The sequence below is a fragment of the Rousettus aegyptiacus genome, unplaced genomic scaffold, assembly GCF_014176215.1.
Source record: "Rousettus aegyptiacus isolate mRouAeg1 unplaced genomic scaffold, mRouAeg1.p scaffold_m13_p_6, whole genome shotgun sequence".
Taxonomy (NCBI): Eukaryota; Metazoa; Chordata; class Mammalia; order Chiroptera; family Pteropodidae; genus Rousettus; species Rousettus aegyptiacus.
This window is the reverse complement of record NW_023416309.1, coordinates 10,017,124-10,161,302: the sequence shown is the minus strand read 5'-3', so window position 1 is coordinate 10,161,302 and position 144,179 is coordinate 10,017,124. Positions and strand designations below refer to the sequence as shown.

Sequence of the window (144,179 nt, the reverse complement as noted above, 5' to 3'; positions counted from 1 at the left end):
CACTGGGGACAGTGACCTAGCACTGTTATTTTTCTCATAACCCTCACAGCATGGCCTAAGATAGTGAATATATGGAGTAGATGCTTCCAAAAAAACTTGAAAATTGAAAGAACCAAAGCAAGGAAAAGTGGGGACAAAGCAGAGCTAGCCTCCTTTAGGTCTCAGTTTAAAGGTCTCTTCTTCAAAAGCCCACCTAGATCTGGCATCTCCTCCAAATTATCAAAATTGGGTTCTATTCCTTTTGAGTAGTAATTTTCTTTGCTGGCACTAACAAACAAACAAACAAACAAAATCACGTTTTGCATTATTTTTTATGTGGCTCTGTGTTTAGTGACTGCTCCCACTGGATTATAAGCTCCACTGAGCACTTGTCTGGTTCACCCCATTCCTACCCCTTCCAACCCTACTAGCTAATGTATCTCCCTTCTTGCAGGGGAGAGCATCTCTCTAGCACAGAGACTAGCTGATAAACCTCAGAAATGTTTCTGAAAATGCATCAAAACTTTTCCTGTCTTCAAAGGAACAAAATTCATCTGCTGAACAATCTAGAAATCAACAGCTGTCCTGTCCCTACCGACATATGTTAAGCAGATGCAAATAGACCCTTGGGCCTGGTCAGAATCTAGGAGGTAGTGAGAATGTCCCAAAGCCAGAAACAGCCTATTAGAAGGGACAGTGGCAATACTGGTTTGTGTAAGTCGGAAATCCACTTGGGCCTCAACCCTTCCAGGGCACCCAAAGTTCTTTAACACATTCTCTTAATTGTCTCTTCCCTTCACCTTGTGGTGATAACAGTGTGTCCAGTCCACATGAGGCTCAGAGAAGCAGTCAGCCTGCTCAGGCCTCGAAGATGGGAAGTGATGGAACCAAAGTTAGTATCAACAGCCTTAGGAACAACTCCCCACAGGTGTGGGTAAGGCCGCTTCCTCTAACCAAACCTCTGTGCAGAAGCCGCAGCTGGAAAAACAGTTGCCAATAGAACGCTGGCCTCAGTTTTCCAGCTGGGAACCATCAGATTTACTGGGTTGTTCCTTGGCGGGGAAAGCCCCACCTTGGGAGGTCTCAATTAGGTATGCATAACCCCATAAGAAATTCCTGCATCAGGCCACAGCAGCAGGTCACAGCAGAGGTAGCTGTTTGAGTGCAAGGCCACGAAAGCCTCAGAGAGACTGAATATACCAATGGACAATGGCTACACCATATATAAAAATAGAACTCTGACCCACAATCAGAAGCAACCAGTTTGGAGAGCCAACCCACTGTCTGCAGCAACCAATCCAGGAAGCCAAACAATAACCCCGGTAGCAACTGGCCCCAAACAGCCGGGACTTCATAATTGACAGCTTCTCTAATTTCTATATCCACTTGCAACTTAGGACCAACTGGAGAAGGTCAAATATGCTGCCCTAATCAATCACATAGGATGTCCACTAGTTAATCCACCTTTAGCTTCCCCCTTGCCAACAGCTTCCCATCAGAGAACATCTAAAATCTTCCTCTTTGCATCATAAAATTGTACCACTCCTCTACACACCAAAACCAAGGGATGGTGGCCAATTCTCTTACTACAGCAAACTTTAAATAGAGCTCCTTTACTCTCATTTGGGTGGTCTTTATTTCCACACCTCCTAATTGTCTAATTCCTCTGTGGCTCAGTTTTCTTACCTATAAAATGGGATAATGATTTTGGGCATTAATCTTTGGAGAGGAAACTGCCTTGAATTGTGGGGGAGCCTCTTCTTACTCCTCTACTCCATGGATCACGTCTCACCTCAATTCAGCTGTTCACAAAACCCTCTTCCCTTTTGTTCTGAGCACACCTGGGTATATCCACCTGTCAAGTTCCTTCATCATTCTCAAGGGAGGAACATGAAGCCCAGGTAGGAAAAGTGCCTACTTTCAAGGTCCTCACTTCTGGAGGCCTCTGAGAAACCTCTCAGAGTCTCCAGTTTCTCCCCACTGACTCCCAGACTCCAAAAGCAAGCAAGTGAGCCTTTTCGGGAATTCCACAGGTGTTGGCATATACCTACGATGAAACTGAAGCAGGCTAAAGAGCAAAAACGCACCCAGGAGTGAGTTACCAGGAGCCAAAGAAGCATCCCAACCGGGAAGGCCAGGTGTGGCCTGTGTGCAGAGGCTTATCCTCTTCAGGGACTTATCCTCCTTGGTTTTAGGGGGCCCCACCAAGCCTCCCTGAGCCTCTTTTATTTTGGGAGGCTGACTGGCTCCAGAGGAGACTCTTCTCCTTCCCTGAGGTCGGCTGCACCCAAGGCTGGCCCCACCTCTCACTGCAGGACAAAAGCAACAAGGAATACAATAGTAATAATTACTGCTCTTTTTAGCACTATGCCATGTATTATTTTAACAGCTTCACTGTATCAACTCTTTAAATCCTCAGAAAAACCCTCTGAAGTATGTACCATTGTTAGCACAACCACTTTATAAATGGAGAAACTGAATCAGAGACGTCAAATGGCATGCCCAAAGCCCCACAACTAGCAAGAACAGTGATGAAATCCCAGGTCCAGAGATGAACTCTTCACCTCCTCGCTGTACCGTCTCAGAACGTTTTCGAATGAACACAAATACTAACAGAAGAATCTTTGGGTGTTCTAAAGTTGGGAGCAAGATTCATTGACATTTCAGGGGAATGCTGAATTCTCTTTCATTTATTCTTAGTTTATTTTGGCTCCACAAACATTCATAAACCCCCAAGAGAAGTCCAAGGGGACAGAAATGAATAAGGCCTTCTCTACTTCAAGTCACTTTTCTGGGAATGAGTCCACCCTGCTAATCCCATTACCAATCACTTCAGGGCCTACCAAATGTTGAAATGTGTCTTACATTCACAAGACAGCAGACTGTCACTAGACAATAAGGGTGACACCAGAGGGGGCAGTTTGACATCCAGATTCCTGGTCCCCAGCCCAGACCTGTGAGGCCAGGCCCTCCAGGGCAAAGGCCTGAGAACCTAAATTTTTAACCTGCACCCCAGGTGAAGCTTATCCATAGTCTGGAAAACAGTGAACCCAGAACTGGGACTCTCTGAAGTCCCTTCCTAGAGACAGTTGATGCAGCCTCCATTTTAAGCTTCTAGAACTTTACACTTACTGCATACCAGCCCTAACCAACATTTCCCGAATGCCTTACCTGCTATGCCAGGTGGAGAGGGACAGAGCTGTAGGAAGGCCCCCTACCCCTCAGGTAGCTCACTTCCTTAAGTTCCGGAGCTCTATTAGAATCAAGGCCCTTAAGGCGCAGGGCCAAGTGAGGCCCAGCAGACTGAGCTGCAGGAGGAAAGAGGCCAGGTTTGCTTGTTTTCATCGGTTAACTCCCTCCTGTTGCCCCCTCCCTTCTTCTGACACTTTGGGGACTTTCAGTAATTGTCAGCTGAACGAATAAATTAATGACAGAGGGAGACAGACGTGTTAACAGCTAACAGTAATTCAAGCAGAATGGAGTAAGTGCTAAATGGTGGTGGAATGAGTCATTATTGCTGACAGGAAAGGAAAGAGGGAAAAGGCATTCATCGTCTCTCCCCTGCACTGTCAAAACAGTCTTCACTCTTTTTCCCTTCCCATCTCCCTCACATTCAGAAGACACCAGAACACGTGTGTGGAGAGTTTACAAAATAATTCCAAAACAAACACCCATACAGACACTCCTCTCCTGCCTCTCCCGCAACCAGGGTAAGAAATAGAACCTTGCCAGAACCCCAGAAGCCTCCTGTGTCTCCCTCCTCTCCCTCATCCAATCTCTGTCCTAAATCTGGTGGGAACTATTCTCTTGCTTTTCTTTATAGTTTGGCTGTGAATGTTTATGTTACTAGACAACACATTGTCTAAAGTTGCCTGGTTTTGAATTTTCTATGACTGCACATTTTCTTCTGTGGCTTTTCTTTTGTGTGACGTGTGTTTCTGGAGTTTTACCCATGTCAGGGCTTGTGGTGGTAGCTCATTCCTTGTCGCTGCTGCATGGTTGATTCTATCATGTAAATATCCTCCATTTATTCTGCCATTCTGTTGATAGTCATTAGAACTGTGTCCAGTCTTTGGTGATCGCTAACGATGCTGCTATATGTGACTCCTAATATACAGGTGCATAAATCTCTCAAATATATTTAAGAGAAATTGCTGGGTCATGGAGTATAAGATTTTTAACTTTACCAGGCAATACCTAATTGTTTTCTGAAGTGGTTGCTCCTGCTTTTAGGCATTCTCATCTGGAATTCATCTTACTCAGTAGACCAGGGTGATCTCTCCAAAATAGGTCTGTAATATCAACTGAACTTCCTTGGTTTCATTAGACTGAAACTTTGAGGAAAGCTGAAGACAAAAATGGTTCAGAGAGGCCACCAAGGGGAATAAGCCCAAGACTTATTGGCTACTGCGACAGTTAAGATTATGTTTTGCTGTGAGTGACAGAAACCCCCAAATAATAGCAGATTAAACATGATAGAAGTACATTCCTCTCCCACATAAATGAACACCATGAGTCAGCTACCCCAGTTGGTATAGGGGCTGCATGGTATAGGTTCCTTCCATCTTGTTCCACTCTCCTTTGCACATGGCTTGAGCTGCTTAAACTCCCATAAGGCTGCTTGAGCTCCAGCCATCACATCCATACTTCAGCCAACAAGAAGGAAAAAAGAAAAAGTAAGTTTCAACACTTTTTAAAAATACACTTTCAGGAAAATCACACAAGACATTTTCTCATATATCCCAGTGGCCAGGCTGAATCTCATGGATACAACTAACTTCAAGTGATTCTAGGAAATGTAGTCTTTATTCTTGGTGCCTTTAGGCCCAGCTAAAAGCTGGGAGTTCTTTCATTTAAAGAAGAGAGAGTGGATTTGTAGGACAATGAACACACTGCCATAAATGTCCTTAGAAGAGAATTTCCAAGCAGTTCTGCCTAATACCTTCGCCCACAAACGTACACGCATTTACATATCCCACAACACAAGATGTGAGTAAAATACATATTTAACAAGGCCACATTCTTAAGCATTGCAAGCTATACTATCTGTTCACCTATGAAACTGTGGTGCCCACGTGGCCAGTGTTAAAGTCAGTTTTTTACCCAGTTGTAGTTTTGGCATCTTCTTCTTTGAGTCTTCTACTCCTGACTTTTTAAGTCTGGGGCTTTTCTCCTGGGCCTCTCCTAAGGAATTGGTAATTAATGTCCCTTTGGTATATAAACACAGCACTGAAACCCACATGCAATGGCCTAGAGGCCCACTAATCCAGCCCAGGTAAACATACTGTAAATACATAAGCCTAACTGCAAGCAACTTCATTTCTAACACCCCAGTAATTCACAGTCTCGAAAGCCCCTTATAGCTAGAAAAATATGACCAAACCCTTGGCTGTTTCAAGGCCCTTTGTAATCTGACCCAACTCACCTTTTTAGTTATAACTTGGACCAAAATAAAATAGTAACAATAATGACGATGGTGTTAATAATAACGATACTGGAAGTTACCATTAAATGAGTGTGTTTATGTGCCAGTTCCTGTGTCAGGCTAGGCTATTAATACATATTCTCTTATCTAATCCTCACTGGACCCTTACAATATTGGCGTTTTTGCCATTCTACAGATGATGAAACTGAGAGGCTCAAAGAAATCAGGGAATTTTCCCAAGTCCAAAAACTGGCATGATACCAGAATTCTCTGGTCTGGCGAAACCCTGCTCATCTTAAAGAGTACAGTTCAAATGTTTTATCCTCCATAATGCAACCCTAACCCCCAAGCAAAATGAAATGCTTCCTCCTCTGTACTTCCTTGTACCATGTTCATTCTTATTTATAGTGCTTTCTAACAAGTATTCAACAATTTGGCACTGGGCACCTATTCTGTTCCAGGCATTATGTTGTATGGCTGTTTTCGTTTCTTCCCAGCTATATGTGGGTATGTTGGTGGAAGAGTTAGTACCTCGTTAAAAAAAAAAAAATTGAAAATTATTTTAAAATTAAAAATTGTTCTAAAATATTTATAACATAAAATTTACCATCTTAATTACTTTTAAATATACAGTTCAATAGTGATAACTATATTTACATTGTTGTGCAACCAAACTCCAGAATCTTTTCATCTTGCAAAACTAACACTCTATGTCCTTTAAAGAACAACTCCTCCTTCCTCCCTTCCCCCAAACCTTGGCAACCACTCTCCTTTCTGTCTCTATAAATTTGACTACTCTAGGCATCTCATGTGACTGGAATCATAAAGTATGTGTCTTTTTTGTGACTGGTTTATTTTACTTAGCATAATGTCCTGAAGTTCCATCCATGTTGCAGCATGTGTCAGAATTTCCTTCCTTTTATTCCATTGGGTGTATATACCACATTTTGTTTATTCATTCATCCATCAATGGACCCAGGGTTGCTTCTACCTTTTAGCTGCTGTCAATAATGCTGCTATGAACATGGGTGTACAAATTTCTCTTTGAGACCCTTCTTTCAGTTCTTTCAGATATGTGCCAGAAATGGAATTGCTGGATTATATGGCAATTCTATGTGTAATATTTTGAAGACTCACATATCATTTTCCACAGTGGCTATACCATTTTACATTCCCACTAACAGTGCACAAGTCTTCCCATGCCTCCACATGTTCATCAGTATTTGTTATTTTCGTTTTTTGTTTTCAAATTTAACTCTTTTTTAATAACCATCCTAATGGGTGTGAGAGTTTACTTTTTAAAAAATCTTGCTAAATGAGCCCACACCCTGGAAAATCGAAATGTTTATGGAACGAATGAATGAATGAATGAATAGCCACAAATAGATAAAGTAGTTTTGGTTTCCAGGATTTGTTCTATGAATAGTCTCCAATAGATTGGTGTCTTTCCAAGGTCAAGAGCCTGAATTTGGACTGTTTGACTGTAAGACCACACACTACTCACAAAACAGTAGCTTTCCTCTGAGCCCCAAGGGGTTTGTTCCTGCCTGCCAGGCCCCAAAGGCCCATCCTTTGTCCTCTTAATGAGCAGCTCCTGGGGGTGAAGAAGAAGCAGTCCTTCTTTAGAGTCACCTATTCAACCTGGTTCCACCCTGCCTCAGGCAAACAAATCTAGGAGAAAGAAAACTGCTAGCATGTCCAAGGACTCCCCCAACACCAGCCCCCAGCCCCCAGACAACCAGGGATGCTCTGGGGGCTGAGGAGGAGGCAGGAGGCCAACCATCTCTCCCCTCCCATCCCCAGTGCTCAGTGGGGCATAGTCACATTTCAGCAACACTCCCAGGCAGGCTTGAAAGCTAAAACGAGCAGCCGACACTGCCTCCTGAGAACTCCTCCGGATGCCTGCAGGCTTATGCTGGGCTGACTCACTTCCTCACCTTAATTCTCCCCTAATACTTTGCTTTCTCCGCAGCTTTATTCTGGCACCACTGTCTGGGTGTGGAATGTCTGGTGAAGCTGCGCAGGTGGGTCGGCAAAGATCTCTGCCCAGATACTACCAACCTAACCATGACTGGGGATAGAGGATATGGAAGGTGGTAGTCAGGGGCAAAAGTAAAGCCAGGTTTGTCTGCTGCATCCTAATCCCCTCAGCCAGTTTGATCTCTGCAAGCCTGAGCAGAAGCCGTCACCTCTAGGCAGGAGTCCTGAAGGCTGGAAGCAGGCACTGATGGAGGATGGTGCAGAGGATGGAAAAGAGCAGAGAAAAGGGTGGGGAGCCATGGTTGCTTTAGGTTCCAGAGACTTCCATCCCATGCTACCTTCCCTGAAGAAGTTCCCACCTGCCAGTCCCAGAAGAATAGGGCTACGTCGTGAAGGTCAAGTTCAAAGGTTATGTTATGTGTGCCTATTTCTTAGACAAGTCTAAGGAAGTCTGGCTATCAGTCTGGGCCTGCCTATTCGTGGAAGTACTACAGTTTCTCTCACTTGTATGCATGTTTCCTTCCCTGTCTACAAATAAATTTTTCTTTTAGAATCCTGAATTCTTTGTCTGCCTGTGTCTGCCTGCCTCAGCTTGTATGTTCTAAGATAGAAATCAAGGCAAAGCTTTAATTTCTATAAAAGTTATTTATTCATATGGCTCAGAGTCAAATAGTGGTACAGGACTTAAGAGTCCTCTCCCTCATCAGAGATACCTCCTTTCGATTTTTATGGCTTATTCTTTTGGCATCCATCGCAATTTTCTAAATAATGTAGTTTTATTATTACATCATGATTTTTTACTTTTAGGCACTATTTATTGTCTTCTGCACTCCAGCAACCCACTCGCCCTTCCTGGCCCCCATTCTCCCAATATAGCCATATAATAATTTGGTTGGAGCAATAGTCAGTGTTTACATTATTACCCCTAGGTAAATACTGTTCCCACGTCTTTACACAATAGGCAAGGGAATGGACTACGACTACTTCTCTTTTCATGTACAAGTTTTTATTTTCCCTGGAGTTAATAATTGCTCCCAACTTTTCACTTAGTTTTGGTAATCAATGCTAAACTCTTTTGGTTTTTGAAATCTCCCCTCAATATGTTCAGACAATATTCTACTGATCTTATTTTCTTGAAGGAACCTCTAATGGAACTTTCAGACCTAATTTGATTTAGGCCGGTTGCCCTCTATGCCTGTTGCAGTGTGTTTATCCTGCAATATCTCTTCACTAACATCCTGGGGGATCCTTTATACCTTTCTCTTGTGTCAGATTCCTCTTTCCTGTTGTCTGTCGTTTTCCTGGTTTGCTACCTTATTTTGGTGAAACACATCCTCCAGAAGCCATGAAACACATCCTCCAGAGTACATGAAAACATTTTTTTTTTTATCTTAAATGACTGAAAATATCTTTTCTACTTGCAAACTAGATTGATAGTTTGGTTGGGTATGAAATTTGAAGTTGGGGATCATTTTTCTTCAGAATTTTGGAAGGATTGCTTACGTGTCTTCTAGCTTTCAGTGTTTCTATTGAGACATTCAAGCCATTCTAGTTCCTGATCTGTTCTTTCATCCCTTTGGAAGCTTGTAGAACTTTTTCTCTGTTTTCAGTGTTCTGAATTATCATGATTTGTCTTGCTGTAGGGTTATTTTCATCCATTCTATCAGGCCCTCAATAGGCCCTTTTAATCTGTCCTTTAGTTTTAGAAATTTTTTTTTTCAATTGATCATTCCCTTCACTCCATTATCTGTTTTTTTGAATTCTTATTATTCAGAAGTTAGGCCTCCTGAATTAATCCTTCAATTTTCTTATCTATTCTTTCCAATTTTCTACATCTGTATTTTTGCACTAGTTTCGGGGAGGTTTTCTCAATTTTCTCTTCTAATGCTTTTATTGTTTTTTTTTTTATTTCTGATGTTTTTAATTTTAAAGAGCTCCTTTTGCCTTTTGAATGTTCCATTTTTAAAAAACAATAATATTGTATTCTTGTTTCAGGTCTGTATGTACATATATGTAATGTCTATATAGAATATGTCCATATATAATAGTCTTATGCTCTTATTTTAGCAATGCAATTTATTTTTAAAATCTCTCTAAGGATGTTAATAATAAATTCTTGTTTTACATTTTTTCTCCTTGCTTAAACAATTTCCTCTTTTTTTGTCTCTGTCTTTCATGTTAGAGGCTTTTGTCAGATGTCTGATGATGTTGGTTTTCTAAATGAGGGCACAAAATGCTGATTTCCTGAGCACATAGCTAGTGCTTTCTGACTATGAGCTTCATTGCATGGTGACCTGGCTGAGCCATTTCATTGGTGAACCCCTGCTACCAGCATCATTAGGTCTTTTGAGGGTGGGGAGCGAGTCAGATTTCACAAAGTAGACTTCCATTGATCTCCTGGAGTTACAATGTCCTGGGTGCCGAATGAATGAAGTAGGCTGGGCCTCCACACTACATCTGTAAATGTTTGCTTAATCCCATGCTCTAAGTACAGAGCCCCATTTCTTAGCCTAATCTAGAGGCCTTCTGGTTTACTATCACCTAAAATAAACTTTTCATCTCCCACTACTTATTTAAATGGTAGAATAGGAGAGGGCATTTGGGGTGTCTAATTTCTTCTTAAATTTTCCAACAATTCTCTTGTTCTTCTCCCAACCTTCAGCTCTAATTCTAGTGCCACCAATCCCTGAGCTTTTGGGAGATTCCAAGTAGTAAACCTACTTGCTTTTAGATTCTTCCCCACGCACTTAGGATTCAGCTGCCTTGGATCTGCTAAGTCAGTTGCCACTCACTAACTTTTCAGCTTCCAAAATTGTAGTTATTGTTGTGTTGTTGTCTCCGTTTTTATTCCTAAGGCATGGTCCTTTTGTTTGTGTATAGCCTTTCTGAGGCCTCACCTGAAAGCCTCAGGTCTTCACCTGAGTCTGTCTTCTCTGGCTGGGACCAAACTCAAACTCTCCCAGCAGTGAACAACCTCGGAAACCTGGACTCAGCTGTGCAACTGCAGAGACTGTTTTCTGTTCTGTTCCTGAAGCCCTGTTTAGGAGTCTGCTAAGCCTCAAAGGGAATTTTAAAGTAATCTATTTTATCGATTTTAAAAATAACCTTCATTTTAAGAGTACAACTTGATGACTTTTGACAACAGGTATGTAGTCATCACCACAACCAACTATAGAACATTTCCATCACCTCAGAAAGCTTCCCTGTGCCCTCAAGGGAGATTTTTATGTAGATATTTTTGGTTCCTCTGTGTCTCCTTCCATCCACTCCTCATTCACAGCTGCCTTAGACACTGTTTTCCATAGTTTAGAAAACAACATCGTCAGGGTGAACAGTGAGGTAAACTTTCTCTTAATAATCATAGCCCACACTAGCTAACGTCCCATGTATGTGAAGCATTGTTTAATATGTTTTGTCTAACCTTTATAGTTGCTTACACATGGCTCAGGAAAGGATACCAGCTACTCCATGATCTCTAGAACAAAGCAAACAAACAAACAGAACAAACACAGACTCATAGAAACAGAAGCAAAATGGGTGGTTACCAGAGAGAAGTGGGTATGAGAATGAGTAAAAAAAGGTGAAGGAGGTATAGTCAATAATATTGTGATAAATTTTCATAGTGACAAATGATTACTAGAATTAGTGAAGTGGTTACATCGTAAGGTATAAAAATGTCGAATCACTATATTATACACCTGAAACTGATGTAACTAACATAATATTCTATATCAACTATATTTAAATTTTAATAAAAGCTTTTTAAATACGCATTTTATAGATTTTTCTCTATAAGCTGCCTAAAATAGAGAATATGCAGAAAACACCCACCCAGGGCTTCCCTACAGCAGTTCCTCGTGTTTGGAACCACCCTCGGACTTGAAGAGCACTCAAAGATCTGGATAGAATGGATGTACAGTTGGAAGATGGGGGTTCTGTGCTACCACTTACTCACTGGGTGGCCTCTGGCCACTTCTAGGGAAAGAGGTGTTGCGATTGTCAACTCAACCACTTGAGAAGCCTGATGGCTTTCGTGTCAGGTGCAGCTGAGTTTGCATTTTTGTTCTCACATTTACTGTGTGCCTGGTGGAAGTGACGGAGCCACTCTGGTGCTTGGTTTTTTCATTTACGAAACAGGGGGAGTAATGCTAACCTCAGAGGATCATATTTAAGAGTTAATGACATAGCACTTAACAGGTTCAGCAGGTTAACTGAAGATGCTTTGTACCCTGTTAAGCAATTCAGAAACTTGCTGGACATTATCTTCTGCACAGCCCAGCATCTAAATTGCCCCTGCCTCCATTTCATGAAGACCTTCCCTTGCCTTCCATTCCCCAGGATGGATCCCCACTATCCCTGTCCTCTGGTCCCCCGTGGCCAACATGGTTATCTGCAAAGGGAGAATGGAGGGTCTTATTTTGGCAATGGGACTAAGGCAGCACCAGGCCTGCTGGCACAGTGCCCTGGGTCCTAAACAGGGCACAGCTAGGGGGCAACCCACTGGTTGTCTGCTGCCATTTGCCCATTTTCTCACTGTGGGTTTCCAGCTTTTACGATGATTCTGTGAGCTGCCTGTTTCCAAAAACAAAACAAAACACAAAACAAAACTTTTCCACATCATTAGCCAGATTTGGTTTCTATTTCTTGTTACCAGGAACTCTGATGAATACACCTGATGCCAAAGGAAGCAAGTTATCAAAACAAGGCGATGACGTTTGAAATGGCAGTGGGAATAGAAAACAGGGAGAACACTTGCTCTCCTAGCATTAAGAACAGGCTACTCATGAAAAAGTAAAACAAATAGTCAACAAAAAGTTGAACCTCTGGAGAAAACAAAGAAGTACAATTTAAAATAAAAAAATAGCATTTTCTCCTGTCACATTAACAAATATACATACATACTTAATGTGTGTATGTGTATAAACTATATCGGCTAGTGTGGGCAGGGGAGCCAAGCATCCTACCCATGTTGCAGATGGAGTGCTCAGCCTTGACCATTCTCAAGGGAGTCCAAACAAGTGCCTCGACCTCACCAGTGGAGAAACACTTTGAGGTGGCTTCCCCACTGCCTTGAGCAATTTTTCTACAGGCCAGGAGGGGCAACAGTAATCATGCCTGTGTGCATGCATTTGTTGAGAAGTGCCTTTTCCCCTCCTTTAAGTCTGTCCCTCTTTGGTCATTGAAGCATTACTAATAATAGCCAAGATACAGAATCAACCTAGATGTCCATTAATAGATGAATGGATAAAGAAGTGGTACATATATACAATGGAATATTACTTAGCCATAAAAAAGGAATGAAATCTTGTCAGTGTGACAACATGGATGGACCTAGAAGACATTATGCTAAGTGAAATAAGTCAGAAAAAGGAAGATAAATACCATATGATCTCACTTATATGTGGAATCTAAAAAAACAAGACAAATGAATAAACAAAACAAAACAGAAACAGACCCATTGATATAGAGAACAAGCTGATGTATGTCAAAAGAGAGGAGATGGGAGCATGGGAATAAAAACAAAGACAAACAAACAAACTGGCTATGCCTTTTTAAAAATTTGTGGTAAAATATATATAACATAAAATTTATCATGTTAACTATTTTTAAGTGTACAAGTCAGCGGCATTCAGTACACTCACATTGTTGTTGTACAATTAATCTCTAGAATTTTTTTATCTTGCAAAACTGAAACTGTCCATTAAACAATAACTCCCCATTCCCCCTCCTCTCACCCTTGGCAACCACTCTTTTATTTTCTGTCTCTGTGAATTTGACTATCCTAGGTAATTCATATACATGGGAATCATACAGTATTTGGCTCATTGTGACTGGCTTATTTCACTTGACATAATGTCTTCAAGATTCATCTATGTTGTAGCATGTGTCAGAATTTCTTTCCTTTTTTTAGGCTGAATAATATTGCAGCATATCTATATACCAGATTTTGTTTATTCATCCATCAGCGAACACTTGGGTTACTTCTACCTCTTGGCTATTGTGAATAATGCTGCTATGAACCTGGGTGTGTAAAATATCTGTTCATTTGAGACTTAAATAAAATAAACTTGAAGCACACCTCCCTAAATGAAAAACAATGGAAGCTTTCTTGACCTTGTTACAGTTTCTAGGAGCCCCCTTCTGCCTTCTGGAAACCACATGACACTATTTCTGAGTACTACGTAATATACTAGATACTCTACAAATCTTACCTCTTTTAGTCCTGATGACAGCCCCAGGAAGTGGGTGAGGGCCATTCCTGTCCCATTTTGGACTTTTTATAAGTTAGGAAAAAATATTTGTCCTTCCGAACAGATTCACAGCTTGGAAAGCACAGTGGGGGCTTTCCCAGCTCGAGCCCTTGGCATGTCCCCCTTGTACAAGCTACAACTAAATATATATATATATATATATATATATATATATATATATATATATATATATATATATAACACAATCTTATTTGAGGGTCCTGAGGCAGGTACAATGATAAACCAGGTTTATGGATGAGGAAAGTGAGGCGATTGATGAAGGAGTTTGCCTGAGCTCGTAGAGGACCAAGGCAAGCTTAGAGTCCAGGTAGAATGAGGCTTACTTTAAAACGTAGACCTGATTTTTACTTAGGTATAGTGAGATAGTATGTCATTCACAATGCAGAGCCACACTGGGAAGCACCAGGGCCAGTCAGGAAGCAGAAGAAGGGAGGGGAAAGAAAACATGGGCAAGGGCCTTTACTTTGATTTTAGCAAAAATGATGGGCAAAGCAGGGTAAGCAGGTATAGAATTGGTTGATTTGAATAACTTCATTGGGTTCTGGGGTGCAGGGGCTGTCCCTAGTTGTCTGTTACCTGGTCCTGGGGTGACAAAGGCAGGAAAATAGTGGTCCAGAGTGTAAGAGTTTAAGTGGTTGGGGATATGGGCTCTGAATCAGTTCATTTGCATGTGAAATATGTGTTCACAGGAGAGTCCTTCACTATCTTTAGGAACTGGGCTAGTCCTGGGAGGGGCAGTCTCCTCAGAGTCAGCCAGGTTCCAAGATGTCAAAGCATCAGAATAAAACAACATGCTTTCTACAAGGCCAATGCCCAGGTTCTTAATCTCTTTGCTATCCCTCCTTTATACTTTCTCTGGTCATTGGCTTTCAAACGTGTACTTTTCTTTTCTTTTGGCAGTGGACCCCTTTCTCCAAATGAGATCTTGAGGTAGCACAGTTTGTTAAAGAATGCTGCTCTGGCTGAGGAGTGTGGGGAGGAGAGCGTGATATGAATCCCTGCCACTTGACACCCACTCATTTCAGAAGCAGCCTCAGGGTCCCTGCTTGCCCCGCTTGAAGAGAACATAAGATTGGCAGGCAGGACCCTAAGTGGTAGCATGACCTTGGGTTAGTATTTTCACTCTCCGTCCTTTTTAAAACAGCTTTATTGAGATATCGTTCACATACCATGTGGTTCTCCTATTTAAAGTATGCAATCCAGTGGCTTTTAGAATATTCAGAGTTGTGCATCTATCACCACAATCAATTTAAGAGCATTTTCTTCACCCCAAAATAGAACCCTCATACTCAATCTTCCCATCCCCCTAGCCCTAGGCAACCACTAATCTACTTTCTCTCTCTACAGATTTCCCTATTCTGTACTTTCATATAAATGGAATCATTTAACATGTGGTCCTTTGTAACCACATTTTGTTTATTCATTCATCCGTTGATGCGCATTTTGGTTGTTATGACTATTATGGATAATGCTGTTATGAACATTCATTTACAAATTTTTGTGTTAACTAATGTTTTGAATTCTCTTGGAGATATACCTAGGAGTGTAATTGTAAGGTCATGTGGTAAATCTATGTTTAACCTTTTAAGTAACTGCCAGACTTTTCCAAAGTGGCTTGTTATGGATTGAGTGTTTCTGTCTCCTCTCACCCCTCTAACCATCCCCACCTGCAAAGCCCAATTCCTATGTTGAAGTCCTACTCTGCAGTGTGATGGCATTAGGAGCTGGCACCTTTGAGAAGTAATTAGGTTTAGATGTGGTCAAGAGGGTGGAGCCCCCATGATGGGATTGATGCCCTTTTAAGAAGAGGAAGAGAGACTAGAGCTTGTTCTCTCTACCATGTGAAGATACAGCAAGAAGACAGCGTTTGCAAGCCAGAAAGAGGGCCCTCACATAATTGAATCTACCAGCACCTTGACTGGGACTTCCCAGTGGCCAGAACTGTGAGAAATAAATGTCTATTGTTTAAGCCACCCAGCCTATGGGATTTTATTATAGTGGCTGGAGCTATGATACGGCTCCACCATTTTACATCCCTATCAGTAGTGTATGACAGTTCAAATTTCTCAACATCGTCTCAAACAGCTGTTATTGTTCTCCTTTTTGTTGATAGCCTTCTAATGGGCTTGTGAAGGCACCTTGTAGGTTTGATCCCCCTTTTGCTTGTGGCCCACATTTCCTCTCTTGGGCCACACCCTCCTCCTAAGATAGAATCCAGGGGATCTTCAAGGGTGCCTCTAGCTTGACATTTGGGTTCTGTGTTTCTTTTAGAACCCCGAAGGCCCATTGCTGTAGATGGGAGCTAAGGAATGGGTGAGGGGGAGGAAAAGGAAGAGAAGGGTTATGATACCAGCCCTCCAAAATCCCTCTCAAGAGCCATAGTCACAGACCGTCAGAGGTAGTGGGACTTTTGCCCAAACTGAGGAAATTGAGGTCAAGAGGGGAGAAAGTTACCTAAAGGTGCTCAGCCTATGACTGTGGGCCACTTTCTGAATCACAATTTCCCCATCTGATATGGGGATAATATCTACCTTTAGGGTTGTTGCAAGGATGTAAATAAATGACATAGCAAATACTCTGAAAATCATGCATTTATTTTGGAATTTTTAATATTTACATAGTGATGATAAAAGAAACTCAAGCAGTATACAAAGATCATACAGTGAAAAATAAGTTTCTCTCTTTCTCCTTCCTGAGGGCCACCACTATTACTAGTTTCCTGTCTTTCCCTTCAGATATATTATGTGCATATAATAGAAGTTATTTATCACACAGAACCCAAGTTGGTGGAGATAATTAACTTGCCAGCCTTTCTAAGCTGATCTTTCCCACTCTGCCCCTTCACCCCCCCTTCTCCTGCCGGGACACAGAACCATGGGGCTCCCATATTTGTCCAGCTCCCCCTTCCCAAGCCCCCTCCACCTGGTAATGATTTCCTAGAGTCTCCCAGGGGTCTCCATGGGGACGTTTCCTGCTCCTATCTCCATGGCAACTCTTCAGGTTGCCATGGTGACATGTAAGTGATTATTTGGAGACCCTTAAATAAATCACCCATGGTGGTATATGCTAGAAGCATTTGGCTCTGGCTCTTATGTTTGGGGCCAGGGTTGGGGCCCAGGCGCGCAGGCAGAAATGGGAGGAGGTGGGAGGCTGTGGTCTGGGCCTGTTACCCTTGATTCTAACACTAACAGGGGCCCTCTCTGGGCAAAGGTGGAATTGAGCCTTTTGGGAAGTGGTGCCAGGACAAGCAGCAGCCAGGCTTGTGCATGCAGCCCTTGAATAGAGAGATCCCACAGCAAGGAGGACTGTGGGGTCAGCATGAGGGGCAGCTGCGAGGAAACTGGAACATGACTGAGCAGGGATTTAAACTCAGGATTGCTGGGCTGGAAGGCCCTCAATCCCTGATGCTAACTGCTAAGAGGGAATTTGAAATTTAATCCACTTCACTTATTGGGCTAACATTTTTAAAGCTCTTACCATATGCCAAGCACAGTGCTAAGCACTGAGGATACAGTGGTGAATAATACAAACAAAAATACCTGTTCCCATGGAACTTACATTCTACTGGGAAGATGCAGTTAGCACAATAAATAATAAATTATACAGGTCAGATGGTAATTTAAGTGTTAGGGAAGGGCCTTGGGACTACTGGGATAAGCTGTAGCACACACTGCCACAGGGGCTCGGATCCCTAGGCAGTCATGGGACTCAGCCTTTGTGACAATTTCTAAAAAGGAGGAAGGTGAGGTGTGAGAGGATCTGGTGAAGATTGGAATCTCTTCAGCAATATCTGGTTCTTTCACAAGTTCTGGCAACATGGCTAAGCAATTTACAGTTTTCTAGCTTCCTTGATGCTTTACAGGACATTGAAGTAGACAGACATGGCTCAGTTTACCCTTCATTGTATAGACTGGGAAACTGACAGCTGAGGAAGGGAGGCAGCACACCTAAGGCAATGCTGCTAGTGGTAGTCAGGGTGGCAACTAGAACTTGAGTCTTGAATATCTTAGTCCAGGACCATGTCCGCTGGACCAATGAACTTATTCCCAAGTCTGAAAATTCATAGTTAACCCGAACACTATATTACAAAAGGCTGAATAAATTGCTTGTCTTGTTCAACTGGGAGACTGGTGTAGTGTATCTGGGGGGTCTGGTTTATTTCTAAGGTCAACATCAGGTGTTATGACATGCTCTCCGACTCGTATATGATAAATTGGTCACACCCATTCTTTTGTGGTGGAACAGACTGAAGGGCATGATTCTAACCCCTGGCTTCCCCTGGAGACAATATACCTCCTCCAGGAAACGGAGAAGTTTGGAAGCAAAGACCCAAAGCATACAATGTACACAGAGTGTGGACTCTGTGCCAAAAAGTTTCCCAAGAAGGCAGTGAGGCTCAAGTCTTTCCACACCAGGCTCTCTCTTCCTTTCATGAGTGCATATTATTCACCTTCGAATAGTCCTTGCTCGAGTTTTTAGTCAGGTTAATAGGCAACAGAAAATGATTTCCGAGGGGTTTAAGGCCCAAGAGGTATTCACTGGAAAGTTCCTTGTACAGTGGGTGGGGAAGCTGAGTGGCCAGCTTCAGAAGGTGCACAAAGCCATGGACATTCTCTGAGGCCCGGGCTCAGCTCAGACACCAATTCAGAGTTTCTGGAGAGGATGTGATCGGGCTCCTACTGGAAGCCCTTGGCCCTTGGAGGGACCAGCCTCTCCACAAGGACTTCCTGCACATTTGTAATTTTATATTGCTTACATATTGAAATATTTTGGATACTTTGAGTTACCGTATGTTGCTACTATTAAGTTCAACAGTTCTTTTTAAAATGTGGGTACTAGAAACATTTTAATCACATGTGGCTTGTGCTATATTTCTGTTGGACAGTGCTGTTACTAGATTAATTCTACAAGGAAAGGGACCATTAAAATTTTGTTCACCATTCTATACCCAACACCTGGTATTGGGGCCAGGACATAGCAGGTGAGCAATAAACAGTGTTATTTATTAAATAAGTTTGACAGTTATATTTTCTGTCAGCCCAGATATATTTTGAACAGCCTGCTATGGGAATATGATCTAATTTAAAGATCATTTTATTTAAAAAACAAACAAAAAACCTCAAGGCATAAAATGTGCAAGAAAGGGGAAAAAAGAGAGAGTGAAGGGGTCAGTGTCTTAGTCTTTTTCTTCTGAAGAGAAAGCTGTGTACAACATTCTAGTTCTGAGGAGTTTAGAATATTCTGACCTTATCAAAAAAAAAAAAAAAATCCCGATACACCAGAAGCTGTCATGCAATTGTTCCCTACTTCCTGTTCCTTTTTCTGTGCTAAAAGAAGCCCCTGCTTTTAGTTTAGGCACATAGCCACTCAGAACCCAAATATTTTCATCCTCCCTTGGAGCTGGGTTTGGTTAGTTCTGGCTAAGGGGATGTAAACAGAAATGTCAAGTAACTTTCGGGAACTTTCCTTAGAGGGAAATGTTATGGTTTTCTTTCCCTACTTCTTCTGGCTAGAATGCCTGAGGCTCCATCAGCCACCTTGGACCATGAGGAATGAGGACTGGGCCATCCCCTAGGGATGGTGAAAGGTGAGGCTGAGGAGGACCCAGGTCCCGGACAGCTTTGTAAAACTGCCATACCGACCCTGGAATGCCTCCACTGGATTATGTCTGAAAAGAAAACTTTAGTATTTAAAGCCGTTAACTTAGATTTTTTGTCACCTTATCCTGATAACACCGTCTTTTCCCCTGAATATCTGGTACCTGCTTGTTTTATGTGAATATAACTGGAAGGGACCACTCAGCTACTTTCAGAGCAGAGCGCTCAAGTACATTTGAGAACAAAGTCAGCTCCAAGATGACTTGATTCTTTATCATCAGATATTGATTTAAAAAACAAAACAAAACTGGCAATACTTTCAGAAGGTAATAAAATTAGAAAGGCACAATGGAGCAGAGTGAAAAATAAATCACCTCCACCTGTATCCTTCAGTCTTCTAGTTTCTATCCCCAGAGGCAACCATTATTACTAGTTTCTTAATATATTCTTTACCAATGACTTGAATGGCAACCTCTTTGAAAGAAAAATGTTCTACCTCATGAGACAGAGTTACACAATAAACCTATATATCAATATCTATCTCTCCCCATAAAAAAACCTGAGTTATTTTGGTCTTACTATCCACGACTCTTAAACTGAGATCACGTTTACTTTATGGCCCAAATTAAAATGTTGAAGCCCTCAGCTACACGACTGCCAAAGGTTGGTCCCCTCCCCGAGCCTTCTTCCTCTGTGGTGTGAAACACAGAGATCTACTGACTGAGCAGACAGTGGGGCAGGAGTTATGTCTAGGGAGGCCTGATCCCCAAGGCCACAAAGAAAAACTCCATCTGGGTGAATTAGAGAGGGTTAGAGGATTGGGTTTTAGGTGAGAATCCAGACCATGTTTCTCAGTAAAATAGGGATAGTCACCATAAATGCAAACACAATTAGTGTGTACTCTGTTCCAGGCACTGAACTAAGACCTTATATGCATTATCACATTGAAACCTCACAATGACCCTTATGAGTTAGGTACCACTAAATTTCATTCCTATCTTATGAGTAAGGCAGAGAGGTTAAGTCATGAATTCAAGTCACCAGATAGAAAGGGTAAGTTGGGTTGAATTCCCATCGCCTGAAAGTTGGGTTGAATTCCCATCGTCTGATCATAGAACCCAGGCTTTTAACCACAAGATGACCCCAACCAGAAGGTAAGTCCCATGCAAGCAGGGACCTTCCCCAAGGGCCTGGCACATTGCCTGGCACAGAGCAGAAGCTTAACAAATATTCATGGACTTAAATGTCCACTCGTTAACACTGCAAGTTATGTTTGGGTTGGGGAGAGGATTGTATCATCCTTTTTCAGTGACTGCAGGCTAATGTCCTCTGATCAGGGCACTGCCTCTAGAATCCAAGCCCAAGGAAAAAAGGCCAAACAGGGGGCTTATAGAGCACTCTAGGGAGGAGTTGGAAGCAGGGGGGCAGCTCTGGCTTAGAGGGACCTCTCTCTTTGCCCTGCAGAGGGCTGATGCTCTGGCTCTAGACTGTGTTGGACATAGTGCTTTGGACATAGCAGGCCCTCATTTGCTGAATGAATTAAAGAACAAAGAAGCTTGGCATCTGATCTTGGCCAGGTGGCAGGCACTTCCAGTACACAGTTCAGGAAACACTGCATTGCCTCCTACTGGATTTGAATTAGTTACAATCCAGGGGTGGGGCTGGACACTCACTGCTGAACTCTAACACCTGGAGAGGTGGGCCTGCTACAGAGGACATTCATTATTTTAGGAGTTAGAGCCCACATGTATCTCAATGACCCTGTTTCACAATCCACAGGGATGAACTGCTACAACTTTATGGATAGCAATTTTTTTTCTCTTTTGAGTTTTGGTAGAAAAATAGAAAGTTCTGCCAAGAGACAGAAAACATTTAAGAAAAATAATCATTATACAGTGTCAGGTTCAATCAGACATGAATCAGTGTGAATACACATGGATAAACCCTGAAATAGAAACACACCATAATTTACCTCTGACGCAGGCACTTGAAGACTCCAGAATGTCTCTCCTACTCAAAGTGCTGAGCAAAGCAGAGGGCTATAAACTGAGTCGAGGTATTTTAATCCCCTTGTACAAAAGATATAAAAAGGGCAAAGGACTAGACAGATTCTACTAGTCAGAAATATGTATCTGTTCATGGATGAGATAGAATTAAAATGTTTTTATTTCTTCCAAACAGGCTCATAGTAAAATCCTAACCTATTGAGCTCACTCTTCAGAATACATTGCTATCTGGTCTTCGAGTTCTGTGCTTGCTATAAAGCCTAATGCCAGGACAGAGCAGGTATCAGATCAGGGAGAGTTTTAACACCCACCCATGAAACACACAGTGGGGCACACAAAATAGGGCTTGTCAGCCATTGCTGCCTATGCCAGTGGTCCCAGCAGGGCTGGCAGTACCTGAGTACCAGTGCCTATAGGACACATTGCTTCTCATTGGGTGGTGTGCTCCCCCATATAACCCTTCTGTTCCCCAAGTACCACATGTTGACCTAAAGCCAAACCCTTGCCTGCACCCATCATAATCACACGTATTTCACATGGACTCTAGCTCCTAGCGAGTACTCCCTCAGGTAGGATGGGGCTCCCAGCAATGTCTTTATTACTCATGGCAGCACTACCACACTCTCTCCCCCTTATTTCAAGTATGTGTCACACAGAGGATTGTGGGTGCTGGTGTTCCCTCCTGCTATCCAAGTCCACCCTCCTTGGCTCCCCATGTATCCCAGTAGTCCTGGTACCAATCCGGGGCCTGAGGCGTACTTCCCAGGCAAGTGTTCAGGAAGGCGGCTTTGCTACTGTGGCTCTTTGCAGGTTGAGAGCAGCAGTTCCTGTGGTGAGGTCTCAATTGGCAACCCTGCATAAGTGTGTTAATAGACTTACTCCTTAGTCCCAACCAGGCTAGCTCATTTTAAAAGATACGGGGCTGGACACAATGAAAAATGGCATCTCTTTCACAGAAGTTCATAGGCCAACCTCCTGCGTGCCAGGGGACCATTGGGCCAAACTACAAATTTCCCTAGTATTTTAAATCTCAGTCGTGGCCTAAAATAACTCAGGTCAAGAATTCCTAATTCAGAATCACATCAGTAAGGGAAAAGGAAGGGAAAGCACTCATTTTAACACAGACCCAAGGACCAATGGTTATACTAGTACCTTTGCAGGATTGACTCAGAATGGAGGAAATCAACTATGGCAGTGGTCCCCAATTTTGGCACCAAAGCTCCTATGAGAATCTAATGCCTAATGACCTGAAGTGGAACCATACGTGGTAATGCTAGTGCTGGGGAGCAGCTGCAAATACAGGTGAAACCTTACTTGCTTGCCCACCACTCACTTCCTACTGGGCAGCTTGGGTTCCTAATAGGCCATGGATCGGTATTGGTCTGCGGCCTGGGGGTTGGGGACCGCTGAACTAGGGAACGTCCAAAGAATGTAAGCAAAAGTCCATAAAATACCACTTGAATTCTTTAAGCCTCCCCTTTTTCTCATTACCATATCCACCTCGCTAATCACCCAAACCATCCTCTTGCTCGACAATAAACTCCCATGTCTTCGGTTTGGGTTTTTAGTTCTTCCAGTGACTTTACACAATGAGATAAATTGGCTGTGCCATTTCAGAAGACTTCAAGTGCAAGAAATCAAAACTTAGGGTGAAAGCCCCACCTTTCACTTTCACCTACTTCCCAAGTATGCAGCCTTGGTTTTCCAAAGCCCCACTGGGGAAGAAGAGTCAACAGTGGAACTCTGTTCTGTGCAGGGAAAGGAAGGACAGATTCCACAGATCTCCAGAGGGAGGGGAGCTGCAGCCATTTTTTCTCATGGTCCTGGGCCAATCCTACGCAGCAAATTCTGTGCAAAGAAAACAGTCTCCAGGAGCAAACTTTTCTCTCCAGAAGACAAGTTATGTGCAGTTCTTTCCTATGTTGTACAAACCCCCCTCAGAAGCCTTGAAAAACTGTTAACAATGATGGTGCAGTCACTGACCTAAGCCTGAGCAGAGGATTAAATCCAGGGCTTTCTGGGATACCCTGCTGGTTGTGTCCCCATAGCCTTACATGTGCTTTCTATTGTCATAGTAGATTTACACTTCAAGGAGCCTGCTGTTGCCAAATGGGGCAGGTCTCCAGCTCCAGCTGACACCCCCCCACACCCCATGTGGGCCTCCTCCCTTCCTGTATGGGTGGCCTTTACCTGCCTGTACCAGGGAGGGCCCTCTTTCACTACTGCCCCTGGGGCACTTTTTAGGCTAACAGTTCCACAACTGCCCTGTGCACAGACAAGCAGATACCTCAGGAGGGATATTGATGTCACCAAGGCAATGCAGGCAGCCTGCACCAGCCTTACTCGTCATCTGTGTACACTGATAGTCCCCACCTTAGCAGGCCACAAATGCCAGCAAGGAAGTCTTCCACAGACCACGAAGAACGGGTTTGACTCTTGTCACAAGAGGGAGTGACAAGGTAGTGTCACTAGTGTGGGGGTTGGAGGTAGATGAAAATAGGGTGATCGTGGAGTCTGTGAAAGGCATTTCAGAGCAGCTTGGGCCTCATAGTCTCAGCTCAATTACAAATCTGAGACAGTCTAATTTGCTTAACCAGTTTTTCCAGTGACATTTAAATGCTGGCTTTCTTGGTTTCCGTAGCTTCTATGTTTCAAAAGTAAAATCCAGTAACAAAAACTCCAAAGTTTTCAAACTGAACAAATAAATAATAGTAACAATATTTACACAAGTATTTTACATTGAGAAATTCTACCATGACTGAGGAATGAAAAAACTGAGACCGTGCCCTGACCCTGGGGCTCAGACCTGGGTCCTGAACAGGTATGAAACCCCTGGGAGCTGATGGGTGGACAGGTGAGGTGGGAATGAGTAAAGATGTCTGGTTGGGGTCTCCTCCTGAGTCCAGGGAGGTGGGCTGGGCAGGAGGTATGGAGCTGTCCATAGATTAGGTTTCGAACAAATGACAAACCATACTTTGTCCTGATCAAGCACTGTGGTATGGTCAGGGTTACCAGGTGAGCTGCTCCTGAAGAATCTAGGGGGTCTTCTCTGACTACTGGCATGGTGGGGCCATCAGGGCACCTGTCCCAGGGAGTACAAAGCCAAGGCAGCTGTTGATCTCGAGCCCCTTTCCAGATAGGACAAGGAGCTGAGGTCAGGAATGATCCCCTTTTCCCTGGCCTATGTGACAAGGGGGATGTGGAATTCATTTGTGTCGAAGATCAGGGGCCTCCTGGGAGGGCTCGGGTCCCTGTCCGCCTTGTGGAGCAGCTTGAAGAGCCCGGTTCCAATGTTCATGGGGATCCCCATGATAATGCATTCAGATACTCCTGAAACCAACCAGAAAAAAGGTTAGAGAGCTTCTCAATACGCAGGTGGGTTGTCGCGAAAGACGACTGACTTAGGAGTAAGAAAGTGATATTTGACTCCCAGCTCCACAACACATCAAATGGTTGAACTTGGGCTCGTTACCCCTACTCCTCATCCATGACTTGGAGAGAGGTGGCAGTGGGCAGGGCCACAGGAGGGCAGCAGGGCCCTACATCCTGGTGGCAAGGTTGGGGTGCTAGGTCTTACTGCAGACTTGCTCTTACTGTTACCTTGGCCCTGGCTTTCTCCTGCCCCAAACTCTGTTCCTTTTATTTCCTTTCGCTCTTTATTATCTTAAAGAATTATGTAATTTCTCTTTCCTTTCATGTACAAGCTGTGCTCTTTTTGAAAGGAGGAGTTAATCTTAGGAGCAAAAAATAAGCCCTGTTTGGCAAACTCACACAAGAGAAAGAAGTGAGACAGGAAATGGCCACTAGGAAGCAGAGCTCTGGCAGTGAGAACGAAGGCCAGGCTTGGAACCCCTGCTTGGGCTGATGAGTGTGCCTTTGGCAGGCTGAGTGTCCTGTGCCCCAACCCCTTTCATGCTATCACCTTGGGCCTGCAGGGTCTTGGCATAAAAAAGGATAGAAGCAGGCTGTCAGTGCAGGACTCAGGGAAGAGCTAGGTGGGCAGCAGGCACTTTTGTGACAGTTCCCGCTCACATTCCCTTTCCCCTAGGCCTGCCAGAGATGTACTGTGAACGGGGTATAAGGGCAAAACTCTGCAGTTGGACTTGATGGCAGCAAAGTCAGTTTCCTTGGTCTTCCCACTTGTGAAAGGGTTTAATAACTACACTTCACAGAGGTGCTGAGATATTGGCATATAAGGTACCCAGCACAGAAGCTCAACAAGCATAAAAGGCATGCTGGCTGCCTTTCCCAGGGAGTCGGGACAGCAGGGATGCCTGGCATTGTTCCTCTGTCAGCCTAAGCACCTGTGCAGCCTAAAGACTGGTATGGCTCACTACAACTCCATGGGCTGGAAAAGTTCCCAGATGCCCAGGGTCAGTCTTTGCTTCTTGGACCAAAAGTTGTCTGTACCGAAAGAGAAGCCTTTGAACAGATGTGGGGGCATGCAGGATGCTCCAGCCAGGCTTTGGAGATAAAAGATTGATTGGCTCCAATTCCATGATCTGTGACTTTATTCTAAAAAAATAAAAGCTCTGCCTACTCAGTTAGCTAACCTCCCAAGAAGCTCTAGCCAGGCTTGAAGCTGCAAACAACCAAGGCCTTTGGTGATGCCCTAGAAACACCAAACCTACCACACACGGAGTCCTTCTGCCCAAAGTAAGCAGCATCAAAGAGGTGGTCAGCCGTCTTCTCAAAGGAGGCCAGCATCAGCACACTTTCCTTCATCTTGGCCAGGCCAAACCTAGTAATGCCCAGGACTTCACCCTGTGTCAAGGGAGACTGTGTCAGAGTGGCACCCATGCCACCTATGAAAGCTCAAAACCAAAATAGCATCCACTCAACAGAATAAGCAAAAATCAGCCACATAGTTGTTTCAACAGGGTCCTAACAGCTATCCGTCCCACCTGTGTCCCACTGAAGCCATTTATTAATCACTGACAACATGGATCCTTACACCCACACCAGGGGCTGTTAGAACAAAGAATTAAGAACTGAGAACTAGAATTAAGAATCTAACTTTTAAAAAAAGAAAGTACTACTTCTGAATATGTTTCTTAAGGCTCAAAGCCCTCACAACTCAAATAATTTAAAAGCCTCAAAGCAGGAATAGGAACATTCTATCATCATAAAAAGTACACTTATAAAAACTATATTACAATGTGGAAAATACATTAAATAAAAAGTTAGGATAAAAACAGTATGCCCACTATTTACTGCAACTACGGTAACAATCTATGCATATAGAGTAAGACTGGAAGGGAAAACTTAAAAATGACAGCTTTTATTGTAGGTGGTAGGAATGGGTCATTTTCCCACCTAGTTTCTGAATGTTCTACAACACAGTACAGGTTTGAGCGAGGTGGGTCAAGAAAACCATTGTCCTATGGTACTGCTAGAGGAAAGGCATTTTTGGGGAAAAGAAAAAATATATAACCAAACGACCAACCCCAGCCCCGCCCCCCAAAAGGTTAACTTATTCTTTACCTGGAACTGGCTACAGAAGTGAGATGAATGGGTTTAACAGCGAATGAACACCTTGATTTGCCAGGAAATCCTGGGCAGTTAGTGTAGGACTCAGGGAAGAGTCCTTTTGGCAATGGCTAGCTTTGCTTTAGGATAAAATTTCTAATAAGGACAAAAATCATGTTCCACCTTATCCCAGGAGGTTGTAATTTTTATACTGGAATTTTAGCAGAACACCTAGGTTAGTCACCATGCTTTGATTTTTGGGTGATGGTGACATTTTATTTTCCCTCACTGATGCTCATCACAGACAGCTGTGTATTCCACAAATTTAGAAGCTTCACAGCTCCATTCTCCTGAGACCGGGTTCCTCCCACGAACCTTGTATGTCATCAAGTCGGAGAGTAGCATCACATGCCTCCTGTCGATGCTCATACCGTGGTTGACCATCGTGTACTGGATTTCATTGATGATAGTCGTCCGGGCAGCTTCGATGCCCAGAGTTTTTTCTACCTACAGAGAGCCAGGATGAGTAGAAGCAGCCACCTTCGGGATGCTACCCTACTTCTCTATGTCCTCCTTTGCCCTACAGGTTCACAGCAAGCCCCACCCCCTTTTCCAAAATTGGATCTTTAGTGTTGGATCCAGAGCAAACAGCAGGGTCTGAGAAGTGCACCAGGAACCAGCCGAGGGTCTGGAGGGGGCACTAAAGGAGAGAGAACAACCGTAACTTGACCCTGGGTATTAGCAGTACCTCATATGTGTTATTGGAGGTGGTTCGGGTGCCCTTCACACCATGGGTGGCCATGACGGCCCTCAGGTTATCACCCTCTACCAGGAGCTTGTATTTCTCCTTTCCACTCTGCTCGTCGATGTGGATGACAGCCCTGGACACCTCTGGGATGCCCTGCACCACCACCTGGACTCAGAGAGACAGAAGGCTTGAGATCCTGCAGTGTCCGCAGCCCCCATCAACCTGGTAGTCTCAGAAACCATAGTGGCTGTGAAACTTGGAATGTCACGCCCTGAGTTTGTTACCTTGATCATCCCTGCTTCTCAGTGGTGATTATCAGTTCCATACCAAACCTAAAAAGTGCCCGTGTCCTGCTTTGGGGATTAGGGAGAAAGCAGAAGTTCAGGGGATTACCTCATTCTGTGATTAGTTTTAGATGAGAGAACAGCGAGGAATCTAACAGGGAGAGCTAACGTGGCAGTGTGAGTGCTGACTGATTCCTTAGGGATGTGGCAAAGAAGAAATAAAGAAATGGGGTGCCAGTCTCAGTAGTGACAGAGTCCTTAGGGTTCTCTGATGCCTGGACATTCACATTAGAGGTAAATGTGGTCTCTTTCTTTACAAATCCCCAGGCATTAGGCTGGGCAGGACTGTGAAGGGGTCACTTTTGTCTCACCTTGGGGAGATCCTCTTTCAGGAACTGCAGCACGTAGTACATGGAGCTCTTGCTGTTCTCTCTGGGGGTGACACATACCACAGCCTCACCATGAACAGCCACATCACCTGGCTTCACACGGAGCTTGGACGTGCAGATGGAATACCGCACCGTTTCGGCATTCACCTGCAAGATGGCCGGGGATTGAGTGGGGGGCGAGGGAGAGGAACATCCAGGATGTTACTGACGGGTACGGAGCCTAAAATTCCAGTGTTTCTCAGACTTTTTTCATCACTGGCCCTCTAAGAAGCCTTTTTAGTCATTTTTTCCCTTAATCTTTCTCTCCACCATGAAATTTTAATACCAGAGATAAGTTTTTGTTTGTGTAACTGTATGTAAATAAAGAGTATAAAAAGCTTTTTTATAACCCCCTATTAAAAATGCATGCTCAATTCATGGCAACAAACACAGACTCCAGGGGAGGTCTAGGAGGTGGGAGGTTCGAGGCCGGGACCATCTAAAAGCATCAGTGGAGCCCACTCTTTATTGACCTCACCATAACTCCTTGTGTGCTACACTCCTCAATGTTACCTGGCTCTTCTGGTAAAAGACCCACAAAGCAGGCCGCCAGAGCCAGGTTAGAGAATTCCCCAACCTGGAGGACTGGCTGCTTAATTTGGGTCATCTGTCATACGGATAACATGTGAACTTGGTACTTGAGAGAAAAGGCTTTACAACTAGTATTGATTTTAAGAACCTGAGAGAAAGAGGAAGGTACCAGTATGTTACTCAGTTTGCATCCCCACCTCTGTCTATCCTTGAGAAATGCTGATAATCTTTAAACTGTTACCTATTATGTAAATGCCAATATAATAAGCCATGTTAACCTACCTATCCAAAAACATTTACTGTGCTAGCCAGGTGCTGTGTTGGTTGCTGCGGGCCACAGATATGTAAGACACAGCCAGCCTGATGGTCCTTCTAGACGCTGGGAAGATGGCAAGGACACCAATTATTGTAACACTTTGTCATAGTGAATGGGTGTTGTGGCCTACACAAAATTTCGCTCAATTTCCTGTGTATGTCTGTGTCAGTCAGGTTTAGTAACAAAGAATGTGAAGGGAGAGCAGACTTACACAGAACGGCAACCAAAAGAAAGCATCTGCAATGCTTCTTGGGTCTTGCTTTGCTCCTGCTCTAGTTTATCAGTGCCTATCTTGGGACTAACAGAGGATGACTTCCTCTACACAATTAATTATGTGACTCACTTCCAGTCTCAGAAGTCTAATCCGTTCCAGGGAGAGCTTCACGAGAATAAAGCAATCATCAGGAAGAAACACTTCTTCAATATACTCTGAAATCTGTAGTGTCAAGAAGGTTAGAATGTTAATCAGTCACCTTCCCCTTTCCTAAGAGCACTGACTGGTTTATCTACTGCTAACTGGTTTTTATACTTGCAATGCTGCTGATGTAGTTTACTTTTTATTAAGAAAGATTTCTCCTTACCTCTCCCAAGAGGGTTTTCTCAATTCTCCCTTTCACGAGACGAGCATAATCTGCATCATCATCCTTGTCTAGCTGTGCCGTGATGATTGGAGTACTATGAGAAGGAAAGGAAAAACAGTTGCAGCAAAGGGTAAGCCTGTTGGAAGACTACTGCTTTGTTAAATCCAAGTACTATTTAGAATTGTGATGTTAAAAGCAACTGCAATTTATTGAGTATTCACTGTGTGTTGAGCATGCCCCTATCAACATTCTCATTCAGATTTACTATTTTTGGAGCTCATGAGATAACCCACTCTACCAGTGAATGAAACGACTTTCAGAAAGTTCTTCCTAACCAAGTGAACCTACATCTTCTTCTTTGGTCCTAATAAGTAGCTATTTTAGTTCTGTTCCCTGAGTAAATTGGCCCTTTGTATGTTACAGCTTGCTCCATCCCTCTCCCTCAGCCTCATTAGCTCCTTTCCAGGATGCCCCTAGCTCCACCAACCACTAGCCATCAGCTTCCATCCTCATTGTCCGGGATGGTGTCCCCAGAACACACATTCCTGGAAGAAATCTGACCAACACAGAGGAGGCAGGCAGAGCTCCTGCCACCCTGACGTCCATAGCTGCTGTCCTAGAATCAACTGCAGTTTTCGCTTTATGCTATTTGTTATTTTGTTAGATTCAGATCATAGGTGAATCCTCATTTTGACATCAAATGCACTGTAATGTATTTTTATCTTTTCTAGTTTCAGATCACCTATAGATCCTATCATGAAATCATGCGGCAATCACAGAATATGGCCACAGTCCAAGTGGTAGACACGTTATTTAGGCCTAGTTAGGCTGGAAATGTGACACCAAAAGTTTGAAATCTTCAGTGACACACTGCTCTAATTTTTCCAGTTGTTTTTTATGTTTCTCTCTTTTATGTGACCTTTGGCCACAAAAAACTACTTTTTCAATTTTGACTGTATCCAGTTTCAACTTATTTTTTCTCAAGTAGAGTTTTTAAAAACTAAAATATGATTAACACAAGCATACCACTAGAGTTTGAGATATTGCCCACTAGAGTATTACATGTGACTAAGAGAATCATTGTTTCTCAAGAAATATGACAGGCAATTTGGAACAGAAGAAAAACAGAAGTAGGGCACCTGATGGCCTTGGAAGCATTGATGATCTCTTTGATCCGGGGCACGCCTAGGGTGATGTTCATGGAGGCTACACCTGCAAAGTGGAATGTCTTCAGGGTCATCTGGGTGCCTGGTTCACCAATGCTCTGAGCACAGAGTGCGCCTACTGCAGAACCTGGCTCCATCTGTGCCCTACAAGAAAAAGATATGGATGAAAGTACAGCAAAACTGCTGGGGAGGGGCTTCTGGTATTTCTTTTTGATAGGAAAAATGCAGATGCCATTGGGTTCAGGAAGGAATTGGCACTGAGCTGGGATGCACTAGTGACAGAGGAAGAACCTGGGACAGATCAGTAATATTTGCAGCCAGGGGCACGTGATGCTCAGAGGGGTAGGGTAATGAAAGTGATACTGTGGCTCCTTGTGGTCAGCGTGCGACGACAGGGCCCAAATGTCTATTGCATGGAGAAGATCCGAGAGCTTTGCTAACGTGGTACTGAAGGCAAACGGAGTAGCTAACACCTTCCAAATATACTGGCAGTTTCTCTGTGAGGAGAGACACTCAGAAATTTCTTTGCAATTATTTCCACATCTTGGGACATCTAGTCAATGTACCCACTGGAATCCCTAGATAAGAGGTGATAGAACCTGTTCAACCACTGGGAGTCAGTAAGTGGTGCTGGTGCAGGATTTTGTTTCCATGGAGAAACAGGAAGGATATGAGAGACCCATGTGACTGCATGACAGTCCAAGATAATTAGCATCCCTACCTCATGTACTTGTCCCTACAGGTTTCCAGAAACTTTTCTATTTGGGTAGGGGTGATCCGGTCCAACTGGTAGAGCACACGGGGCTGGAAGAATAAAACCAAGTACAGGTTAGGGCTGGAAACACCTGAAAATTCCTCAGTATCTTTCCTAACCTGTTGGGAAAGGCCGTTACCTCTGTCGTGCCGTTATCGTTGATACCATATTTATCTCTGGTTTTCTTGATCTTCTCAGAGACCCCCTTGATGAATTTTTTTATTTCCTGTAATATTACACAGTAAATATCATTTGTATATTTCCTAGTAATTCAGATGACACAATGCAATTTATAAACTTTAGTAATAGGAAAACATATTTTAGTGACAGCTGAATATATACTATTAGGGACACAATATGGATATAGGTTCTGAAATGAAATGTTTTTCCAAGGAATACACCATACTGTCCACACCCTGGCCATATAACTTATTGTTTTAGGTATTTCTAAGGCCTTTTTACTCTAGTGATGACTCAGCAATGGCACGTACCAGCCACTTTCCCAGTCCCACTATGCCGCCCATACATGGCACATGAGAGTCACACCAGGGTAAGTCTTTATATCTGCTGCTTTCTCTTCTGCTCTCTATGCTGTCTACATTCACACAGCTCAGAGCAGGTAGGAGTCTGCCATCTATACTTTTAATCTCTAGATTGATCAATTTTTGAGAATTTCTTCTGAAGTTGTTATATCAATTTAAATACAAGCAAAAGCATAACTTCATAGACATATATACATTTTGAACACATGTTCTGAGCTTTCTTTATTTCAAAGGAAATGCTCCTAAACCCAGCTTCTCTTCCTCTGTCTCTCATCTCTGCTTCACTCCCCCAGTCTCACACTCCCTTCCCATACACAATCAGAACTTTGGAAGAATTCCTGGAAACCACTCTCAAAGCTAAAAATGAAACATGAGTATATTTGCTATTCTTGCTGAACTTAAGAACAGTAGTCTAAGACCTGGGACAGCAACAAAATGGAGCAAGGAAAGTGAAAAGTGCATCATGTGGCAGGTCCACAGGGTAGAGCTAGAGGCTACACACCTGACTTGAAGTTTTCTAGCAACCACTCAAAAAGGAAAACCTATCTGTTTTGTAACTGATTGTGTGTCTGTGAAATAAACCAAGCCTTGTGGTCACTCCTAGAACCAGGATTGGCCAGCACCTCCTTTTCGGGGAGTGCTTATAGAGAGGAGATGGTGTGGTGTGCTTTGATGAGCTACATGTACCAAAATCTTCTTCCCATGGGGTCACACATCAGCCCCGTGGGACTGACTCAGAGTACTTCTCAGGTGAGCTGATGGCGCACACCATGTGGTAGCAGCAGTCCTTCAGAGGTCGCAGCAGAGGCAATGCTGGCCCAGCAGCTGGCTGCTGATTTTATCCAGGTGAGAATACGGGGAGAGTGAACAGAGTACACTTTCCCTCAAGCAGCCTTCTGGGAATTATGATTTCCCTCAATGGTTTTAGATAAATCATGGTGACAGTGAGCATGAATGGCACTCTGGCCAACCGTATGCATCTGGCTGCTCTATGTAGCTGGGTGAGGACAGATCCACACACATGGACAGAACAGTGAGCTGGTCGAGTATATGGCCTGAGGGTGGACCATATAGTGCCTCATGAGGTTTTGCTTCTCCATTCTAAGGTTGGCTGAGGGGCTCCCAAGGAGAAGAGCAGCATGTCCTGTCCCACATCTAGGCAGTATCACATAGCTGAAAAAGCCTCAAGTTTTGTTTGAAACCAGTGTTTTAAAAAGCAGACTAGATCAGAAACCCACTTTTGCAAAAACTAAACTCTATAAGGCACCTGTAGAGAGCTTAACACTTACTGACCCAGTTCTTTCCTAACCGTGCAAGAGTAAATTTCTTTAGCCTCCCACAGACTATCTAGCAATTTCTAGTATGACTTTTTTTGAAAGTAAAACAGTCCATGCTCATGGACCTTTCCCAGTCTGCTGCTCCCTGGCTCAGTGAGACCTTCCCATGAGGTGGCATGGCATCGGCCCCATTACTCTAGAGTAGAAGGCACTGAGAGGCTGGAGGAGGTCAGGGGTGTGGCTAAGGTGACAAGCTCTTCACAATATCAGATTATCCTACTCTAGGGTAGAAAGTAGTCTGCTTTGGGAGCAGGGGTTTCTGCAATGTATTCTCTGCCCATTAAGAGTTTCAGTCTGTCTCTTAGGAGTCCAGGTGACCAAGGAGCTACCTGGGGAGGGGCGGGTGTCTATCATACCTTGGCTGTCTCTTGTTCATGAACATAGCTTTCTCGTTACTGCCCTTCTTCTCATTGAAAAAGCGTGGAGATACACACAGGGTTACTGTGCTACTTAGCCATCATTTTATACAGACAGGACTTTTATTAATTTGCAAAAACTTGAAAATTCTTGAGAGGCTTTTTTTAAAGAGAAACTCTCCAGGCTTACTTACTAATTATGAGTTTGAGACTGCATTTTCAGATATAGCCAGTTATTGTGAATCAGAGAAGGAAACTAGAGCTGTAGAGGGCAGTGGAGCGATCTCTCCTGGCACGACTCTGGTTAATAGTAGGAATATGCAGAGGCCTTAATACCTGCTGCTATTTAATTTTTCTCCTGTATCCTTCAGTGTAAAGAGCCTCTTTCACATCAGTAACTTCCTCCCCCAGCCTAGTTGTCTCGCTGTCATTATGTCCTTTATGGCAACCTCCTGAAAGCTCTTTTGGCTCAGACATTGCCATTCGATCACCAGGTGTTAAAGGCTGCCCCACCTGTTGGCGCAGGGAAACCAGAACGAGGCCGAGCAGACCCGGGGGATTTTCATCTGTGAGGAACTTTGCACACATAGGAATAGAGAGGACAAACCTAATACCATCCCCTCTGCCCACCTTAAAAACTGGAAATTCAATCTTTCAGCTGCCACCCACAGGGACCAGCTTCTAGTGGTTTTGCTGAAATGAATGACTTTCTTTACACAAAAGTTAGATATTCTAGAGGTTAAGAAAAAAGCTCATTTTGCAAAAATAAAAACTAAAATAAGCTAGTAAGACTTCAGCTAAATCAAACCATGCATACTATAGGGAACTCACAACATGGCAACTGGCAGGCAATTAGTCACACGATTAACCAGCGAAGTCTCACACTCGTGCTATAGTATGTCTGTGAGCATGGGCACCAGCCTCTGGCAGGGCTAGTGCTCAATGCCACTCAGGAGCTGCCTCTGCTGCCTCAGCTCTGGCACAGGCTAGGGCCAGAGAACATTTCAGCTGCTCAGACAAATCTATCTGGCCAGTGGATTTTGAACCCTCTTAGCAAATCTGAGTTCATCAAATTGTGAGCCACTGAAGGGCAAGGACATATTTGGCCATCTTTGTGTTCCTGGGATCTACATGGCATGTGACATACTGATGGCTGAACAAGTGCTTGCTGAATAAATACTGCTGGTCAGTGGGTCACCCATTAAACCTTGTCAAAGGCGAGAAAGGAACCAATCCAAAATGATGAATAGAGAAGTTGTGTTTGCCAGCACTGGGATGGAAATTTGTTGTCTCTGGTGCTGGCAAACAGCTGGATCGTTGCTAGAATTCACTCTTTTATGCTCAGCAGTCACAGCATGCTAAGTGCATTACCTCATTATATTTCTCATAGCCTGTCTCAGTTAAGGTCTTCAAGGATAAACAGAGAAACAAATAAGTAAATATAATTATGTAGAAAAACCAAATTACAATCCTAATTTGTTAAAAAAAAAAAATCTGTGGAATAAAAACAAAGGCACTCGATCTAGCCACACTCTTGATTTTTACCCATATTAAAACTATTGTTTTAATCTTGACTTTAAACATTAAAGTCTAGAAGAGTCTCTTTTTCACCTTTCATACCTCAATATAAAAAGAAAGGAGGAAAGGGCTTCCTTAATTGTTTTTAAAGTTTCACTTGGTGGTTTTTATTTTTGATATACTGAAAGGGATACATTCCTGCTGATTTTGTGCTGCACCTGAATTACCAATCAGCACATCAAAAAAACCATTTACTGATTTCCGCACCCTTTTGCTTTTGATCACAACCATAATTCTAAATAAGAGCTGCTTGAGCAGGTCAGTGAAATGAGTAAAACAAAAACAAACGAGCTAAAAAACCTTAAGATATCAATGTAACATAACAGCTCCATGGAAAAAAAGGAAGGCTGACTCCATGGATTTTTGATTCATACTATGGTAAGAGAAGGAACAATTTAAAATAAATGGTATTAAAATACCATTACAAATAGAAATTAGTAGGATTCAGAATGACCTGAGGAGAGAGCTACTCCACAGGATAAGAAGGGTTTTCATGTGGATAGGACTTTAAAAAAATCAGTTCTTTAGCTAAAGCATTTTTCTTCTAATAGGGAAACACTTGTGTAAGAGATAATAAACTAAGAAAGACATGAGATAAATTCTTTGTATTGGCTTGTAAGATTTTGCCAAGGCCGTTATTGAATTTCTTAACAAAGAAACACTTACATAAAACCCCTCAGCTTATAAAATTCACCTGCCGGCACTTGGCAAACTATTTTTTTGAGACAGCCAAGCCGGGTAAGACTACCACCCTGGAGCATACCTGCAGAAAGCTGTCCTGGCAGCAAAGGAACTCGTTCTTCTTCATGATCGACTCAGTGGTCAGGATCAATTCGTTTTTACTGAGAGCAGGTTCACTCTGACACGGGAAGACTGCCTCAAGTATTAAAAACAGGGAACAGTGTGATGTGTGGGGGTGATGAAGAAGGAAGCAGTATTAATTGAGAGAATTTATGACACAAACAACCTTACTCAGAGTTAGCTTTAAGCAACCTGTGATGTTTTTTCCCTTCAAAATAAATTTTAGACTTAACCTTTAATGTGGAGGTGAAAACAGGGTAAACTAATACTCCACCTTATTACACCAAGGCTTCTGGGTTATTCAGTGGGTTTTGTTCCATTACTCCCCAACCTTTACCCAACCCCAGATTTGCATTTAAAATACAGATTGTTGTTTTAAAAAACCCTAAACATTACAAGAGTGAAAAAACTTCTCCATTCCCAAGCACATGGAATTTCCCCCAGTTTTAATGGTTGCATGCCATCCTAATGTACAGGCAGACCATTATGTATTTGAGCTATCCACTGTTGATGGCTTGCCTATACTACAAACAATGCTGGAAATACACTCGGCACATTTAGATCTTTTCTGTAGGGCAGATTCCTATACGTAGAACTGCTGGGTCAAAAGGTACCCACAATTTAAATTCAGATCAGTATTGTCAAATTAGCTTCCCAAAATGGTTCTAAATTATACCCCCCAGTTGAAGTATGTGTAATGTGTCTGTTTTTCAATACCCATGACTTATAACACTGGTATCTATTACACTTTACTAGACACAGAGTAACCAAAGCCCTCTTCTCCTGGCATTTGATTACTACCAATAACTAGACTTTGAAATCGAGAAAATATTCTTTCCTTTAGTATTTGGGAAAATTATGCAGAGTAACACAAAAAAGAAAACTATTGACCCAGTAGTTGGGCAGATATGACTGAGCATTAACTGTATGTAATATTCCAAAGGGTATCTCCATTCTAAAGAAATGTCCTCGAAAAACACTTTAACCCCAGATATAATGCTAAGTCTTACTTTGATGTTGTCCAGAACTCTTTTAAACTCCAAGGGTTCATCTTTTCCCTCCATAGCTGCAGGATCTAAGCCATCTCCCCCATAAATGAACTGGATAATATCACCCGTAGAGCTTCGAACTGTTAAATCATACTGTGAGCAAAGATCTTCAAGGGACTTTACAAGCCTTCTCTAGAGGGAAAAAAGAGAAAAAACAAAGCTCAGATGTTTTTGAGGAGACTAGTTACATGTACAGAGGATGAGCTTTGCAACTCTAATTTTCAAGATTACTAGCACTTCAATCACATAAAAACATTAGAAATCCCTTAAAAAGATTCCCCTGACCCCAAGAGCACCTCACTAGCCTGTCTAGGGGGATTTAGAATATGCTCCAACCTTCAGCCCTTAAGTGTATTTTAAAATACATGCAATTTAAACTCCATCACCCTCAAAAGACTATGCAAACACTGTTTTTCTAGTCTGCTTGGCCTTCCCTCTTATTCCCTAAGGTATAAATTAATGCAATAGCTTTGTATTTCTAAACACCACTTAATCTAGGACCCCTGTGGACTTCAAAATGAATTACAGAGGATCAGGTGCAGACCCTCTTTTGGGACACAGGGGAAAGAAGAGAGAACAGGGAGAGCATTGTGTTTGAATCAGCAGGCAGCAGCCATTTCTCAAACCTGTTTAGGGAAAACCTTCCACCAGCAGAACACACTCTAGCCAGCAATGTGATGGTGGCTCAGTGAATTAAAGAGAAAGAAATTTTTCTCCAGGCAACTTCAAAACAAAAATCCCTCACGCCAGAACCAATTTGTTCTAGGGTAACACATTGCTCTGGGAAAGTCATACTCACTACTCCAAAAAGGTAAAGACAAAAAGCAGTCAAAAGACATCCTGGCTAGAGTGGTAAAAGCATTTCAGTCTGTTAGGTTTCTGACAACAGCAGCACACTCCAAAACTGAAGGGCAATTTCCCATCAAAAGATGATTAAAAGGGAAGTATCAGTAATAACATCCGAGGCACAAAAGAGGTTATGAAAATAGGTGTCTACTGACCCAAGTCCATTTTCACCCTCATCGACCTTGTTTATTCTGGCTCACTCATTCATATCTCTGGACTATCAATGCTGGTTTCCCAGAATGCAAAAGACCATGCTGCTCAAACTGGGAACACAGTGGGGAGAAAAGGGACACAAAGCCATGCAAGTTCATGGCCCAGCAACTTGGAGTGTTAACTTTATCTGGTGTTGGAAGTAGAGAAAAACAATGAAATTAAAAAAACAACAACAACATAGATTATAGACCACACAGAGTAGAAGTGAAAATTAGACTGCAGAAAAAATGTCTTATGCAAGAACAAAGTAGGAATGTATTTCTATTCCTCTACCATTAGAGGTACCTTTGACAGGCACAGCAAACCCTCTAGTTTAGCCCTGTCCACTTGAACCTATTACCCTAGAACTGTACACATAGTGGAGAAAGAGTCATCCTTCTGAGTCTTCCTGTGGGCACTGGAATAGGTTCCTAGAGTCAATTGGAATGGCACGAATGAGTTATGTAAATAGTTCAAAGCGAGAAGCAGAGTCCTCTCAATAATCAGGAGGTCCATGTTGTCACTCCCATTTTCATGTACTGGAAACAGAGGGTCAGTGAGGTTCCACAGCAAGTCCCAGGAGGCACCTCTAGTCCATGTTCTCCTCTAGTGGAGCTTCGGTATGTGTGGTTTTGGCCCAGTCTTAAAAACTTTAGGTACATAGCGTGATTTGGAACATTAACATTACCTTTTTTGTTATTTATTTCCAGAGCACCTATGTTCCTTAACTTTTCTATTTAAATACCAAGACCAGATACATGATAGCTCACGTACAAAATGTGTAAACACTCAACAGTCGAAATCCACAGAGCCCTGTCCCACTCTGTTCTAATGACCTGCATTGCTTCAAGTTACCTGCATGTATCCTGTTTCAGCTGTCTTTACAGCTGTGTCGACCAGACCTTCCCGGCCAGCCATTGTGTGAAAGAAAAACTCAGTCGGTGTCAAACCAGAATAAAAGCTATTAGCCACAAAGCCTTTGGCAGCTGGGAGCTGAAGAGGTAGGAAAAAAAAAAAAAAGAGAGAGAGAGAGAAAAATCAAACAAACAAAAAAAAGAGCCAAGGTCCACAATTCCAAAATCCCTTCAAATCAGAAAATGACCCATTTTTAGGCTATAAATACACCTGGCCAATACACTTGCATGAAGTGACAGGCTTTATCACCCTTTCCTAAAGGAGAAACAATCTGGCACAACCCATCCTCACCAAAGTCAAGGAAGGCGAGGTCTCAGCCAGGGGTGGTACTGGTGCCAGTGGCGGGCAAGTAGTTCAGGAGAGGGAAAGCAAAGCCCGGGCTGTTACCCATAGAGCAGACAAGCAATCAAGGACCTCAGAGAGCATCCACTAAGTGCAGTATTGTGCCTGTTCCCTGGGAAATGACTCCCTTAAAGACATTCTTACCATGGGCTGGGCTTGCCCACCTTCAAAACATAACCAGGTGTTGCTAATGTTTACAAGGGCTGATTTTGGGGCACTCAAAATGTTCTACAAGTAGATTATGGCAATGATCACACAACTATGTGACTATACTAGGTCACTGGAACCATACACTTTAAATGGATGATTATGATAAATAAAACGGATTTCAATAACATTGTAAAAAAATACATACACATATAAAACATCATGTGAAATGGCCAAATGGCCTTTGATCTAGATAGGTCTATATTACTTAGAGGACAATCTAGATGCATAGGCCAACCTTCTGCTTCCTCTATTTTGTTTAAGGGGCAGCTGGTTCATAGATTGAGAAATATGGATGCCCCTGGCCTGTCCTCTAAATTGGTCAGGCTGCCTTTGAACTTTGAGCCTGACAAGCTCAGGCAGGTACCATTCCAGTGACCACTTATCTGCCTGCCCTTTAGCAAATTCTGATGTTAGGCAGAGGACCTGAATTATTCCTGGGGCTACCTGATGCAGAGGCTGTCCATATACTACTCTCAGTACAGCAGTCCTACCTCCCCAGGAGGGTCTGGACAAAAATCCTGCAGTTCCATAGGTCAAGAGCAGCTGAGGCTCAGTGCTTTAATGAGAATAACTGCTGACTCTGAACCCAGAATTTACTGAGTGACCAAATCTACTCTGTAAGTTCCTTGACTACAGATTTAATAGTTGCTTGACTCTGAGTCCCAGAATGACCCAAGCACAAGTTTGTCTCCCACCCTCTCTGCTTACACGAGTGCCCAAACCACAAGGACAATGGAACTCAGAAGGCATTTAAAAGTTGAGTGTGAGAATTCTAGAGAGAACCTGAAATTTTCGGGTCATTTCAGTGTGGTTCATACTATCACTTTTTAAAAACCCTTATACTTTTAATGAAGGTGTCCCCCAAACAAGCATACAGATTGAACATATACATAAGGTAACTATAGGTTTTAATTTTTAAAGGTAATTTGGGGGTAACCTGTAATCTTCCTTGGAGAGAAAGTATATAAGAGGGCACCGTTCCAAGTTTTATAGGTCTGAGTTTAATAAGCTTCCTTCTACACGGCTGAGTTTGGGTTGAAAAGAGAATAGTAACTCTGAGCAGCGCTTGCCCTTATAATTTGCCTCCAGAAGACCTGCCACAGACCCTCAGTTACTTTCTTTTGCACTGTTGCTAGACATCCTTCAAAGTTCTGTCTCATCCTCTACTACTTACCTTTGAGTGTTTTTCAAAGTGAGGCAAGGACCTGTTTTCAAAGCCATCTGGCACTCGGGAGCCACTGATGGCTTGCTGTCCCACACAGGCAATCATCTGTGATATGTTAATGAAGGAACCTGGGGAAGCGGGTCAGGAATATTAACAGTCATTTACTGAAATGACATTAGCTAACATGCAAGCAGATCTGCGGGATAAGACAGGAACACAACGTAGCACAGCCCCTTATCCTTAATAAGTTCACGGTATGGGGATAGTAAAAGATGGAACCGGAAAAATACAAGGTAGAGCTGTTGTTGGTAACAGAAAAAAGGTGGAGAGAGGGCTAGAGGTGCCCAGGGGCAAATAAGCTCTTTGGATAGGAGGAAAGACTTCTAGGGGAGTCTTCAAGAGACAGCAGCTACCAGACTGAAATTTTGGAGGACATTATGATTTAGACATAATAAGGGGCAGGGGGAGGAATTCCAAAGTGGGTGGAAAAGTGGTAAGCAAAGCCACAGAAATGGTAATGGTGTGGGGTATACCAGGAGCAGGAAATAGGAGAATACCTGGGGGGTGGGGTGGGTAAGGTGGCAAAGTTAAAGAAATCAGTAAATATATTATTTTAAAGATCCTTAGGGGTTTTTTTTTTGAAGTTGTTTTAAAGCATGAGCTCAAAGTACCCACAAACTCAGAAATCCACACACATTACCCACAAATTTTTCTAGAGTAAAACTTCCCTAAATGCAAATAGTTATCCTTCTATATGCAGCTGACCCTTGAACAATGTGGGGTGGGGGACACCAGCTGCTCACAGATTCGAAAAATCCATGTATAACTTAAGTCAGCCTTCTGTATGTGTGGATTCCCAACCGTGGATCGAAAATATGATTGATTTTTTTTTTCAAATCTGCATTTAAGCGGACCCATGTGATTCAAACCCGTGTTGTTCTAGTGTCTACTTCATATGATTTTAAAAGATATGCCCTTATAAATTAAAGGTCTTCTTGAATTTATGACTCTTACGTTTTCTGGAACAAAACCAGCCAGCCCACACAAAGAATATAATGAGCCAGAGAGGACATACTCACCTTTGGAGCCACACAAAGCCATGGTGAGGGGGCTGTTGCTCTTGTCCAGCTCCCGGAGGCAGGCACTGCCGGCATGATCACGGATCACAGACAGCTCCTTTAGGATCAAAGCCTGGTGGGAGAAAGCAAAGTGTGTGATGGAGTCATCTTCACTGGCTCTGCTGATCACAAATGTCCTATCTGACATTTAAAGAAATTTGAAAAAATTTATGCAAGATGTCAGATTTCCAAAAGAGAGGTTTCTGAGCTTTAGAAAACCAGGATAGGATGACCCATGTATATAGACTGACGTCTTCCACAAGGTTCCAAAGTCAGTGTGTAAGGTAAAAATGATTAGTAAAAAAATACTGAAAAATCCTTTAGATGGCAATGAAGTAGAATGCACATGGCTTTGTGTACAGGAACCTATACAACGATATATCTACATCTATATTACTGTAATATATACACTCACGCCTAAATAAATGTATAAAGTGTAAAATAATCCTTGTACTATTATTAAAAATTTGTGTTTTTTTTTTCTTGCCAAGTGCACATTTGAATTCCCACAAATTAAGCGTATGATGAGGTGACTCTACAGGGATAGTTCAGTCCTTGAGCAACCAGATGTTATTCCTCAACCTACAACTTAGGATGCTGAATCACTTACATGGCATGATTCCATTAAAAATGAGCGCTGCTGAGGTCTCTAGGTCTCTTTCCTCATCTCTCTTTAAGATTTAAGTGAGATTAAGAGTGAGCTAATGGTGAATACCTCACACGAATTTGCTTTAAAAAATTCACTTCATCAAAAAATTTCTTACTGCTTAAAGAGCCTTTCTTCCATACATTGGTAAGTGAAAGCTCTGAGCTACCAAGGAGGCAGAAGAGAGCCAGGCAAAACCCTGGTGCAGTCAGTCTGCAGACCTGGGCTGCTTTAGAGAAAATGTAGGGCTCTCAGAGGCTGATGGTGATTCTAATTCTGACATATGCTGGTCCAGTTCTCAGCTAACCTAGTTTCAGACATGAGGGGGCAGGCTGGTATGTGACTTTCACACATGAATTTTCCCTCTTCTGTATCCAAAAAGCTGTGGTGCCAGTCTCTAGTCAAAAGATGCTGGAAATAGAAAGGGCAGAAGGACTCCAGTACCATTTACAGAAGGGACCCAAGGTGATGTTGGAACAAGAGCAGCCCCATGTGGTCAAATGAACAGACAGGGCTGTTCACATTCACTTAGAATGGGAAAGCTGGAAAAGATATAAAGGACCTGATTGAAGGCCCTCCTCCCCTCATTAAACAAATGAGAACATACACAAGCAGCATAGCGCCAATGAGAGGCTAAAACCACTGCCTTTACTTCCCACGCCCCTCTGTTATTTTCCCTTGATGGTTAACAGAACAACCCTATGAGCACAATGTGGCTGAAATGACCCAAAGAGCCAGACTCACCTCCAGAGTCTCCTCAGCAGTGCAACCAGGCTGCTGCTGTAGTTTGCCTGTGTTTAGGGCTTCAATGTACTCATCACATTTTTTGTAGCCAGCATTCAGCAACTCATACTTGGCCTTTAGCAATCCTTGGCCAGGTGTGACATCACCAATCCCAATTGAGAATCCACGGTTAGCTGTAGAATAGTTTGCAGGCAGAAAAGGAAGACAGCCATGGATGTTAGTCAACCCACTACATGGAAACAAGTTTACACCTTCAGAGAATTTGTTATAATTAAATTAAATAAAAAATTACTATATTAGTCTCCAGGGAGTTATACAAAAATTACTAAGACTCTCTAATTCCTCTCAGATCTTATAATCTAGGGGGGAGCACGATGATATCCCAACCAACAATAATATCAAGCAGACTGTCATTAAACACAAGAGCAGCCTGAGAAAGCCAGCTACAGAAAGGAAGCCATCTGACTTCTGTCTGTTTCTAAAACAGCATCACAGGAACTTTTATGCTCACCTGAAAACCCGTTTTTCTTTTCATAAATCATTCCAAAACACAGAGAATAAGAAAAAACCATAATTCCACCTTGATGGAACTACATGCCATCAATAATCCTAACAGAGGTAGAAAGTGGGCACAAAAGAGGCAAGTGGCTTAGCAGAGTGGGAAAGGAGATGCCCTAAAAGTGGTTATGAGAATGAGGACCGATGAACCTGGAAGGGCTCAGAAACTAGATCACCAAGTTCTGCAGATGCTGGGAATGATGTCTGTGCTGAAAACAGGGAACCACAGTGTAAAGACTATATGAAAAACGCACTGTAGGTGCTTACCTCTGTGGGAGATGAGAGTTTACTAACCAAGAAATAGAAGTAGAGAAGCTCTGGATTGGGGGACACTAGGTGCAGAAAGATGGGGATGACTAAAAATCAGGCACTGAGGGACTCTTCAAATTCTATGTCTAAAATCCCTAAGCTCCCTTCTCTGTCCAGCTCCCAGAATCCTGGCAGCCAGGTTTCTATCCTTGGAAAGGAGAATGAGATTGGAAGATGCCTTTGGAGAAACAAAGCCTCCCTAGAGAAAAATGTTACTGATAATGATATTGGGTATTTACTCAATCAGAAAGCTAGCTTCCAGCTCAATCAAGGAACTGAGATGTCCATGAGCCAATGAGCTCCATTTCTAATCAGTGTTTTAGTGCCTCACTCATAAAATATGAATGATAACCAGTGACGACCAACTATTTAAGGAAAGTCTTTACCATGAAAGATTGAAGCACAGAAAAAAAAACAACTAGAAGGTAAGAAAAAATTCACGGTGCCAAAAACATAAAACTGAGTAATATTCTCTCAGAGTGATAGGGAAGATGTACTGGGATAAAGAACAGGAAGCCTTAAAAAAAAATTACCCAAGAATAGGCATAGTTATTAACTAGAAATTAAATATATGATAGAAGTGTTTAAAGAAATGAATCCAGAAACAAAGCAATGGACAATAGGGACAAGAAGATAAAATCACAGAATCTTAGTAATTAACAGAAATTCTAAAAAGAACAGAAAAAGTAAATTATCAGAAAAAATAATATAAGAAAATTTCTAGAACTTAAGAACACATAGTTGCATATTACAATCGTTTACAGAATGCTTAGCACAATGAATGATAAAAGACCCTTACCAAGGATGTACCATTATGAACTTTCAGAACACCAAAACAAAGAAAGGATTCTCAAAGGCTTCAAAATAAAGATAATTCAATACAAAAACTTGGGAATAAGAACAGAAATACATGTTAAAAAAACCCTGAAAGCTATTATAGAGTAGAGCAATACTTTCAAAATTCTGAGGGAAATGAATTTTCAATCTAGAATTCTACAGCCAGCCAAAGAATCAATCAAGTATAAGAGTAGACTACAGATATTTCCAGGCATGCGAAGAACTCTCCACCCACAGCTTGCTCAAAGTATGAGCAAACAAAGGAAATAGGACAGTTCAAGGAAGGTAGGAAAATATTAAATTAAATAACCTTGTAGGACTGAATCATGGAAGGTCCAGAGGGCCACAGTGAGTACACAGGTACTTTGGAAGCAGCCCACAAAGGGCCCTTTATGTAACACAATTCTGTCTGGCAGACAATAGGGAGCTACTATAAATTTTGAGAAGAGAACTGAAAAGCAAATTCAAACTTTCAGTCAAACTAGTTAGTATTGAATTAATTTCATTAAGAAAAGCATATATGATTTTGCTTGAATAAATAACCTTTTTTCTGTGTAAGTGTTAGGAGGGGATAAAACAATAGTAGAAGAAACAGCAGAAGAAACTCCTTAAATTCCAACAACTACTGCAATAAAATAAAGATGCTGAGATACTCACAGAGATAGACAGGAGCTAGCCTGGCAAGCCGTGACATGGCATCGGCAGCTTCGTTCTGCCCCCAGTCTCGCAGCAAAATGTAAAAAATATTGTTCTTGGATCCTGATCCCAGCGTTCCTTTGTCCATGCTGCCACTCATCAACTCGCTATTCTGGATAGTAACGTCTGGAAGGATAACAATGATTATGCTGCTAAACAAATAATTATTTATTACACTGCTTCATTCCAAAACAAATTTTAGTTGGAAAAAATCTGTTTCCATGTTACAAGTTAAAGCAGGTCAAATAGATATTTTCCTTAAAAAAATTTTTTTTTTTTTTGAGAAATCTAAGGGACTTTAAAAAAGCATGAAAGGCTCAGTTAGCTACCTTTTAGTCCCAACTCTGAAATGTAGTAGTTGGCCCTTATTCTCTTAATCTGTGAACTGTAGATGACAATATCGAGCACCTGTCATCTTGACATAATGGGGACATTTTGGGCATCAACGAAATCATGCACAGCAAAGTGCTTTGTAAACAAAGTGTAGAGCACTCTATTATTCAACTAAGATACTAAAAACTAACAGTGGCACCCCCATGAATAGCCTACACAATAATAAAATGAAATTAAAATCCAGGAAAGAACAAAATACAGTCTAAAATAAGAAGCCAAAACATCTAAAAGAGTGTATGTTTTCAAAGGAATGATCATAAACCTGAGAAAAATCAGTTCTCTTCAAAATATTTACTCTTTATTACAAGAGTGTAGAAACCTTGACCTTCAGAGAGACCCTGCAGTTCAGTTCTTCAGTGTCGAGTCCTGGAGATCCATTTCTTGTGACAAGGCCTTGCTAATGAAGCCCATTCCAAAAGTGCTACTCAAAGAAGCCTCTTGGGGATCTGCTTCTTAGCGGTCTAGGACGAACTAGGAGCTTGTACCAGAAAGTAAATGCAGCCTGAATGCCATATTTTGGGTTGAATTAGTCTAGATGACTCAGATGGGTTGCAAAATACTCTCACTGTTACACTTGACCTTCATGTTATCATAAAATCCAATGACCAGGTGAGGCAGGTGAAAAAAGTTCATCTTTTAAAACCTTTAGCCATACTTTGGGTCAATGAACACATTTTTTGGATACGAAATAATACATTTTAATATACCTTAAATGATACCCTTATCAATGGCAGAATAAAAGAAATCGCATTAAATTACAGAAACCAGCCACTTAAGACAAAACACATTCAGAGAAGAATATTCTAATCACAGTATCACATTTCTACAGGATCTCTACCTTTTAGAGAACTGGAGAATCATATCTGAGAGGAGAGACATTAGCTACATTTCCCTGAAGAACAAACTTACTGCTTTAGGCTAAGGTCTTAGAGAAACATTGAATTTGCTCCTTAGGTGAAGGTAAGTTATTGGTCATTTGTTTTTCTGTCCCCTCTCCCCCATTCCATTGTTTTAACTCACAGGAATCATTGATACAGAGATCTTCTCCTTTGCCACAGTACTGCTTGCCCTTGGTTCGGAGGTTGGCCCTCACTGGATTGTCATCACTAGGTCTGAGGATGACACTGAAGATTTGCTTTCCTGTCCACAGGGTGACAGGCTGAAGGAGGAAAGAAGCCAGAACATCAGCTGGCTGAGCCTGGTCTCAAACACCCATCATGCAAATAAAGCGAGATTGTACAGCAATCACACTTAAAGCCAGTACCAGCAAAGGTACATGCACACAGATGCACACGCACCTCTTGTACAAACCTTTAATATTGTAGGGGGTGGGAGGCGAACTTTAATTTTCTCATCCTTGCCAACCAATATGGAAGCAATGATTTGGCAAGCCTTGGCTCGGTCAAAGAAAGTATCCTTAAGAGTGAGAAGATAGGCACCTAAGAATGTTAAGAAATGACACACACACAAAAGAAATGAAACTGAGGAAATCATGTTTCGATTTTAAAATAAATTTGTACTATTACTAAAAAAGTGATTTAAACAAACAGCTGCTTATTGGCTCTGTCCTCCAAGCTCCACAAGTAAGGGAACTTTTACTCATGGCTGTAGTCCTGGTGATTAGAAAAATGTCTAGTCTATGGTAGGAGCTTAATATATGCTTGTTGATTTAATGATTCAATTCAATCAACCTATACTAAATATCTCAAGTAGGTTCACAGTTAAACTTAGTAAACAAACAACAGAATTAAAAGCAGGCAATTAAATAGCTTATCAAGTAGTCACATGAAACCACTGTGAATGAGAATCACTGTGTTCCAGTCTCCTTTCATGTTAATTTCACGAACCCACCTGTTAGAAAATCCTGAATAGCAGCAATTAGTGGTTCTCCATTCCTTGGGGTTACAAGATTTGCTTTAGTCTGAAGGAAAAATAAACACAATAAGTTAGCCATTCTAAAAAGCATGATGCAGTCCAAAGATCTGCACAACAAAGACTTTGAATTGTTATGAATAAATAGAGAGTAGCAGAAAAGATGATGCTGAGAATAGAAGCCAGGGGTCTTAATCCCAGCTTTGTCACTAACTTGCAGTTCTTCCATCTGTCAAGGGGAAAGAAAAAATTCAAGCAAGGTTGATCTTAGTGGTTTCTATCAACACTAAAATAAAATATTGAGTGAAGTTCTTTTGGATTCCTGTAAAGAACTCAACCATGCAAGACTTTATTGTTTTAATAAATGTATTTCTCCAAAGAAAATTCATTTCTATGAATTAGTACTGTGTTATCTTTCAAGTGAATCAATTTCACGCTTTTCCGCAGCAATAGCAGAACTGTTAAATTTCTCTTAAGACATTAGGTTCTAACAACAAGCAATTCGACAAAAAGATTTAACTAAAATTTAACAAGTGCCACACTGGGAAAAAAAATATGCTAGTTGTTCATTGCATAGGTAAATTTAAAGGAAGTTCTGTGGATCAGACTGCATCTGTTCAAGTCTTGATGCGGAGATGCTACTGTGCACGTGTGTGTTTTCTGGGCTCTCTCACCCAGAGCAGAGACTTGTTCCTGCCTTCTTCTGAACCACTGCCCAGAGCAGTGAGCCTTCAACTGGGCAGGGAGACCTATTTGTTCACTTGTGGTTTAGAGAATCTCTCTGGAGTGAGACAGAGAGTGGTCTGGGAAAGCAGAGGGCATGAGCCTGAGATTTGTGTATTTTGAAAAAGTTTCCTAGACAATTTGGGCCACATTCAAGCTACAGCCCAACTTGCTCCACTGAGATAGGATTGTTGAGTCAGTATAGTAGAAAATCTTCTCACAAGAAATTGACAGGATTTGTCCAGATAGTAATTGTGGATTCTTCTATCCCAATATCCTTGGGGCCTGTTTTTATTGTCATTTTTAACCAATGAAATATGTTATTAAGACAAAATGTCTAATAAAATGGATCTTTAACCGCAAAGTCAATGGCAAAGTCTCACTGGTTGGCTGCAGGCTGATAGCTGTTATCACCAGCAACACTCTAAACATTAGTTTTAACTACAAAAATAATATATAATGATTATATAAAAAAGCCTAAAAATACAGACATGTAAAAAGACCAAAAAACCAAAAAGCCCCAGTATATGGAACTGCCAGGCATAAAGAACTGCTGTGTTTAAGATTTGGGTATCTAACTCTTCTGACTTTTTGCGCCTCTGTGCTATGATTGGCTTCAGGAGAGAATGGGACGTGTGATACAACATGTAGAGTTCCTCGAGGAGAGGCATTTGTCTTCCTCACCCTTGAACTCTAGCATCTAATGAGCACTTCTTAACCGTTTGTAAAAGAAAGTAGTGGTAAGAGTCATTACAAAAATGACTATGTGTATTGTGCCCTTTCGAAGACAAAGACACATGTAATACATCTTGGAAGGTTTCCATTCAGAATGCTCAATAAAATGCATCGGTGCTTAAAGAATCTTTAGCTACAAGAAAATCTACTTATGCAGAACATCTTTTCCCATGATACCCAACAGTCGTGGTGTTGCTACACTCTTGACTTTTCATAATTTGTACTCATTTTTAATTTTTTTTCAGGAGCCCACATTATAGGTCAGAAAATACCCACTCCTCCCACCTACTATAGAAACTAATTTACTTATATCCTATAGGGTGTTTTCCAATGGGATGTGCTCCCTTTCCCGTCCTTTCAAGAAGCTGTAAGCTGGGCTGTACCATCCTACGTACCCCCATTAGAACAAGGGCCTCTGCTTTAGCTTCTTCTGTTTGAGGAAGATGAAGATTCATTTCATCACCATCAAAATCTGCATTGTAGGGTGTACACACACACTCGTTAAATCTGAAGGTCCGGTGGGGCTTGACCCTGGCCTGTGGAACACAAAACAGAACAGAAGAAGGATTTAGTCATTTATCCAAAAACTTCCTAGTTTTAAAACACTGAAAATGGCTTCCTGGAAAACTGGAAACTTCAGAATAAGGAAGTAACTTTCTAGTATGTTCTGTCAAGTGATATATGTCACCTATAGACTCATTCAATAGCTTTATTAGCTCAAACCAATGTTTTAATACTATGAGGCAAACACCAACATAGGAGCCATTGGCCAATGATTTCACAGTTTGATATGAAAAAGATTAATGGCAAAAGCTGATTAAAACACTGACTACATAAAAATCCATTCAGTTTATACTGCCACTGAAAAAAAGGAAAGCCAACAATAAATAAAAAAAAAACCAACACAACCCAAAACCACCTAGGTGGAAATAACTGAGCAACAACTTTTTACTTCCCAAATTGACAATAAAGAAAAAGGAATTACGCATCTAGGCTGTCTTTCCTTTATGTTTTTCTAGGCAAGCAAATAGCTCCAGTTTTTCAGTATAAGAATGCTGTGTGTTAAATGTGAAAGGAATGAAAAATTAGAGAATCACTATTTTGCAGCCCCACTGAAATAATGTAGGCAAGGATCATAAGTGGATGGAACTATTAGAAAAAAGGTTGATGGAGAACCTTTCAAGGAAGACATCAGGTGAATCCCTAATGTTTATAGCATGACTAAGAGTGGGATATCCAGATAACATGTGCCTCCTGAAATAAGGCAAGAGGATGCAGCCAGCACCTCCTATTCTTGCAGAAAAGCTGAACCTGAATCTGATTATGCTTTGGGAGCTAATTTCCAGCTTAAAGGGATAACAGGAAAAATGAAGAAACACTTCAGAACACACAAATACGAACCGACTAAGAACACGAAGCATTCAAGACAAATGATTTGTTTTCTTTTTTTCAACGAGATTCAAATTAACAAAAGGATGGAGGACTGTTCTAAAAAATAGAGACCTAAGATATATATATCAACTAAATATAAGGTGTAGACTTTGTTTGCATTCTGATTCAAGCAAACTAGATACAAAAAAGTTTTTAAGACACGTGGGGAAATCTGATTATGGACTGGGCACTAGACAATACCAAAGAATGACTTAATTTTGTGAGGTGTGATAATGGCATTGTGGTTATAATGTTTTATAGAAGTAAACTGAATACACATAGAAAAAAAATACACGGCTCCTGGGTTCATCAAAGAAGGGGGGAGGGAGATAAAACAAGTGAGGCAAAGTGTAGAAAATTACTGAACAATGAGGATAAGAAAATGTGAGTTCATCATAGTGTTTTTTCTACTTTTGTGTATATTTGAAAATTTTCAAATAAAAAATTTCTATTTTAAAAAATGCTCCAAAGCCAAGCTTCCAGAAAAGGCTTTTGCTCACCTCCTAGATTACATGATCACAACCTCATAATCATAAACTGCTTCTTTGGTATTTTTTCGGTAAAAAAAGACTGATTGATGTAATGTGTTCGTAAACTATTGAAAAACTCAATCTAGAAAAAAACTACTTAAAGAATCTGTTTAAACACTGTCTGCAAATGCTCATGGATTTAATCACTTTGCAGATAGAATTTATGATTATTTAGTAAATGAAGGCTGCATCTCCATTTTCATTTTAAATCTCCAGAAAAAGGAATTGCTGCTGTTGCAAAACTAAATCACCCTCCTAACTATGGTTTTAGGGTCTTAGTTGGAGGATTACTGCAAAGAAAAATCTTTTAAACATTAGTTAATATGCTAAGTTAAATCAAAAGTTAATATTCTGTCACATTTACTTTACATAAGTTTGTGCACACATATATATCATATATTTTTGTCCGCAAGTGAAATCATTCCAGTCATTTTCACACTAATTTTCAATCAGTTCCTGTTTTACTGTTGTGCATGAATATTACATTATAATTATTAAAAATATTGAAGAAAAGCTTGAAATTTAAAAGTTTTACTCAAACTAAAAAGAAAATCAAAAGTTATGAGTATCTGCAATTATTGGCAATTTTAATTTTAGAAGTCTAGAATTTAGCATTGCACACACAGACAAAAAATAAAACCAGAAATCTCCTACTCACCAGATGCGCCATTATGCTCAATTTGTGCAGTGACGGCTGCCGATTGAATAACACCACATCCCCATCTATGAGGTGTCTCTCTACGATGTCCCCATACTTGAGTTCCTGAGCCATCTTTTCTCTATTTCCATATTTCAAAAACCTTAACATACAATAATAAACACCATGTATGAGAAAAAAGTTCCCTCACCAAGTCTATCACTCTTCATGTCAGGATTCAATCTTCTAAAATGATCATATTTCACTGAATCTAAGGTGTCTATAGAGGCCACCTTAGACATAGCTTGTAAGACATAGCTTAATTTTAAAAGTACTAAAGTATGAAAAAAAAGTTGTTTTAGAACTACAGAAATATAGTAATAAATCAGCTTCTCCTGCTGGGCCCTGTTGATGTTTTTACATCATATTTACCCCTGTTAGTTTTGCTGGGAAAGCCAGAGTTGGAAAAATGAGTGCCTGCTGGGTTACGAATAAGCTGAGGTAATCCCAGAGCACAGGTGACACAGAAAATGATCTGCTTTCATATCCCAATGTGTCTTGTCCATCTAGATCCAATAACACTAAATGCCAGAGAACAAATTAATACTTCTACAATCGTCAAACAGAGCAAATGATATACCTAGGCTCACTGCAATTTACACAGATATTTTCCACACGCTAAAATGTCCCCAAAATTATACTTTGGACTGCATTCTGTGGCTAAGTATGGCAACAGTGAACTTGGTCATGAGAAGGTAGTAAAATTCAACTAGATTGGGAAAGCATTACCTTTTCATCTGTGTGTGTCTCTGCTGAATAAAATTGGCTCCTGGGTGAACTTCAGGGCCATTTTGAACCAATTTCCTCAAAAAACTAATGTTTGCTTTGTTTACCTGTAGGACCACAATAAAAAACAATGTTAAGTTTCTAGAAGCTAGTGCACTATACTGAACTGTGTCTCAACCTTTACTTTCCTGTGTCTAGGAGGAGGAGAGGAAGAGCCCTAGGCACCCTGCTGCCTAGGGTCTTGAGTGTAATGACAATGAGTGACACGCAGGAGCCCAGGATCCAGTGTGGATGTGGTCACTCACTTGCTCGGTTACATGACCAAGTCCTTCACTGGCCTTGATATCCATATCAGTTAAATAAGTGGGCTGGATTGATCTGTAGGTACCTTCTGGCACATACTGGGATCCTAAACACAGGTGACAACGTCATCTATAATGATTCACCATGAGCTTATAAGGTTTAAAAGCTGTGACATCAGCACATTAGGCACTGGTCTCCATCACTATGTCCTGCAGCCTTTTGGACAACAGTCTCATGGAACACCAACTCAGAGGAGGAAACTCTGGATCATTAGTAATTCAAAGGCATTTGCACAAGTTTTACCAGAATCATCTAAGATCTGAACCAATTAAGAATCTCAAGGGCCAAGCCAATCAATATTCTCCTGTAACAGTCCTGTACATATCAATTAAAAACAGAAAGTATTATAATACAAGTGAGAACTGAGTGTAAAGATTTGTAATTTTCTAGTTATGCATCAATAGCCTCAAATTATTTAAAGGCTTTGACTCTGATTCTAAGATTCTAAAAACAAAAATCGATTCCAACAAAATTAACTAGACATGCTGTTTATCATTTACTTTAAATCATGTGGTATAAACAAAAACCGAAATATATCAAAAATATTATTACTTGGAAAAAAGTTTCAGAACAGTATATTTAATGTATCTATGAGAATATACACCCAAATCCAGACATGGTTGTGACTGTATATGCTACAGATATCATATATGGTGATATATGTATGAAACGAACTGGAAAGATTCAAATACTCACACACACTAAACTGAGGGTGGAGTGGGTTACTGGGTATTTTCCACTGTCTGTTGTTTGGAATCTCAAAATATAATGTAAAAGCCAGGATTCAAGACAAAAGAATTAAGTGGCCAAATGGTACCTACCTTCTCAGGAAAAGTCAGAATTTTGGCCACATGAACTGGCACAGCTACCTCATCAATCCGGAGGTTAGGGTCAGGTGAGATGACTGTTCTACCAGAAAAATCCACCCTCTTTCCTGAGAGATTGCCTCTAAACCGACCTAAATAAATAAAAATATGTCATAGCACGAAGTGTGCTGTTTGGGGGTCACTTGAGTAGAAAGACAAAGGAAAGTCTGTGATCTCTAACTAGAGAAGCTAGACATACATTAACAACAAAACAAAACAAATAAATAAATAAACAAAACAAAAAAGCAAAACCAAAACCAAAGCGGTAGACTATCTCCTGAATTTTATTGGCAACAGACCTTGTTTTCCTTTCAGGCGCTGGACAAAACCCCTGGTCCATTTCTTAGGTGCCATGTTGAGGGGAATGCCTGAGAGCTCGCTGTTGATGTAGAGGGCACACTGCAGCTGCAGGAAGTCCCAGTCTTCCATGATCATCTGGGTCTTAGCTCCTGATATCCGATGCTAAAAATGAGCAAAGAATGAACAGGAACAAGCCTGTCAATTTGACTTTCTTGATCACAACTGTTTCCACAGATATACTCTGAAACTTACAGCTCAGAAATGCTAATGAGAAGCACTGACCTTTTTAATGACATCATTTAGGAAAATAATTTCTGTCAATTTCATTGTTAGATCATCTTCATTGGTACCAGACTTCAAATCGCTCACGACAGAGGGTCTAATACACAAGGGAGGCACCAAAAGTCGTGTGAGAATCAAATCAGAGGGCTTTCCAGCTTCTGGGTTCATCAGAAGTAAAGGGACATCTTCAGCTGGAATTCGCTTAAATAAATTCAGAACCACTAAGGGATTCAAGTTTTCCTATGGAAAGGGTAGAAAAGAAACATATGTCGATTTTTCATAGCTTGAGTATATTTACCACTTAAAATAAGTGTAAATGATGTCAGAGATTTTTTTAATATGCTATTCCTAAAAACGTGCATGACTTTTATTCCCATTCTTTAAGCCAATCATTCCCCTTCTCATAATTATTTCAAAGGGTATGATTTTAGTAATTAACACAAAATTCTGCTACAAGGATATTCACCAAAACTGTTTAGTAGTGAAGTTGGAAACAGCCTGATAGGTTACTGTTTATATGAAATCATGGTATATATTCATTAATGCAAAACTACGAAGCCATTAAAAAAACCCAAAAAACAAAAAACTAGAAACATAGCTATTTCCATGAAAGGTGTTCACAAAACATTGGTAAATAAAATAAGCATGTGTATATGATTTCATCTTAGGGATGTACATCTATACAGAAAAGAGAAAACAGAAGTTTACCAAGGTTTAAACAGTACTGTTTTTAGGTGAGTAGAATTATAATTGCTTTTCTTCTATTTTGAAATTTAAATTTTATGTAGTGACTTATATTGGCTTTGTGCTGACTTCATGTAATGGAAGTGCTATGCTGTAACAACTTACTCATAATATAAAAACGATAAAAATTATTGGAGACATTCAAAGAGCAAAGGTAAGAATGGTCAGCTTGTGTCTTGTTGCTGCTTATTAAATTTTCTTGGGATCAAAGATTGTATAACTAAGAATATATGCTAAAAGCAGAATTTACCACATATAGCTTAATGAGAAGGGGAACAAAGAAAGAAGTCTGGGGTAGAAAGAATCAACATCATTAAAATGGTCAAACTACCCAAAGCATCTATAGATTCAATGCGATCCCTATCAAAATACTAATGGCATTTTTCAGAGAGCTTGAACAAATAACCCTGAAATTAATATGGAACCATAACAGACCCCGAATAGCTACAGCACTCTTGAGAAAGAAGAACAAAGTTGGAGGTATCGCCCTACCTGACGTCAAACTATATTACAAGTAATCAAAACAGCATGATACTGGAATAAAAACAGATGTATTGATCAATGGAACAGAATAGAGGGCCTAGAAATAAATCTACACCTATACGCTCACTTAATGTATGACAGAGGAGGTAAGAATACACAGTGGGGTAAAGACAGTCTCTTCAATAAATGGTGTTGGGAAAATTGGACAGATACATGCAAAAAAAAAGAAAGAAACTGGACTATCTCCTTATACCATATACAAGAGTAGACTCAAAATGGATTAAAGTCTTAAATGTAAGACCTGAAACCATAAAACTTCTAGAAGAAAACATAGGCAGGAAACTCTCTGATCTTACTAACAGTAATTACTTTTTGGCTATATCTCCCCAGGCAAGGTAAGCAAAAGAAAAAATAAACAAATGGGACTACATCAAACTAAAAAGTTTTTGTATAGCAAAGGGAACCATCAACAAAACAAAAAGATAACTGACTGATTGGGAGAAGATATTCTGATTGGGAGAAGATATTCGCTAATGAAACACCTGATAAGAGGTTAATATCCAAAATATATACTCAGACAACTCAACAAAACAAAATATCCAACTAAAAAATGGGCAGAAGACCTGAATAGATACTTCTCCAAAGAAAAAATACACATGGCCAATACACATATGAAAAGATGCTCAAGGTCACTATTCATCAGAGAAATGCAAAATGGAACCACAATGAGATATCACCTGACATCTTTCAGAATGGCTATCATCAATAAATCAAAGAATGAGTGTTGGCGAAGATGTGGACAAAAGGGAACCCTCATACATTGTTGGTGGGATTGCAAACTGGTACAACTAAATGCTATGGAAAATAGTCTGGAGGTTTCTCAAAATATTAAAAATGGATGTACCTTTTGACCCAGCAATTGCACTTCTGGTTATTTATCCAAAGAAAACCAAACAATAATTCGTAAAGCTCTATGCACTCCAATAGTCATGGCAGCACAATTTACAATAGCCAAGATATGGAAGTAACCTAAATGCTCATCAACAGATGATTGGATAAAGAAGCCGTGGTACATATATACAACAGAATATTACTCAGCCATAAGAAATACTGCCATTTGCGACAACATGAATGGACCTTGAGATAATCATGCTAAGTGAAATAAGCCAGACAGAAAAAGTTGAAAAGCACATTTCACTCATATGTGGAATATAAACCTAAAAGCAACAAATGAACAGGACAAGTAAACAGAGACTCATGGACCTGCACAACAGACAAGTGGTTACCAGAAGGTAGGGGGGAAGGAAGGAAATTTAAACCATTTCTTCAATTAAAAAAATAAAATTAAAAAAAAAAAATGAAATTCTACCATTTGCAATGACATGGATGGACCTAGAGGTTATTGTGCTGAGTGAAATAAGTCTGAAAGATAAATACCATATGATTTCACTTATATGCAGAATCTAAAGAACAAAAAGAACAAACTAATCAAAAACCGATTCACAAATCTAGAGGACAATTTGGTGACAGAGGGGATTGGAGGCTGGGAGAATGGAGTGAAGGGTTAAAGAAGTACAAACTAGTAGCTGATAGATGGTTACAGGGATGGGGAGCACAGCATAGGGAATGAGATTAGCATTAATGTAATGGTTAGGTGGAAAACAGAGGAGAGAAGGAGCAATTGGGGGATTGTTCTATAAAATATATAAATGTCTAACCAAATGTACTGTATACTTGAAACTAATAAAAAAATTAATGGTGAAAAAAAGAAATGTCTGAACAGCTACTGCTGTCAGAACACTGCTACAAGACAAAGTTTCTGTAGTTGTCCTGGAGATGGCAGTGAATTTGAGGAGATAGAAGGTTTTCTAGTCTGTGTCCTTGCCCAGAGAAGAATTCCCTTTCTCGGCTTCCCTGTCTCCCAGCAATGGGCATTTCATAGAATTCTAGGAAGGGGATGAAGGCCAGATGTCATCTGCAGTACCAGTCAGTACTAGATGAGAACATTATGGAACTGAAGACTTCCAGAAGGACAGGACTGGTAAGAGTCTAGAAACCATTTCTTAGCAAGAGTAGCTACTCCAAAAATGATATAACAACTGTCTCTGGAGAGGCACCTGGAGGAGGCTGCTGACTTATTCTCTTACGAATCAGGAAACAAAAATTAGGGACCAATGGTGAGATAGTAGAGAAGGGATCAGTTTTGTATAGGGCTGAACATCCTAATGGCAAGCTCTGTAGCAATGGAAGGTGGGCTGCTTTGAGTGGTAGTAAGGGAATGTGGCTTGAAGAATGTCAGCCAGGGCAGCCTGTCACTCAGTCTCCCAGGGACAGGAAGTATCTGTACCTGGTGGGAAGACAGGACCAATGGCCTCTATGGAGGGACTCTTGTGTGCAGGTCTTCCAACCTCTGGATTTGTATTAAAATTGAGAGTAGATACACATTAGTCTTCTAGTGATAGAGTCCAGAGGTTCTGTCCAATTCCTAAATGGGTCTGTGACCCAGAAAAGGTCAAGAACCTCTGCTCTCGGATCTCTTCCAACTCAATCATACTATGCTGCCCACAAAGGGTTCTACATTCCTGAAAATTAAATGAACCAGGATGAGCTGATGATCTTGGAAGACCTGCCAATGCTTTAAGCACCATGACGGGCAACAAAGAGGACCTCAAAACAATGAATATTATTATGGACCAAGCTTAAGCTGAAGAAACCAGCAAAAAGTACAAGACAGAGCACAAGTGTTATATGAAGCACAGAAAACATACATATGGTTGAGAGAAAGTCTGAGATTTCAAATGGGGTCCAGACTGGAGAAAATGCTGAAGAATTTCTGAGAACACAGCAAAGGTAGGAGGAAACCTCATCTATATTTATCATGATTGCTTTTATAGGAATGTCAGTAGCAGTGATAACTACTACTGCAATTGGGCAATATGCTCTAAGCATTTGCTACGTGCCAGGTACTGTGCTAAGCACTTGATCTGGAAATCATCTCTTAATCCTCACAAAAAGCCCTAAAGCAGATACTCGTGTTATCCCTATTTTAGTTCAGGAAATTGAGTTTCAGGTTGGATCACACGTCTAAGGTCACAGAACAGGCGGTAGAACAGGGTTCTAATCTCAGGTCTGTCTGACCCCAAAGCCAAAGCTATTAACCAATACCTTAAACCACCTCTAGGGTGTCAACCTGGGGAAAGTGGAGTGGGGAGTGGTGGCAGTGGGGGCATGTCTGAGAGCCCTGCTTGATGTGCTAGACAAGTGACTCTTAAATGGAAGGGGGTTACTTCCTGGGCCAGGTCATCTTGGAGATTTTCCCAAACAAGATGCCTCTCTGGCCCTAAAGGAGAATCACTGCTAATGTCAAGAGTGTCAGAGTAGTCCCTGCCAAGCAAGAACAGTGGCTGTAGGCTCCAGGCAGAGAGCCAGCAGGGCAAAATGCTGGTGGGGTGTCAGGGAGGCTGATTTGAGAGCAGCAGAATGAGTGCAGGGGAGATTGCAAGTAAGCTGCACCCAAGAAAGCCTGGGCACTCTCATGCTCACTGACCAAGACTGCTTGCCAGGCTTTTGATAGCTTTCTACATGGTCACCAGCCTGCAGTGTGCCTCACTTGCACACTGTAGGACAAGATGGACTTTCTCAGCTTTCAACTTAACTTGCCCTGCAATAGCTTCATTCTAACTATCTGGAAGACATTTCCAGTTGAATGAATTGCTGTTGCCCTCCCACCCCGTTTCCAGAACTACTATTTTCCTGATGCCCATGCATGGGCATTTGCTCACCTCTGGTTACTCCCTCTCATGTCCAACTCCGCAGTGTTGGTCATCAGTTCTTGTCCATTCTTACTGTATACAACGACTCTGGCCTCTGGCTCCACTATTGCTACCCAGGTTCGGGATCTGTTACCCCTATCCCTTTTCCCCCTCCTAATCAAAGCATAATTTATAAGTAGTAAATTGTACACATCTCAAAGAGTTTGGTAAATTTTTATACGTATACACCCGTACATATATATCACCATTCAGATCAAGATATAGAGTATTTCCATCTCTCCAAAAAGTACCCTGATGCCTCTTTTCCAGTCAGTATCAAGCTCTCAGCCCAGGAATAATGGCTTTCCTGCTGTCTATTACAACAGATCAGTCCAGCTTGTTCTTGGACTTGATCTCGACAGAATCGTATGCTATGTACCCTTTTGTATAAAGCTTCTTTCTCTCAGCAGGATTCTGAGAGTCAGCCAGGTTGTGTGTGTCAGTTCATTTCTTTCATTGCAGGGTAGTCTTCCATTGTGTGGATCTATGACCATCGTTTATTCTTCCGCTGACAAGTATCTGGGCTGTTTCCAATTTGGGTTTTTATTAATAAATATGCAATGAACATTCTTATACAAATATTTTATGCATCTACTTCTCTCGAGTATACACCTAAAACTGTTAGATCACACAGTAAATGTAGGTTTAACTTTATAAAAAATTGCCAAACTGTTGTTTAGAGCTGTGGTGATAGTTTATATTGCTACCATCAATATAAGAGCACCAGTTGCCAACATTTAGTTTTCAGTTTTTTACATTTTAATTTTTCTGCTGGACAGGGAGTAGGGGAAAGGGAGGATCAATTAGCATTTTCCTGTTAACTAATAACAATGAGCAATTTTTCACTTACTTATTGACCATTTGTGAAGTGCCAATTCAAGTCCAGCTCTCACTTTTAAAACTTGGGTGTTTTCTTTTTACTAAATTGTAAAAACTGTTTCCTACAATCTGAATGCAAGAGTCCTTTGTCAGATTTGACTCTTTATTCTCCCCTGCACTCTATGGCCTGCCTCTTCACTTTTGTAACGTTGTCTTTCAGTGAGCAGTCAGGCTTTTCTAAAATTTCACCATTTATTATTCATCATGTCCCTTTCCTGCTCAAAACCTTCAACAGCTCCACACTCCCCAGAGCAGGCTGCCCTCTACAGCGTGGCCTCAGTTGAATGTCTTTTCTACAGCACAGGTCTGCACGCCAGTTGTGTTAACTAGAATTCCTGTTCCATTATCTTAGGCAATGCTGTCTTTAGGGATGTTATGAGGATTGAATGTGAGGCAATCCATGTTAAGAACTTAAAACAGTGCATGTATGTAATAGCAGACACTAAATGCAAGCTGCTTTTATTAGCACTCTTTGGTCTTTCAAACAGAGTCTAAGCTTCTGAATGAGCCTAGGCACTGTCACCTGTACTTGTCAAGTTTGCTGCTCTTGATTCTTTAAACTACCCATATTAAAGGCCCAGATCAAACTACACTTTTCTTCACAGCCTTCCCTAACCAAATCCAAAGTGACACCTTCCTCCTGATTTCCCACTGAACTATCTTTGCCATTCGTGTGCCAGCACTCTGACTTGAGTTATCCTTTTACAGGTTAATGGCTACTGATATCTAAATTGTGGATCCTTGTGAGCAGACTGTCTTGCAGCTACTGATGCTTCCCCATAGGTCTCATAGAGTTTGGTACTCAGTAGCCACTTAACTAATTTGTTAGTTTCATATATTACTGGTTCTAGACAGTACTTTGAGAATTAAGTACTAATCAAATTCAGAACAAGGCAATATAAGCAACTTCATAAAATTCTATTCATTAAGTTTGTGCAATTGAAAGTAATGGGAATTGCCTACAATTTTTTATTTCTCATTATCCAAGTGAGAAATGGTCTTTCAGTTTATGCTCTACACAGCTATAATTTTACAACCTTTTACAACAGAAATGTTAACACATTACCTGTACGATTAAAAATTTGTTACGAGGGCAGTCCATATTAAACTCGGTGCTAAATACTTGTCACGGGAAATATTCCTGGAGATCTAACTTAAATGGACTTCTCATTTTGGAAGGTGTGTATATCAGAAGGGACAGGAACAGAGTGTGTGTGTTAGACCTAGGGGTGGGGGCAGGCATGCATATCAGACTCACCTGTGCCCTTCCCAGCAGGGGCTCCACTTCTTTGTTATGCTCAATGGCAGTCTCAAAAGACTGAAGGAAATTTGATACCATAGGATCCACCACTTTTTTGTTGGTCTTGTATTTCTCATGAATTATCTTCAGTAATCCACATTTCTTTACAGTACCTATAAGAGTTAATTTATTTGTCAAGGTTAAAAAAATTTGGTTCTTGGTAAGGCTGGCCTGGGGTTGCAGTCTGGTTAATGAAATTATTGAAATCGCTACAGCAATGGAGGATGAGAGGTGAAATTCCTAACAGTGCATCAGCTGCTAGGCTCTAATGCCTAAATTTGCAAGAAAAAAGTTGACTTTTGAAACATTCCATAAAACTAATAAGCTAAACATAAAAGAGAGAATGAAAAGGGCTAGCACTGAGCCTTTCATACATTTCCGCTCACCATTAAAAGCACCACAGTGATGGCAGATGTTTTTCTTTCGGCACTTATCAGAGATTTTTTTCTTCAGTCCTCGCTTCTGGAGGTAGGTCAGGCCAGGCCTCTTTAGATAATCCAGAAACTGCTTCTTCTCCTCCTGAGACAGCATGATGTGGCAGCACGTTTTGCAGATCATCTTTTAAACAAAATAGATAATAGAATAAGAGAATGAAAAAAATCTTTTCTTTTCTTTTTAAAATGCCACCCCTACCCCTTGTCCTGGAAACTTAGAACTGAGTTAATGTAGGGAGGAGGCAAGAGAACTACAATGTTAAATCCAACTATACTGAGACTGCAATATGCTGATCAGCCTTGCAGATAGACCACAAGGAAAGCTGCAGAAAAAAAGGAAAGTTTCTGCTGGAATTGCTAACAATCCATTTCCCCACACTATGATGGGAAAACAGGAAAAACAGAGTCTTTAAGAAGCGGCCTACGCAAAATAAAATCATTCATTCCCTATGGCTAAAACCATAGGGAACCTACCGATTAAAGGCTGGGAACTGTCAGAAGGCCTTTCAAGCTGCTTTTTCATGCTACATACTCTTATCTTTCCTCACTGTATATCCGTATCAAAGTAAAATGGGTAAACAAAGTCTTTAAACTGTAACTCACAGGAACTACAGACTGATATATAAACTGGATTCCCCCACTAGAAGCTTTTACCTCCTTGTCTAGGTTTTTTGTCTTGCTTTTTCTTGTCTCTGCTCTTCTCCTTCTAATAAACCTTCCTTTTGACTCTAACTTTGGTGTGTATCTGAATTCTTTCTTATGCTCTGCAAAGAACTCTCTTCTCTCTCAGTGTGGGGCTTGAGTCGCCCCCCCCCCTCCACACAGGGGAATTTGCCCTGTCCTATATCAGAGTGACCATACGCACAGATCTACCTAAAGATATGCACAGAGAGACAGCCCATGTTCACTAAGATGGATGGGAGAATTTTTATAAGCTTTTACTTTTTTTCTTTGTGCTGTTCTGTATTGCTTGAATTATTCTTTACAAGGTACATCTACTACCTACTCAAGAAAAATCAAGAAATAAAGAATCCTTAAGCAATTAATTTATTGCAAGATTAAGTGTTTAGTATAAAATTTTTCCCTAGATGTATCCCCCACCACTTATAATTCCTAAGCTCACGCCAATGTCCCTATTTGATAAGTCCCAAGTTCATGCCTTGGAAATGACAAAAAAATGTTTACCTGTAAAATGCCTATAACTGCTCTGAAGTACCCCACATGAAAACACGGCAGTTCCAAGTCAATGTATCCGTAGTGGCCCAGACAGTCAGCCAAGTTTTTTCCACAGGTTTCACAAGGACGGTCCTTCTCACTTGTACCCTTTGGGAAAAAGCACAGCAAATAATCAATGGAGACCACTGGACTAGAAAATGAAACCAGTCCTCACAGGTGGACAGATGACTAAGAATCAAAATCACCTCAGAAGCTAAAGTGTATTCACATCCGACTGACCAAAAGTAGAAGTCCCAGAGATATGCAGAGGAATAGGAGAGATGGAAAAGAACCCTTACTTCTACCAATCTGATAAATCATCGGTTTCATCAGCAAGTCAAAACACATGGAACCAGGAAGGGGCAAGGTCTTACCATCCTATGATCAAGTACCCCATACAGCAAGGGGGCATGGTTGTTGTCCTGGCTGTACAGGTTCTTACTCACAACCTGGATATGTGCCTGCTGACGCATCTCCTCGGGTGACTTCATTCCAAAACAGATGTGGCTTCTTCAATGGAAAGAAACAGAACAATTACATCAAAACAACTTACTAAAAAATGGCGATTACACATGTCCCACCGTAATCAACTATGTCCTTCCAGCTCTTCACAGGCTTTGCTCCCTCATTACTAAATATATTCACACTTCTCCCATTTTTCCTTGGTAAGTATCTCTTCCTCCTGAAATGGAATCATTTCCATTCTCACTATCAAATAAAATAGTGTTCACCAAGGTCACCAAGTCCACCTGCTTGCTATTAAATCCAATATAGTCTCATTTTACCTCTCTGTAGCATTGACAGTGAACTCCCTCTGAAATATTTATCCTGGAATACCTTCTTCTCATCACTTTGGTGACACCATACACTCTTTGAGTTTTCTTTCTCACTCTGGCTGTTCCTTCTTAAGTATTCTTTGTGGTCTCTTCTTCGACTGCCATCCCTTAAATACTGGCATCTCTCCCAATGTAGGGTTATAATCCTCATCCTCCTTTCTTTTCATGCTACACATTCCTCCTGAGTGATTGTGTTACTCAAGTATATGTTGATATCTGTCTAATCTCTATCTATAGGCCAGCAACTTCTACTCAGCTGAAGATTGTATATAGACATCTCTTCTGAACAGCTACACTTAGATATCCCACAAGTACCTCAAACTCAACATATCTAAAACAGAACCCAATGCTTTCTCTCCTGCATCTGCTCCTTCATTGATCTCCACTCCCTACCCGCCCCCCCTCCCCCCGCAATTTGGGGGTTTACTATGTATATGCTAGGCACCATTCTCAGTGACCATCTGAAGTACAGCATAACGAGGGCAAGGGTCCTAGGGCCAGCACAAGCTTGGCATTTTCAAGGAACCGAATAAAACCAATATACTAGAGCACAGAAAGCTAACGGTACAAGATGAAATCAGTGAGGTGTGCAGGGACCAGGTTCAAAAGGGCTTGGGAACTTTGGTAGGAAATTTAAATGCTATGCAACGTAAAGCTGCTAAAAGATTTTAAGCTGAAGTGTCAAGGATCTATTTTGCATCTTGAAAGAGGCACTTGGGTTATTTTATGAGAATAGATTACATCTAAATACAGGCAGGGGATTGGGGTGAGTGTGAGAGTCCAAGGTGGATATGGGGAGACCACCTGGGAGAATTCATCCAGGTAAGATGTTACCCATTCCAGTGAATGGCATCCATTCACACAGCTGCTCAAACAAGAAATTCTGTGTGTCAATCTCAATTCTCCCTTACCTAATCCCTACCAATTTTATGCCCCCTCTGAAATCCACTTCTCTCCAATGACTCTACCACTCTAGTGCATGACATTATCATCCCCTGTCTGGATCCCTGCAGTGGCCTACAAGAGAACCCTCTTATTCCGTTCCTCAGAGAATCAAGAGATCTTTCAGAAGAAGTCTTTATCAAGACATTCACTTGCTTAATTAAAATCCTTCGTCATTGCCTGCAAGATGACTCTGGAACACAAGTTCAAATCTCCTGTTTCCTTATTATCACCCACCCTTTCTCCCTCTAGCATGCTCCTTGAAGAAGGATTTTTGGTCTACTTTCTTCTGCCTGAACCCTCTTTCCCATTCAGTGCTCTCAGAAGCCCCTGTGCCAATCTTTGTCCTTGCACTTGTCATACCCAACAGTTGACTTACCTTCTCCAAATAAACTAGGCAGTATTCTTCTGTAGTATTTTTAAGGTTCCTGGGCCTAGCACACAGTACCTTCTTCAGAAATGTCTACTGCAAGAACGAGTGAATTCATTTTTCTACTGGGAAATCTGAGGAGAGGCCAGGGCCTAATAAATAAGCTCTGAATGAGAAGGCCCAGAATAGCAGCCTCACTTCTGAGACTGCTATCCACTATTTGTCAGTGAAACAGCTATCTAGCTGGCAACTATATCCTTTTGGTCAGCAATATTGCCTCCCTGCCATGTGTTTTGTAGCAAAAACCATAATTAAACAGTCCCTGCCCCCAGACTGCTCCCCACGCTGCAGTGGCGAAAGATTCGCGACAAGAAAAGGATTATCGTTTGACCCTGGGAAAACTCGAGCTTCGGCCCAGGTGTACGAATCGCCAAGGCTCACGCCACATCCCGCCTTCTCGGTCCAAGCCCAGGGACCACCCTGGCCTTCAGTCCCCTAGGTGCTGAAATGCCCTCTGCCTGATCAATATTATTTGACCTACCCTGGTAATTCTGACCTTTGCACATACCTTTCACTGATCCCTGGCCTGCCCCTTCTAACTGACCCTCGTCTCTGACCCTTCGAGAAACAGGACCCCTGACCTCGGACCCCCCTGCCCTTAATTTCTCCGCCCTTTGCCCATTCTTGTTCATCTTACATTTTTTTGGCCACATCCGTCTCCCGGAACTGCTCCTTCACCATGGTGACAGCTGCCGCAGTACCCTCCTCGAGACTCGGGGGTCTGGAGTGGAGAAACAATCCTTCCCGCACCTCCAAGTGTTACCTCTAGAGTGGTTACTAACACATCCGCGGGATCCTTTCGGCCACCGTAAAGCGCCTCACGTGGTCGCTTCCTCTTCCGCTACTCGCCGGCGCGTCTGTTAAGAGAGGCTTCCAGCGCTCCGCTTTTTGCATTCTCCCTACACCGCCATCTAGCGGTACCCTCTTCAAACTGCAGCGAGTCCTGCGCGTATTTTCAAAATCTCTTTTTCTGTTCCCTATTTCCAGGTAATGTCACCTGTAGAGAAACTACAAAACATTGCTTAGGACTTAGACCACCAGAGAGCCAAAAATTGCATAAAGTGGAAAATCGTTCTTATCAACATTTATACTATCTTAATTAAGAGCCTCCAATTGTGTTGAGAAAAGGTGGAGGCTAAAATGAACCAGCCCAAGGAACAGAAGGCACCATCTAGACAAACAACAAAAGAAATAAACAGGGCAGAAAACGCTATATGCTCTTCCAGTCACAAAGTATTTTGAAAAAAAAAAAGAATTAAATTCATATTTTGATTACAAAAACAGAAGCTGAAATGTCAGTTTAGAGTGAAAAGTGGGCCGCAGTGGTGAACTAGGGAAACAGGATGAGGGGAGAATAGTAAGAGATCATTCACGTATTGAATATAAATGGATGAACGGAGGATAGGAAGAGATCACGTATTGAAATAAATTGCTTACCTACAGTCTGTGACAACCTATGGGAGGTGATCCTAGTGTGACATCTTAAGTGTATGAGATTAGCACACCACCATAGGACTCAGTGCTACAGAACCTGAAACTTCTTTGCTGTTTGTGAGAAATTCTAAACAGAACCTAACAGAGTGCTTCAAGGTCTTTGCATTTTAAGAAGGAATGCTATCTCATTTTCAGACTCCATGGATACCCCCTAGTAAAACCATAACGTCACAAAAAGCAAAGCAAATCAGATTTCCCTGACCTATTTCAGCAATTAAACACTTAATATAACTTTGAAGTAATGTTGACAATACTATACTAACAAGATTTGATGAGTGACTACAGGTTAAGAGGTTAAAGGTTCTGGAACCACAGTGCCTCCATAGGAATCTAGGTACCACCACTGAAAAGTTGTGTGACGTTGGTAGTTATTTAATCTCATTGTGTCTTATTTCCCCATCTATAAAAGGGGTAAGTAATAGGTACCCTATTTCTTATAGTTGGTGGGAAGGTTAAATAACATAACAAAGGCAAAGTAATTAGAATGTAACAGGCACATAGCAATCACTCAATGAATATTCACTTATTATTCTGAAGAATATATGAAAGCTGCCCTCAAAGCCTGCACCGTGGTCCACACTAACTTTTGGGAAGTTTTTCCTAACGTCTTAAAACAAGCACTCTTATTATGTGTTGTTTTGTTTTGTTTTGTTTTGGATAGTTACATATCTGTTTTACTTTGGACAACCTAATTTCTGGATGAAGCAAGAGCTTATTAAAATCTCCTTATTTATTTATTTATTTATTTATTTATTTATTTATTTATTTATTTACTTTTTTGGGTAAGGATTAAGACTTAAAGAAAAATTAAAAGTTTTTTAAACTTTTAATCAGAAAATCAACAAAGAATATCAGAAAAAATCACACTTAGCAATAAATGAAATGGTTAATTTTGTGTACTTGAAATAAACGTTTCGAGTCAGTGTTTCTGCAGTTTCTTTAGCTGTAAAATGAAGAAGAGACCGATCAATAGGCCTAGCCTTCTAAGGAGTCTTCCAGCTTTACGAAACTCTAACTCGGAAGGAGATAATTTAAACTATAATTCGGTTTATCGGAATTTTAAGTATGCACAGTTCAGAGACATAATAAATTGAACTGAAACTGAACACATGCTTGCGTAAATCTAGTCGGCCGGAACTGTTTCGCTTGCAGATTGGTCAGCCGGGTGTAGCCAAAGGTCTAAGAGGCGGGGCCTTAGACACTTTCAATCCGGCATTTGCGTGGTCGACCTCGAGGTGCGGCCACGCCCCACGCCGGGGTCCTTCCGTACGCATTGATATGATTGGCCGGCGAAGAGTGGCTCTCTTTTCCTCCTTGGCTGCTTGAGGGCCTTCTGCCATCATGGTGAGTCTCCACGTACTCGTGCAGTCATCTGCTGCATATCCGAGCCATCCTTTGTCCCCCGGTCTTGTCGTTTGTGGTACCGATGCGCGAAACCTGGTTGCTCATCTCTGGCCGTGTCTGACAGAGGCCGGTTTCCGAGGCTCCCGGAGCCGCCGGCGGGGCGTCCCGACTGCGCTGCGGATCCGGACATGCCGTGTTTCGGAGTCGAAGGCCTGGGGACGGAGGGAGCGGCTGCTGAGTTTGTTGGCTTCGGGAAGCCTAATGGTTGGGGTGGAATGGAGTGAAACACGTCGCAGTTGCAGTCGCAACTTGGGATAGGCGGTTTGCAGGTGATGGCAGCCTAAAAGGTGAAGAGGGTGCCAGCAACGCCCGGGCGAGTTGCAGTAAATGAAACCATTCTCACGTGTAAGCTAGAATGTTGTCAGCTGACTGAATCTTCTTGTTGGACAGTGGGGAAACTGAGGCCCTGGAAAGAGGCTTACCTTGTAACTAGTTAGCTCCGTCATTCGAAAGGTTCACTAGTGTTTAATTGAAATCTAGCAACCAGTAGCGACCATGCCATGAAAGCCTCCCCTTCAATTTTTTGATGACATTTTATTTTCTTCAGTGTAAACATGGTAAATTGCTCGCATTACTTAGTAATGTGTAAGAGAGCTATTGGGCCATTCAGAAAGAATACTGTTTTATGAGCTGTAGAGTTGGTAATTCAAGAAGGGTAGTTCTCTTGCAGTTAGTGCAACGTTTGTGTCAAATTTGTGCAGGGGCTGTAAACAGTGCTGTAACATTTATGTGAGTCGCAATTTTGCTCAAGAAGTGGTTCTTATGGGGGGCGATTTTTCCCCCAAAGGGGACAGTTGGTAAAGCCTAATGACATTTTTGGTTAAAACTGGGTCGTGGGGGTACTACCAGCATCTAGTGGTTAGAAGCCAAGGTTTCTATTAAATGACATAATTTAAATACTTAGGACAGTTTCCATAACAGTTCTCTGGATCAAGAGGTAAGCACTGCTCAGAGGTTGAGGAACAATGGTCCAGAGTGATTCCTATAACAGTGAAGTAAGATTTACACAAAGCTGTTGACTGCATTTTCTTGGTAATGAGTTTGTGTGAGATGTGTCTTGAGGGTGAGGAGGAGATGGGACTTTGTGCCTTTTTTCTTTATATTGAAGCTTTCTTGCTACTACTAGTCCATGTGATTCTTGAATGTTTGAAATGTGGCTCCTCCTGGAGCTTAAGAATTGGCATTTCATACATTATTCACATGGTTAGTGGCTTCTAATTTGGGCAGTGCACTTCTAGATTTTGGAAAATCACAGCAAGGTGAAGAAAAAGTTGAGTAGTTTTATTAACTTGTGTGTTATATTTTCAGAATGACACAGTAACTATCCGGACCAGGAAGTTCATGACCAATAGGCTACTTCAACGGAAACAAATGGTAAGACAGAGGAGTACATCCAGGTTTGATTAATTGTTCTTTGCTTTTAAAGATGTTTCGTTTTAATAAATACTAAACTAGATACTTCTTTTTAGGTCATTGATGTCCTTCATCCTGGAAAGGCAACAGTACCTAAGACAGAAATTCGGGAAAAACTAGCCAAAATGTACAAGACCACACCAGATGTTATCTTTGTATTTGGATTCCGAACCCATTTTGGTGGTGGCAAGACAACCGGCTTTGGCATGATTTATGATTCCTTGGACTATGCAAAGAAAAATGAACCCAAACATAGACTTGCAAGAGTAGGTATCCTCATTTTGTTCATCAGTTGCTAAAGAGTTTCAAAAGCATTGTATTGTAGGTGCAGTGGAATGAGCTAGAGCAAGCAGTCTGGGGAGGGACAACATAATAGACCTAAAGAACTCTTGAAGAGAAAAGGTTCTTTGATAAAGGCTCAGGTAGAGTATCGGGGCTCAGAAGTGGGGTCTGTAGCATTTAAGGAGGTGGCATCTGAGCAGGGTTTAGAAGGTCAGATAAAGTAGTATTAGTGGAGATAGGAGCTGGAAGTAGGGATGAGTTTAGAATCGTAGGTTGGCACCAAATAAAGTAAGATTCTTATTACTAAAGATCTGAGTTTGGACTTAACTCTGAAAGGTAGCCAGGAACCATGAAAGTTTTTTGATACTTCCTGAGTACCGGGCACTAGAATGAACCACAGCAGTTGGCTGGACAAGTTTCCTAGCTTAAAATCTAGGTAGTAAACTAGCAAATGGATCGTAACTTTGAAGTACTTATGTTTGTTTCCTTTTAGCCCCTTCTCTCTGTTATTAGGTAAATCTTTCTATAGAAGAGCTGTAAGTGAAGTCTTGGTGATGTGGTAGATGCTGCATTCTTTAAATTGAGTAGTTTGGGAGGCCTTGCTGAGGAAGAGACATTGTAACTGAGATCCTTGTAAAGATTTGGAAACAGTCTTCTAGGCAACAGGAATATTAGCAAGTGCAAAAGTAGACAGTGAAAATTAGTAGATTATAACAAGTCTCCAATAGGGTGGGGGGAAAGAACTCTTGGTAAAGGCTTTTCTTTCAGCTGGGAGTGATTGAGATGAAATGGAAGAGACCCTGAAGGGAAGCCGAAACGGGGATCTTTTGAGCTGTATGTTCAAGGCTGGACAGTAGTCTTCTAATTTTAGCATTCAGGGAGCATTAAGTGGATATTTGTTTCCGGTGCTGTTGTTCTATACATAGTTTCTTAATTTAATGATCTTTTCTGTTTCAAACAAATAATACTAAGTGTACTTGAAAAGTTTTGATTTGGGAAGCTGCATGTCTTGAGCTCCAGCCTGGTTTATTTCCTTGCCAGATTAGTGTGTGATGATAAGTTGATGTTTATAAGTCATCTCTCTATATCTCTTTTTCCTTTAGCATGGCCTTTATGAGAAGAAAAAGACCTCAAGAAAACAGCGAAAGGAACGCAAGAACAGAATGAAGAAAGTTAGAGGGACTGCGAAGGCCACTGTTGGTGCTGGCAAAAAGGTATATTTCATCAAGGAAAATACAGACATGTGAACTACAGGTCTTTAGTTTTTAGAAAGTAGGAGTTTTATTTTTTTAATAACCTTTCTTAATGTTTCTTTTCCCCCCCACTTCTTCTGGATTACAGAAGGTAACGTGTTTTGAGAAGCCACGTAATGTAGTATCTTAACACCTCAGTAGAGTAGCTTCTCCCACAGTAGCTTTGCCACAGCTCACAGATTAGCACAACACGGGCCACATCGGTTCAGTGATCCTGGTGGGTGTCTCGCAAGCTCAATCAGGAATAATTCTCATTTTACTGCTAATTGGCATGGACTTGAAGGGGGAGCAGATCTAGTTCCCTGAGACATAACTTACTTTAAAGTGGACACCTGGTTTAAGAAGCAGTAGAATCAGTGTGGCCCATGTTTTCCTGGCATGCTGGAGAGGCAGCTGGTATGAACTCTAGATTGCTTTCCTCTCCAGTTAGCCAAGACTTAAATGATTTTAATGATAAGCAGCTTTTTACCAGCTTTGCCTATCTAATTGCAAATAATTGAATGGAATTAAGGTGTTGGGTTGTTAAATTAACAAATAATCAAGTGTTCTGTGAATTTTTTTTTTTTTTTTTTTGCCTTTTCCCTCTACTTTCTTGGATTTCTTGTTCATCAGAAATGAAGTATCTAGCAGGTACTGAGATTGTGAGCACGATGTGGGGATGCATCACCTTCACTGAGTTTGCTTTGATGCTTTGCATGTTGGCATTTGAACGACAGAATTCTATAGTATGGTCTAGTATAACACCACTGCTATGTATTAAAGTAGTATATTATGAACAAAGGAGAGAAACTTTTAATCACACTTTGTAAGCTCAAAAATGCATGTTACATTATGAAGTGACCCAGTGGAGGAAGGTGGATACCCTATTAAGTAGGCACTTTTTAACAACACTTGTGAAATGCTGTGTCCCAGAGTTATATACCCAGCAAATGGCTTTAGTTAATAAGGGTCCAGTTATAAGCAGTCTTTCCCTTGGGGACCTTGGGGACCTTGGGGACCTTGGAGACTGGTTGATTCTATGGCAGCTATAGTAATAAACTGATCCAGGCAGTCTGACAAAACCTCTATCCTGGGATCATCCACTCTAAGCCACCTTTTACTAACTCCTCTACTATTCTATTGTTTTTTATTGATCTCCAACTTCACCTGATGTTTTTTAATTGAAAAATTTCCAACATAATTGTGTGTTCACATCAAAGCCTTTGATAAATGTTTTCCCCACAAATATTTGGTCAGAATGGTCCACTACCCATTTGAAATACAATTTTGCATATTTAAGCAGCCTAAACCAGTAATGTGCAAGTAAAGTGGGTTGAATCTGGGCTGGGGTAGTAGGATTTTGAAATAGTGGTGGTCACTGTCGCTGTGTGCTTCCTTTAACTATGTCTCTGTGCCAGGCCAGTCAGTACACCTGGTTGGTACACCTGCCCAGAATTCTAATCAGACTGACTTCCCAATGCCATGGGGTTATAATAACAGACAAACCACCTAAAGAAATACCTGCTTAGAGCCACTCTCCGTTTGTGAGGCTTATACCTGTTGACAGAAGTCCTAGAGGTTACAAAAAAAATCAATGTTTGTCTTATTTAGTTCTGATGGATATTTAACATTTTCTTTATTTAGCTGTTGAGTGTCATGTATTAATACTCAGTGGTGACAAGTGCAGAGGGGCTACCTGTGGGGCACCTGAGCCATCACTATTCCTATTTCAGTTGCACTGATGCATTTCATTAGCACTGCTCTGAAAAGGTGTCTGGAAAATGAATGCGTAAAGGAGCACACATATTTTTTTTGTCTCAAAAAGAGTTAAGCATATTAGTGTTCCTTTTATTTCAGCTTTTGCTAAGATATTTGATCCACCTTTTGGGTGCAATAAGGTATTTTAAATTGGGAATATATAGTCATATTTGAAGAACTGTTGAAGCATTTTTACTTTAGCTAAATTCTGCCTCTTTTTAAATACCAATTTACACTACTTTTATTGGTTGTGAATGGTGGCTTTTAACATTGAACTGAGACAGGTTTTAAAAGACTTGCTCCATCATTTAGAGCTCTCTCTTTGTGGTTAACTTACTTTAGCTTGGGCTGTCAGTGGTGCTAGTGTGCCCAATGATGCTGGGCAGAGCAGAGGGGCCAAGACTCAGATACACCTATTTCATCATCTATAAGTAGGCAGTGGCTACCTGGGTTGGCACTACCTTGAGCATAATCTCTTCATTGTGAAGTTATATCGCTTTATTTGTATAAGAACCATGGTAATCAGGCAAGGTCGCCTTAAAATTGGTAGAAATAAAAAAATCAGTACGTGTTGAAGTACTCTATACAATTGCAAAGAACAAAAGGATCAACATGAAGGTATTTGATTGCATGCATTTATATGCACATTATTTTGGAGTTTGAAAAGGGACTATTAATGAATATTGTTTCTTTTCCCTCTTCCCTCCTTTCTCCCTTCCCTGCCACTGATTCAGTGAGGTGGAGATTGGACAACAGGTATAATTCAAGCTTTTCATTTAGATCACTAGACTTCTTGGTTTACTGATGGAGTAATTTAAATGTAGAGCATGTGAAATAGATTTAGAAGTAGATTTACAAATGCTCTCAAAAGTTTTAGCCTCTTAAATGCTATTAGTGACATGGTTTTGTTTTTAAAATTTAGTAATATTTAATTTTTCATTCCTAACTTGATGTTTGTTTTATTTCTTGATGCTTACATTGTTATGATTGTTCAAACTTGATACGATTCCTGGTTACTAATGTTTGTCTTGCATGAGTGTCATTAATTTTGGAGTTTGTTGAAGACTTTGAACTTTAATTTTTAAAGTTCAGTTCAGTGGTTGCTAACTAAATTTTTTTTTTTTATTCACAGAAGGAGTAAACATTCGTCAGTGACTCTGGTGATCAGATTTTTCATGAGAGGATTAATAAATAATATCTTTTATGTGTCTGTTTGAAATATATTTGAAGCTTACTGAGAGTGTAATTAGTCTGCTGTTTAGCAGATTTAGATTGCTGCCCAAGGTCATGTGTTCCATTAAGCATTCACTGAAAACTTGGTATGATAGGTGATGTTGGTCCTTTTTAATAGCACAAAGATGTCAGGTATAGAATATGGGAACCATGGGAGCACATAGGACCAGTCTGGATGCTCGTGTTAATATTTACCATTACTGTAGTTTCAGTCTCTGAAAGAGATACTTAAAATCTGAATTCCTTTTAGGTCTTCCATAGAGCCCAACTACTTGTTACTGAAAAGATTATATGCTGGTCTCAATTGAAATTAAAGTTAGGTCACATTTTCATTGTTTATCCTGAATAGAATGTCAGAATTATTTGCATTACAGGTTTATGTTTGTGGGAAAAGTGAGTGCTTTATTATGAGTGGGGAACTTGAAAAAGGTTCTAGTGTAATGAGTATTTGGGTGTGGTAATTGCTTGGTAAATGTGATTATGCATGCTTTTTATGAAACATTGAGGGCTATCTACTGCTTTTTCTTAGGCAGATGCTGATTATCACTTGGCTTTTTCAGGCATTGGGGTTAAGGGCCTGCACTGTATGTAGGTTATTGGTCAGTTGTGTAGCGTTGGGAGATTTGAGGGATTGTTTTAGGGTTATTGAATCAGTTGAGATGCCTTTTGAGAGTATAGAAAATAAGAGTTGGAGAACTTGAGAGAGTGGGATGGGGGGAAAGGCATTAATGGATAAGGACTTTGCACTTGATCTTAGCCAAAAGGCTGAGAAGTGATGGCTTATGGATTTTGAATGCCATTTTCTGTAAAGTTGATTGGTTTATACTTTAGGTGGGTCCATCTGGGGGTGTCAAACTTAGAAATGCTACTAAGAATCTTGGCAGTGGATGAGACGCTCCAGAGAAACCTGGCTGATTGGGTAGGAAAGGGATCCAAGAAAAAGCAAGAATCAGGACAATAAGAAGGCATATCAGGTTTGCAGGAAGGAATGATATTTCGGAGAGGGTGGTGAGAGCCCTCCACTGAAGGAACTACAGACTGTAGGGCAGGAATGTGAATAGACATATGAGAGTGCTAAATCTGCTGGTTGGGGGGCGGGGCGGGGTGAGTGTAGTTGCACCATCTGAGGTTATGCTGATGTGGCATATCGAGTTTGTGAGACCTGTAGCCTGTTCGGTTCCCTTGCTTTAAGCTCTCTTTCTGAGACCAGGAAATACTTGTATGTAGTAAGAGTGGAGGAGTGGGGAATTTAGGCCTGCAAGCTTTACTTTTTACCCAAATGACTAATGGGGGATGTGGAGTATAGGGGATTTGAGGTGAGTGACATGTTTAAATGAGCAGTACAAGGAGGACAGGGCATTCATGTGTGGTGGCAAATGTTGCAGTGAGGGGAATGCAGTTTGCTGTGACTGAGCTTGGGCGTGGGAGCAGAGGACTGGTGAGCAGCATGCAGGGGCAAGACTGAAGGTACTGGGAAAGGTTTTTTTGGGGCTGGCTGTGGGACAGGGCAGCAGGGGTGGGAGGGGTGTGGTCCCAGGAGCTGTTCACATAGTTCAGGAGCTGGCCTAGTGGAAGCAGTGGAGCAGGATTTGAAGAGTAGGAGGTGGTTTTCAGAGTGGGGTACTAGAGACTGGTGGGAAGATAAGAGGGCACAGCAGCTGGAGGCCTGAATGGAGGTGAAGGTGGGCATCAAAGTCACAAAAGGGTGGAGGCCTTTAAAATAGGAATGAACTCAGGACAGTTTGTAGTCATTCAGCCAGTATCTTCTTGGGCATCTTTTCAGGGGAACTGCCTGGGCTGGGATGTTGGAGAAGTCACAAACTGGCAATCTTATTCATAAGCTTTATTAGGCAAGGTTTTTGATATTGGGCAGATTTTACATAAAAATCCAGATTTCTAGCCTCTATCAGAGGAATCAATAGCTGGCCCACGATGGTAGGTTTAGAGGAACCTCAGGATGTGTGTGTGTTCTCCAGTCTACCATAGCTTCTGCCCCTACAGCTATCCTGCCACCCTCATCTGTTCTCTGATCTTGTGTCCCTTCTGTATGCTCCTTCCATCTAGTCTGGCTGAGTATCTGGGTAAGTTACTTGGCCCCCTGAGTGGGTTAACTTCTTTTTAATTTAGAGCTCCCTAGGGTACTTGGTCTTACCTGACCCAGGCTGTTTTGAAGCTCAAATGATGTAGCATCTGTGAGAAGAGTTTGGAAACTGAAGTGCCAAGCATCTGAGACAGGAAGCGGGGACTGCAGGAACTCCCTTTGAATCGTGTACAATTGTGCTATTGCACTTCAGAATTCTTGGAGATTCGTCACTCTTTTGGTACTGACAGTAACCAGACCACACTCTGCTGTCAACAAGCTTTGAAAGGGCCTCCATAAAAATGCAAAGTTGACTGCTAATCTGTGTCAACAGTGAGGGAGGGAGAGCCACGGCACTTCCCTCAACTTGTGCTGGTTGGGGCTGTGGCTTTGTGAGAGTAGAAAGGATCTTTGAAGAGTGGTGAGAAGCCAGAGGTGGTTCTGAATAGGGGGCAGTTCTAAAGAGTCCAGTGAATACTGGTGTGCTTCTTTACAGCTTGGCTTAGAACTTCACCTCTTAAGTTCCATTTGTAGCTGCAGGTACCCAGGTAGGTAGCTTTTAGCAATGCTCTCCTGGCAAGATTATTTTGGGTTCTAGAAGGCAATGTTTTTCGGTTTTTCTTTTTAAGTATTTAAGGCAAAAACTCCAATATTTTATAGTCTTGGAGCTGAAGCAGGTGCTCTTCTAAACTGTAATTGCCTCCTTTAGTCTGCACACTAACCCTAAGGCAAGTCTCACTGGACCCATCTTGGGGAGGGTTTAGAGCAGTTAAGCAGCTCATAGTACTAAGTGGTGGGGCTGTGATTGGAACAGTGGTATGACTAGTCTCCATTGTTAAGCATTTATTTCTTGACTCATTTATTGAGCAGCTGTTTTTGGTGAGCATATAATGTATAAGAATCACGATTTGTCCATCCATGTGCTCAGCAAGGTGTGTGTTGCCAGGGAATTATTGTAAAGTCATTAGATAGCCAACTGACTTCTCCATTTACTGAACTGTTATTCTTGTCCTGGGAGATGGGTAAGAAGCACTCCCTGCCCTCAAAGCTCAGTTTAGCAGCTTACCAAGTCTTTCAAGTCCTGGCTTCTTAAGAAGAAACACTATAAATTGCATTGAAAAGGAATCCAGAGGTGAGAGAATCAATGCAGGGGGCTGCGTCTTGGCTGGCTTCTAAGAGTAACACCAGCTGGGGTAAGACCAGGGTTCCCATTTGGGTCCTTGAAAAATGGAAAAGGACAAAAGAGATGGGAATAGGCAGAATGAGGTAAGACCAGTCATTGTGTTGGGGAAGAGGGGATCAGATTGGATAGCATGGGAGCAGAGTGTTCAGGTAGGCGTTTTGTAATCAGTGAGCTGGAAGGCCCTGAGGTGACTGGAGGCTTCCAGCAGAGTGTGCATATTGCGTTTCTGCTAGATACTCCATTTTTGAAATCCACCAGGTTGTCTGCAAGAGCACAGGAGTGTTACTTGCTTCATTTATGCTGGCAAAGCAGGCTTTCCTGAGTTCTAGTCCACTTCCACTCACCTTTGAACAATCTTGATACCAGGTGTTGCAGAAGATACCCCCATAACAACAAACTGTCCATGGTCTGGTTGGGAGTTATGGTACAAATGAGGTTCTAGTGGGGAATGAGACTGGAGAGGTCAACAGGGAACAGGTCAGGGAGGACTATGTATGCCAGGCTACGGGTTTCTCATTCAATATTTTAGTCATGAAAACATACTGGAGAATTAAGTGTTCAACAATGGATTCAGTGTCCTTGTCACATGCTGAATTCCTCTGCATGGGAGATACTTAGGCTGTTGATTCCTTGTCATGTACATAGTAGAGGGGGCTTGTGCAGGAGGTTAGGGGTTTAGCTTGGCAAAGGACAACGAATCGGGAGACAACTTTGATTCCCACCCAGCCTCCAGCCAGCTATCAATGAATGGGCAAAGGGTTTTCCTTTTCTGGGCTTCCATTTCCCTTTGTCTAGATGAGGTACAAGGGTTAGATGAATGGGTCCCAAACCCGGCATGTGGGGGCTTGTTCAAAACACAAATGCCCAGGCTTTTTGTCCCAATTTCTAGAGTTGCTAGTTTTTGGTGGCACCCAAACATCTGAAGTTTTAACAGCTTCCAGGTGATGCTGTTAATCAGCTAGGTTAAGAGAACTTGCGCTAAAGAGTAAGGTCTTTTCTGCCTTTGAGAATTCTGTGTCTTAGAAGACATGATAATTGGGAAATGAACAGTAACACTACTGCTAATAGTAATGACAATAGTTTTCTATGTGCCAGGTACATGGTATGTGTGTTGTGTAAATTATCTTGTTTATTTTTTATAACTACCTCTATGAAGAAAGTACAGATGAGGTCGAGGCTCAAAGAGGCTAAGGAACTTGGTCAAAATTACAGTTTTTGACATTGTGAAATGTCTGGGGACATTTGTGGAACTCACTAAGGAGCCACAATTTACACTGAGTCTTGATGGGTGCAGAGATTAGCTAAGGCAGTGATTCTCCCAAAGTGGGCTTGAACAGGCAGCATCAGCATCATCTGGGAGCTCATTAAAAATGTAAATTCTAAGGTCCCACCCCAGACCTACTCAGAAACTTGAGGATGAGCCCAGCAATCTTGTTTTTAACAAGTCCCATAGGTGATTATGATACGAGCTGAAGTTTGAGAACCACTGAACTAGGAGAGGGAAAGGAAGACATTCCAGAGGGAACAGTTGTGGAGACCAGGAAGGGCAGTGCCATAGGCCATCCTATCATTACCCTTTGGTGGAATAGAGGTCTGATGAGCCACATAGACTCCCACGAGGGGGCACTGTTGGCACAGACTTGGATCCGGCTTGCTTTGTCCTGGCCGCTCCCGTTGTGGAAGCATGAAAAAAGCCTGATGCCACATCAACTGGAGAGGTCATTCCTTCTCAGAGAAGGTCTAATGGGGGTGATAATCTTGTTTATAGAATTTGGCCCTCTTAGGGAAGCTCAACCTGTATGGCTTCCTGCTGTTCACATGTGCGTGGCAATGTCTGTCCATCTGTGTTGCAGTGTCTCTGCAGATCCTGTACAGACAGCATTCCTCTTGTAGCTGCCCAGCCAAGGGGCTTACAATTTCTTTGGGAGGAAGAATGCTAGAGCTTCAGAGGCCCAATTCTGGTTCAGTGTTCTTCCTTTAGTGCAATGCCTCTGTTAAGTTCTTTGACAATTTTGGGGGCCAGAGTGCTGGGTCACAAGACCTGTTTTCAAGCCTTAGCTCTGCCCCAACGTTATGTACTGCTCTCAGGCAAGTCCCCTTTTTTCTCTGGGACTCAGTTTCCCACTCTTAAGATTAGGGAGTGGCACTGAGAAGGTGGCTTTCAGCATCTTTATCTCCACATGTGAAATGCTGCCCTGGGGAATGGAGACAGACTTGTCCTATTCAAAGAACTCGGATTGCAGGGCAGCTGTAAGCCCTGCTGCAATACATCCATCTCGTATATCCCTAAGTAATCCTTGGCAGGAACTCGGTGCAAGGCAGTAATGTGGAACCTATCAAATTGGATTTAAAAAAAATATACAGATCTTTGGACATCAAGGATTTGCCTCTAGATTTTTATTCTGTATTGCTGGGAGGAAGGAAAGATTTACACCCTGTTCTCAGCTGCGGTGTATTTTTCTTCTGAAAATACATTGCTTCTGAGGGAGGGGCTGCGACAGTTCGAGTGCTTTGGCATTCACCTCATTAATCCAAGGATTGGTGTCCTACACCTCACAGTGACTGCTCACCCAGCTGAGCCCCTCTGCAGTTAGTCTCTGGAATTGTGTTTTCAGAAAGCTGTAGATGTGCGCATCTCTGAGCCAGAGGGGATTCAAGACAGGATATGGTCCAGCCCTCTGCTGGCTCCTACTGTTTGTGATGCTACTCAGTTTAGTTAGAAATTGCCCAACCCGTAGGCAAACACCATCAAGCTGCTGCTCTCCTTGGTGGAGGAGATGTGAAAGAGGATACCTCTTTCCTTCAGGCCTCCTTGCAGAAGGAAAGAAAGCTCTTCAGTTGATCCGACGCTGCCATTTTGCACTGCCTGTTTTTCTTTTTATAGATGAGTCCACTGAGGCACAGAGAGGTCAGGTGACTATTTCCAAGATCCTTAGCTCATCAGTGGTGGGGAGAGCTTCAAGCCTCTTCACCTTGAGCTGGCTCCTCTCCTGATAGCCCATGAGCCATTTGCTACTCAGGTGCCATTTCTTTTTTTTCTGTTTATTTAACATTCCACCCTTAAGTGGTTTCTTCTTCATTTTATTGAGAAATAATTGATGTAACAAAGTTTATATAACAATTGTTTGATATATATAGCTTATTTAACAATTATTTGATATATATATATTTGAGATACACACACAGAGTGAAATGATTACCACAGTAAGTCTAGTTAACATCCATCACTTACAAATTTTCTTTTTTCTTATAATAAGAACTTTAAAGAATTACTTGCTTAGCAACCTGCAAATGTACAACACAGTCTTTTTAACTATAGTCACTGTTCTGTACATTACATCCCCAGAATTTATGTATATTATAACTAGAAGTTTGTCCCTTTTGACCCCCTTTACTCATTTTACCCATCTTCCACCCTCCTTATTTCCCTGACCCTTGCCTTTGGCTACCACCAATCTGTTCTGTTTCTATGAGTTCATGTTTTGTTTTTTTTTATATCCCATGTATAACAGATCATAAAATATTTGTCTTTAACATTTCACTGAGAGTAATGGCTTCAAGGTCCATCCATGTTGTCACAAGTGGCAGGATTTCTTTTTTGTTAATATTTCTGTGTGTGTGTGTGTGTGTACATTTATCCATTCATTCATTTGTGGACATTTAGTTTTTATGTCTTAGCTATTGTAAATAATGCTGCAGTGAACATGGGAGTGCAGATTTCTTTGAGATGGTGATTTCATTTTCTTTGGATATATACCCAAGAGTGGAATTGCTGGATCACATGGTAGTTGTATTTTTAACTTTCTGGGGAACCTCCATATCATTCTCCATAGTGGTTGCACCAATTTACATTCCTACTTACAGTGCACAAAGGTTCCCTTTTCTACACATCTTTGCCAACACTCGTTATCTCTTGTCTTTTTGATGACAGCTATGCTAACAGGTGTAAGGTGATACTGTGGTTTTGATATGCAGTTCCATGATGATTAGTGATGTTGAGCAACTTTTCATGTACCTGTCAGCTATCTGTATGTCTTCTTTTGGAAAAATGTTTACTCATTTCCTTTGCCTGTTTTTTAAATTGAAAATTTTTTGTATGAGTTGTTTATATATTTTAGATACCCCTTATTCAATATATTGTTTGCAAATATTTTCTCTGATTTGACAGGTTGCCTTTTTATTTTGTTGAAGGTTTCCTTTGCTGTGTATAAACTTTTCAGTTTGATGTAGTCCCACTTGTTTATTTTTGCTTTTGTTACCTTAGTTTTTGGTGTGAAATCCAAAAAATCACCACCAAGATTGATGTCAAAGACCTCACTGCCTATGTTTTCTTTTAGGAACTTTCTGGTTTCAGGTCTTACATACAAATCTTTAATCTATGTAGTTGATTTTGTGTATGGTATAAGATAGAGGCCCAGTTTCATTCTTTGGCATATGGCTGTCTAGCTTTCCCAACACTATTTTCCTTCTATTCATATGGTTACAAAGCACTGCAGTATTGTTGGAGGTACTTTTTCATGCTGTTCACCTTATTGCCCTGTGCTGTCTTGAAGAGCATCACTGAAACAGAACTATTTCTTTGGAGGCTGAGTTGAAACATCTGCAGTTGGTGCTCTCTGATCTGGCTTTGTCTTTGGTTTAGATGGTGTGTTGGGTAGGAGGCCTTCGGCCTATAAGTAACTGACAACTCTACTTAAACTGCCTTGAACAATGAGGACATTTATTCGCATATGTAAGAACCCACCTAGATGCAGAGGGGTGTTCAGGGTTGATTAATGCAGCAATTCAACAATGTCATCAGGACCTAGACATTTTCTTTTTCTGCTTTGTTGCTCATAGTGTTGGCTCCATTCTGTTAGACTGCTGCCAGTTACAGTGGGGGCCGGCAGAGCTGGGACAAAGGTGAGGCAAAGAGATGCTTAGGATGTGAAATCTAAGGAAGTGTTCACTCACGGTGGTACAAATGCAGAGTTAGTACTTTCATGACCATAAGAGTACCTCACTCCAGTCCCTGTCCTGGGCCCTTCTTCATGTTGGTGAGAGAGAGACTGCCCTCTTGCCTTGTTTCAGTTTTAACAGATTAAACTGCTCAAACAGATGGCCCCCAAATGTGATTGGCATAAACAATACATATTTATTCTTGACTTTTGGAGAAGTCTAAGGTAGGGTATTCATGGTCATTAGGAAGCTTTCCTCTGCATCTGGTGATTCAGGAACCCAGGCTCCTGCTATTTGTTGTCTTGGCCATCCTTAGGGCCTCATGGTCACCTGCATCTGTCTAGCAGAATGGAAAAAAGAGGTGGAGGAGAGGGACCCAGTTCTCCACAAAAGCCTGACCAGAAGTCCACCCTTGTCATTTCTGTTTCTATCATTGGCTGCAACTTAGTCACCCGGCACACCTGACTGCAAGGGAGGCTGGGAAATATAGGGTAGCTCTAGCCCAGGTGAAATTTCAGAGAATGGTTTTGGGTAACAACTACCAGTCTTTGCCACAGCAGGAAGAAGTAAATTGATGCTTCATTAAGACTCATTGAACAGAAGCCTCTCAAGCAAAAGAGGGGATTAATTGGGAAGCTGGGAGGTGTCGAACAACCAAAATGTAGGCATTGCTGGTAGCCTCTCTGACATTGGGATAGGAAAGTATTCCAGTGCAAATCAGCTCTCCCTCCTTCCTCCTTTCCCCTCTTTGAGGCTACTTCACTCTTTCTTTGCAGGCTGGCTCTTTTTGTTCTCCTTTCCCATGGCTATTATTATGCCAGGCTTCCCATTACTTCCCATTCCAAGCATCCAACAATATTAATTAGACTCTACGTCCTACTCGTCACTTCCCAGGGATGAGACGCTGACTGGTTCGGCCCAGGAGAGGGATCCCCTAGTCCTGTCAGTTCATGGAGCCTACTGCCCACTTAACGGGTTGAGGGGGGTGAAAATAGACAGGGCCGCTGGTGTTCCCATGGTGGCTGCCCCTCATGTTGCTAAGACTTCTACCTTCTCTCCTTGTCACCCCCAGACTATGCTATGTTGCCACTTAAAAAACTATATTTTTAAAAACTTTTATTTAGAATATAGCTTTATTGAGATATAATTCACATATCAAAATATTCATTCTTTTAAAGTATACAATTTAGTGGGCTTCAGTATAATTGCAGAGTTGTATAATCATCACCACCACCTAATTTTTGAACATTTTTATCATGCCTGATAGTAACTGTGTTAGTTAGCAGTCACTCTACATTTCCTGGTGGGTCCTGTTCTACCCTGTTCTGTTAGACCATTCCTGGAAGCTATGTTATTTTTCCGAAGCCACAAAGTGGAGCTCATCCAGAAAAGAGCATCAGGATGGTGGCCGGCCTTCAGATGATAGTTCATGAGGCCTGTTTGAAAGGTCTGGACATATTTAGGTGGAAATGAGCAGAGAAGGACTGTTGGTTAAGGGCTATTGAAAGGGGTCAGATTTGTCCTTTCGTGTGGAAAATATGATGAAATGGTTTGGTTGGACAGGAGATGGTTTTAGAACTTAGAGCTAATGGAAGAAGGCAGGGCGTGCCTTAGTGCATGGTAAGCTTCCTGTCATTGGTGGCATAGAAGAAGAATTTAGCTGCTTACTTTGTGGGATTACAGTGGAGGCTCTTTGGGACTTTTGTGAAGTATAGGCTTGGGGGATTTTTTAGGCTATCTTTTGACCCCTAAAGCCTGTATGTTGTGGCTTCTGGTTTTACCGGGACTTCCTGTGCATGCAGCTGGGATTGCTCCCAGCTCAGATCCGTCAGGCCTCACTGATCCCAAGGGCTAAATTTGGAACTTAATAACAACACTTTGGATTTATGTAGCCTGTTTCCTTGGAGGCACTTCATCTGTTATCTCATTAATTCTCATAACATCCCTGGGCGGAAGGTGAGGGAGGATAAGGGAGAAGGAATCTCTCTCTCTCTCTGGCTTGTTCACATCCTGAAGGTGACAGGAGGTGGCTGGATTAGGAGCAAGCCAGGGGCTGGGGGAGTGGTCTAGATCACATTCCTTCAGGCTTGCTGGCTCCCCCACTTCTCCCCACAAAGTACAGGTTGCCCATCTGGAAGCTCACATCTTGAGCACAATACTATATGTTGGTGATCTGATTTCATAAAAAGTTTAAGACACATCTGTGCATAAGGCTCCAGGTCCATTCTCTGGAGTGGGAGTGGGTGGGCATGGAGGTGAGAAAATGAAGTCTGAGCCCCAATGCATCCACCACTAAGTGGCTTGCAGAGGGGAAGACTTGCAGAAGGGTGGGTACCAAAAATAGCAGGAGGACTTCCTTTGGGTGAGGGGACTTGAACTAAGTTTGGAAAGAGTCCTGGAGAGAACCCTGAATTTGGACTTGCAATTTGGAGCTTGGAGTTTACATCTGATTTTCCTACCTACTAGGCGTGTAATGTGGGTAAGGTCCTTGCCCGCCTGGCTCACTTTTCCTAGAGGAGGGCTCTCATAGGGGGCTCTTTAGGATTCGAAGCCTATGAGCTGAGTGCTGTTGCACAGATGGCTTGAGAACCTGGGCATGTAGAGAAAGGACTGTGGACTAGCTCAGGGAAGAGGCTGCTGGAATCGCTGTGAAGGATGAACCTGGGTGGAGGGAGTATCCCAAATGGAGGGACTCTGCTTGGGCAAAGGCACATTGGTTTTTGCGTTCTTGTCTACTCCAGCCTATGTTGTTTGTCACTCCTTCCTCTACTCAGACTCTCATGGGCACCTGGCTTCTCCCCTTCCAAGCTCTTTCCCTTCAAGCTTTGGCATTTGTATTTCAGGCTGACTATTGGTGAATGCCCCCGCTTGTAGTGGGGACACTCTTGGTTGGATTCTGACTGCTGCTAGTCTTCCCTGGCACCAGTCAAGGGGGCAGGGCACAGAAACCTAGGGCCACAGACTACAGAATGCTGCACCCAGTGCACCAAGATGATTTGAAAATCATCTTGTTCTACACTCTCATTTTCCCTTTTGCAGATGAGGGAATTGGGGCTCAGAGTTGCAAGCATGAGGAGGAATTTCCCAGGAAGAGAGAAGAGCAGATTCCAAGACCTGGAGGGGGTAAGGCTGGATTGTGTAGGCCCTACACTGTAAGGGCTGTAGCAGGTATTTCCAGGTCAGACTTTACTTGGAGGGCAGGGGAAGGCACTGAAGGATTTTAAGCGGAGGAATGGTGCCATTAGGTTTGAGTTTTATAAGTGGCACTGGCCAGGAACGGACTATTCCCTGCTTTCCCTGTTCTCTGCTGACCTTTCTCACCCATGGATGGCAACTTCGTACTCCATTTGCTGGGGCTGAAACCCTGTAAACAGTCTCAGTTCTTTCTCTCACCTCCATGTCCACTCCATCCACAGATCTTTCGGATCTTATTTCAAAATATATCGAGAACTGACTGCTTCTTTCCACCTTTATGACTTATCTGGTCCAAGTCCCCAAATCTCACCTTGTTACTGCTGAGGTTGGAGTACACTGAAAATCAGTCAGATGAGGTCACGCCTCTGTTCAGAACTCTTCAGGGGCTGCAAATCTCAATGAGATGCTGAAAGGCTCTCCATGTTCTGCACGGCCAGAGACCTGGTCTCCCATGCCCCTCGAGGCTGCTAGCTCTTCTCCTCCAGCTTGTCAGCCCAGGGCCTTTGCATTTGTCATTGTTTCTGCCTGGCCCACTCTTCCCGCAGCTAGTCTGTGGGGTATGCTCTTCCCTCCTTTTGGTCTTTGCTCAGGTATTCTCAGAGACATCTCATTATCTTATCAAAGGTTGCAACCTTCCTCAAATTTCCTTCCTGGCTTTAATTTTTTTCTCCTCAGCATTCACTTTTAACATTTTCTTGTTTGTTAATTGTCTCCTCACTGAAAGAGAAACTTCATGAAGGCAGGATTTTTTTTCTTCATATGTGTCTAATTTGTTCATTGCTATATCCCTTGCACCTAGAACAGTGCATGATACCCAGCAGGATAAATACTTGCTGAATGACTGACCAACCAAATGGTGTCTGTGGGGAGCACAGTGGGCTGGGGAGCATAGAGACCAGCTGGGAGGCTGTGGCAAATCTCAGATAGGAGGTGATGGGTGTATAAAATGCCAGAGTTTAGAAGCTCTTCCCTTGATGTGATGCATGAATTGTCAGTTGAGAAGAGCTTTTAGGTTTAGTTTGTCCAGTCTCCTCTTTGACAATGTGGGAAACAGGTCCTCAAAAGGAATTCCCCACTAATTTAAGGAGAAGTCAGCTCTCCTGTCCCCCAGATGGTGTCCTTTTACTAAAGAACTCTGCTGTCTGTGGGGAGGGGGAAACACCTCAGAGTTGTGTGGCAGTAACTGAGAGTGGCTATTAGTATACTAATTAGCAGATTTAGGGCCTGTTGTGGTGACTAAGGAAACAGGAAGTGCTTTTCTGACTTGGAGTTTCCAACTTTGGGGTTGGTGAATAGGGAGGCATAAGATGGCCCCTGCCCCGGGTACTGCTAGTTAGGTTGGAAGCTGGGGTCCCTGCTTCGCAATTTGTGGAAAGAGATCTTGGAGGATTTCCCGGTTACCTCTTCAGGCATCCATTCTATCTCTGCCACTTTTCCCACTTATGTTTTTTTGGGGAGGGGTGGATCTTGACTTGGCATGAGCTAATAAATGTGTGGCATCCACTGCCACTGTAGTGATAATTTGGCAATGGGCAGTGACCTAGACCTAAGCCATCAGTGCATGGAATTGCCCCTGGTCAGTGACTGATTGAGGTTGGGCCAATCAGAGTTGGCAGGAAGGCTTCTGTCTGATGGCTGGGAAGAAATCGTTCCTGCTCCAGGTGGTATGATGTGCAGATATGAGGCTTGGAACTGCCACAGGCATTTTTGTTACCATGAGAGAAGCCAGCCTGAAGACAAAGTTGAGATTTGGAGCAGGACAGAGGTGGGAGAATGGCACAGAAACAGCCTTACTCAAACCCACCTGAAGAACCTATTATCCTGGACTTTAGTCACAGGGGGTAATAAATGTCTGTGGTTTAAGGTAGTTTGAGTTGGCATTTCTGTCCTGGTTATTGAAGAAAGCCTAATTGATATTTGGATGGATAAGCAGTGATGAAGAGACATGAATGGGAACGGCAAGAGCCTGGAAGTGTGCTCCATAGCCCTGCCTGAGTCCTTGCTTTTCTTTTGTTCTACTAGGCCTGGAGGGTTAGGAGATGTCAAGGAGATGCTCTGAAGCTGTTTCTTCTGGAGAGTTGGCTGGCTTGGGCTGTCCTCATGGTTTTTAGCACTATTGAGAATATGGGGAGAAATCTATCTTTTTATAGAGTCAGGTCTTTTGATCCCCCTACCCCTAAGGACACTCACCCTCTTGGGAGGGTGTTCAGAATGGAAGGCACTGGTCCCACCTGTGCTGGTGGTCTATGAACACATCCATGTGGGCTCCTGTGAGTGCTTGCTGGATCACAGGCATCTTCATGCCAGACTCCCACACAGGGCCTTTTCTTTGCCCCTGGGCAGGCTGGTGCCCAGGGGCTCCTTCCTAGAATTCTGTAAAATGCATAAAAAAATGTGAACTTACAAAGGAAACCAATTCTGTTCAAGTATATTTAGCAAAATATTCAAATATTCTGACACAGTACCATATATGCTTCTTTTTAATGTGATAATGGTATCTCATGGCAGGTCTAATAACTACTATAATTCCAAGTACTGATGGAGCATGGAAGACATTTTAAGATATTTGTAACAGCTGTGATGTTATATGAAAATATCTCTGATTTCTGATGGTGACAGAGTCACTGGGTCTGATCGGACTGCTGGGATTTGTTTATATTCATAGTTGAAAAAAGTTAGAAGTTAATGAAATAAAGATGTAATTTTTTTTTCCATCCAAGTTCATGGCCTCCTTGCATTCTATCCATGGACTCCATGGATAATGTCTGTGGCCCTGAGTTAAGAATCCCTGAGTGACCGGTAGTTATATAAAAAAAAGCAAACACACACACACACACACACCCATGTGGATGTATATACCTACACACCTTCCAGGATCCTCATACCTGCACACAGGGCTTGCAGAGGATACCTCCTACCTCCCCAGGGAAATCTTTTGTGTATGAACACACACATGTACAGCTAGAAGCACAGCCAGAGAGCCGCTACATATATATGCATATGCATACATATCTAGCACATGGGACCATGTGTACACATTCCCCCACAGAAATACACACTCATGCTCACACACAAAAGCACACAGATACATATCTTGCTCTTTACTCAGAGCCTTCTGTATAAACATGTACACAACCCTAAGCTCCAGGGTAGGCGAGCAGAGTCCTGGGGCCTGGCATGACTACTGGATGGCAGTTGTGCATGGGCAGAGGAGGTCAAGCTTATGCCATCTGGGCACTGCCGCCCATTTCCCCAGGCACCAAGGAGGCCTAGTCCATGAGGACGAGAATTCTGTCCAATCCACTTTCCCAAGGCACAAGCCAAGGAGCCAGAAAGCCTCCAGAGTCTACCTTCTTTCTTTAATGAAGTCCTAATCCTGCCCCCTGATGAGTGATGGGGATTTGGTTGATGTATCTGTGCCACAAGGGAGCCTTCAGCCTGGGCTCTCTGAACCGGTGGGGGCAGTGGGGCAGTGGGCCCAGTACAGTGCAGGGGTGTCCTCAAAGGAAAGCATTCTTCATTGGTAATGAACATTATGTCTGCAGAAACTAATGGCCCAACCTCCTATTCAGTTTATGTAAAATAAAACAGGCCATATGTTGCTGCTTTCAGAGTTTGGGTGTTTAAATTAAATGTTGTTTAATGAATATTCAAACCCATTTGCTCCAAAGTTGTGCTCAATGTGGTGGCGGCTTTCATCCCCCCTCCTTCCTCGCAGCCCACTCCCTGCTCCAGTACCCAGGGTATTAAGCCATTAGAACGGGGTGTGAACATCCAGGCATCTGTCTTTCAACGGAAAGTTGGATATTAAAATGCCAGAGCAGATGACAGTATAAATAAAGACATACAGTGAGAGGCTCGTCTGGTTATTTTTTTGTTTGGTAATTAAGACTGAGAGGGTTCTGACTTAAGTTCTGTCTTGCTGAGAAACAGAAGTGGGGGCCAGAGAGCTCTCCACCTCTTTCATTTTTCCTTTGCCCATCAGTCTAGAGAGGAGCTTCCACATTGGTCTCCGAGTAACTGTTTTATTGACCAGTGTCAACTTGATGGCATAGAAATATGAAATGGTTTTACTTTCCTCTAATTGCTATTTTCTGCTGAACTCTGTCAAGTTACCTTTAACATCAGCTTGAGTGGAGTCCATAGCTTCCTGTTTATTTAAAGTCCAGGCTGGTTCAAAACTGTTGGCTCATTTCTGAATTGAAACTCTCAGACCCTTTGCACATTACAGGCCAAACCTGTACTCAGATGTTGGAAGTGGGGAGGGGGAAGTGTTTGTTCTCTCACTCCTCCTATTCCAGAGTCTTGTGTCTCACTCCTTTCGCTTCAGGGGCAGGGATGGTGGGCTGGGTAGGCAGGACTTTCTAGAGAAATGGTTGGGAGGGTGGTGGGAGGCATTTGCACTTTAGCTTGCCGCCATGGCTGACCCGATGATCTGTGTAGATGGTGGGGCTAGTGTCCTTGGGGCAGAGTCCAGCACCATCATGTATCACTGAGGATGCCCTCAGAGCCAGTACTTCTCCCCTCAGCCCCATGGCTGGTGCATGCTTCATTTCCTTTCTGGGTGGTGCACTGCTTCTTGGGCTGTCCCTGGGCTCTGGCTTATCCTCTTTCCTCTGCACTTCCATGTGAAAGCACAGGAGGAGCTGAGGTCCTCCTCTGCCTCCTGTGGGCCATGGATCAAGGATGTGGAAAGCCCCCAAACCTTCTTAGGCACTCTATCCCCTGGCTCCCCTCATACTGCTGGTGTGTAGGCTCCTCCAACAGCATTCTGTGTTCAGATATCTCCAGGGGAAAATGGGCATCATGTTCCATGATTAGGTATACCCTCAAGGTCCAGGGAACATAAGTCAGCCTCACTTGCACACTCCCTCCCTAGGTTTTGTTCCTCTCATGGCAGTATGAGGTTGGGGCTGCAGATTCTGCAGCTTAGCAAGCACCCATCTGGGGATGGAAATGTCAGTCTCCTCATCTTGCTGGCACCTACCATTTCTATGATTCTTTAGAGCCCCTCTCATCAAAACCCATGCTTTCTACAAGACTAGTTCTTTCAGTGGCTCTCTTCTTTTTATCCCCTCCCCAGTATTACACACACACACTCCCAGTCAGCTACCTCAAGTCTAGACCCTATGCCCTGACCCTGACTTTCCTCTGTGCTCAGCTCTTGGTCTGAAATCTGAATCTACTTTATCTGTGACTTCTCTTTACTTTCTTGGTCCCTGAGTTGTTTTAGAATATGGCTACCAGATTCCATTTGGCCCCTTGAAATAGGATCCTAGCTGGACACACCTCTGTTGATATTGACATTTCGCACATGGCAGTACATACCCCCAGTGAAAACGACCCACTCATGGACCCCAAGGGATCCCTATTAGTCCCTGCTTGGTCCAGCTTCTGGCCTCCAACCAACTGTCCAGGAGGATTGGGACCTTCTAAGTGAGGCCAGCATGAAGACTTGCTGGCCGTGTGTGTGTGTGTGTGTGTGTGTGTGTGTGTGTGTGTGTGTGTGTGTGTGTAGAGAGAGAGAGGTTGTCAGGAAACCAGTGTCCCAGTTGAGAATGTGTTCCCTGGTGTGTGTGTGTGTGTGTGTGTGTGTGTGTGTGTGTGTGGAGAGAGGTTGTCAGGAAACCAGAGTCCCAGTTGAGAATGTGTTCCCAAGGCTCACAGGAAGGTGCCCAATGGCCCTGGCTCTCAGTCATCTATATGTGCGTTATCTACAGGGGGAATGTTGCATCCTGCCTGAGTAGAGGTCCTAATCCTAAATCTATGTCCTGGCCTCTGACTCTCCTAGGCAACAGGTATGGACTCACAGAATGTGTGGGCTCACAGAATGCCTTTTCATGATTACTAAAGCCAAACAATTCTGGAACTGAATGTGCTGTAAGGAACCCATTCATTTTTTTCATCATTCTTCAAATCTGTGCCAGATATTGCACTGGGAATTGGGGGATAGCAGGATGAATAAGATACAGTTCCTCTTCTCAAGGGTTTCATGGTCTAGTGTAGGCTGGGAGCAGGTTCTGTGATGTGTGTTTTTAATGGCACTGGGCATCATAGCCAGGCACCTCTATAGGATGAAGAGGGCTGAGCTCTCCTTCTAAATATTTCATTTCATTCTCACAACAGACTGATGAGATAAGTACTATTCCAGAGGAGGAAACATGCTCAGGGAGGGTAAGCAAAGTGTCCAAGATCACACAGCATAGAGTGACAGGGATGGGCTTTGAATGTGGACAGCCAAACTCTAGAGATCCCACTCTTAATTCCTGGCAACTTCCAATCTACTTGTGGAGGAAAGCTGATCTACAGAAACAATTAATGTGCATCAGACTATGGGTATAGTTCTAGGCCATATTGTGTGACACAGACAGAGTTGGGGGGAGCCCCCAGGAGGGGAAGGCCCTGGATTTGAGAGTGGTTCTAGAGTTTGTAGAAGTGATCTTCTGTTCCACTGGGAAGACACTCTTGGCCTGGCTTTCAGAGATTCACAGAGACAGGTCCCCCTAACCCTGGACCTATTCTAAGGACCACTCAATACCCAGAGGCAAAAAGGTGGCAGCGTCAACTCTTGGGACCTCCTATAGTCCCAAAGGTGGAAAAGAGACAGTGCTCAAAATAGGACAACTGGTTTACCTGAATCCACTCAGCATTCCCTCCTGGTGTCTCCTGTGAAACAGAATTAGATTGTCCTAGTGAGGAACGGAAAGACAATGAGGAGTCAGATGCTTTATCTGTAACTGGGATAGTTGTTCTGTCTCCCCTTGTATTCCATATTATTTGATGAGCATGTGAGACAATATTTGTGAAAATGTTGAGAAAAATCAACTTTAAAAATGTAAAATATTACTCATACTTCTACCTGAATTTTTTCCATTTCAGTGGGCTTCCCCCATCATTAATGTTTTTTTTTTTTAAAAAAAACCAACCAACCAAACAGCTTGCCTTCCCATCACAATACATTTATTTAGTACTTGTTGCCAGTTACTTATAATGGAAGACAACTTATAATGGACAAGCTCTTATAATATTTTTAATTAGATGCATTATTTTGCTGAAAACTTTCTAAACCATACCTCATATACTATCACAATAGGAGATGAATAATTTGAGCAATAGAGAGGTTATTTGCCTCAGATCACAGAGGTAGTAGTAGCAGAGCCAGCACTTGAACCCAAGGTTCTTGATTCCAGATGACTTGCTTAGTTAATGATTAGAGGCTTTGAAGAGTTATGATTTTATTTGGTGGAGGAGACTTTTTCAGTTCCAAGAGACCAAAACAATTATTTTCATCATGTCCTGGTTGCACTGAAGCTTCCTCAGTAGAGCACAGTAACTCTAGGAATATTTTACAAGTACCTCCTCTTATCTCTAGAGATAGCTAGCCATGACACCCAGAGTTCTGTGGCAGCCTAATCTGCATACGGTCTCAAAATTCTGGGAAGTTCTTGCATATGGGGCTTGGACCCCTAGAAAAGATGGATAGAAGAGTCAGATTCCTTAACTAGGGCCACGAAGACTCTGAAAGGTGTCTTCCTGCTTCTTGGTGGATGCTTCTTTGCATCATTATTATAGGTAAGAACCATTGGGTTGCATGAAACATAATCCATGTGTTCCAGCTCATGAACTGAGGTTTAGGCACAGGGCATGATTGCTGGAGCAGTATAGGATTCTTTAGATGGAATGTGATGCCAGCCAACTCATGGGAACTGAATCTGGGAGCCCACCAGAGAATGAGGTAGCTTCTCTCTGTTTCCAGTCTCCCATCTCTCTTGGGCTGTGTGACCTTTGTTATTTGTTTCTCAGCCTCTGTTCTGTTTTCCTTTCTGCAGGCAGCATTCCTCTGCTTACTCACGGTTTATCTGATCTGCACACCACCCTCCTCCAGCTTGTTTGGACATTTGCTATAGGGCCAACTATGGCCATGACTCCACACAACCCCTAATTCCCATTATTATCTAACTTGGTTTGATTATTTTTTTTTAACTTGGTTCAATTTTTGAGAGAAAAATCTTATTAGTCACTAGTGAGTCAATGAACTTAATGTCCTCAGGTCAAGTATCCATCTCTGGCCCAGTCAGAGGAGAACATGTGGTACAACAATGGCTTCTTAGGGCCACCGGTTCAGCTGAGGCTGTGGAGAGGGCGAGTACGCCTAAATACATCTGCCATAGAACAAGGGCAAGCTGAAACCATTTGTCTCACTCCCAACCACAGGCAGAAAGGCAGAACCAGGCTCAGCTTCTTGTGTTCTTATTTTTTTTTTTGAGTAGGCAGCTTCCTAGTGAATGCTCTGAAGGAGATTGTGTCCTTGAGGAGTCCTGCAAGACCACAGTTCACTGCAGAGTTTCTACGCGACTTCAAGTCATTTGAACCCATGAGGGAGGGAGGGCACTGTGGGAGACATGTATCCCCTTTCATCAAGAATCTAATAATACCATTTCCCGAGCATCTCCCATGTGCCAGGTACTGCATTCAACAGTTTATCCATGGAATCATATCTAATTTTCATAATCAGCCAAGAAAGATGGGCTTGATTACAATCATCACACAAATAAGGAAATATTTATTTGTATTTATTGAGTAACCCATTTTACAGATAAGGAAATTGAAATCAAGAGAGGATAAGTTCCTTTTAGAAGGGCACAAAACTAATAAGTGGGACAATCAGAAATTGAACCCAAGCTTAGTGGCCTCTTATGTGATTCAGGAATTCTGGGTAAAGACAGATTTTGCTAGCCAAGGCGCACCTGGCAAATAATGTTCTTACAGCTTTTGCTTCAGCTGGTTATTTCAATTTCTGAAGGACTGGCAGGGAGCAGAGTTCCTGGGCGTGCCGCTCCCAACTTCCTGCTTTATTTTCAGGGCTTTATTTTCTTTCCTGGAGCTATTCCTGCTCCATCCTATGTGATGTTCCCTACTGCAGGGTCACAAAGACTTGTGGGATCTTTGTAGGCCACATTTTTATACCATGTACTATGATCTGAATGTTTGTGTTAGGTCATAATTCATATGTTGAAATAATTATGCCCAAGGTAATAGTATTTGGAGGTGTGGGGCCTTTGGGAGATGTTTAGGTCATGTGGGTAGAGACCTCATGAATGAGATTAGTGTTTTATAAAAGAGACCACAGAGTACTCTCACTCTTTCCACCATGAGAAGACACAGTGAAAAGTCTGTGACCTGGAAGAGGACCCTCATTCACCATGTTGGTGCCATGATCTTAGACTTTAGCTTCCAGAACTGTAAGAAATAAATTTATGTTATTTATAAGCTGCACAGTCTGTGGTATTTTGTGATAGTAGCTTGAATAGACCAGGACACTGTATTTGTGTCTGGGGCTCTGCTGGCCCAGCTGGCTAAGCAGGGCCATGTTTGTCGGTGGCTGCCCCTGCCAACCAGTTCCCCAGTGCTGTAGACCTCCTCTGTGTTGGGGTCATGTCTTTACTAAAAAAATGAGCTGTGTGTATGTGTGTGAGAAAGAGACAGAGAGGGTTAGACATCAAAGGAAGCCTTAGCATCAGGGCTTTTAATGGTCAAAGTGACAAGTTGACCATTAATTGGCTATCATGCAGCCCACTGGGTGTTGCCATATCCGTATAGGCCTCCTGCTTCCTTGAAGGTCAGCTGTGTTAGGGCCATGTGGCAGCCAACTCTCAGAGCTCAGCCAGAATCTGGAGGGGCTGGAGAGCAAGGGGCGGCCTTCTTTCTGGCTCTGGGAATCCAGAAGACTTAAACCCAGCAGGGACCAATTGGCTCGGCCAGCTTTCTGGTACAGGGTGAGGACCTTCTCCCTCTGCCTGATTACCTTCATCACTGCATAGAGAAGGAGCTTCTGGCTGGGCATTTTTAACTCTTAGGCTGTTACAACTAACAATTTATTTTATAATGAACTCAGAGGCCACCAGTGAGAGCATTGTTGAATGAACAGTCCTACTTCAGACGAATTGGGAGAATTAAAGAGGACCTTGGGGTTCTTGTTGGCCCAGGACTTCTATTTAGCTGAGGAGGGGTGACATGGCAATGTCAGAGCACTGACCTGGCAGAAACACATGCTTTGACACCATGGAAAGAGCATAAATGTAGGAGTCAGGGCGCTTGGTGCCAAGTTCTAAGGCGATAGTAGCTAATAATATCGTAGCACTTATTATGGGCTGGGTACTCTTTCTAAGTATCTTACATGTTTTAATTCATTTAATGTTCACAACAACCCTTTGAAATAGATACATCATTGCCTCTATTTTATAGTTGATGAAATTGAGGGACAGAGAGGGTAAATGACTTCTCCAAGGTCATGTGGCCTATTTGTGGATGTGAAGACAGTTATGCCTGGTGTCAACCTGCTGCATGACTTGGGGCAGGCCCCTGGGCGTCGTCTCTGGTCTGGCAGCGCCCCTCCCATTGTCTTGTTTTGACACTGCAATCTGGCCCAAGGGTATGAGATGGTAAGGGGTGGAGCTTCTTTTCTGAGGGACAAAGGAGCTGCCCAGATGATGTCATCATTAAGCCACAGAGCCAGTCTTTCCTGGTTGATCACACTACTCATTAATCCCTATGTATAATACAGTTTGAGACCAGGCTCCAGACCCCATAGTCACTGCCATGTTTTCATGTGCCTGATAAATGATTCTATTACAAGAGGCTTGAAAGGCATCTGTGAAAAGTCGTTGTGAGCAAGATTTTTTCAGACCTTTTTACACATTCCCATCCATTCTGAGTCTTCCCTGGAACCAAGAAATGAGAATGCTTGCAGCATTGGAAGCTATGCTCTGAAAGTCATTCGTTTGGAGTTAGAGGAGGCATGTACGGTCTTCTCCCAGGAAATCAGAGAAAGGGAGGGCCTTGGAGAGTGGCTTAATCCATCATTTTCACTGTACTTGGGAGGCTTGGGTCCAAACAGAAGGGACTGGCTCAACATGGACTAGCATTAGTCCCAGCTCTGGGATTCTTCAGGCCACGCCTGGTCTTTCTCCCTGCCCAGCTAACATATGTGGAAGACTGTTACAGCACTTTGCATGCATTATCTCCATTTAATCTCCATACCAACCCATGGAGGTGGGTGCTATTAAACCCATTTACAGATGAGGAAACTGAGGCCAAAGTGACAGAACTGGAATTTGGCCCCAAATGCTTCCTTATTATTATTTGTTTCCTTTTAATATTAAGATCTCTTTGTATTTTCCAGAGCACTTTTCTTTTATGCACAGGCTGTCCTGTGGCCATAATTCCTGAACCAAGAATCAAGATGGCCAATCCAACTTCAGACAGTCAAGGTTCAAATCCAAGCTCTACCATTTACTAACTGTGGCCTTGAGAAAATTGTGCAATTGTTGAAGTCTCTGTTTCTATTTTGTAAATTGGGGGTAATAATGTCTAAATCATAGGGCACTTTTTAGGATAAAACGAGACAATCCTTGGAAGGCATTTAGGATACCAAGTATGTAAATGGTAGCCACTAAGTTATTATTATTGATAAGGAGGACCAATATTTGAGTCTTGTTCTGAAAGTCTGGAATTATGTTCGTTGTAACCATGTACTAAAACTTCTGGGTAATTTCTAAAGAAGGAATGGCTATTATGATTTCATTTATTAAGATCTGTGGTAGGCTGAATAATGGGACCCCCAAATGCTCATGCTTTAATTCCAAACTCTGTGACTATGTTATCTTACATGGTAAAAGAAACTTTGCAGAACTGGATAAATGAAGGATTTTGAGATGGGGAGATTACCCTAGATTATCTGTGCGGGCCCAATGTCATCACAAGGGTCCGTATAAGAAGGAAGCAGGAGGAAGAATGTTAGTGAAGCTGATATGGTGGAAGCAAAGTTCAAAGAGAGAGATTTGAAGATGGTTTGCTGCTAGCTCTGAAGATGGAGAAAGGCTCCATGAGGCAAGGAATTGGAGCAGCCTCTAGAATCAGGAAACAAGATTCTCCTCTAGAGACTCTGCAAAATGTGCAGCTTCGCCAATCCATTTGGGACTTCTGACCTGCAGAATTACAAGGTAATAAATCTGTGTGGTTTTAAGGCACTAAGTTTGTGGTGATTTGTTACAGTAGCAGTTGAAAATCAATACAAGATCCTTATTTAATAATTCTATTCAAATTACACAGGCATTTATAATCACCTCCACCAAGCCATGCACTGTGCTAGGTATTTCTACTTAAATGCATTTCTGTTAATGGCATGATAAATGGGTGTGGAGAGTGTGGGCCTAGATGTAGAAGATTTGAACAGGAATCTCAGTTTTACCGCTCACTAGCAGTGTGATCTTGGGCCAAGTCAACTATCCTCTCTGAGCCTCAGTTTCCATATCTGTAGAGTTTAACACATGAAAAATACTTGACGCTGGCCTGGCGCTCAGTAGATCCTAATCCAGTGTTACTGTATACTTCTCTTAGATTTAGATGCACCATAATTCTCTTCCCTGTGAGAGCCCTCTTGTCTGGCAAATGAAGACTTTTGGGGATGTATTCAGTGCCTACTGTCTCTGGGGCTCTCCTAGGGGAAGGGGCAGCTGGCACAGCAGCCCCAAGGACAGAGCTAGGGCCAGGCAGTGAGGAAGAACTTTCTTTCTGCCAAGGCTTTCCAAAGGTTGAACTAGCTCCTTGCTAACTTCCTTGTTTGTGGGAGGACTCAGTTGTTATGACTGCTTCCCCAGGGCCTTGCCCCCAGAGACCTAGGAGGGACATTTGGCTCAAGCCTTACATTGCGAAGGGCTTCAGATGTGGACTTTTGATGCTGTCACCCCATGAGGTCACACATACAGTTATAGAACACACTGATTGGACTGAAAGGAAAAGATGTACATCTTGCAGTCTTGTACCTGTGTTTCAGTTCTGGCCTTTATCATCTTTGGTGCTCCATACTTCTCAGGAATACAGGCTTTATTTCATGACTAGCAGAATCACATTACATTGTGCCTTTTTTTAGGTTGGTGGATTAAAACAATATTTTGGTAAATGTACACATTAAAATTCCCTGCTGTTTTTTTTTTTTTTTCATTTCGGCTTTGGCAATTCTTCATTTTTCACTCTACTCAGAGCTTCAAGAAATGGAAGCAGACTGAGTTGATCTTAACCTCATGGAGGCTTTGCCTCTAGCCAGCATCTGAAAAAGAAGTAAAAAATATAAAAATATCTAAATCATTCACATGTGAATAGAAGCTTCTCCCTTTGCAACCCTGTTCCATTCATTCATGATCTCCTGTAATGCTTTCCACAGATCTCTGAGGGAGATATTCTTATTCTTTTGCTCCGTTGTTCAACCAGGATGAACAGGCAAGTAAACGGGCTGTGCAGGTGCTCCACCAACCCCATGGTTCTGTTTGTTTGCCGCCAGCATCCATTCTGATTGGTCAGGGCATGTGCTGCACTGATGGTTACTTGGTGGCATAGGTCCCCTGCTTATCCCTATTTAACAGATGAGAAAGCTTGTATAGGTGAAGGACATGTGGAAGCCACACAGCTGAACCCAGGACCCTGGCTCTGAGGACCCTGAGCTTTTCCTGCTGCCCAAGCTGCCTCCCTATATGACAGGTTAAATCATGCTGGCTTTGAAGACCCCATTATAATACCTGGCTTTTTTTTTTTTTTTTTTTTTTTACCTCGGAAGTGGCTGTAAAAATATTAAAACCAATTGCCATGATCTTTCAGACTGCTGCGTTTATGAGATGTAGCTTTCAAATGAATGGAAATAATCGGAAACTCCCTTCCCATTCCGTTCTGTGGGGGCATTTCAGATTTATACAATATTTCTGAGAGCTCTTATAATAGGGCATATGCACTTAGGGCATTAATGAAGTCGGCTCAGTGCTGGCTGCTCTCATTTCATGGAGCTAATTGTTAAGTGTTTTGCATACTTACAATTGAACTAAATTATTCCAAGCTAGCTGGTTTCAGGAAGTGTTAATTATATTTCAGTAAAGGAAAATCAAGGCTAAAAAATCATCCACTTAGAGCTTATCTATTTATGAACATCTCATTCTAGAGATCTTAAACATATATTTTAACGCCATGTGAATATTGAGATTAATATTTCTTCACCAAAGAAACCTTTATTCCTTCTATGAATAGGGTCCCCTATCCCATCCTTCCAGCTTTATTCAGCAGCCTAGTCTGGAAGTTGAAAGAAGCCTTCTTTTGTATTTCTGGCGCCTTGAATCTTTAAGTTAGATGCCAAGAACAGCATTAGCTCCATTCATCTTGAGACCAACTGGCCTTCTGTAAATGATATTAAGTAATTAATTTATGGGTCCTGCATAGGACATTCAGGACCAAGTACTCCCTCGCTTCTGGGGTTATTTTTTGAGGAAGCTGTTTGGACAGGAGTTTTCACCTGGGTCATAGGTTAGAGAGGCTGAGTGACCAAGTAGTACCACTTAGTTCTCAGTACAAGGGAGGGAGTGAGGGGATGGGAGAAGAGAAGTTCTGGGGGTGGGGTCTACAACACCTGCATTGTCCATTCACAAGACCCTTTCGACTCATTGGAGGTCTGGATGAATGCCTAACAAGAAGTTCTCCTAATTTCTTTTGCATCTTTTGCTCATTTTTTTCCTCTTTGTTTTTAACTTTCTGTTCCTTTACTCATGCATGCATTCATTCACTCATTCAGCGCACACACATGGAGCTATTGACTGCCCATCCCATGAGAGCACTGGACCAGGGGCTAGGCATGGAGAGCTGATGATTGCAGAATCACCACCCTTAAGAGCTCTCATGATACATAAATAGACCAGGGCATAAGGCTCACCCGGAAGGCTTGTTAAAGCACAAGGTGTTGGGCCTTACTCTAGAGTTTCCAATTCAGCATGTCTAGGGAAGGATGATAATTTGTATATTTAACAGGTTCCCAGGTGATGCTGATGCTCTGGTCCAGGGATTAACCTCTGAGAACCACTGCAGGAGGATCATGGGATTTAGGAGGTTGTATCCAAGACCATCTTGGTTTGGATCTAAATTTATATATACCACTATCACAGAGCTTCTGTGGTTGATGAGAAGGGCATTTTTTTTCCACAAATAAAATTTTCTCCATTAAAAAATTACTTTATCTCATAAATAATGAATAGAGAATAACCAATATGTATTGAGAAATGGATGTCGAGTGGTTAGTGGGATCATGAAATAGCTGTACAATTCCCCTGTGCACTAGCCTTCTAGAACGAGATTCAGATCCACACTTGTGCAAGATGACAAATTACTCCTTTGCAGAGACCTCCAGGAATGTATATGGGAAATTGGGTGGAATTCATATTTAAATAGCAGTGATAGAAATGTCATCCTATTGTTAAATCTATATATGTCCAAGTCTAGGCAAAGCTTATGTAGGTCTGGACTTGATATCTGGGCACTGTAGAAGGCATGGTTAACTTGGAGAGAGAAGGAAGGGATCAGGGAAGGCCCTTGGGGAGGTGTTGGGGTGACAATTCACCTGGGGATTGAAGGATGAATAGGAATTTTATAGCACTGCAGTAAGGGTGGGGTGGAGAACGTTTTGGGCAGAGGGAACAGTTTTTGCAAGGCACAGAGGTGAAGAAAAGTAAGGCTTGATCAAAGAGTATAGTGAAGGGGTACAGGCATTGTTTTACAACTGTGTGTGGGGGCAGAGGAAGAAGGAACGATGAGAGATGAAGCGGAATTACAAAATTTTAACTGTTAGGTAGAAAAGCTAAACTTTATTCTGAAATACAGAATAAAATGGTAGAGGATCACTTGGTATTTTATAATTGGGGGAGTGACTCATGACTGCTGATAGGTGGGAGTAGGATTAGAAAAGAAGTTTGGTAGGCTGAGAGACTAGTGGGAGGTAACATTACTTAAAATAAAACCTTCAGTTCTTCATCAGTAGTAGTCATGTTTCCAGGGCTTCTTTGCCACATGTAGGTAGTGACTACCATTGGATAGTGTATATAGATAGAATGTCATCATTGCAGAATGGTCTACTAGACAGTGCTAGTCTAGAAGGGAATGATGGTGTCTAGATGAGCATATTCTCTTGGGTTCAGGGACTCCTTACAGCAGGGAGAGAGGGGTGATGCAGAGGAGCACCAGAGTAGAGCCCTCTAAAAGTGCAGAACATGCTAGTTGCCCAAGGTCAAGGACAGTATGTGAGTGGAGTTGAAGCTGTGCTCAGAGACTGATAACAGACTGTGAAAACAATAAGAGCAGCTGGAGAAGCCATTGTCAGAAGTCAGAGGAAAGATGGCTCAAGCTGAGTCCTAGAAACCAAGAAGGATGGTTTCAGGAAGTGGTAGTCATTAGTGGGTCTAACAACAGCAGGGGAGGTCAGGAGACAACCTAGGCTAAATGTTTCCTTTCTCCTGGAAATATGAACTGGAGCATAGTGACTAGGTTCATTAACTGCAGGAGCTGAGTCGCAAGACCATTAGCTCAAGAGATGGAGCCTGAGACTGCCATGTTTGGGATACTAGGAAGGCTGTGTACAGAAATATGAGAAGCCTTTCTATGGAAAGAGAGGAATACACAGCAGGTGTGTAGAGAAAAGGAAGAGGCCTACACCCCTGAAAGTGACAGGAGCATAGAGAGTTCGGCTCTGATCACTGTCCAGTTCCCATGAGGCACTCACTCTGCTCTCCTTGTGACACCTAAGCATCTTCACAAGAATGCTGCCTCCACTTCTAACCAGGGGAGTTTCAGTGGGCTTCCCTTTCTTACAACCCAAGGATCTCTAAACACGTTGACTCCTCACTGCCCAGCCCAGGATGTGGCACATACCAGGTGCTCAGTCGAAGCTTGATGAATTATTGGATCAGTGTGAGATTTGAAAGATGGATAAGATTGAGACAAGCAGAGAGGAGAAGGCCATGGGTTGCCTCTTTATCCTAATAGATGTTCCCTCTTTCCCTCACCCCTTCGGCACCTGGAATATGGCACCTCCTCCCTTTCCTCATTCCAAAGGCTATACATGTGGCTGCCACTGTTTCTGATGTCTTTCTTTGCATTACTACACTCTCACATCAATTCAGGTGGTGGTTTAGAGCCAATTAAAATTTATAAGCCACAGGTACTGAGTGAAATCCCAAGGATTAATTTGCTTAGTGGAGTATTAATCTGTGTAATGTCATAGGCTCTCCTTTAGCAAACACCAGAAGATGGAGACAGGCAGGTACATCCCCTCCTGTGTTTTACTGTAAATGCTATAATTGGTCCCACTGGGTTAGAGGTGGCACGTGGCTCCACCTCCTCTGAGCACTGTGAAAGAACAGAGTCAGCTACTTGGCTCCCAAATGAGCGGCCCAGAACCCAGCCCTCCTCCTCTGTGGGGTCTGTTATCCCCTCCCTCAATGTCCTTCCAGCCAATACTCCTTGTGCTCTGTGCCCGCTTTCTGTACTGCCTCAGGGCAAGGCAAGAGAAGGAGCAGTAATGGGCTGATCCCACCAGCCCCTAGGACTTGCCACTTTCCAGGACTTAGTTATTAGAATCCTTCTCAATTAGAAGGTGAAGTGAATCAGATTTCAGGTTAATAATATGGCAATGCCCACCTGTCCAGCCAGCCACCTTGCCTCCAAGACAGCCCAAAGAGAAGGAGAGATGATTTATTAATGCTGATGCTACACAATCAGGGCTCCATGGTTTCTAGATGTGAACCTGTCAAGTAGGATTTGGTGTTGGGGTTTGGGACACCTGGCTTCTAATTAAATTTTCTCCTCCACCAGAGCTTGGCTCTGGAGAACCTTGTCTCAAGAGTACTTGGTTTTCTTCTGGAGAATCTACACTTCAGTGTTACGGTTACTGTAGCTGGGGACTTTGGATTCCAGGGGGGCTTAAATCGCTTGCCAGCTAGGCACCAGCAGATAGTAGAAATCCACTTAATATAATGGCTAAGAATTCTAGGTCTAGAGCCGAATGGACTTGGATTCAAGTCCAAGTTCTGTATTTAGCAACTAGATGCCCTCAGGCAATTTACCTACCTCCCTGAGCTTGTTTCCTTATTATTAAAATGTGTATCAAAATATCTACCTCACAGAGTTACATGATGTATGTGAAATGTTTAGCACAATGCTCACAAATAGACAACAAATGATGGCTTTTATTATTATTGTTAATAGTAGGAATAACAGTAAAAAATGACCTCAGGCATCTCGAGTCCCAGTCTCTATTCTTTTCTCCCCCTTAGCCTCTCTCATCCTCATGTGATAATAACAATACCTGCCCTGTCTACCTCACTTGTGCCTCATGGTGGGTGGAAGAGTGGAGAGGACAGCTTTGTAAAGAACATTGGTGCATAAGCATAAGCAATGATTGTTACCAATAAGCTAAGTCGAAGACAGCAGAATCATCCAGGGATTTTAAATTAAAAAAAAATATTTTATTAGTATTACCATTTATTGGTGACAAACACAAAGTTTTACTTATATTCCATAGGGTGAAAAAAGTTCCAGCATAAGCAATGAACCAGAGCAGTACTTAACTCACAAGGCTACCATACTTTTCATCTGGACCACATGTAGAACCTTACTCCAGGGATGGCTGGCTTGCTCTGATGACGTGGACGTTCAGAACAAAAGTTCCTCTCAGCTTCAGAAGATTCTGATGGGGTGAGTCTTAGTCTAATTTCACTGTTGCCAGCAACAGAAATGGACTCTGGTTGGTTTAAGTAGGAAAGAGAATACGACATATCAGAGCATCAGTGGGAAAGCTGGGAAATCAGGATAAGGGTGGCTGAGAACCAATACTGCAGTCTGAACCATGCTACAGGGAGGGCTTGCCATGGAGCTGGTGCTATCTCTGTCCTCACTGTGATGCTTGGGGACATGGAAGCTGCCTCTCCCTCTGGGAAAAATTCTCTCCTGACCCTGCCTCTCTGTGCCAATTACAAGTCCTGGGTATCTGACCTGCTCTTCCTTAGTGACACACTGGCCTTCAGCTGCGAAGAGGAGTAGGGAAATACTAAACATTTGTCAGGGCTGCATTGTTTTCTAAATTAGAAGGAGAGCTCTACTTCCTGAAGATTCACAGTAGGATATTACATAGTAAGAAGACTTAGTTGTGGGGCAGCCATAAAATGATATATGTCAATGACAAATGCTAGAGGACTTTAAAATCCCCATCCAGTGGACAATGATGATGTTGAAACCTTACCTGGCATATTTTTGGTGTATTTCTATGTTAATTGGTACCACTGCATCTCCTGTTGTATTGAGAAAGGGACTTGGACTCCTGGAAGTTGAGGCCCAGACCTTGAGATAGGCAATGACAGGCTACTGGGGAGCTTAGCGGTTGAAGAAGAAGGGTGAGGGAATTGGAGATGGCTGAGCCTTTAAGGTAGCTGGTCAATGAATTGAGGCCAAGGGCAGAGTCTAGCTGGAACCAAGTCTAGCTGAAGCCGGAACCAAGGTTTTAGGGCAGGGGAGAGCCAATAGTGCTGCCATGGTGGGGAGCAGCCATGCGGCCATTCTGGGGACATGCTAGGGTGGTGACACCCCTCCTCACCAAGTCCCACTCTGTAGGATGCAGGATGTCAGTGTGGAGGAGACTGGGCATAAAGGTCCTTTTCTTGCTCTGATAGTGCAACTTGTCTCCCAGGGACTCCCGACCCCACAAGGGGTGCTCATCATGCTCCAGGGACATGGAAGATGGCTTCCCATCACCTAATGATAAGGACTCTCCATGATACCTTTTGATTTTTCCCCTAAAACAGTGTTGAAGCAGTTGAACACCAATAAAAAAACAATGCTAATCTTATTCACATAACAGAAAAAAGTAATGCTGCTCTGTATAAATCATGGGTTGGTAAGATGGCTGGGTTGGGAGCTTGAACCCGCACAGCCTCATCATCTCAAACAACACCACGAACCTTTAGGACAGTGGTCCTCAAAATGTGGTCTTTGTATCAACAACTTCAATATCACCTGGGAACATATTAAAAATGCAAGTTCTTAGATCCCACAACCACTGAATCAGAAACTCTGCGGCTGGAACCCAGCCCTCTGTTTCAACAAGCCCTCCAGGGGATCCCAAGAACCATTGCCTTAGGATTTGATGAAGAAGAACCCCTTCTTGAAGGGTCTTACTTTCTCTATCAGTAAAGTGGAGAGTTTGAGTGATTTTTTAACTGCAAATTCAAATAATTCCATAGAGTAGAAAATCCTGGGTTCCTCACTTAACTATGTTACCAACTAGCTGAGTGTCATTGAGTAAGTCACAAAACCTCTCTGGGCACAGTTTCCTTATCCATCAAAGGAAGGGCATTCAAATGGTTTTACAGAGGTGTACCTGAGACATGGACTAGATTAGATGATGTCTGTGGGCCACCTGCGGATCCCGGTAAATGGGACCAGGTGTTTTCACAAAGGTGGTTTGCTGTAGCCCTGATTTTCAGAGCACCAGACTGGAAACAGCTATGTATCCACAAATAGGACTCTGGTTAAATAAATTATCGTGTACCTATGCAATAAAATATACTACACTGTCAAAAAGAATGAAGAGAATATATATGTACTGATTTGGGCCAATCTCTCAGACACAGTAAGTGAACAAAACTAAGGCAGAGAACATTATGTATGTTAAAATTTGTGTGAAAAATATATAAATAAGTTTGAATATATATGTAAATTATCTCTGGCTATAGTAGATACTTCTTGAAAAGGGCACATTAGGGACTGGGTTTGGAGGTGGCTGGGAGTGAGACTTACTGTCACTATATTCCCTTTGGTATTGTTTGAGTTTTTAAAGCATATCCCTGCACTTCTCAAAAAAATGAAAATGCAACAAATAGCAACAACAACTGAGAACCAAAATACTGTCTGGCCCTCTGATGTTTCGATCTTTAGAACACTGACAGCCAAGGCTGCAAGTCAAAGGTGAAAGAGGCTCATGTGGTACCACAGGAGAGAGTAGGAGAGGGAAGTGTGGCAGCAGGTTTTGGCAGAGTTCACCATTACACACTTACAAATGACCCAGCTCTCAGGGTCTCTGTCTACACCTTGCAAAGGAAAGGGAGATGTGGATGCTCAGAGGGCCCTTGCTTATGTGCTATGGACTGAGTTGAACAGGGAAGTTCTGGAAGGCAGAGCTGTGCTTGCTGGGCAGTCAAGGCACTGGCCTCACATGGACTCCAGCCGGGCACTTCTGTGACAGTCCAGGCCCCCAGAGCTGCCAGTGGTGAGTCTGTGCTGGAGCATGGTGGCTTACTGACAGGGCTTCACACTCATGGTTCCCTTCTTCTTGTGCAATCTCTGGCCTGCCTGTGAAAGGGGATTATCGTCAACATCTTTCTGTACAAGAAGAAATGGAAGCTCATTTCTTCCAAGGACCTCCCTAAGATCACATCAGTGGTAAATGGCTGAGCTGGGATTGGAACTCAGTTTGTTGGCTCCAAATCCTGAAAATGAATGGTGAAAAGAAGCTGTTGATTGTTAATTAATTGGCAGGGAATGGGCATCACCCTTTTTATGGTCCAGAATGAAAGAGCTCAGGGTCCCAGATTCGAGAAGTAGATTTCATAGCGCCTACCATTCACAGGCAGCTGTGGACTCCAGGAACTTCTTTAGGCCTGGGCTGAAGCTACTTCCACGTAGGGAGGAGGGAGATGCCTCATGGGACCCTGCAGGTGCTTCTGCCATGGTCTAGCCTCATTTTCTCCTCATTGTGCCAATCAGGCCAGATAAATGAAAAAAATGAATATTCTTTGCCTTTTGAAATCCTGTTATTCCTTCAAGGTCCAGTTCAAATGCCCATCCTCCATGAAGGTTCTCTGAGCTATGTCTCTTTTTTTATGCACAGCTAGAACCCCAGGCAGAGTGAGATAGTCAATTCCTTCCTCAGAGTCGGGGAACCAGGATTGGATTCCTTGAGCTTGCCCATCCTATGGCAAATTATAGGTGCACGGTCATGTTTTATGAAGGCTGAAACACCCCCCTGGCCTCATTTCTCCTCTCTGTAGACAGAAATCCTTTATGGTGATATGGCTAAAACAGAGTGTATTTGTGAGGGAGGGGCCAGAGACTAGACAGTGCTCAGAGCTGGGCTGGATTTCAAGGCCCTTTGTCCTGCAGGCTGTGGGGAGACTTGATTCTAGAGGCCTTGTGAGCCATCAGAGGTGCTGAATTAACCTGTGTGGTCTCTCTGGCAGAGGTAAGGTGGGAAGCCTGGGGCTACAGGGAGATCCTTGATGTGAATGACCAGGGGATTCAGGAGGCCTGGGGATGCTGGATGGGTCTGAATTAGGCATGTGGGGGAGCAGCCAGAACAGTCAGGGAATAAGAGGAGAAGGAGAAAGGAAGGAAGAAAGGGTAGGAGAGGACTTATATGGCCTTGTGACCTGTGATGAGCCAGGCAGTTGGTAATACAGATTTTCAAGTGAAAAGAGGGGTCAGAGGAAGTCTCAAAAACCAAGGGGCACTCCTTTTTAAAAAGGAGGGGTGACAGCCAACTTCACAGGCTTCAGAGGAAGTCAGTCTGTGGAGGGCTGGGAAGAGGTGGCTGGGACAGACAGTCAGGAGGTCCCTGGCAGCCTGATGTGATCCTTTCTGGGGCATGAGGGTGGTGAAGCTAGAAGGTGGTGGGAGGCTGGTAGGCAAGGCATCGCTCTGGGCTGGGAGTGGGCTCTCAGCATACACAGGCTCACTGCTTGATTGATTCTGCTGCTTGAACGACACAAATAGCCAGAAATGTAAACACTGCTGGGTCTTGCACAGTGCCCCTGGCATTGCTAATTAGCCCTGAGGTTACTCCTTGCAAGGGAGCAAAGATATCACACCTCAATTCCAGCTGAACTACCTGAGCAGGGCAGATCTCTTCAGAGGCTGCCCATGGACACCTACCCTGCAATTCTCCTTTAGAAATGCTAAAAATAATCACCCAGCCCCTGCCTCCTTGTCCTACCTTTCCAAGGCACCATTGCTTAGGTATTATTAGTTAAAAGAGGGACTAATTTGTGTAATAGAAAAGTCACGGAGAGAGAATGTGGTGTAAATGTTAATCGTTTTTTTAACTTCACATTATGTGATCCGTTAACATTAATATTTAATTTAATGCAGTCAAAAGATTAATGCTTGTGTTTATTTCTAAAAAAGGCAAGGATGCTTCAGGCTGCTTTTCAGCTTGGTTAAGCTTTGGGGGGTGGTGGGGGGGAACAAAAAGCAAAAAACCCCACCCAGAACAGAAGAAATGTATTCATGCTGTAATAATACAAATACCCTCTCCCTCGCCCGCTCTCCCTCCTCAGTTCCTAAAAATAAGCCACGGGGTTCTAATGGGGACACTGATTAAATATTCGGCTCTGTAATTTATGCCCAAGTGAATCCCAACAGGAACCAGGGGCTCTGGAAATCTGTTGTGAAATAATTATCCTGAATGACATTGTCGAGATGGTCTGCAAGGGTGCTGTCAATAATGCATTAGCCCAAATCTGTTTGAAATACAGTAAGGAAATTACATGATATTCATGGGAACCTGAAAGAATTATCAGTAAACAAATTTAATCAACTTGATGTTATGCATACCACTCAACCTCTTATTATCTGATCATCTAGGTTTAGAACACGCAGGGGAATTGAATGACGTGGGATGCGAGGCTGAGGCTGTGTGTGTGTGTGTGTGTGTGTGTATGCTTGATGGAACCAGCCTCAGGTCTCTGCATTTATCCTCCTTGGCTGCATTTTATTTGCATTTTTCTCTAGGCCTGATTGTTGGCTGCCAGCTCTCGCCTTAGCCTGGCCCTTGAACTCTCATTTTTTTCCCCTTGTATCTCTGCTTAGAAAAGTCAGCTGACTGTCCACCCATCCTCCAGATGCCTTTTTCTTTCCTCTGCCTTCTAAAGAAGTGGCGATTGCCCCTGCTATCAAGCTAAGAAGTAAAGAAATTGGACAGACAGGAGGTGAGTGCTATTATCTGGGGAGATGATTCCTGGCATAGAGAAAGAACCCTAGGTGAAGACCTGATAATTTGCTGGGTGATCTTACATAAGTCCCTTCCCATGTCTGGGCTTTAGCTTTTCCATCTGAAAAATGGTTCTTGGGCTTAGTAGTCTGTATGATTTCATAAAATATTAGTAGAAGCTCAGGAGCATCTTGTTTGCTTGGGTTTTACTCGTTGTCCTCTAGAACCTGATGGGGTCCCGAAGGGGAAAGAACTTTCTCAAGACCACATGAGAAGTCATAAACAGAGTCAAGAGAACTTTAAGACCCACTTTTTATGACCCCTCTGCCCCGCTAAGTCAGAACATTGATTTTCGTCTTCACTAAAAACCACAGGAATCATTTCTGAGTCTTTATTTCAGAGCTGAGCCCTAGGTTTCATGCCAGAGGACTTGGGTTTCCTTCCTGGGTATACAGTCCCTTTCCTTTTTAGCCCTCAGTTTCTCCACCTGTACAACTAAGGGGTTAAATGAGGTGACCTTATGGACACAACTCTTATTTTAGCTTTGACATTCCATATTGTCATCTATTTTCTAAGTTTCTCATTTGTCTCTGGCTTCATTCTTTGGGAAGGGAGTCTAGCTTCCATTTTCAGATTGTAAGCCTCCCTTCTAGTTTATTTGTAGAGTAAAAACATGTTCTTTTTTGAACACCTGCTGTGGTCAGTGCCCAGGACCAGGCCCTGTGGTGGGGGGAATATGTCATTGAGTCCTACCTGTGGCAGGCCTAAAGCCTGGTATTGGCATAATCTGATGGAACTTGGAAAGTTCTACTGGGGAACTAGGTAAAAGCCAGTTCATTTAACAACTTTTGGGGGGCACATATTGTGTGTCTGTCCCTATACTTGACATTATTTAGGATAATAGTAACATATATTAATACAGATTATGTACTAAGCACTGAGCTAAGCACTTCACATGTTTAAGACCATGGTGAATGAGATTCCCATTGCTTGGGAATGGGCCACCATGAATTAAAGGTAGGGATAAGAGGCAGAAAACACTGTAATATAAAGAACACCAAAAACAAAGAGATACAAACAAAGAGATACTTCCAGAAGCTACTCAATGGGTTCTTCTACCTCCATGCATCATGGTAGCCTGGACACTCTTGCCACACTGTCCCAGCCTATTCAAATGAAAGTCTGGATCTGGCACTATTCAATATGGTAGCTGCTAGCACTAGGTGGCTGTTAAACATTTAAAAATGGCTTGTCCAGATTGAGATGTGCTGAAAGTATAAAATTCACACTGAATTGCAAAGATTTTGTACAATAAAATGATGTAAAGTATCTCATTAATAATTTTTTATATGATTACATGTTGAAATAATATTTTGGATATATTGAGTTAAATAAAATATATTATTAAAATTAATTTTATCTGTTTCTTTTTGTTTATGTTAAGGTGACTAGCAGCAAATTTAAAATTATACATCATATTTCTTTTGAAAATAGAAATACTTAAATATTTTCAGAGAATAATTTAGCTCATGGAAGTAAGGGTTACTAGGAGGGTAGTGATGTGTCTTTCTCCTTCCATTTTTCATGGGGGAAGCTAGAGAGGAGTTTGTTTCCACCTGCTACAAGGGGTTTTAAGAAAATTGCTCATAGTGATGGAGGGGTGCTGGATGAAGGAAGACTGGCATCTTATTTCTTGGCTTAATTTCTCCTTAGCAGGAGGATTGCTGGTCTGCTCTCTGTGCTTGTTTAAGCAGGAGGAAAAGATAACTGGAGTGTGCGGTAGGCAGAAAAATGCCCCTTCAAAGGTGTGTAGGTCCCAATCTCAACAACCTGTGAATACGTTACATGGCAAAAGGGACTTCGAATATTTGTTTAGCATTAAGGACCTTGAGATGGGAAGATTACCCTGGTTCATCCAGCTGAGTCTAATCTAATTCCATGAGTCCTTAAAAGTGGAGAACCTTTTCTGGCTTCTTTCAGAGAGAGGTGGGATGACTGGGACGATGGAAGAAGAGGCTAGAAAAATTAGAAACATGAAAGGGAGTTAATTTGTCATTGCTGGCTTTGAAGATGGAGGAAAGAGAACATGATCCAAACAATGCAGATGGCTTCTAGAACCTGGGAACAGCAAGGAAACAAATTCTCCCCTAGAGCGTCCAGAAAAGAACGCAGCCCTGCTGACACCTCGATTTTAGCCCACTGAGACCTGTGCTGGACTTTTATCCTATGGAACTAACTGTAGGACAATACAGTTGTGTTGTTTTAAGCCAATGTTTGTGGTAATTGAGAGACATTGAGAGATCATGAGAGAGATATTGGGTAGGAAAGAGGGTATAGCATTTTGGCACAGTAAAATTGCATGAGTTGTTCATGAGTCGAGTGTACATCTTGGAATGCAGCCAGGCTTGAGGCATTCTGAGAAGACCCATCCAAGAGCCTGGATGTAGCAAGAGGCTTTGGGGTATACTACCAAGGGCAGAAGGTGAGGGGCTTCAGATAAGGTCAGTTTAGAATAGCAATCAGGGATGTGTACTGGTGAGTCCTCTTTCCTGTAGGGCCGTGGTCCGCAACCTTTTAGGCGTTATAGACTGGTGCTCCCATGAAAATCTAATGCCTTATGATCTGAGGTGGAGCAGAGGTGGTGATGCTAGCACTAGGGAGCACCTGCAAATACAGATGAAGTGTTGCTCGCTTGTCCGCCACTCACCTCCTGTGGTATGGCCCACTTCCTTATAGGCCACAGACTGGTACCTGTTCCATGGCCCAGGATTTGGGCCCTCTGCTGTAGGATTTCCTGAAGAACTTATGCATGCATTTCAAGATCAGTTCAGTACCTACCACATAGAGATTCTTATCAGAGACACTGAAGAGTGGGCTATTAGCCACCTGTATCAGCTTGATAGGCTAGGTTATGCTAAGTAATAAACAGCTCCCAAATCTTATAGCTTTATGACAGTGGAGATATATTCCTAGATCATTCTCTATGTTTGTTTCTATTTATTCTGGTGGGATCCATGCTTACATGTTCTTTGCTAAAGCAAGGCACGTATTTCCACCTAATTTCTTTTTTCCAATTGTAATTATACCTTTAATTAAATATCCAATAAAACAATAAAATAAGAATTTTTATTTATTTTTGTTTTGAAAATGTTTCTGTAAACTGAGAATTTTTAAAGGAAGACATCATTATGAAATTAAATTAAATTTGGAAAACTTGATGAAAGTGAATTGCAGTTAAATTAGATTTAAGTAAGAATTCTTACAAAATTAAGGGAAAATTCTATATTTGGATTGCTTCACAGGAATATTTATTTTATTTATTTATCTCATTTTAAATAAAAGAAAGTTAGATATTTATACAATTCATGAAGTGATCTCCCGGATTATTCTAGCACCCAGCTGGCACTACACACAACCATTACAATAATATTGACTATATATCCTATGCTACACTCTAAGTCCCCGTGACTGCATTGTAACTACTAATTTGTACTTCATCCCTTCACCTTAGGTTCCACCTAATTTCAAGGAGACAAGAAAGTGTAATCCTACCATGTGCCTGGGGTTAGAACTGGATATATTTATTGACCAGCACTAATGTCTCCCAATCTCTTTTTCCTTTCTATTCTTTTTTTCCAGACCCAACATCTCCTAAGGAGAAAGGGCCCCAGTGCTGGAAGGGGAGGAGGAAAGAGAAGAGCATGTACTCTTTCCCATGGCAAGACTCTCAGGTTGATCTTACCTAGTATGGGAGAAAGTGTAGGGTGTGAGTGATAAATAAGATATGTAATTGAGATTTTAAACCAGACTGGACTTTCCATTGAGGTACTGAAAATGAAAGGAGACTGGGGGCTTTTGCTATGTTGTTTTTAGGAAATTGAGATTCATCAGTGCGTGGATAAAGAGAGTATTTATAAAGAAACAAAGCTGTTTTTTATGTGGCCCACTAATTTCAGACTCTAGTAAACCAACTACTTATGAATTTAATCCTCAAAACAATCTTTTAAAGTAGCCACTATTATTACTTTCATTTTATATATCACAGAACTGAGTCTCAGAAATGTTAAGTAATGTGTCTGGTAGCACATAGCTCAAGCAGCAAGCTAAACCTTAAGTTCAGATTGTCTGACTCCAAGTATACTTTTAATTTTTTAAATTTTTATATTTTGTTTTTTCTATGATAGTTGATATACAATATTATATTAATTTAATTTAAAGTATACAAAATAGTGATTAGACATTTATATAACTTATGAAGTGATCATGCTGATAAATCTAGTACTAATCTGACACCATGCATAGTAATTACAGTGGTATTGACTATATTCCTTATGCTATACTTTACTTCCCCATGACTGTTTTGTAACTAGCAATTTGATTTTTTAAATCTCTTCCTGTTTTAACCCATCCTTCTCAACTGCACTCCCATCTAGCAACCATTGAAATGTTCTCTGTATGTATGAATTTGTTTCCATTTTGTTTGTTTATTTTGTCTTTTAGAGTCCACATATAAGCAAAATCACATGGTATTTGTCTTTTTCTGTCTGACTTACTTCATAAAACCCTCCAGGTTTGTCAATGTGTTGCGGACGGTAAGCGTTCATTCTTTGTAATGCCTGAGTGATATTCCATTGTATATATGTACTACCTCTTCTTTATCCATTTATCTATTGATGGATACCCAAGTTGCCTCCATATATCATTTATTGTAAATATACTGCAATAAACATGTGGATTTATATGTCCCTTCAAGGTAGTGTTTTGGGTTTCTTCAAATAAGAAACCCAAAACACTACGGGGATTACGGGGTCCTCCTGTATCTCTAATTATAGCTTTTGTTTTAAAGTCTGTTTTGTTTTGTATAAGTATTGCTACCTCAGCTTTTTTTTTTGTTTCTATTTTCATAAAATATCTTTTTTCATCTCTTTACTTTCAGTCTGTGTGATTCTTTGATTTGAGTTGAGTCTTTTATAGGCAGCATATGTATGAGCCTTGTTTTCTTTCCCGTTCAGACACCCTATCTTTAGATTGGAACATTTAATCCATTTAAATTTAAAGTAATTGTCCATAGATATATAGTTATTGCTTTCTTCTTATTAATATTTTTGATCTTTTTTTTTTCTTTTTTCTTCTACTTAAAGAAGTCCTCCCAGCATTTCCTATATTACTGGCTTAGTGGTAACGGACTCCTTCACTTTTCTCTTGTCTGGGAAGCTCTTTATCATCCTTTGATTCTAAACAATAGCCTTGCTGGGTAGAGTAATCTTGGTTGTAGGTCCTTACTTTTCATCACTTTGAATATTTCCTACCAGTCCCTTTTGGCCTGCAAAGTTTCTTTTGAGAAATTATCTGACAATCTTATGGTAGCTCCCTTGTATATAACTAATTGCTTTTTTCTTGCTGCTTTTAAGATTCTCTCTTTGTCTTTCACCTTTGGCATTTGAATTATAATGTATCTTGATGTAGGCCTCTTTGGGTTCATCTTGTTGGGACTCTTTTGCACTTCCTGAGCTTGTATGTCTATTTTATTCTCCAGGTTAGGGAAGTTTTCCATTATTATTTCTTCAGATAGGTTTTCAATTTCTCGATCTCTCTTTTCTCCTTCTAGTGCCTCTACGATGTGAATATTGGTATCATTGATGTTGTCCCAGAGGGCCCTCAAACTATCCACATTTTTTGGATTTTTTTTCTTGTTGCTGTTCTGATTGGGTGTTATCTGCTGCCTATCTTCTAAATTGATGATTTGTTCCTCTGCTTCATCTGTCCTACTGTTAATTCCTCTTAATTTATTCTTCATTCCAGTTTTTGTAGTCTTCATTTCTGACTGGTTCTTTTTTATGTTTTCTATCTCCTTGTTAAAGTTCTTACTGAGTTCCTCTACTTTTTCCCTAAGTTCATTGAGCTTCCTTATAACAAGTGTTTTAAACTCTGCATCTGGTTGATAGATGCCTTGTCTCCATTTTGTTTAGTTCTTTTTCTGGGTCTTTGTTCTCTTCTTTCATTTGAGACATGTTTCTTTGTCTTCCCATCTTGGCTGCCTACCTGTGTTTGTTTCTATGTATTAGGTAGTGCTGCTATGTCTCCCGGTCTTAGTAGAGTGCCCTTATGTAGTAGGTGTGCTGTGGGGCCCAGTGGTACAGTTTTCCCTGGTCATCTGAGCTGGGTGCTCCAACTATGTCCCTTGTATGGATTCTGTGTACCCTTCTGTTGTGGTTGAGCTTTGGTTGTTGTTTGCACATCAATGGGAAGGATTGACCCTCAGGCTGATCAGTTGTGATGACTGGCCATCATCAGTAGAGGAACTTTTGTGTGGGAGCTGACCATACTGAGCAGAATTTGCTTTAACAGGGCTGTGGTGCCTGCCCTGTATGCCCTTTGGGTGTGTTGTCCTCTGGTGTGACCCCATGTGGTACTCTGGCTCAGCCCAGAGCCAGCCACTGGGTATGTAGGCCGGGGCCTCCTGGCAGGGGCCCTGCCACAGGCCAAGTTCAGCTGAAGCCTGTGCCCTGCTCAGGGCCACCTGGCATTAGCCACCAGGCAATCGCAGATGGTTGGGCTTGGAAGTGCCTCCAGAGGCCAAGTTGCAAACTGAGGCTGGCTGCTGCTAGTTCTGGGCTTGGGGTTACTGAGCAAGAGGTATGGGGCATGCCAAGGCCAGATGCTGCTTTTTTAGGTTTTGTGAACCTTTAAGAGATTTTAGTAAAGCCTGCAGCATAAGCCAAGACAGGCCGTTTGTATGGAAAATCCACTGGAAGTAGTTTGGGTAGGACCCCACATTGGGAGGGGCGGGGTCTCGGGGAGTCACCAGGGCAGGGCGACTTGTGTTAATTAATGTTAATGGAAACTCAATATGGTGGCTGCCTAAGTCTGCAAGCTGTGTGGGGGAGGGTTCATCAAAGGAATGATCCCCTCCAGTCCTCACCTTGCGGCCAGACAAATCAGTTTGTCCCTGAATGTTTCTGGCACCTTTTGAGCTGCTACCCTAGTACTGGAGCTCAGAGCAAGCGAGTTCGTCAGCAGTAAGTCTCTCAGCCCTCTGTCTCACTCAGTCACAACCTCCAATGGTTTTCATAGCCAGAAGTTGTGGGGACTTCTCTTCCCATCACTGGAACCCTGGGCTGGGGAGCCCAGTGTGAGGCTGGGACCCCTTGCTCTTCTGAAGAGAACTCTGCAGCCAAATTATTTCTTCCTATTCCCAATTGCCACATGTAGGTGTGGGACTAGCCTGTTTTGCATCTTTGCCCCTCCTACCAGTTTCAAGGTGGCCTTTTTGGTGTGTCTCCAGTTGTAGGTCTTCAGTTGGGCTAGATGTCAGGCAACTTCAAGTGATGGCTATTCTGTAGTTGTAATTTTAATATAGTCATGAGAGGAGAAAAGCACAGTGTTTACCTATTTCATCTTAGTAGAGTGGCCTTATGTAGTAGGTGCGCTGTGGAGCCCAATGGCATAGTTTTCCCTGGTCACCTGAGCTGGGTACTCCAACTATGTCCCTTGTATCCAAGTATATTTTTAAAAAGCTATGCTTGCTTTACTGTGTCATATTACTCTAAGTGACCCTCCTGAAGTAGACAAGGAGAGACACACTTACACTGTGAATTTATCCCTTTGTGGTTAGGAGGATAAAATTAGAAAGTTCCTCAGAATGTAGCAAATGGTAACTGACATTTCTGGGACACCTACCATGTGCCAAGCCCTGCTACATATTTGGCCTGTGTTATTTAATTTAATTCCCAGGGCAACTCTATAACGTAAGCAATTCCATTTCAATTTTGCAGATGAGCTAAACTGAAGCATCAAGAGTTAATGTGACTTGCCAAAAGTCAAGCAACTAATAGACAAGATCGAAATCCAGTTCAGTCTGTTTTTCAAAACTCTCCACCCAGCAACAACTTCCCAATGAATGAGTTTTAGAAGAACTGGAGGAAAAGGAGGCCACAGTTGGGTGGAACAGTCTTGAGGAGGGCCTCCAGGGTGAGAGGATGTGGTGGAAGCAAGGAAGTTGGCAAACGAAAGTGCAGGGATGAGAATTTGGGGACCAAGAGTAGGCAGATCTGATTGTCCCTGAGACAGTGTGGGCAAGAGGAAGGGCAGGTTGGAGCCAAATGGGGAGTTGTTTTGAATGTTGGGCTGAGGAGTTTGACTTGTTCTCTCAGGCCATGGGAGGCCATTCGAGTGAGGTCTGAGGTGCTGCTGGAGGAAGAACAGGAAGCCCAGAGTCCAGGGTTTCTGGGGCTGCCCCTGAGCCTTAGTGCTGGGGTTTTCTGCCCACAGAGTCATCATCACCTAAGCAAGTAGAAAACAATAAGAAGGGGGTAGTTTAGGTAGGAACATCTCTCAAGACAAAGGCATGGTCAGGGTTGGGGCCATCAATGGAAGAAGATTGTAGATATAACAGGATAAACAATGGAGGGCACTGAGGCAGGGAGGGTGCATAAGTCAGCAGAAAGAATGTGGCACATATTTGACCTCTTCCAGGGTTAGTCTTGTTGTTTACCTATCCGTGTGACCCTGGGCACATAATTTAACTTTTATGACATTGAAATAAAAGAAGACCTGAAATTAAGCAAGAACCTGTAAATTTCCTCCCTTTATTTTAACATGCTTCAAAATGTAGCCCCTTTGGTTTACCTGACCTTCTTAATGAGCCCCTTTCCTGCAGAGCAATAGGGAAACCTAACATTCCAATCAACAGTCTCTACTATATTCAGTCTTTTTTCAGTGAAAATGTTTCCACTTTTTATTTTTATCTTCCTATTAGACCTTATATAAGTAGTCCCTTCGGGGTTACTGAATAACTCTTTAAGTAAGTGCTCAGCCTTTCAGAGTTTCACTTCTTCTCTCCAAAATGGCACCCGAGTATTTAAGGGGTTTACTGTATTCTCAAGGCAGTAGTGAGAGGGGCTTGAGATCTGTATAGTCCTCCACATCCAAGAGTTAGTCTTGTCTGCTCCCTCACTGGTGGCTACGAAGGTATGACTGGTTTCTTCCAGTCTCCTGGGTGATGTGCTAGTAGAGTCTGTGGTGTTGGCCATTTGTCCTCAGGTCACAAAGTTCTTGTTCTTGGAGGGCTTTTTCTCTGAATCCTAGGCCTCTGCCTTCTCAATACCTTTGTGTGTCTTCTTTGGATCTCCTCTTTGAGGGAGAGTCAGGGATGCTGCCTTGGTATCATTACTCTGGCCATTTCCCGCAGTCGTTGTTGTGTTATCCCCCTCTGCCACGTTGGAAAGATTTTAGGAGTGGCTCTTCCTAGAGACTTACAGACTTCTGCTAGTATATAGGCCTTTAGTTCTTTGGATGGCCTTAGCTTTCCCCTAGACCTATCTAATTTATCTCAAGGTGAGACTGCATTTAGAGGAGAAATGTAGACCACAATGACCAAACTCCAGTCAATCTCAGAAAGTTTCCTCTTATCCCTTTTCAGTCAATACCACTCTCTCTTCAATATATACACTATTCTGACTTTTATCACTATAGATTACTTTTCCCATTCTAGAACTTTTTATTTTGGACTTTATTCTGTTCTACTTATCTCTTTGTCTATTTTTAATCTAATATCATATTGCCTTGATATACTGCCTTAAAGTTAGGCAGTATAAATTTTCTAATATTTTTATTTTTTAAAATTGTTTTTGCTATGTATGTCCTTTGAATTTTCATAGGAATTTTAGAATTACCCTTTCAAAAAAACATGCTTGAATTTTGAATGAGACCTCATCGAATCTATAGGCCAATTTAGAGAAAGTTGATATCTTATCTATGCTGAGTCTTCCAATTCATGAATATGATCTCTCTCTCTCTCTTTCTGTTTTTAGTTCTTTCATTCTTCTCAGTAATGTTTTGTTGTTCTCTCAGTATAGAAGTCTTTTATTATGTTTATTCAAAGTATTTTATATTTTGTGATGCTATTATTTAAAGTATTTTAAAAGATTTTATTTTCCAATTGTTCGATGATAGTATAGGAGCTCTTTTTAGTGTTTGCTAAGCTGATGGGCGATAAGCCATACAAGGGCCACAATGGAGAGATGATCTCCCTGAAAGTGAATTCAAAACAGAGAGAAGCAGAACTGAAAGATGGAGAGAGAGGGAGGATAGGAAGAGAGGAAGGGGCTGGGGAGGAAGGGAGAGAGAGAGAAAGAGAGAGAAAGAGAGAGAGAGAAAGAGAGAGGGAGCGAGAACGTGCTCAAACTCACAGTAGCTCTGAAGAAATGACTTCAGCTCTTGTATTTAATTTTGCCACAAGCAGGTCTACCCTGGACTTTACTGGGAACAGTAAATTTATTTATTTTTGCTGAAGTTGTTTTGAGCTGGATTCCTGTCACTTGCTGCTGAAAGAGTCCTGACTAATTCAATTTCTGACTTGGCTCAGCCTTGCAGACTACTATGGATGTGAGGCGATGAGTTCCATGCCAATGAAGAAAAGAAAAAACATGGGTCACCAATTCTTATTTCATCGTCCCATGAGTGAGAGCTATGGGCCTGCTGGTTTCCTCACTGGGTAACCTATTATGTGAGCCCATTGCTTAATTCTATTATTTTCTTTTCTCCCCTCCTCCCTCCCTCACTTTCTCCCTTTCTTCTACAAAAGCACAGGTTAACATATACAGAAGAATTAAAAAACCAACATTTTCTCTGTTAGCTGGATTGTAGTCCTACCATTTGAGATACAATAGATCTTAATTTTACTGAGGAACATGTGATTTGTTTTTGCATCTCTTGGGGCTTGTGGCATCACAAAAAGCACACTAACTTTTGATGGCTGCTTTCTCTGCAACCCAGGGATGCCACTACCCTTTGTTAAATTATTTCAGCTTAGACCCTCCTTCTGATCGTAGGGGAAAGATTTGGGGGTAGGAGTGAGGAATGCATGTATGGAAAGAAATTGATATTTTCTCCAGCAGTTTAGCCATTCATCTATTCAACCATCCATCCTATTAGCACTGAACTTTTATTGGAGAGAAAGATAAACATGTATTGTATATGTTTTATACACATTATCTCACTTGATTCCCATTGCAGCCCTTTGAGGTAGACATTATTATTACTTGCATTTTTCAGATGAGGAAGCTGAAGTTTAGGGTGTTTAAGCCACATGTAGGTCCAGACAATGAGAAAGTAACAAAGCTGACGTTCAATTCCCCAATGCCCATATTCTTTTTTTATTTTGAGAAGCTGCTGTCTTGGTTTTCTGTGTGTCAGGACTCTTTTAGCAGGACTCTTTCAACATGCTAAACAGTGCAAGGGAGAGCTGGAAGGATTACCAGTGACCAGGTGTGAATCTTGTCATCAAACCTAATAGACAGTAGAGGGGCTGAGACAAAGTGTGAATAGCTATAATACAAAGTAGAAAGCAGGAGTATCTTAATGTAATAATACTAATATTCAGGATGTAGAAATTAAAAATGGGAATTCCAGAGAATTCTCTAAATCTTAAGTTATTCTTAAGACTTCCAATGTTCTTCATGCTTTTTTTTTTTTTTGAATTTTTATGGGTTTATTTGAGCCAAACTGATGGCATATGCTGTGGAGCAAGATCTCAAATGTTGCATTCTTCATTCTCTTGCTCATTATTATTTATAGTTAAAATTTTTGTTTAAGAAATAAATAGTAAGTTAGTGGAATAGAATTATAGCCTATAGTGAGTGGCTTTAAAACACACAAAAAATGCCGGTGAACATTATAGAGTAGTGTTTGAATAATGTAACATTGAGATCTCCTAGCAAGGTTAATAGCACTAAGGAATTACTTGTCTTTCAAAACTCGTTATTTTTTGGAACACCACGCATAGGATTTCTGTAAAATATACTATGCATATAAACCTATTAATATTTATTTTATTTGCAAGAATAACTCAACATTAGCAGCAAAAAGGGCATCAAACACACACTGATAACACAATGACAGTTATGAGTAAGACTGACTCAGGTCAACCCTCAACTTCAACTCTGCATGTTGGCGTATCCTGCTCTTGATTTTGACTTGACATCGGTGGATTCCTTTGAACCAGTAAGGTCTCTTTATTGATAAGCTTTAATTCTCACAGGAGAATTATAATACTTTTTTGTTGTTGTTGTTTTCTCTATGGAGTTTTCTTGGGAGTTAAGATTTAGAGAAATATTTAAAATTCTTGAGATATAACAAGTAGGAATTTCTGAATGGATACACTGGCCTCAAGGCAGGGACAGATATAAGCTAGAGGATTTCAGGAAGGTAAATATAATGAATATCTGTACAACTCACAGTAGACTTCCAACAGGAGCTGCCATTTGAGCTGGGCTGTGAAGGGTGCCCAGGATTTAGAGACTGGAGGTGGGGATAAGTGTATGGGGGGAGGCATACCAGGTAGAAGGCACAGCTTGAACAAAGAAAGACTGAGAAGCTGAAATTTGAGGATATACCAAGAAATTAGACTCACCTTGAGCAGAAAGTTTGTGAAAGGGAGTGGTTCCAATAAGATTGGAAGGATAGAGTGGGACTTATTCTCTTGGACCAAGGTGTGTCTCATATATCATTTACATTGCTCTGTCTTGTAAAGTAGGTACTTTAAGGTTATTTGTTGTCATGTTATGATGAAGAAATACGTTCATGAGTGAAAGGATTTGCCTAAGGTCACACAGGTAATAAATAGGATAAGTTGGGGAACAAGAACCCCACAGAGCACATAGTTTAATGTCTTGCCCACCAAAGAACACATTGGAAGTTTGTAGAATGAAGGAGTCAGGGCGACTTTCTTAAATGTCTGTTGAGTTGAATCGATGTGTAGAAATTAGAGGGAAATTAGATTTTTGTTCGATATGAGCAAATACTTTCAGGAAAAACAGGCTTTCATAACAAATTGTTTTAAGAAACCACTTTCTGAGATATCTATTTGTCTATCTGTCTGTCTGTCTGTCTATTATCTACCTATCTCTTACTGATGTCGTTGATTTGTAACTGATTGTGGTTCCCTCTTCCTTTTGGCCACAAGGAAGCTTAATGTCAAATTTATTGCTCTATAGAATAGATGGTCTGCCTTTCTGCATGCTAATCTTACTCTTTGCTTAATTTTTTTCAGCCCCTTTGTCCCTTTGGATTGGACATATTCATTCAAGCCACTTCAAATTTGGATATAATTAACTAATTAATTGGTAACAGACAGAAATTCTAATAGTCAGATGTGCAAAACAGTATAATGTGCTGCCTGTGAGGTCGTGAGTTCACTGCCATCAGTAGTGTGTAAGAAAGGCTGGATGACCATTCAGATCAAATATCCCTTCAGTTCCAAGATGTTGTATTGTAAGAGTTGGAAATAGGTACTCCTTTCACTGCTCCTACAACTATTCTTGCAAAAAGTTGCACCCTTGTTTCCATAATAAAATCCTCCTCCTCTCACAGGCCTGAGGTCCTCTGGCTACAGAGGCTAATGAGGCTCTAGGGGTTGGGATGCAGGCTGCCTGGCACTGGGGCAACAGTACAAATGATATTAAGAGCATGTGACTAGCAGGGGATTGACTGAGTAAGCAGATGTTAAGGTTTTGCTGATAATGATTCATTACTATTTGGGAAAAATCTAATAGGGATGCTTTCACTCTAAGAATTAATTAGTTTATGCTTCATCAGTCATATTAAGCAGAGTGTAAATGGCCCTTCTGAGTACAGAGCTCTCCAGTTAGGAGAATTAGCATTTCTTCCACCCAGCAAGACATGAAAACAGGGAGCTTCCTTCCATGGAAGAGTAGGCAGAGGGGAAAGGGAGGAACAAGGAGACAGAGAGGCATGCATACCTGATGTTTGCCTTCCCAGCACCCACCCCCTTCCTCTTCTGCTTATAATTTGGAGATGTTCCCTTCTGTCACTCTCAATCCATGCTAGGGTGGGACTCCCCTCCAGCTCAAGCTGGGATAGAGAGCACGTAATCAAAGCCAGGTCAATCAGTCTACTATATTACCTGAGCCATAGTGATTGGTTCAGGGATGTACATGTGTGACTCAGTCAGATTCCATGAGACTCGAGACATTTGCTGGGTATCTAGGGAAAGCCATTCTCTCACTTTCCCCAAAGGGATGTGAGGTAGAGCTGCAGCAGCTTTTTGTGACTCTAGGCTGCAAGCCACTGAGTCATTCCCAGCTCACTGTGCCACATGGAGCAGAGACCACTGTTTCCACTGAAACCTGTCCAAATTACAGATTTGCCAGCAAATATGACTATTGTTGTTTGACGCCACTACTTTTGGAACTATTTGTTATACAGCAATGGATAACTAGAACAGTTCATTTCCCACATTTTTCACTCTAGACTAATCTTTCCTCCTTACAAACATGATCATCTTGCTCCTCTGCTTAAGAAATTCTCAAAAGCCTGCAGGTTAAAGACCAAACATTTTTATGTGGTATTCAAGGCCTTTCTGGTTCTACCTTTGAGATCTCATTTCCCTACCCTTACTCTCAGGAATCCTGTCCTCTGTGACACAGAACTGCTCGTAATTCCCTAAACAATTCATGTTCTCTCAGGCCTCTGTGTCTGTGTGTGCTCTTTCCTATGTCTGGAATGCCTGTCCTCTTTCTATCAGATGACATCTCTGTAGAGGAAGTCCCTCTCCTCGATTTTTTCTTTTTTAAAATCCTATTAGTTAAATGTTAACCCTTGTATATTAATCATCATATTCTTTCTTTGTGCCATTTTTGTATATATTCTTTGTTTTACTATTTTCCAAACCTTCTTGTGGAAAATTTTGTTTTCATAATCTAATTTTAAATTTCCAACAACTCTTTCTTGTTCTGTTTTTCACTGTATCTTATACTTATTTTATGTTCTTTGTTTCATAGATGAACTATCATATTGACTTTCTCTGTTCTTCTGTGTTGTGAACTATTATAGCTTCCTTGTAGGCTTGTTTTTCTATATTTCTTAGTGTCTTGCTTTCATGTTGGTAGCTTGCCTCAAATGTTTGGTGTTCTGAGTTGTCCATTCATGTTTATAAAAGCATGGCTTGGGAACTCTGAGGACATAGGGCTTGGAGGGTGAATAAGAAGCTGTTATTACCTGGGAGAGCCTCAGTGTCATAAGGTGGAGGCTGAAACACCCCCATGAGCTGCCTTTCCAGATAGTTTCTGTCAACTGAGAATACACTCTTCTTTTTCACTGGGTGATGATGCATGCTTTGCTGTAGAGCCCACTGCATGTGGAGAGTGGTGGGAGGGGTGATGAACATTATAAAGATTTCAGATGAACTCTCTCTATTCTTTTCCTGATCTGCCATCTTGCCCTCTGTCTTCCTTGGCAACTTTGCATCTCAAGCATCTCCGGTTGGACATGGCAGAATAGCTTCCATTGGCTGTAACCTCATTCTCATGTGTTCCACATTGCCTCTTCTTCCATCCTACTCATCAATTTTCGGCCAGTTTCTGTATTCTAGAAATACATGAAATTGCTTTTCTATTGATATACCACTCCTGTTCTCTTTGTTGTATTGGGTTTGTGCCTTTTAAATTCCCTCACTGACATTTTATAGGGGTCTCATCAAGCAGAGGCAAGAGATGCCTGGCCTAAATCAAGAACTGCAAGTTCAAACTATGCCTTCCTGCTCTGGAAAAGACTTTAGAGACCACCGAGTAAATTTGAAATGGGGAAATCAAAATTAATGACTGGCTAAGGATGGATGGCCCAATAGGGAAGCGATAGAGGATAAGTATATCAGTTTAGAGCATAGACTCTAAGACAAGATGGTCTGAGTTTGAACCTGGGCTCCATCACTCACTAGGCATGGGACCTTGAGCAAGATATTTAACTTCGCAGAGTCTCTGTTTTGTCATCTATAAAATGGGGATAAAAATAATAAGTTTGAATAAGTGTAAGAATTAAATCAATTAATATATGTGAAGTGCTTAGGATAGGACCCATCAAAAAGAGTTGTCTGTTAGTGGAGAAACTTAGACTGGAACTCAGATCTCAGCCAATCGTAAGTCTTCCATCAGTCCTTTTTATGAACTTCTTCCAGGTGAAATTTCTAAACAAATGAAAATACCATCATTGCTCAGTGAAGTACGAAGTCTTCATCCTGGTAGCACAAACCCTCCCCAGTGTGAGTCTTCCACCACCCACACCTAGCCTTTCTTCCTATTGCCTCAGACTCCTCTTCTTCTTGCTCTATCTAAGCCATGACCTTTTAGGCTAGTACCCATTTGTCCTGCTTCACCATGGCCGATTGGAACAGCTCCTGGACACAGTCTCTGAGGCCCACCATTGATGAGTGTTTTATAGCAAATGGCACCCTGAAGTACCTGGAGAATTCGTCTTGTCTCTTCTGCTGCTGCCTTTGCTGAGCTTTAAATCTCTTTAACAAAAACGACTTTTCTCCTGTTTGTGTCTTGGCTGCCATCAAAATTGTGATGCCCTGGAAGGCAAGATTTGTGGCTTAGTCATCTTTGTTTCCTCCAGAAGGCTGGGGAAGTAGTTCACACTTGCTAAGCAACAGGAGCAACCTGGAGATGGATAGACCAGGTTGAGGTCTGAACTCTATCAGTTAATAGCTATGTGTTCTTGGGTAACTAAATTAACTTCTCTGGACCACCACTTCCTTATATGCAGTTTGAGACTCAAGATGCCAAGCCCTGTACAAACCTAAGGAACTGTGAGAGGATTATTTCATTGAGGATATGCTGATAATGAGACAAGTTGAGCAATGTGATGACAAGGATTCCCAGCAAGAAATATGGGTTATAAGAGTTGAAACCTCAAAGATCTATTACAGAGGACTTGGCAGAGGCTGGTTGTGATGGCCAGGGGAATTTGCCAGACAGATTCTGTACCTGTAGGCACATATGGGAGGTGATAGGCAGGTGACTGAGATGACAGGAATTTTGAGTGTAGCCGATTAGGAGGATGATGACAGATGACTAGGATGGAGAAGTTGGGAGGAAAACAAGTTTAGGAGCCAGGTGAGGCATTAAATTTGGGAAATATAAAGTCTGAGGTAAGATTCTCATACAGATGCCCCATTAGGCAGTTGAAAGTATAGAACAAGTGAATGAAAGCAAATCTTGAATGTCTTTTGTGTTGAGCTGATTGTTGGTATGCTAGGAGAGGATGAGATACCTGAGAGAATGTGAAGACAGATCAGACATCTAAGGACAGAATTTTTGGGAAGAGAGACATCTTTTGAAGTTTTAGGCTAGAAGTGTAGCCCATGGAAAGAGAAGACTGTTTTGAGATATAGCAGGAGACCAAGAGAATGCTATGTCTAGGAGTCTGGGAGGTGAGAATTTGAGGTGAATGTTGATTATTGATTGGGTATTTGATATTAAGAAATATGTGAATCTTTTTAGATGCGATAATGGTATTGTGTTTGTTTATTTGTTTTAAAGCCCTAACCTTTTACAGATACATACCAAAGGATTTACAGATGAAATGATATAGTGTTTGGTATTTGTTTAATAATAAACTGGTGGGCTGTCTAAAGGTGACACATTTTAGATTCAAAGCTATAAGTAGGTTGGAAGTAAAGCATGGAAAAGATACAGGAAAAGATACATCATGCAAACAGTAAAAAGAACTAGAGTGGCTGTACTATTATTAAAAGAACAGACTTTAAGGCAGAAACTTGTTATTAGAAACAAAGAAGAACGTTTTATAATGATAAAAGGGTCAATCCATCAGGAAGATGTAACAATTATAAACCTATATGCATCTAACAACAGAACCTCAATACATGAAGCAAAAAACTGAAGGGAGAAATAGACAATTAAACAATATATTCGAAAACTTTAATGTCTCGTTTTCAATAATGGATAGAACGATGTAGCAGATCGACAAGAAAATAGAAGGCTTGAACAACATCATAAACCAACTAGACCCAACAGATATCTATAGAACACTTCATCCAACCAAAACAAAACACATGGTCTTCTAGAGCACATATAGAACATTCTCTAGTTCAGACTATATACTAGACCATAAAAATTCTTAGTAAACTTAGCATAGAGAATATAAAAACAATAGAGAAAGTCAATGAAACTAAAATTAATTCTTGGAAAAGATCAACATAACTGACAAAACTTTAATTAGACTGACCAAAAAATAGAGAAGAATTAAGTGACTAAAATCAGGAAGGATATAAGGGAATACTATGAACAATGGTATGCCAACAAATTAGATAACCTAGATGAAATGGACAAATTCTTAGACATAAACTGCTAGAACTGACTCAAGAGAAATAGAAAATCTGAATAGATCTATAACAAAAAAAAATTTATTTCCTTCCTTCCTTTTTTAAGGCAAGGCAACCCTTGGTTGACCTCACAGATTTCAAGGACCTTGCTTACAATACCTTATTTTTTATACCTACAGCACCCGGTCTTCCTAGGTTGTCTCTCATCCAAATACTAACCAGGCCCAACTCTGCTTAGCTTCTGAGATCAGACAGGATTGGGCTTGTTTAGGGTAGCATGGCTGTAGACTAAGAGATTGAATTTCTAGTTAAAGTTCCCACAGAGAGAATACTAGGAACAAATAGCATCTCTGGTGAATTATACTAAAATATTTTTTGAAGAGAAATGGTATTTAATTATCTCTTGGTATAGTCTCATAAAGCATTCAAAGTGTTTTCACAAGTGCAGAGGGCGGGGATTGTTCTCAGCCAGCATTTACTAGTGATTCTGACACACGCAAAAAAAACCTCCAGATCACATGCTTTATACTCACTTTCAATTTCTGCACTGAAAAAGAAAAGGCAGGTGAAAACAATGACAGGTTACAGTGACTTAATCTTTACTTTTAAATTGATCTCTGCTCTTGGGGGCAGAAGAGAAAAGAAAGACTGGAAAATAACATGGAAAATAACCGGAAAATAAGCATGACAGTGAAATGGTGACCAAGACATTCTTAGTCTGACTCTATCAAGAGCTCTAGGATTCTGGAGACATGTCCTCAATGCACAAGCTTGTAAACAGTGACACAACAGTTAAGACACATTAAAAAACAAAAAACAAACAAATAAACAAAAAACCTCACAATTCCATTCTTAAAATCAAGCACAAAAACCAACAGTGAAATACAAGGTCACGCATGTGTGTGTCTACTCTAAGGGGCTTTTTGGAGTCGATTACACAGTGTGGCACATGCTCCAAAATCATGTGACATCTACGCCACACAGGACTCCAGCTTTGCAGACTGCCAGGGCCGGGTGCACCCTCCTCTCCCAGTGCGGCCTCATTCTGCAAGGCTATTGGAGGGGGAGCCTTGCGAGGAAGAGAGTGGGATACAACCTTTCCTGATAGATGGCAGGAGTCATCGGGGCAGAGTACATGTGCTTTCGAGGCTCTGCCTCTGGACTGTTCCACACTCGGCAGTGCTGGGCAGTGGGTTTGAGTTATGCTCTACACACTGTTTAAGTGCTCACTTTATTATTATGTGCAAACTGTCACCATCTAAAGCTTTCAGGATGATGTGTACAGATGCAAATACCCTGAAGAAAGAGGAGGGTCATGGGGAGTTAGGGCCCCTCCCTCTTGAGTCCAGTGTGGGATGTGGGGGCCTTACAGAAATATTTAGAGAAATGACTTGTTCTGTTGAAATTGAACTCTAGTCCCAGATTCAGTCTGTCCAAAGGCAGGAGTTTCTCAGTAGGTGATTTTTCACTTTTTTGACGAAAATATGAAAGATTGTGACCAGCGTGTGCTTGTCCAGCCAAGTCAGGCTGCTGACACAGTGAAGCTGGTATGGATCTTGGATTTTGACCCTGGACTCAGGGTCACTCTGGATCCAGACGTACACTATCATGTCCATGCCTCCCAAGGGAAAATGCTCATTGTCTGGTGAGCAGGCCAAGCAGACGATATTTGCATGGTGTCTAGAAAAATGTTCTCTGAGTAGCTGTTAGCAATGCTGAAGACCAGAACCAACTTGCTGGCACTGCACACAATGAGGAAGGTGCCTTTATGGGACTATGCCAAATCAGTCACAGGGGCCTTGGTCTCCAGGAGCTTCCAATCATCCTTCAGTGTGGTGCCCAGGATAGAGTAAGCAGACATTCCTGTCCGCACCTCCAACAGCCACCATGTCCCTGCCAGAGTGCACTGCTACCACTTCAGGCTTGTAGCTGGGGTTGAAGCACTTCTGATCCTTCAGCAGGACAAGCTACCTAATACACTCAACCACTGCCTATCCTCCAGGGCTGATAGCTATGTACTCTGGATAAACCTCCAGTTTTGCGACTCCCAGTCCACTATAGCTTTATGTCGTGAGGTTGGTGTACTGCACCGAGTCATCTATCCTACAGCTCACAAGCTGCCTGAACTAGTCCATAGTCATCCTGGATACCTGGTTTCCATGGCCCTTCCCAGAGAGGGAGTCATTCTCCTCCATATCAAAATCCCAGTAATTAATGTGTCTGTCGTGTCTCCTGGAGTAGATGTAGGACCTGCCGCCATTTTTATGCACTGTCAGCACTGAACTGATTTGATGTGACTGTTGATGATCTTCAGGGGTTTGCTGTGGTTGTGTTTTTGTCCAGGTAATTGTGTACCCAGACAGAAAGATGCTGAAAAGTTGGCCCTTCTGCCATAAGCAGCCCAGCTTCTGGTCCAGAATATTGTAACCCATCATAAACACGTTGATGACACAGTTCACCTTGACATCAAATATTTTAGAGGTTTCGTCTCCAGAAGAAGAAAGAAAATGGGTGCTATCAGAACTCCAACTAATAGCATAAATGCCTCTGTTGTGGGCCTCGCTCTTCCCAGGGTGCACATTCTCTCCCGTCTTTTCATCATAGATGTATATCTGGCCATAGGCTCTGGCCATGGCAAATCTGTTTCCTTTGAAAGAGAATTGCACACAGTTCATAGATACACTGTGGTTGCCAGTTGTAAGCTTGAACTTAAAAGGCGATCTCTCATGGAACATGGCAGTTATTGTGGCTGCCTGCCATTTCCGAATATTTAAAGAAAAGTTAATACTAATACAAATTCTTCCAAATAGCAGAAGGGAGGGAACACTTCTCAACACATTCTATGAAGTCAGATACCACATTACCAAAATACCAATATCAGAAAAAGACAACACAAGAAAACTGCAGATCAATATCCTTCATGAATATACATGCAAACATCTTCAATAAGATATTAATAAATCTAATCCAGTGACATATAAAAGGATTACACACCATGATCAAGTAGGATTTATCCTAGGAATACAAGATTAGTTTAACATCTGAAAATGAATCAATGTAATATATCATATCGATAGAATGAAAGACAAAAACCATGTGATCATCTCAGTAGACAGAAAAATCGCTCGACAAAATCCAACACTCTTTCATATTAAAATCACTCAACAAACTATGAATAGAAGATGTAGTGGGTTGAATGGTGCTCTCCGCCTCCTACCATATGTCCATATCCCAGAATTTATGAATGTGATCTTATTTGGAAAAAGTATCTTTGCAGATGTAATTAAGACATGAGATCATCCTAGATTACCTAAGTGGGCTCTATATCCAATGACACATACCCTTCTAAGAGACAGAAAAGACATAGAGACACAGGGGAAAAGGCCATGTGAGGATAGAGGCAGAAATTGAAGTGATGTGTCCACAAGGCAAGGAATTCCTGGAGTTATCAAAAGCTGAAAGAGGCAACAACGGATTCTCCTCTAGAGCCTTTGGAGCAAACATGGCCCTGTGACACTTTTATTTGACTTCTGGGCTCCAGACCTGTGAGAGAATGCAATTCTGTTGTTTAAAGCCACCAAGTTTATTGCAATTTGTTAGGGCAACTATATACAGAAAGGAACTCTCTCAACCTAATAAAATGCATTCATGAAAAACCCACAGCTAACATTATATGTAATGATGAAAGACTGAATGCTTTTCCTGTAAGATCAGGAGCAAGACAAAGATATCTGCTTTCATTATCTGTAGTCTAGCTAGGACAGTTAGGTAAGGAAAAGAAATAAAGGGAAATGCAATTTGTAAAAGAGAAAGTAAAACCATCGATTTACAGATCACATGATTTCATATGTAGAAAATTTTAAAGACTTAAACTCTTGGAATTAATAAACTGGTTTAGCAAGATTACAGGATGCATGCTCAGAAATCAATAGAATTTTTTTTATATACTTGCAATGAACAATTAGAAAATGAAATTAAGAAAACAATTCCATTTATAATAGCATCAAAATGAACAAAATATTTAAAAATAAATTTAACCAAAGAAATGTAAGGCTTGCAACTAAAAGTACAAAATATTGTTTAAAGAAATTAAGAAGATCCAAATAAAAAGACAGATATCCTATGTTCATTGATTAGAAGACTTAAAATTATAAAGATGGCAATATTTCCCAAATTTATATGGAAATGCAAGGAACCTAGAATAGCCAAAAAAGTCTTATAAAAGAACAAAGTGGAGGGGTCACATTTCTTAATTTCAAAATGTACTACGAACTTACAGTAATCAAGATTGTGTGGTACTAGCATAAGAACAGACATATATCAATGGAATAGACTTGAGACTTCAGAAATAAACCCACACATTTACAGTCCATTGATTTTTGAGAAAGGTGCTAAGACAATTCAATGGGAAAAAGCAAAGTCTTTTTAACAAATGGTTTTGGGACAACTGGATAGCCACATGTAAAAGAATGAAGTTGAACCACTACCCGAGACCATTAACAAAAAGAAATTATTTTTTAAGAGACAAAACTTGATTTAATAGAAATTTTGTTTATAGTTCTTATATTCTCAGTATGAGCTGAGCTAGAACCCACTTCCCCACCCAGAAGTGGCCTAGTCCTGGAGGCAGAGGAGAAAGGGAGGGGGTAAGGGTTGGTGTGGGGGGGGGCAGTCAGAACTTGGGCTCTAGGAGCCCCATTCTTCTTCAGTGCTGAGGATGCTGGGGGAACCATCTTCTCCTCCTTTGGGATCCAGCAAGGATCCAGCAAGGATCCCAAAGGAGGAGAGGGTAGATGGAATCTCCAGCCTGGGGCTGCTCTTCTATATTCCCCATTCCCCCAGATTAGAGGGGAGCTAAGGGACCTGGGGAGAGAAGAGGATATAAAAAGACAAAGATGTCAATAAAGATAAGGGCCAGGGGTGAGGGCTGAAGGAGAATCGGTTAAAACACCAGTTCCAAAAAAAAAAAAAAAAAAAAAAAAAGAGGGTGGCATAAAACCAAAACCCACTTCAAATTTGACTCCACCTGGAAAAAAAGGAAAGTTCTTCAGTTTCATAGAGATGGTATTTAGCTCGGACAGTTCTTTGGCAGGAGAGCTTGGGCCTCAGGCCAACCCTGGAAGGAGTGGTGTGGCCTCTATAGCTCATCCTTGGCCTGGACAACAATAGCATCTTCTTCCTCCTTCTTCAGCCTCTGCTCCTCATCCTGTTTTTCTTTCATTTGCTTTTTCACCGTTTTTGTGGCCCCCTGTGTCTTGTTGCCGAACTCCTTGGCATAAGCCTTGTTATTGGTCATGAGGAAGTTGTTGAAGATGGTGCTGCATTTGGTCTGCTAGAGATCTAGGCCCAATGTGGTGGGGTGGTTATAGGCATTGATATTGCTATTTGGGAAGCACTCAGGATTGTCCAAGTGCCCTTGTAATCTGGGTTGCTGATCTGCCAGGGCCTCCATTCGCCCTTGTATTCAGGTTCTTGGATCACTGGTGGTTCCCACTCTTCATCCATCCCTTCATCCCAGTCCTCGGGCTTCTTAGCATCAACGTGAGGGATGTGCTTGGGCTTATTCTCATCCTTAGGGTTGAAGTCTGTGGTGTCATCAATGTTGGCCTGCTTGTCCCAGTCTTTGGGCTTTGAAACATCAGGAACATTTATCTTCTTGGGTGGCAGAAAGTCCCAATCATCCTCCAGGGAGCCTGATTCCACCTAACTGCTGTCAATCTTCACCTCATAGGTGTTATCAGGCCACACAATGAGTGTGTCAGGTGTATGAATTCATCATCCTTACAATGGATATCCTTATTGATCAGCACATTCTTGCACTTGTAGTTGAAGATGACATGACCCTTCTTGGTTCTGGGGCCATAGATGTCAGGGCCAGACATGATGCTGTATTCAGTGTCTCCTTTCATATCTGTCTGGTCCAAAACATCTGGAAATAGCTTTACTTGACCATTCCCATGGTTGATGTTCTACTTGTGTTTCTTGGTCAGCTGCACCACCAATGTCTGGTCCTTGTTGCTGAAGTGCTCGAATCTGGCCGACAGGGCATAGAAAGTGGGCATCCTGGCTTGTCTGCAGCCCTTTATCTTTGTCCAAGTCACTGTAGAACTTGCTGGCACTGAAAACATATTTTCCAAAATTCGACTTGTGTTTGAATTCAATCCAGCAGTTGATCAGCCCCTCTCTGTCCAGAAACTGTTTCTTGAAGTAGAAGATGGGTTCCTTGACAGCCAGGCTGAGAAGGCTGAGCAGCAGTAGCTCAGGTAACAGCATGATGGGCTGAGGGGACAGTGGCCTTTAAGTGGATCTTCCAAAAGAAACTCTGCAACAGGGACCTCGTTTATAAAAATTAAGAGCTAAAACTATAAAACTCTTAGAAGAAAACAGAATTCAATATTCTGACCATAGGTTAGGCAATGGTTACTTAGATATGATACCAAAGCATAAAAAACAAAAGAAAAGACCTCCTATATATTGTTCTTAATCAAAATTAAAAATTTTCTGCTTCTGAAGACATTGCTAAGTAAATGAAAAGACAACGGAATAGGAGAAAATATTTATAGATCATATGTCTGAGATAGGACTTGTATCCAGAATATGGAAAGAACTCTTATAACTCAAAAATAAAATGATAAATAACCCAGTTAAAAATGGGCCAAGGATATGAATAGATATTTTCCAAAGAAGTTATACAAATGTCCAATAAGCATATGAAAAGATGTTCAACATCATTCATCCTTAGGGAAATGCAAATCAAAAACACAAAATATACTTTACATAGGATGATTGTAAAAAAAGAGATAGTAACAAGTGTCTGCAAAGACATGGGAAAAGTGGAATTTTCCTACATTCCTGGTGGAATGGTGCAGGTGCTTTGGATAACAGTTTTACAGTTCCTCAACAATGTTACACGTGAAGTTTCCATGTGGCCCAGAAATTCCACTCCTAGATATGTACCCAAGAGAAATAAAAACATATGTCCTCATGAAACTATTCATAGTAGGAGAATTATTCATAATAGCCAAAAGGTGGAAATAACCCAAATGTCCATCAACTAACTGATGATGGATAAACAAAAAGTGGTATATTCATACAATGGAAAGTTATTCATCAATTAAAAGGACTGAAGTATTGATACATACTACAACATGGATGAATCTTGAAAACATTATGCTAAGTGAAAGAAGTCAGTCACAAAATATCACACACTATATGATGTCATTTATATTAATTTCCAGATAGAAAATCCATAGAGACAAAAAGTGGATAAGTGGTTGCCAAGGGCTAGAAGGAAGAGAGAATTGGGAATGCGCGATAATGTGTATGGTGTTTCTTTTTTGGGGAGTAATGACAGTGTTCTAGAGTTAGATTGTGGTGATGGTTATATAACTGTGAATACCCTAAAAACTACTGATTGTACACTTTAAAAGGTTAAATATTAAAGTATGTCAATAAAACTATTAAACATTTTAAATTATTTAATACTGAATAAAATTAAAAATTTACTCAGTCACACTAACCACATTGGAGGGTATTCTCTTTTATGGGGCTGTCTGGGAGATAACCATGTTTTTACAAGCTGGAGCACTCAGGGGCCAAACTACTGCAAATTATGTCCTTTCAAATCATTTCAAATTATGTCACTGTGATCCTAATGTGCTTTTATAATTCCACCGTAGCTTTTGCATGTGAATTAAGCCCATTGCAGACTAACAGAGTCGTGTGCTGTTCTTTATGGCTTGAGACTAGAAGCTTCAACCTACACAGGTGACAGGCTGGTGATCAAAAGGGAAACATCTCATTTAGGGCAGCATTTGTCTGGAGAGCCAGTCCCCACAGAAAGAGACCCCTACCATTGCACTACCCCACAGTGGTATTGTGAGGTCAATAGTTACTACTAATTAATATTCTTTTTGGGACATCTATATGCTAGGCATGATGTTTTCTAACAGTGTGCATTTGCTGTCTCTGTTGATCTCCTTGGCAATTTATTTACAATTGAGGAAATGGAGATTTAGAGTAGAGGTTAGAAAATTTCTCAAGGCCATACAGATGGTAAGTAGCAGAGCTAGGATTCAAAAGCAGATCTGTCAGACTGCAGAGACTATGCACTTGCATTGTCCAGGTAACAGAAGTGCTCAAAAAACATGAAATGATGATGCTCTTATAATTTACTCGAAAGGCCAATTGGGTTTGATATTCATCCTGGGGAGGAGACAACATTGTAGTTCTTAAAGAGGCAGGGTATGTTCTGGGACTCGGTTCCTGTGAGTCTCAGCATGTTCTTTCTGTCGATTTCCTCTGGGAACTAGGAGCCATGGGCTTGAAGCTGCTTCTGCCACTCTAGGTCTTATTTGCCGTGGAGGTCATTTGTAAAAAAATGGCAGAATGTTCTGTGCCTTGACACATTGGCTCTGAGAAACAAATGAAACAATTTTCATAAAGTATCTTGCAAAACTGGTCACCCTCTCATTTTGTTTTCATGTTTGATGGGGTTCTCAGTAATTGGTACCATTTATTAAACACTCCTGTATGCTCCTTTCCAAAGAGTTTTGCTCTAAAGGGATGGAGAGAACCGAGGTAGTAACTGGAGGGAAAAGTGGGTTTGGGAGAAGCTGTTTTTTTTTTTTTCTATAATAAGTGAATTAATGAATGAAAAAATGAATAATAAGAATATGTTCATATGCTGCATAGAATGACCCAGTAGAGAAGAGGAATACGATGACATGAGAGAGAAGAAAGATGATTGAAACTGTGTCCTTGAGTAGGCAAGAGGGGGACTGGATCTAAAGCACAAGCTGAAGGACTGGTCATAATTAGATATTTTGCTGAAATCTGGATATCCCATACTTACAGGATCTTCCAGGCTCTACCCTGAGGACAGAAGTAATGGGTTTTGGGGAAGAGCCTTGGGTTTAGCCAAAGGGTGACTGGATCTCCAGCACCCTGTACTTCCCATGGAGAGGCCCAAGACAGGCTGGATAACTGCTCTGAGATCCAGTGTTGGCCTCAGGGGTGGGAGAAAGGGTGCTGATAAATGGGCTGCTTTTGTAAAAAGCAGATGATCCTGACTACTCCACAGAGTTGCAGAAAGTATTAAACGAGATAATGTAAGCAGAATTCTTGGCTTGGAAAATAAAAGTGATTTCAAGTCCATCATTGAGAGATAACCATGTTTACCATTTTGATATATTTTTGTACCAGTCTTATTCTCATTTATATAAATACATACTTTAAAATGCTATCATTCTTAACATACTGTTCTATAACATGCTTTTAGCACTTAAATATATTAAGGACAATTTTCCATGTCATTAAATATTTTTCTGTAACATCATTTTAAAAAAATGTATGCAGATCATTCTAGTAGGTAGACTTACCATACTCTATATTTAACTAGTTCCTGATTGTAGACAGCATGTAAGTCATTCCTTACTATTTTCTATTACAAACAGCACTGTCACGAATATTCTCATGGCTGTATTTTCACGTACATTCATGGTTATTTCCCCAAGGCAGTTTCCTGGCAATGGAATTTCAGCCGAGCTGTGGACAAGCTCTTTAACCTTCCTGCAGATAGAGGAAGAAGAGGATTTGGGGTGATGGCACAAACAGGCAGAATGAACAGTGGTACCCAAGTTGCTGATAAATGGGCTGTTGTTATTCTGGAAGCAGGGCTCTGGGGACCAGAGATAAGTCTCTAGAGGTGGCCTGTCCCTTTTAATAAATTAATTGCTGCTCTGCTTGAAAACATGAGGACAAGCTTATCAAATATGAGGAAGCTATGAAGTTGAGAAGAATATGTTGAATGATGGAATCAAGACTCAAGGGAGACCCTGAGTGGTAGGAAAATGGGATGAAACAAACAGGAGAAACTGAATAGGGACAATTGTACTGTCTTGACAATGGTGACATTGCAAAAATCTAGACTATCCATGTAGAGGCTAGAGGACAGTTGAATGAAAATGAGGTCATACTGTGGGACACAAGGTTTCATGCAATGTCATTGCCCCCAAACTCCAAACTCATGCAAAACAACTGAGTAACCTCAGGCTGTATCAGTTCGAGTACAGTGTCCAGACTGTGTGTCAGTGGAATGTTGATAAGCTGGAGCTCAGCCAAAAAAAGGGTGATCAGCCTGGTGAATGATCTAGACCATGGCTAGTCAATAGAAATATAATGCATCTATCTATCTATCTATCTATCTATCTATCTATCTATCTACCTATCTATCTATCTAAAATTAAAAATTTTCTAGTAGCAAATACTGTATTTTAGATAACCCAGTATATCTAAAGCATTATCATTTCAGCATGTAATCAATATAAACATTTTATTAATGAGATATAACATTCCTTTTCCCCCTAAAGAGTAAGTCTGTGAAATGCAATATATAATTTATACTTCTAGCATATCTCAATTCAGACACTAAATTTTCAATGGTTAAAATTAAATATAGTTTTATGAAAACAATAAGTTGTGTTCAGTGAAAAATATTTTATACTGCTTTCATTTTTAATTTAAATTTCAAATAATGAAAATTAAAAGCAAAAAAAACATTTAATTCCTCAGTTGCACTAGTGATGCTGTGAGTGCTCAATAGCCAAGTATGTCCAGTGGCTACTGGTATTGGACAGCACAGGTCTATGCCCTGTGGTTACTATTCAAAGTGTGGTCCATTGACCAGCAGCATTCACACCCTCAGGATCTGGTTAGAGCTATAGACTCTCAGGCCCCTCCCAGACGTCCTGAGTCAAAATTTGCATTTCAGCAAATTCTTTAGATGATTACTCTGTGCACTGCAGTTTGAGAAGCGGTGGCCTAGATGTCAGGCCGTGATTTGGGGAATGTCTAAAGAAGCGGAGTATATTTTGCATGGAAAAGGGAAGCTGCCTAGAAGCTGTGATAACAGTCCTCACATATTTAAAGACCTGTGTGTGGAAGGTGGGGAAGATGTAGTCCTAAGTAGGAGCCAGGGACCACAGGCAGAGGTAGGACTGGGGGTAGGAGAAAGGGAGCTGAACTTTCTTAAGCTTCCATAGTTAACTATCTCACTTTATCCTTATAACAAAAGACCTGGACTTGGAGTTAAATCAGATAATCCTAGTTCAAATCTCATCTTCACTAATCACTGTATATCCTGTAGGAAAAATTACTTAACCTCTCCGACCCTCAGTTTACTGTCTGTAAAATGAGAAAAATACTAACGCATCTCTCAGGGCAGATGTAAAGACTTGTAGGCAAGGACTGTATTGGTTGCATTCACTACGCCACCTCTGGGCTTGGCACACATCTGGTGCAGATTCAGCCTGCAATAACAGTTTCTTTGTAAACCAGGCAAAGCTCTGCCTTGTGAAGGATGGCTTTTGCTGCTATTAGCAAGCTTGCGGTCTGAGGTGACAGGTTGTGTTTTTCAGTACACACAAATGAACCCATACCCTCTTTCTTTCATCCCATTGAAAGCCTGTTTTTTTTTTTTTTATTTACAGTCTCAATTGATCTGAATCGATCTCTCCTCAAACCTTTTCATCAGAGGAGTGAAAACTGAAAAACAGGGAGGAGAGGTCTGTGCTCTTGTACCTTTCCATGACCAGTGGGTGATGCTGGGGCAAAATACCACCAAAGCCTGGTACCGGGTCACTCCAAAGAGGGTGAGGGGTAACACTCCAAAGAGGGTGAGGGGTAACTTGGCGTTTTCTCTGCAAAGGCTCCCCAAGCACATCTGTGCTTCTGTCAAGTAAACAGAGTACCTACTGCTCTCAGGCAGGCACTAACATCAGCCGAGTGAGGGCTCTTTGGGGACTGGGGAAAGGAGGTTAGCATTTGAAAATGAACCACTGTACGTGGATTTATAGCACTGCTTTTCCGATGAAGAGGGGGAAATATTTTTCTCTGGGAGATTAGAATTTACTAGTGGATTCAAGTGTAACTTTGGAGAGTGGCAGAGGTATTAGATATGGCAGTATCACAGTATTGTTTTATTGGCAATTAGATTTCAAACTGGCACAAATGTATGAAAATAAGTCTCAATTATGGGCCTGTGAAGTTTCTCCACCATCTGTCAACTGTTTGCTCCTTATGCCACAACATGTGTACCTTTGGAGGGAAAATGATTTAATAGCACAAGTAAAGAGGTACAGCTCACCAAATTATGTTGGAGTTTATAGCCAATGCCTGCATTTTGATTTCTAATGCAGAGAAAGCAAATTTAAACTTACAAACACACACACACACACACACACACACACACACACACACATTCAGGGTCTCACAGCCTCACTACTGTCAAGATGGAAGAAACCTTCAAAAAGACTCAGCCCAATTTTATAGTTGTGAAAAATCAAGTCCCAGAGAGGGCCAGGGACTTGTCCAAGTGACACTTTGACATGAGAAAGAGCTAGAATTATAACCAATGGAAAATTTAGGATTAGGGGCAATAGTGTGCTGGTAAATGTGTAGCAATTGGTTCTCCGGGGAAATTAAAGGCCTGATGTGCAGTGTTTGCTAGTCCTATAGTGTAAATGCTCCCACAGTGATGGCTTTCACACTCCCAACATGTTGTCACTTAATGTGGAATCTGAAAGAAATGTGTGCAATCATTTCTTATGAGCCAGCAGGAGCTAGCTCAGTGTACTATTGGTAAGGGCTATGAGGTAGCAGCATGGCTGTTTGGTTTTTGCCTGTCCCGTATCCGTTTCCTTTCTGGTAAGAGCACCATGATTTTTCCTGAGGGTATCCACCCCTACCCTCTCTTTGGTACATATATTTTGGGTTAGGATGACCCCTTCACCAACTCCAAGGGTACTATGTGACCCAGACTTGGGCCAGTCAGTATATCCCATTTCTCTGGACATTGCTTGGTTCAAGGATGAGATTGAAGCCCAATTTAGCTGTGGGAATCAGGCTCAGGACTTTGTTTGAATCAATGGTCATAGAGCTGTGAAGGAGCAGCCCGGATCTGCTGATGGCCAATTTGCTACTGGAAGAGAATAACTGTCTGAGAATGGAGACAAACATAGAGGAAAAACACAGTTGAAAGACGGAAAGATTGAGCACTGATAATATTGTTTGCTCCTGGATCTACCCCTGCTTCAAGCTTAACTCCCAGACTTTCTTTATATGAGAATCAATAAATTCCCCATGTTTCTTTATCAAGTGCGTCACTTCTGAGAGAGAGAGTCCTAACTGATCGGTTTGTCTCTGGGAGTTGTATGGGAAAATCTCTAGGGCCTTCGGGACCCACTGTTCATTTTGAGTATGAACGGGCCTTGTTTACCTTGGCCATGAATGCTTTCATAGAACTTGGCACTGTGCCTGGTATGCAGGAGATGCTTAAGAAATACTAATTGAACACTTTGTATCAGGTAGGTTTTACTATATTATGATTCAGTAACAAACAACTCTCAAATTCAAAGGCTTATAACAACAAAGGTTTATTTGTCAGTCATATCTTTTGTCACTTATGTTTGCTGCTGTTCTGCTCCATGTATCTTTATCCTAGGATTCAGGCTGGTAGAATAGCCCCCATCTGGGACATGATAATCTCATGGCAGAGGAAAAAGAGCACAGGCAGAAACTTGTGATGGCTCTTAAAGTTTCTGTTTAGATAAGACACTTGTCACTTCTCATGTTTTGTTGGTCAATTTGAGCCCCGTGGTAGGGAAGTATACTCTACCCACAGTAAGGTATTGCATGTCACAGGCATGAGATTTAGAATCAATTCTCTTGTAAGTTGGAGAATGAGTGATGGAGAACAATAGTAAGGCAATCTTATACTCAGAGAATGTGGGAACATAATTAGACATTTTCCTGTGAAAATGAACATTTGAATATCCACTGACCCAGCAATGACACTCCTAGGTGTAGACCACAGAGAGGCTCTCGCATGTGGGCACCACATGCATGCAGATGTGTATAGAAATATTTATAGCATACTTAGTACAGTACAAAACCCCAGCAACTCAGACAGCTTAAATATCTGTAGACGGGTGGATTATATATAAATTAACACACATTTACACCAAGGGATAATATGCAGCAATAAAATGAACAAATTTCAGCTCTTTGGAACAAATGAATGCATCTTAAAAACAATATTAAGTGAAATAAGCAAGTCTACAGAAGACAACAGAGTATGATTCTTATCCTATAATTCATTCATATGTGAGAACACTGCGAAAGTATAAAGGAATGATATACCTCAAATTCAAGATATGGCTACTTTGGGTGGAGGAAAGTATGGGGATGAGATAGGTAGATACAAGTTACTGGTGATATTCTACCAGTAACTTGGGCGGTGAGTTGAGGGGTGGTCATTTTAACATTAAACATTTTAAACTTAAATCTGTTACATTTATTTTTTATATTCTCTAGCAAATATGTTCAAAATATAATTAGAAAGAATGCAAAAATAACAACTTGGAAAGGAAAGAGTTTTAAAACAGACAAAAATGATAATGGAAAAGAGCTGTCTTAGAAAAGCAGGATTCCTGAAAGCAAATTTGGAAAGTACATTTGGGGCAGAGTCCAGGGGCCTGGATTAAAAGGTGGGAATGTTGAGTGTTCCTGCCTCTCAGAACAGGCCCTCTGCAGGGAGCAGCTTAGATCATAGGGCCTTCCCACACCTGGGGAGGATCTGTTTCCTCATTGGCCTCAATATCATGCTCATGAGGGCACCTCAGGGTCTAAGATACCTGGAGGGATCCTGAAGATGGGCATGGATATTCTACATCTACGAAGAGAAGGCCGCCACCACTGTGGATGAAAATACTGGCTGTTGGGCTTGTCAAACATGTGTCCTAATTTAACTGTCTCACTGAGAGTTTGGTCCTCTCTGGATGTATGGAGAAGACCTCAATTTAGCCTTGTCAAGTTGTAGGAGGCCAACTCCACCCAGATGGTCAGTGGAGTTGGCCTCCTCTCTTGATGCCCCCGTGCAAAGCTGACAACCCCCAATGAAGCTAAATTCTGCTGGAAGATCCCCTGATCTGCTTTCCAATCTCAAGGCAGGAGAAGGAAGCTTCAGACTGGAGATTCTGGATCTCTATAAAAATAATCCTAGGTGTCCCCCAGGTGTCTCACCACTTTTCTGAGCAGAGCAATTTACTTTTCTGAGGGAAGTCTGCCTTGCTGTGGTGATCCAGTGACCCCAGTGGTGTCCAAATCTATTTTCTAAGAGGGAGGGTGAGAAGAGGGAGAAGGGAACTGTGGGGAGCCTGGAGATGAGTCAGAGCAGAAACCAGAACACCGGTGAGACCTACCCAACCTCTCGCAGGGGGAAGCTTGTCCACATCAGCACTCCCTGAACTTCCTTGCTCACTAGTGGTGCATATACAACATCTACCCCATGCTAAGGGCATGTTTGGAGATTGCTACACACACTGGCTCATTTAGCTTATTTTAGTTTGGTTGCTTTTGGTTGTAAGTAACAGAAGCCCTCTGTAAAACGGAATTTTTATCTAGTGCATAAACAAGAGTAGGTTTAGCTTTATGTAAAACCCAGTCCAGGATTTTAAAAAATGCCACAGAGCCCTCTTTCCTGTCCTTGACTTCTTGGCTCTGCTTCCACATGTTGGCTTTATTCTTGGGAGTAGAGAGCTTCTTGCTGCTTGCAGGACCCAGGGTTCTCCCAGAAGCTCCTGGTGTTCCATTAAAGTCCATCAGGAAAGAAAGAGAGCTTCTTTTGTCTCTGATCCCATTATAAGCCCTGAGATTCATTCTGTGGTGGTTGCCTTGACCACATGCCCTTTTGTATGCCAATCACAATGGCTAGGGGATGGGATGCACTGATTGGGGCAGCTAGGTCACATGATCTCTTTGGGGTGGGAAATGGAGTCAGCTTCCCCAGAACTTTGTAGGTCTTTCAATGGAAACAAAGGGCCCTGAGGAAGAAGGAAGGGGAATTGGATGCAGAGAGGGTAATCTATAAGCGTTATTACTTGTCTATTGATGCTTTAAGGAATGTTAATCTTTTGCTGTGTTTATGGATGGGAGATTTAAAACTTCCTATTTTATCCTCTTCATTCTCTAAGGCTTTTTACTTTTATCAAGTCTGAGTTATTCTGAGAGATTTAGACCATGCTTTATTGGTACCCACCACCCCTACCTGCTAGAGTTTATATTTGCTTTAAAAATGGAGTCCCCTGAGCTCTTACATACAGTGGAAGGACCATGAGATTTGACATCGAGGCAGGCCTGAGCTCTAGGTTCTGCC

At 41.8% G+C, this 144,179-nt stretch overlaps 2 protein-coding genes, 1 long non-coding RNA gene and 2 pseudogenes across 11 annotated transcripts; 2 read left to right on the top strand and 3 right to left on the bottom strand.

Annotated features, from left to right (window-relative positions):
* Positions 1–23,944: 23,944 nt before the first annotated feature.
* Positions 23,945–66,668, bottom strand: POLR3A (RNA polymerase III subunit A). 2 transcript variants are annotated; one of them, XM_016159445.2, is made up of 31 exons: positions 66,408–66,665; positions 63,937–64,072; positions 63,533–63,670; positions 62,300–62,471; positions 61,872–62,026; positions 54,696–54,935; positions 54,413–54,575; positions 54,069–54,205; positions 52,888–52,991; positions 52,120–52,261; positions 49,896–50,036; positions 48,022–48,091; positions 47,482–47,609; positions 47,191–47,329; positions 45,739–45,903; positions 43,378–43,550; positions 41,949–42,060; positions 40,879–40,997; positions 39,093–39,230; positions 37,161–37,331; positions 36,113–36,226; positions 31,676–31,762; positions 31,504–31,586; positions 30,756–30,926; positions 29,617–29,710; positions 29,379–29,471; positions 28,132–28,296; positions 27,477–27,641; positions 27,104–27,235; positions 25,891–26,023; positions 23,945–24,589 (listed from the first exon to the last, which is right to left on the bottom strand). In XM_016159445.2, the coding sequence occupies exons 1-31, from the start codon at positions 66,449–66,451 to the stop codon at positions 24,441–24,443; spliced, it is 4,173 nt and encodes a 1,390-aa protein (XP_016014931.1). In that variant the 5' UTR covers positions 66,452–66,665; the 3' UTR covers positions 23,945–24,440. The 2 variants fall into 2 exon arrangements, with proteins under 2 accessions (XP_016014931.1, XP_036078558.1); XM_036222665.1 differs by lacking the exon at positions 39,093–39,230 and having other exon boundaries at positions 66,408–66,668.
* Positions 66,669–68,517: 1,849 nt separating this feature from the next.
* On the top strand, positions 68,518–74,576 carry RPS24 (ribosomal protein S24). Of its 8 annotated transcripts, XM_036222925.1 has the most exons (8): positions 68,981–69,013; positions 69,977–70,042; positions 70,138–70,347; positions 71,467–71,577; positions 71,705–71,707; positions 72,229–72,246; positions 74,088–74,109; positions 74,486–74,576. In XM_036222925.1, exons 1-6 carry the CDS (start codon positions 68,996–68,998, stop codon positions 72,232–72,234), a joined length of 414 nt encoding a protein of 137 aa, XP_036078818.1. In that variant the 5' UTR covers positions 68,981–68,995; the 3' UTR covers positions 72,235–72,246; positions 74,088–74,109; positions 74,486–74,576. The 8 variants fall into 8 exon arrangements, with proteins under 8 accessions (XP_016014932.1, XP_016014935.1, XP_036078818.1 ...); XM_016159449.2 differs by lacking the exons at positions 68,981–69,013; positions 72,229–72,246 and adding an exon at positions 68,519–68,608; XM_036222927.1 differs by lacking the exon at positions 71,705–71,707.
* A 7,433-nt stretch (positions 74,577–82,009) lies between these two features.
* On the top strand, positions 82,010–113,954 carry LOC107518075. Its single transcript, XR_001598728.2, has 4 exons — positions 82,010–97,984; positions 104,368–104,540; positions 109,704–109,822; positions 113,464–113,954. It is a non-coding gene; the product is annotated as an uncharacterized LOC107518075 (long non-coding RNA).
* Positions 113,955–129,390: 15,436 nt separating this feature from the next.
* On the bottom strand, positions 129,391–130,701 carry LOC107518062 (annotated as a pseudogene).
* A 2,402-nt stretch (positions 130,702–133,103) lies between these two features.
* Positions 133,104–134,239, bottom strand: LOC107518063 (annotated as a pseudogene).
* Positions 134,240–144,179: the final 9,940 nt, after the last annotated feature.

What these genes read in the sequence shown, in the direction of transcription:
- POLR3A (XM_016159445.2), bottom strand. Translation starts at nt 66,451, where the DNA reads ATGGTGAAGGAGCAGTTCCGGGAGACGGATGTGGCCAAAAAAAT. An exon ending in ACGGATGTGGCCAAAAAAAT is followed by an intron (nt 64,073 to 66,407) that starts GTAAGATGAACA and finishes TTTCCATTGAAG; the next exon opens with AAGCCACATCTGTTTTGGAA. An exon ending in GGCTTTGTGTGGCTCCAAAG is followed by an intron (nt 40,998 to 41,948) that starts GTGAGTATGTCC and finishes CCGCTTCCCCAG; the next exon opens with GTTCCTTCATTAACATATCA.
- RPS24 (XM_036222923.1), top strand. An exon ending in TACTTCAACGGAAACAAATG is followed by an intron (nt 70,043 to 70,137) that starts GTAAGACAGAGG and finishes ACTTCTTTTTAG; the next exon opens with GTCATTGATGTCCTTCATCC. An exon ending in CCAAACATAGACTTGCAAGA is followed by an intron (nt 70,348 to 71,466) that starts GTAGGTATCCTC and finishes TTTTTCCTTTAG; the next exon opens with CATGGCCTTTATGAGAAGAA.